Below are 142601 nucleotides of genomic sequence, written 5' to 3'. Positions count from 1 at the left end.
TCTCCACACAGGGAAGCATAAAGACTGAGGGGCAAGTGAAAGCTGTGCCAGCATGAAGAGACTGTTTAATTGAGGAATCCAACCTCTGTCTGTTCAAGGGTTGCCTGTCCCCTCTGCTTGCTGGGGGAGATGCTTGTAATGCTGCAGGCCAACCCATGCATTCAAACAACCAGGAAGGAAAATTCCCATTTCTTCTTGAACATCACAATCTGGAAAAAACATCCCATGGAGGAGCCTGGATTTTCATGGGATTAGCATGTAGCTGGTCTGAATCATAAGGAAGCATTGTGCCCCAAGGGGCTGGATCACGTAGTATCAGTCTCCCTATCTGGGAGGTCTGAATCATAGGGGATCAATGTACAGTGAGGGGCTGTGCCATGTGGAGTGTAGGAAGAGGATCATGAGTGCAATGACTTGGTGACAGATTATGTAGGATACAATATACATTAAGTTACCCCAGGATGCTCTTCATGGCAATTACAGCCTCTGGACCAAGGGCCAGAGGTTCATCTGCAAGACATGTGTGATCTGTCTGGATTTGTCCTGTTGGGAAGCTGATTCTCTGCTGGGGGTGCGGGCTCTGGAGCAGGGCTCTGGGGCAACCTTACAGAGGGCAGGGACTCGGGGGGGGGGGGAAGGGAAGAGGAGAAGCAAGGGGCAGGGCCACAGGTCCAGCAGCGGTGCCTCCCCACTTTTCCCCAGGTTCCAGCACTTCTGCAGGGACTCCCAAATTGCCCATGCCCATGTGCTAATTCATTACTGCGACTGAGCTGATGTTCTCTTGGTTCCAGGTACGGAAGGTCATTTCATAGTGTTACTTCTCCCACTGATGCCAATACTTTCAAAGACTTTCATGTAGTGGAACCTGAAGCACTGAATTGAATTTTCTTCACGGGGAAGAAGGCAGCTGGCTCAATGTGAATGCACTGAGTCAGCCAGCAGCCCCCCCCTTCCCCCTCCCCCCTGCCCTCTGTGGGTTGTCAACTTTCTACTCGCACAAAGCTGAACACCTTTGCCCTGCCTCACATCCCTCCTCTGATGCCCCGCTCCTTCTCTGAGGCCCCACCCCTGCTCACTCCATCGCCCCCCCCTCTGTTGCTTGCTCTCCCCACCCTCACTCATTTGCTCATTTTCACCGGGCTGGCTCAGGGGGCTGGGGTGTGGGAGGGGGTGAGGGCTCTGCCTGGGGATGTGGGCTCTGGGGCAAGGCCAGAAATGAGGAGTTCAGAGTGTGGGAGAGAGCTCTAGGCTGAGGCAGTAGGTTGGGATGTGAGAGGGGGTGAGGGCTTCGGCTAGGGGTGTGTGGGTTCTGGAGCGAGGCTGGGAATGAGCGGTTTGGGCGCAGGAGGATGCTCTGGACTGGGATTGAGGGGTTCAGAGGGCTGGAGGGGAATCAGGGCTTGGGCAGGGGGTTGGGACCCCGGAGGGGGTCAAGGTGCAGGCTCCGGGCAGCGCTTACCTCAAGCAGTTCCCAGAAGCAGTGGCATGTATCCCCTCCAGCTCCTACGGAGAGGCATGCCCAGGCAGTTCTGCATACTGTCCCATCCACAAGCGCTGCCCTCGCAGCTCCCACTGGCTGCGGTTCTTGGACAATGGGAGCTGCAATGGCAGTGCTTGGGATGGGGGTAGTGTGTGGAGCCTCCTGGCTACCCCTACACACAGGAGCTGGAGGGGAGATATGCCGGCTGCTTCAAAGGAGCCATGCAGCATGGAGGTTAGAAGGGAGCCTGATAGCCCCACTGTGCAGCTCCACCAATCGGACAGTCAACAGCCCAGTCAGGGGTGCTGACAGGAGCCGACAGGATCACTTTTCGACCAGGTGTTCTGGTCAAAAACCGGACACCTGGTCACCCTAACCCCCTGGCCAGGCTGGAAGCCAGAGTTGGGCAATGGTAAGAGCTTCCCAGGGAGCCTGGGCCACTCTAGTGAGTCCTGGACCCTCCACCTGCCCTGGGCAGCGGCTGGAGTGCCCAAGAGTAGCCCTCAGCCCTTGTCTCCACCCCCTGTGCCATGCCACTGCCGGTGAGTTCCAGGGTCAGGGGTTCTGGTCCAACCTTCTGCCCCTTCCCTGGGATGTGCAGACATGCTCTGCAGGGAGAGGAGGCGGGGATCCAGCAAGGAGACAGGCAGAGAGTGCTCCTCCGGCAGAGCTCCCACTGCTACTGGCCTGGACTCAGTGGCTACCACACTCTCCCCAGGATTGCTCATCAGCTGCACCTTGCTCCCCCTGCCGGGTCCCTCCTGCTCCTGGTGACAGGCTGCCCCCACTACTGCCTGGGCTTTGTGCCAAGGCAGCAACCGCATACGGCACTGCTTCTTCTGTCACCTCTGGCCCAAAGCTTGTAGTCTGGGGGGGCAAACTATGCCCCTGCAGGCACCACTCCACACCTGCCCAAGCTCATGTTAAAAAATGAACAGGCCTGGCCCGCTCAGTTGTGGCACCCCTGGGCCCCTGGGGTGTGTGGGGCCCAAATGTTCTTTGTGTCCAGGGCCCCAATAAATCTTAATTCGTCTTTGGTCAGCCCTAAATCTGAGTCTAGGCTGGCTCCAGAGCATGAGGGTTTTTCCCATTTCTGCTGACCAATCAATAGAATCATTTCCCCACTCCCAGCAGGGAGTGAACAGAGACCCCACTCCTCTCACTGTTAGCACAGCAAAGCCCATGCATCCTACAGCCAGCACAGAGCTTTCACTTCCCAACCGCCATAGGGATTTTCTTTATTTTACCATTTCTCCTACAGATAAACAGTGTAATTGTTATTGCTGATTTCTCAATGCTTCCTCCTTTCTCTGCTGTAAGATCTGATTTGGTCCCTGCATTGTGCAACATAAGGAGGGTTTTGTATTTCTCCATTACATAAAATGAAATGAGGAGAGGAAAAAGTAAACTCTGTGTAGCACAACCTACTAGGCTGTCTTTCTCATTGCTAGAGGGTGACTAGACCCTCTAAGAGAAATGAGTCCAGTTCCTTTGTGGAAAAGCAGGTGTTTCCTAGCTAGACCTGAGTAAAGGAGTGGGGTGGCACCTGGTGTTAATAAAAGGGAGAACAGACAATCTTTTTAGTGAGAGGGAGAAGGTTTTCTGGGAGTGTGGTGTGGCACTGGCTCAGAGTAGAGAGGGTTGGGTAGGAACTCAGGAAAGAGTTGGGAAAGAGAACTGCAAGAAGGTTTTAGTTCTGAGTTGTGGAAAAAATGTCAAGGCAGGTGACTGGATATAGCTGAGAGATGTAGGAGTGAGAAGACCACGTATTCTCTCCTATGGAGAAAGCAGATGCAGAATGGACTATGAAAATAAGCTGCTAGAGCCAGGAATAGCTTTAGCAGTAGGCCCATAGGGATGGGGATGTAGCCAAAGATTTTAGTGTATTATCCATTTATTGTGTAATATGATTAATATACATGTCATGCTATATATATTCATTGTATGTTAAATAGAATTAAGTTGTAAGATTATAGAAGTATAAGATTGATCAGTATTTAGAGGGAATCATGTATTGGATATAAGTAAGAGGCTGAAATGCAAGACCTGTAGGCTGAGTCCTGCAGGATTTTAGCTTAGCTATTTTAGGCCTTGGAGATAAGGAAATGCTGACAGAAGTAAATGACTGAAGAATAACCTGATGCCCTAGGATTATGGGGAAAGAGTTACCAGGTGGTAATATTGCAAAAAATTGGCCAGAAGATTAATTTAAATAATAAAAAAGCAGTAAAGGCACATCTGTTTCCAACATGTGTCTTAACCACACGATACAGGTGATGCATCAGTGCTTATAAAAATAAAGAAATTCTACACGGCCTATAGAATTTGGGTTCCCTTATGTTTCTAGACAACACAGACCAACAAGGAAAAGAGGATTGACACTTTCGTGCACATCTGCAGAATGTAGATATAGACAGAATCACATTATAAAAAAGGGGGTGCCGAGAATGGGAAAACTAAGATTCCTCTGGGATAACTCCAGTAGGAACTATCCCTGTATTAATGATCAATCCATGAGAGAGCCATCAGACTCTAAGGCTATCTAGGAGAATGCGAGTATGTCTGGAGTTATAACTGGTGCATCAATATATTTAGGAGTATACGCTGTGACATTCACAACTGTGTTGGCTTAATAAAAGATGATGAGCCTTGTTCTTGTAATTGTGTGTTACTTGTCTATGGTTTCATGTGTTCCTATGAGCTCCCAATCTAAAACAAGCAGCGATAACTCTGTTAAATTTAAGACAGTAGCCACCAGAGCTGAACCCTCAATCACGTAATATAACTAGTAAAATTAACTTCAAATAAAATAAAAGATACAAGAGCAAGGACCTGAGGGCAAATGGACTGTTCAGCCCATTGACCTGGTGGGAGAATGGAGGAAGAGTGAGGTCTCAGACTTGAAAGGCTGGGAGGGAGCAGTGGTAGGGCTTCTGTGGTACCCCTCTGGGAAGAGACTAAGAAGAAGTAAGACTTTGGGGTTTGCTGTCTGGGGGTTGATATTGGTGAAGGACTGTAATGATCCAGAAGGGGTAGTCTGCAGAGGGCCCTAGCAGGAGGGCCAGGTACCCTTATGCCTTGAGATGGATGACAATGCTGCAAGGGGAGTGGGGGCTCCTAGCCAGGGAGCGAAGGCAGTGCCGTGAGAAAGTATGTGAGAAGGTGAGGGATCATTGCATGCACCCTTATAAAAGCAGCAACAAATATTACACCCAGAAAATATTGGTTCTGCAAGTGCAAGGTGTTCTTTAGGAGGAGCTAGCTTCCTTTTGGAGACACTGACCAGAACAGTGTCTCTTCATTACCACCTCCAGCCGGTCTCCATGATCCATGTCATTGGAGAACACCCTGTGAACTAGCCAAGCACTGCACACCAGCATTATGATAAAGCACAGAACAGTGAACCATAGCTTCTGCAGGTTACTCTTGAGAAAATCCAGCGACAAATATCAGTGAGTTATGTCAGCAGACAAGGTGTGGGGGTAGGATAAAAGGACCAGGATTATAACCTGCTTGATCCAGCCCCACTCCTTAATATCGCCCTTTAACCACCACATTTTGAGAGTTGTGGGAGCTGCTGCTCGCTTTGCTGTGTCACCTCTTGTGCTGTGGGGCGCACACACTCCGCAGCAGGGACTTGCTCAGATTGTCGCAACACTCAACAGGCAGCAGCACTAAGGAAAGTTTTGGGTGCATTTTATTGCTGCAACTCCTGTCCAAAAAGTCAGGGAGAGTTAGACTCAGATTCAGAAAGACCATGATCTAGTGGCTAGGCCAGTGCTGAACTAATATAGGCTCTGTTTCCTTTTGAAAGTCTATCACCCATTTTACAAACACTAGCAACCCATATACCTCGATTTTACATGTCTCCTGTCTCCATGGGAATTTCTGCCAGCTTCTCCCTTGGAGGGCAAGAAACAAAGAAGCGTTGTTGATAGAGGAAGGTTCACAAGTCTCCTTGCAAACAGCACAAAAGAGCAAAGTGTGTATTATTTTGAACCAGCTGTCATTACTATTGTTTCGGTAGAGACACCTGGTCATATGCCTTTAAGGAACTCCTCAGAAACAAGCAATAAAGTAATGAGAAGGGTGCAGTGTTTATATTCATATCTGCTTTTATTTCACAGCCCTAATGGTTGGGACCAGCTTTCCTCCAGGGGTGGGAAGACCTTTTGCAAAACTAGTATTTAAGGTGGAGGAAGGAAATCATGTGACTAGCAGGAGGTACCTTGAGACCAAGGCGACAGTGCCATCTACTGAGGTAGAAGAGCTTGCTTTGCTGGCAGCTGGCTCACCCCAGGTGCTTTCTTCCATTAATTAGTTGTCAAGCACTAAGGAAAAGGAATATGTTGAAGCCATTTCAGGTCAGACAGGCAGCCAGTCAGCCTTTTTCATTCTCCCCTCCACCCCTTTGGGTACTAGCTGGATCAGCCTCAGTTTTCACAGTTTCACTACCCTTATGTGCCTCTGTAATAGACAACTAGATACTTTACTGCTTTAAGTGTTCAAACAGGTACTGGTTTGTGCTTTGGATATTTCTCTCTGCAATAGCCATAGAGAATGCTGCGAGCCACAGCAACATGGCATTTGAGAATAGGGGTGAGAGGGACATGGGAGGAACAGAGAGAGGAGGCAGAGAGAAAGAATCCTGCTAGCAGATGCCCAGTTTTTCATAGACGGCAGCTAAAAATCACACAAAAATTACTGTGCAGTTTCTGCAGCCTTCTGGAACTTAGCAGCAGGCCAGGAGATGTGTAAAATGTCTGAATGAAGCAAAATCCTCATAAGTCTATGATAGTCCATGATACTTTGAAAATTTTGACCAAAAATTGCAGACTGTGAAAAATTAGGCATAGCGGGTATCTCCCAGAAGCTGTGGCATGATATAGTCTTATTTATTTGAATTGTGGTAGCAAGTAGGAGCCACAGTCATGGACCAGGACCCCTTTGTACTAGATGCATCTGAGGAAGTGGGTATTCACCCACGAAAGCTCATGCTCCAAAACGTCTGTTAGTCTATAAGGTGCCACAGGATTCTTTGCTGCTTTTACAGATCCAGACTAACACGGCTACCCCTCTGATACTTTGTACTAGATGTTGTACTAACACATTAACAAAAAGATGGTATGTTCCTCAAAGAGCTCATAGTCTGTGTAAATATATAACTAGGGACAGCATAGCTTGCGGGGCTGTTTAATTGCAGTGTAGACTTCTGGGCTTGAGCTGAAGCCCAGGCTCTAGGACCCTGTGAGGTAGGAGGGTCCCAGTGCTCGGGCTACAGCCCTAGCTGGAACTTCCACCTCGCAACTAAAGAGCCCTGCTGCCTGATCCCATGAGCCCGAATCAGCTGGCATGGGCCAGCTGCAAGTGTCTAATTGCAGTGTAGACATACCCATAGGCTTCAGAGGTTTTGATTAAGCTGAACAGGAAAAGCAGGTTAATGCGTGTATGAATTAGGTGAAAAGCTCTGTAGTAACAGTCTTGAGGACTACTTGGGGAGCATTTGCTGGAGGGGTGATGCTGCATCAACTCAGGAAGAAAATAATAAAAACACTAGTGTGATAATTTCAAATCTTAACACAACTCTTTTTCACTGCACTATTTGTCAGCGAGTGGCCTGAATTCTGAGAAAGCTCAGCTCATGTGCCTGTATGTCTAGAAGTGCAGGACATACCTGGATATTGAAAACAGAAAGGTGATCAATTCTTCCCATAAGTAAGATGCAGTAATGGACTTGAGCTGCAAGAGAGCGGTTACTCTGGGCAAGCTGGAACAAGCTATGTAAGCTGTGAAATTTCCCTTACTGATTAAATTCCTGGCTGGACTGGACACCCATCTCTTAGGGATATGTTGGGTATAATGAAATGAATCCAGCCTCTATAGAGGGAGATAGACTACATGACCCACTTCAGGCCCATATGATGCAGTGATCTTCAAGACAATTCCAATAGCCTTTAATTCATTTTAATAATACAGTTGTCCATAGGCAAAAATTAATTCTGGTGGGAATCAAAGTAATAGGAAGCTGGTGTTAAGGTTGTCTGACTAACTAGCTGGGAAACCTCCGATGCCTGTTTAAGTGGGATGAGTAGCATTCCCCTTTCTTTCCTCCAAGTGAGTAGCTACTTCTAGAACATTATTCAGTTCTTCTTTCACCATGAAAGCTAGGACTATAACAGCGTTTAAAAGAGAACTGGATAAATTCATGGAGGCTACGTCCATTAATGGCTATTAGCCAGGATGGGTAAGGAATGGTGTCCCTAGCCTCTGTTTGTCAGAGGGTGGAGAACGATGGCAGGAGAGAGATCACTTGATCATTACCTGTTAGGCTCATCCCTCTGGGGCACCTGGCATTGGCCACTGTCAGTAGACAGAATATTGGACTAGATCAGGGGTAGGCAACCTATGGCACAAGTGCGGAAGGCGGCACACACGCTAATTTTCAGTGGCACTCACACTGCCCGGGTCCTGGCCACCAGTCCGGAGGGCTCTGCATTTTAATTTAATTTTAAAAGAAGTTTCTTAAACATTTTAAAAACCTTATTTACTTTACATACCACAATAGTTTAGTTATATATTATAGACTTATAGAAAGAGACCTTCTAAAAACGTTAACATGTATTACTGACATGCAAAACCTTAAATTAAAGTGAATAAGTGAAGACTCAGCACACCACTTCTGAAAGGTTGCTGACCCCTGGGCTAGATGGACCTTTGGTCTAACCCAGTACGGCTCTTTTTATGTTCTTATGACTGTATTGTCAGATTCTTGGGGGAAAGTCCCACCTTTTTAGGTAAACTGCGTTAATTAAGAAGACTTTAAATTAGCTAATTCAGTCATTTCATTCATGATCAGTAGCACAGTAAGATAAATAGTTGCTTAGGTGGATGCCCAGGATTTTTACAGTTGGCCCGCCAATTGATAATCTATCATAGACTTCAAAGGAGAATACTAATGTGCATTGTAATTCTGCTTGGAAGGATTCGATTTTTATTGGCAAATGTCACTTTCACTGTACACACACAAATTGATTAAAACATATTTCCATAGATGATAATCAGTATTTAGAGATAGGCAAAGTAAGAAAAATGCTATTTGAGATCTTAGAGTTTGATCTAAGGATATTTACTTCCTATATTTTGACGCGTGACATTGACAATTTGTCTTTTAACAGTGATAAAGTTTTAATATTTTGAATCTCAAATATGTCATTAAATAATTGTCTGTCCCTATAGTTTCCTGTAACTGAAAATTTGAATGGATAAAAATAGGGAAAAAATGCTTCAACATTTGAAAATATTCATCCAAATTATTTAAAATAAAAAATATTGAATTCTGCCAAGCTTAATTGCAATGCCATGGAACTTAATGGCTAGTGTGCATGTATTTTATTGTCCTCTCTGGTTGAAATGTCTTTGCTGTAAGCCCTAATATTTATGCCCTAATGCAGTGAAAGGACACCTTTGCGAGCCAGTCCTGTCCTGTGCTCAGTCTATCCTAAAGCACTCACTTTAGATCACAGCATGCCACAAAAATGTGGAGGGTGTTGGCCACATACCCAGCAGGATGCCTATGTAGATGTTGTCAGCGAGCCTTCAGATATCCAAAGGCACACTGTGCTGCATCCTACAGCTGCTTAGTTTGAGGCTGAATTCCCATTTTTCAGGGTTATTGATGTCAAGGTAAGGTTTCATTAGCCAGAGTAGGAGTAGGTACTCAGGGTCACCATACAGAACTACATCATTTCTGGGGAATAAAGTCACTTCCTCCTCCTACAAGAACAGTACCGATCTCCTCTTCAACCTGGCATCATGAAACTTCCCTGTGTGTACGAAGTTAGTGTTCGTGAATATGCTTTTGTGATCCACCAAGCTTGGAAGAATGCATTAATAGTACCTTTTCCACTCGCTCCTTTCAGTGGGCAAAGTATGGGGATGTGGGTGCCATCGATAGCCCATGTGCAGTTCAGAATCGTCATTCTCTGGAATTCAGTGACAATTTCCAGAACTTTAGTAACGGCAACCATCCTTGGGTAGATGAGAGTGTTGACCGTGTCACAAACCTGCACCACTATGAGCCTGATGGTGCCCTTCTCCACCCCAGTGTGATTTGTGACTGACCAACTTTGCCAGCTTCTAGAGGGCAATAGTCACCCTCTTCTACATTGGTATGGGTCTACAGATGTGAGTGTTTTCTCACAGAACTCCAGGAATTTCTACTTCCTCATTCTGAAGCTCTGCTGCCACTGGCTGTTATCTCAAGCTTCCAAGATGATGTGATCCCGCCACACTGTATTGGTTCTTGTGGTCCAGAAGCAGAGTCCCAACTAGGAACATACAATTACAACACTGACAGTCTCCTATAGCTCTGTGTCGTGGGGTGACAGTGGATCAGTCACCCTCCTGGTCATCTATCTTCAGCTTGTGACAAAGTTGAGAGTCCATTCACCCAAGATTCTCACTGATCGCATACTGCAATTCACAGACATTTGTCCTGCAAGAAGGAGCAGGAGCAGAAACACATCATTGGTTACCGGTCCGGCTCCATGTCTTCCATCAAGTTGGGCAGGAGAGAGTTGATAGAGGGAACTGCCATTGATAAATATGTGAAGATGGCAGAGGGTACCAACATTACACTGTAAGCTGGTTCTTAGTGTGTCTTCTGTGATGCACAGAACTCTGGGATACCTCCCCGGAAATGCTAACTCCAAATGTACATACAAAAAAGTGCCAGTGTCGACATGGATGTATGTGCATATACCTCATGTATCTATGTCCGGCATAGCATAGGTGGACACTCTGTGTGAATATAAGGTACTTCCATAGGTATAAACTTGGGTAAGTATCCAAGTATGTGCTCCAGCATAGATGCAGCCTTTGAAGCATCTATATGCTTTGAATTGCCATCTGTCAGGGCTAATTGGAGATTATTGTTAAAATAATGTCTCATGACTGCTTGATGACAGTTCTGATATATTATACAAAACACAGAAAGATTTGCTGTGTTCTTAAAGTTGAGAAGATTGCCCCCTGTCTGCCTGTATGGCAGTATCAACTCCTCGATAAAAGAAATTCACACTCAAGCTCTGATAGGGTTGATAATTGTTCCATCGCGAGCCTCATAATCAAAGTGAGTCTTTTTTCTTTGGCTTTGGACTTGGATCACTTCCACAAAATTTTTCTGGTACGCCAAGCAATTCTGCTAATTCTCTAGCAGTAGCAAGTACAGATGCAAAACTGCAATACAACCAATAGTTTTGCAAGAAATTTGCATTTCTTATGATTTGCCATGAACCTGGTTTCTCCCCGTGACTGCAGTACTGATGTTATGTGGACAAGATGTGATTGCCAATCTGGGCTGAGGATCACACAGTCATCAAGGTAGGCTCCTGCTAAGTGTCATTGGTGATGAAGTATGTGGTCCATGAGGCACTGAAAGGTGGCCGGAGGCCCATGCAACCTGAAGGGCAGAGCTGTAAACTGGAACAGCCCTAACGAGGTGGTGAATGCTGTTTTTTTTTCTCTCAAATCTGGCATAGGAGTTATTTGCCAATACCCTCTTGTCAAGTATAACATTGTAATGTATTTAGCTTTCCCAAGTCAGTCCAGAAGCTTGTTGACTTGGGACATGGGGTAAGTGTCAAACTGTGAAATTGCATTCAGCCCTTGACATTCCACAAAGAATCAGCCAGCCAGTTTAGGAACTAGCACAACTGGACTGCACCAAGGACTTCTGGATTCTTTGTTGATCCCAAGTTCTAATGTAGCCCGAATCCCTGGTTCCACAGCTCCTTGGAATAGTAGTAGTAGCAGCAATTGGTCCAAGTTTTGGAGGTCTATGTTCAAAAAGTTTATAAAAACACACTTAGGGTTTGGTTAAACCTTTCTACTAAACTGTCTGTTTGTGGATAGTATACAAACATTTTTAAGGGTTTAATCTTCAGGAGCCCCATAGCTCTTGCAATAAACAGGACATAAAGTTTATTTCTTGATCCATAAGAATCCCTGTGGGTAAGCCCCTTGAGAGAAGAACTCCCTCGCTACTGTTTGAGCCATCACTGAATACATGGGAAATGCATGGATACTGTGTGGCATAATGAACCACTACCCATATATGCTGGTGTCTCCTGATGCTTTATATTTTCAATATTCCACTCCACACAAATGCTTTCTGTTGTCAGATATAGGGCTTGTCTACACAGCACCACAGACGGGTCTACGGAGATGTGAATTGCAGAGCACTCTGATGTAGCTGTAAGTGAGTGGGCATAGGCAGTCTGGCCTAGCAGTCATGTCTGGGCTGGTGTTCACAAGTTATGGATAGCCACAAGGTGGCAATCAGAGAGCATGGATGGAAGCGATTGCTAGAGCTGGGCTCGATAAGCAAGAGTCAGGATCAGAGCCAGGTTGGGATCAGAGAATGGAGATTAAAAAGTGAGGTGTAATCTGGAATTGCAGATGTCGTGTGGTTTCCAAGACAACTTCCTGGGGGCACCCACCAGAGGTGAATAGTGCACATGCAGGACTGGCTCTAGACACCAGCAAAGCAAGCACGTGCTTGGGGCAGCACAATTCCAGGAGTGGCTTTTTTTTTTGCTTGGGCAGCATTCCGGCCCCCCTTTTTGTTTTTTGCTTGGGCAGTTGTGCTCTTGGATCTTTTTTTTTTTGTTTGCTTGGGGTGGCAAAAACCTGTGCACATGGGCCAATCAGAGGGCTGCAGGCTGCTGTCACTTTGAACTCTTTGGGAGGTACTTCTTGCAGAACCTAATCTCCACAGTGCTCCATGGATGTAACTCTGCGTGGCCTCCTGGTGGCAATATCAGCTATCCCAGGTTCTAGTCTCAACAATCCTTACAGCAGCCCTCTAACTGCTTTGCTTAGCCACTTCAGGTAAGAGTTGATTATTTTAACATTAGTGAGTCTGGTAGACTGTTTTACAATGAATAACCGAATTGGAAAACTGTCTTCTCATTGTCAACTCAATTTCACCCGTCGAGCATTAAAAAAAATGATTATCGGCTGCCCTAGGCAACGGCTTCGTTTGATTATAATTAGACCAGTCCCTGTTAATAAACCTAAACTATCATGAAGCTATTTCTTTTCCTTTGTTTCCAGCCTCATTCTGGTTTCCCTTAAAATATATATCCATTATGCTGAATCTCCACTAGATACTGCTAAGCTGGGGGAGCTCCATGCCGCTCAACAGGCTGGGTTCCCAGCTGGGAGCTCCATGTGGTGCTGACAGCCTGGGTTCTCAGCACCAGGCCCACTGCCAGGGGGACAAAGGGGGCAGTTGCCAAGGGGCCCAGGTGATTCAAAAGGACATAGGGGCCTGCAGCTGGTGGCAGCCAGGAGCCTGGGTGGGCCACAGGGCTCTTAGGTGTGCACAGGGTGGTGCAGTCGGTAGCGAAGGTAGCTGGGTGGGCATGTGGAAGTCCTGGCCGTGCCAGAAGAGCACATCAAGCAGCGCAGACAGCAGCTCGCTGGGAACCAGCCAGTGCAGGCGCAGTACCGCCCAAATGTCAGGTGGACCTTTCTAGGGGGCCCATTGACTGTTCTGCTCTGGGCAGAGCCATTCCTAGGGTACTGGGGGCGACTGCTCAGCGACCCGATATAACATGAATTCGGATATAACGCGGTAAAGCAGAGCTCCGGGGGGGTGGGGCTGTGCACTCTGGTGGATCAAAGTGAGTTTGATATAACGTGGTTTCACCTATAATGTGGTAAGATTTTTTGGCTCCCGAGGACAGTGTTATATCGAGGTAGAGGTATAGTTTGAAATAGTGACTCTTTCACTATTACTGTAGTGCAAAAGGGTTCCTATGTGTGCTTGGGCTCAAAAGTAGGCTGAAAAACTAGGTGCTGTTTAATAGAAATATAAACCTGGTGAAAGCACAATCAAATATGAGTGGTTTCATGTATTCTATATTACAAAGACAGGGGTGCTGCCAGGGAGCAGGCTTGGGGCATGGGGGCTTCTGGCTGCAGGCGGAAGGGGTGGGGCAGGGCCCCCACTTGCTCTGGCCCAGGGCCCCACTAACCCTTAATCCGTCTCTGTACAAGATATTCTGGGCTCAGTTTCTCTCTCTCTCAGTACCGAGAGAATTCTTTTCCAATGAGTTTGAAGAAGCTGCATCATGTAGTGTGTCATTTCATTTTTCAAGCATCCCTGACCTGAACTGTTGGATATTGTATTACAATCAAATATTATTTAAAAAAAAACAAGCGAAAACAAGGAACAGAATTTATTTTGTTTTTATTCATTCCAGTGATTGAAAAAAAAAACTGTTTTTGTTTCTGTCTCAAAGATAGAAGCTATTTTCCCCTCACTGGCTGGAGGAGTCATGGAGGCAGACACTGTACAAGAGCACCCCCTCTGTGTCATCTCTGTCAGACACCCTCTTCCTCCCAGGCAGTTAATGGGATAATATGATGCAAGGTGTATCTGTGATCTCCAAGAGTTGTGCACTATGGCACATGAGTGTTATGTCACCCACTAATGGCTGGCCCACAGGGAGGACAAGGGACTTATTATTACAGCTGGCAAGGGAGATGTCCTTGAGTAGAGAGGCATGTGTCTTTGGAGAATGACCTTGGGCTTTACATGCACAAAGGACTTGATTTCTCCCCCTCCCCCCACTGTGCAGGTGCAGAATGTTGCACAAGGTATAAAAGGAGGAGCTGGATAGGAGCACAGGGAAACATGGTCCTATATCATTGTGTTGCTGCTGAGGTTCCCAAGTGACTCCTGCTTTCCAGAGTTGCAAAGTGAAAACCAGGGCATCTGCCATGGGGCATGAATGAGGGGGTGGTTTAAGTCAGTCTCAAGGAGGTGTGCATCAGAGGGTGAAAAGCCGGAGCCCACTCCTCCTTCACAGCCAGGCAGCCCCCACCCTTTGCTAGTGTCCTGTGGGACTAGCTATGTGTGTGGGATAGAGATGGTTCAAGCAGCTGATCGCAAAGCACTGGGGGCTTGGAAGTGGAGCTGGTAGGATGTCCACACATGAGAAGCCTAGTGGAAGGGCTCTTATGCAACTCTCGGCTAGCCCAGCTGCTAACTGGCTCCTTCAGGTGGCCAGTTCGCCATGGAGTGGTTACAAAAAACAGGACAAAACAACCAACAGGGCCTGGGGAGGAAGGATGTTTGCAGTATTGTGAACCTCAATGGATCAAAAATCATGATCTGTCCAGGACTAAGCAGCACTTCTGCAGCCCCCCTCTCACTGTCTTGGGACTTCTCTGCCAGGAACTCGGCAGCACTTCCCTGAGTCTGCCCCTTCCTTTCCTTCTGCTGCCCTGGGACTTGGCAATACTTCCCCGACTCTCCCCTGCCTCCTGCTGCTCCAGGACTTCTCTGTTACCAGACCCCCAGCAGTGCTGTCCTGGGAAGTGTGACCAAAGTGGGTCCTGGGCAGAGGACAATCCCCAGGGCAGCAGGAGGCAGGGGAGAAGAGTCAGAGAAAAGCTGCTATTGCTGCTGTGTGGGGGCAGCCCTGATCATTGCCGGATCACAGGAGCTTCTTGCATCATTGCAACAGTGGGTCCCAAGATTTGCGAGCCAGTCATGAGAGTTGGTAATGCTGCCTTTGTGATTTCCTGGGACCCAGGGTCATGGTGGCAAGGCCTGTAAGGTTTGGGAAGCCTGTTCCCCTTCGCTCTCACATGGGCTTCTCTTGCAGGGACATCAGAGAGACAAGGTGGGTGTGGTAATCTTTTTTCAGGTATCTAAAAGGGTGTCATCAGGAGGAGGGAGAAAACTTGTTCACCTTAGCCTCCAATGATAGAACAAGAAGCAATGGGCTTAAACTGCAGCAAGGGAGATTTAGGTTGGACATTAGGAAAAAGTTCCTAACTGTCAGGGTAGTTAAACACTGGAATAGATTGCCTAGGGAAGTTGTGGAATCTCCATCGCTGGAGATATTTAAGAGTAGGTTAGATAAATGTCTGTTAGGGATGGTCTAGACAGTATTTGGTCCTGCCATGAGGGCAGGGGACTGGACTCGATGACCTCTCGAGGTCCCTTCCAGTCCTAGAGTCTATGAGTCTATGAGTAATATCTTTTATTGCAGGAGTTCTCAAGCTTTTTTTTTTCTGAGCCCCCTTCTCCTCCATGCTATAAAAACCCCATGGCCCACCTGTACCACCACAACTGTTTTTCTCCATATAAAAGCCAGGGCCGGCGTTAAGGGATAGCAAGCAGGGCAATTGCCTGGGGCCCCAAGTCACAACGGCCACTGTGAAGCTGAGCTGCTCAGGCTCTGACTCCAGGTGGTGGGGCTCAGGGACCCAGGCTGCAGCCCTGCGCAGCTGGGTTTCAGCTCTCTGCCCTGGGCCCTAGCTAGTCTAATGCCAGCTATGCTTGGCAGCCCCCCTGAAACCTGCTCGCGGCCCCCCAGGGGTCCCCCCGACCCCTAGCTGAGAACCACTGTTTCATTAGACCAACGTCTTGCTGCAATTGTGGGTTTCCCCTCTGCATGCAATATCAGGCTGCTGACTCTAGGGGTCAGCAGCGGGCCGGTGCCTTAGGCTGCGCTCTCTATGGCCATACTACGTCATTTGTGGAACACCGCCCCTCAGACACGAAGTTTGCGCAGTACTTTCCGCGCAGTTCTCGCAGAGCTGCCAGCTTTCCCCTTACGGAGTTTGCGTAACTCTTCCCTCGCTCCCGTGGTGTGCTGCCGTACTGCGTTTACGCAGCCTGCGTACAGGGTTTGCGCAGTGGCCGAGTTGTGCGGCCCGGGGCGCTACACGCTGCCGCCGCCTTTCCCTGCCTCCTCGGCGGCGCTTCGCTGGCGGCGCTCGGCCTGGGGTGAGCGGTGCCCGCGCTAGTCGAGGCCGGGGCGTTAGGCCGCGCCGGAGCCCCCATTTCCGGGGGCGGGGGTGGGCGTGAACCCGACCGGCGGGAATCCTGGGGGGCCGGGCTCGTGGGGGGCAGGGCCCGCTCGGGGGCTGCCGGAGGTAGGGTGGGAGGTGCGGGGCGTGGGGTAATCCCGGGGTTGCTGAGGGGTAGATTGGGAGGTTCGTGGGGGGGGGGGCTGGGCCAGCCCAGGGGCTGTCGGGGGTAGGGTGGGAGATGCGGGGCGTGGGGTAATCCCGGGGTTGCTGAGGGGTAGATTGGGGGCTTCGGGGGGGGCTTGGGCCAGCCCAGGGGCTGTCGGGGGTAGGGTGGGAGGCGGGATAATTCGGGGGTTGTGAGTGTGGGGTAGTTTAGGGGGTTCATGGGGGCGGACCAGCACGTGGGTTGTTGGGGGTAGATTAGATGGGGTTATGGGGGCGGGGCTGTAGGTGGGGGGGGCCACCGGGCCCAGCCAGCTGGGGGCTTACATAGGAGGCTTGGAAGGGAGATGGGGCTGCTCTGCCAGCAGCTCCCAGGGCCAGGCTGTTCTGGGAACCAAGGGGGTGGCCAGATCCAGTCATCAGGGGTGGTTGGTTGCAGGCCTGGGGTGTGTGTGATTTGGGTGACGGCTCTGTTCAGGGGCTAGTGCCTATGGCTCTTCCCATCTAGGGTGACCAGATAGCAAGTATGAAAAAATTGGGACAGAGTGTGGGGGGTAATAGGCACCTATATAAGAAAAATCCCCAAATATCAGGACTGTCCCTATAAAATTAGGGCATCTGGTCACCCTATTCCCGTTAGAACTGGGGTTTGTCACTCTCTCACAACTGGTGTTAAGTGTTATAGACTCCTCAGGCAGGAGTCACCCTGGTTGTGTGTTTACATGTGGCCAAGTGATCCTGATACTGGCTTTTGGGGGGGCTACTGCAGTACAAACAATAACAATAGCCACGGTGAAAATTCACATCTGTTTCTATGCAGTGTGCTCTGCCCCAGGTGACCATCTTATTTCCGTCCCAGTGCGAAATGAAATCAGTTTTCTGTGTACAGTGAACTTTGTTACATGATTTTCGGTTTACTGTGTAATCAAAGTGTTCATGCACTGCTTCTAAGAGCACAGCATTAAACATAAATTATGCTAATTATGCTTCCAGTGAGTTGTAAAACAATACCATCATGGCTCAGAGTCCCAATATATTTGAATGATCAGATTGCTAGGAACAATGCATCAAAATTAACATGATGCTGAATAATGTTGGATGATGGTCAGTCCTGACCATTGTTCAGTAAAGTTCTTGCTCACATACTTACCTGGCAGAGGAGATACCATGATCATGAAGGTGGTTTTCTCAGGGTGAGGCTCATCCATTGAGCTGTGGGTCTGCTGACCTCTGCAATTTCCCCAAATAGGGTAAACTCGACTTTATAATTTGTAATAGTGCGGGACTGCATTCATGCTTTCCCCTGGCTTTTTGGGGGCCTTTGGGGACTATTTTCTTTTCCTTTACAGTACTGCGCTGGGCCCTCCTCCTACTGTCAGTCATTACATGGCATAAATGTCACTGGCTTCAATCCTGCAGTTGGTTCCACACAGGAAAATCCTTGGTCCTATGTCATTAGGGTTCCACTGTGGATCTGATTGCAGGATCAAGGCCTTAATAGTGAGAGACCCATGACCAGAAGGTGTTACTGATGACAGTTGGCTGAGATCTCTTAATGCAGCTGGGGTGATTGGCTGCAGGCCAGTGATGACTTTTGCATGAATCCTTTTCAAATTCAGATGTAACATCACATGGAGAATGTGTATTTTTCCTTTGCTGTTAATGTTATGCAGTTTTATTGTCTGTAATTTGAAAAGCGTTTGGGGGGCCTTTTTGTGTTATGGAAACATCAGGTGATATTTTGGCAAACATAATTAGTGTAGAAGGATATTGGCTTTTTACTTAGTAGAGTGATACAAAAAAGTTCTCAGGTATAGCTGGAAGAGTTAAATTTAAAAATCTACATATATGCATAGATTTAAAGACATTATGATCATCTCTAGTGTTACCTGGATAATGCCCTGGGAACTCACCCAGTAGTTTCAGCATTAACCCCATAGCTTCGCTTTCAGCTGTGGCATGCATTTTAAAAATACAGCTAGTCTTGATTGAAAAGTTTTGAGTGATGGTGAATTCACTGCATCTGACACCACATACATAATATTAGAAAATATCTGATATCACTTGATGCCTGGGTGACGTTTATCGAAGCACTGCACAGCTTTTTGAATAGTAGCTTGTTTCATTGCCCTATGGTCTTTATGAGAGAGACAGACAGACACAAGTACCACTGTCTGAGAAGAAAAATTAGGGACTAATCTTTTACTATTTCTTCAGAATTTGTCCTTGTTTTGGAAAGGAAATTGACTATAGGTCTGTTGATGATCTTCGATAGTTCTTAAAAAATAAATCTCCTCCCCCAACACCTTGGAGTCCAAATGTGTCCAAAATAATATTTAGTTAATTTATTAATTCAACCTAACTTTTCTTTTGTCTTTTAGTTTTAAACTGAAGGGGAAAATGTCACTTTATGATGACCTGGGAGTAGAAACCAGCGATTCAAAAACAGAAGGCTGGTCCAAAAATTTCAAACTCCTGCAGTCTCAGTTGCAGGTGAAGAAAGCGGCTCTCACACAAGCAAAGGTACAGATATTGCTGCTCCTGATGGCTCAAGCTTGCTGGCCATTGGGAATGCTGTCTTTTTCAGTTTTTCTTCTGAAATGCTGGTCTCAGTAGGATTTCCTTTGTACTGAGCACTCTGTGGAGTGTACATTTCCTCAGCTGTACGGACTTTTGGATGCATTGTCAGGCTTTATCCTTCAGTTGGTAGTGCGCGGCACTAATAGAATACTCTTGGGGGAATTCTGCGCCAAAAAGTTAAAAATCCTGCGCACAGTATTGTAAAATTCTGCATATTTTTTGTCAAAATACCGCAATATAATCAAGCTGGCTTCAGTATTTTGGTAATTTATTTTAAACTGAAATACAATGGATGGAGAATGGGAGTGGGGAGCATTGGAGGAAATCACCAAACCCCTTCTGTCTAAGAGTAATGTAGCTAGGTTTGACCCTTTACTTTTAGTTATTAGTCAACAAATATATGCAGCCATATGCTCAGTGTTTCATCATAGGCAGCTGAAGAGCAAGTGAAGACTGAGGACTCCAGCTCACAATTTATACTGGCTGCTGACCATCTCCAAAAAGGTCAGTAGCAAATAGTTCATGGAGCACATTTTGGTAGGAAATTTTTTCAGTCCAAAAATTTAGACCAGTTCTAACCACTAAAGCACCATAAGTATTTATAAGGTCTTACTGTCCTTTACAATAAGACTCCTTTACACCACACTGGCAACGTAAAGGAGCCTTGCAATTTTTATACTCCTGGTGGAATTCACTAAGAACAACGGGAACAATTCACCAAGCAGGCAGGCTGCTATGTTCTGCTCTGCCTGAGGAAACAGAGCCTGCCTCGCGGAAAACACCCCAAAGCTCTGCCCCTCCATGCCAAGCGTGCCACAATAGCGAGTGAGATGGACAGTCTCTCTCTCTCTCTCTGTCATATGTACATCTGCTGACCCTCCCCCCACTGTGATTTACATCTTTACTTGCTGCTATGGATGCCCAAACTGACCTGCCTGCGCTACTGGGGAGCGAGTGCATGACTGCTCTTGTGGCTTCCCTTTGCTTCCCCGTCAGAAGTCATTTTTCTGCGGGGAAGCAAAGAAATCTGCGGGAGCCATGAATTCTGCGCGCATGCAGTGACACGGAATTCCTCCAGGAGTACACATTAGAAGCAAGAACAAAGAGGTATAAGTTCTCTGAGACCCTTCATGTAAAGTATAGCATAATCAATATATGCACAGCATGGCTATCAGAGCTGCTCTCATTTCTTAAATAAATAATGGAGTTAAGTGTTGATGTGGAGACCAAATTTAATCCTGAAGACATTAAATTAGGCACTTAAGTATTTTAAAAATAAGTGAATAGGCAAGACTGCTTCAGCCTGTGATGGGAAATTGGAGATGTTTTGTGCTTCTTGGTATTTGGTAACTGTTGCTGTTGGCCAGCTTGCATCATTTCATGCTTATCATTTTAAAAGCCTCCAGTGACTGTGATGTGATTCCCGGTATTACCAGTCCGGTCAGAAATTGCTGCTGAGAATATTTCCTGTCCACTTAGAAGGTTGAAAGGAAGGCAGAGAAGGTATAAACTAATTCCTTCAGGGAAAGCTAAGAAGCAAGTTTGTACCGAACTGTCTTCTCTCTTAATATATTGCAGCATGACTTCATCATTGTCCTACTTCTTTTGTTGATGATGAATGTATTTTTCGTGTGATTCAGTCACAGGCTGCTGCTGTCAAAAGTCTCCATAGTATCTGGGGCAAAGATCAATTAGAAGAAGGAAAATTATAGTTAAACTTTTAAATAATAAAATCCTTTCTTGGGGCTAAATCCTGTTTTCATTTACCCTTGTGGAAATCAGTGCAATTACTCCAGATTTATGCTGCTGTAATTGAGAGCAGAATTTGGTCCTTAATTTACAATGAACTCTGTACAAATGAAACCTGAAATAAGGCTCCAACTGATACTTGTGTTCTTTTAAAGCACCCCCTTCTGTGTGGTTCTGAGACACGATGTACCAATCTCAGTCTGTCTTCCCTTGGATACCCTTCCAGCTATATATATAAAATAATGTATTAATCCTGTTTTTAAAAAGTTTTATTTTCCTCATGGTGAAATGTGAAAAGCAACAGGACTTTAGTGTAAGAAAAAACCTATTTTGCTGCTCTTATTCAAACAAAACTCCCCGCTAAGGAGATCCTCTCAATTTTAATGATATATTTTCAGTTCTTGACTTTGAAAACCAGAAACACTTCTGGTCTGATCCTGCTCCCATTGAAGTTAATGGCAAAACTCCCATTGACTTGAGTGGAGTAGGATCAAGCCCTTTAAGAATAGTTATGGTTTATGTAGGATCTTTGTTCCTGTTTAAGCTTTACAGCAGCAGTCAATAAACTCTAGCCATAGAGCTGTATTGTTACCCGTGCTGCTGGTGCATAAATAACATGAAATAAACAGTCACAACATCAAGCACTGTTAGAAATGCTGAGGAAGAACTATAGGTTGGTAAAATGAAAATGCAAGTGGTATGGTGAGTTTTGCATGGGGCAGAGAAGCAGGATTGAGGTCTGAGACCGTATTCATCCATTTTTAAGCTTTCTTGAAATCAAAAAACATCTAGTTTAGGAATATGAAGTAAATACCCCCTTTTTAAAAAAATGAACTTACTGTCTTACTGCTTTTTTTGTATTTTGATGGTTTCAGAGTCAGAGGACAAAACAAACGACAGTCCTTGCTCCAGTGATTGACCTGAAGCGAGGGAGCTCTTCTGATGACAGACAGATTGTAGACACACCACCTCATGTAGCTGCTGGCTTAAAGGTACGGCTAGATCAGCTTGAAAACACAGCAGATTACATCTGATTCTGAATTCTCATTTTCTGTCTCTGCTTTCTGTAGTAGTCTGCATTTTACTTATTCATTTAATTGTCCTACTGGTCTAAGTTGTTCTCCTTGCTTTTAGCCTCTCTCCTGTTCAGACTTATTCTCACTCATGAAAATTCCAAATGTATGCAAACTTCTCCCAGTGCTATAATCTGAAATCTATAGATCGCTGAGGGCTTGTCTACACTGGAGGATGGGAGGAGTTATGTGCTCTGCAGGGATGTGATTTCTAAAGTTCACTGATACGTTGCACATCAACTGGACCATGTAAACCCTGTTGGTGTGCTTTAACATAGTACTATTTGAAACAGTATAATGTTAAACCACAGTAAGGAACCTTTAGTGTGCACCAGGAGAGTATACACAGGCCAGTTAATGTGCAACTTATCAGTTTTGCTTTAGAAATCATAACCCTGTAGAGCGCATTACCTCATCTTGTAGACGAGCCCTAAGTGTTCTTAACTGAACTAAAAAGTATGTGTTTACATAGCACCTTTCTTCTGAGGAGCTCAGGGCACTTTGCAAGCAACCCTGTGAGGGAGGGAGGTAGGTAGGTTGAAAAAAAAATTAAATTGTGACCCTACCATGCTTGGAAGTGGTCTTTTAAAAGAAGGGATCTAATGTTTGACCATTAAGTAAGAAAAACTATTAAGTACTTGGTAATGGGTCAAGACAAACTTCCTTAATGAAGGTTTTTTGAAAGTTACCTGCTGCAAAGCAGATATTCCTTCCAGATGGAATAAGAAGGGTTGAGGATGTCAGTCCATAATATAGTAGCAGACAGATGATGAATGAAGCCTGTGAGCTTGCGTCCAAGCATCCCTCCCAGCCCTACGCAAGCAGGATATGGTTTCGGATAGAGAACTTATTGGGTATTAATGTGACCTTAGCTATGCTAGTTTGGCATCTCTTTGTGTTTGGAAGGGAGGGGTGGTACAGTTGTTTTCGGCACACAAAAATTTGAGAGGAAAGCGACATAGGGTAAAATCTGGGCCCTGTTGAAGTCAATGTCAAAACTCCCATTGACTTCAATAGGACAAGGATTTCATCTTCTATCTAAGCAGTCTAAAGATATTAAACTTTTTTGTTGGTAGTGGTAAAAGCGGCTGGCTTATTCCAGCTGGATACCATTTGCTGCTTTCAGGTGGCTGATCACATTGATATTTATGCTTTTTCTGTGTAAGGATCCCGTACCTAGTGGGTTTTCTGCAGGAGATGTGCTGATTCCCTTGGCTGATGAATATGATCCGATGTTTCCCAATGACTATGAGAAAGTAGTAAAACGCCAGAGGGAGGAACGACAAAGACAGCGTGAGCTGGAGAGGCAAAAAGAGATTGAAGAAAGAGAAAAGTAAGACTTTAGTTTGGGTTTCTGCAATGGGACACGTTTTTGTTCAGCACTGAGTTAAAAGAAGTTAATTGCATATTGTTATTCATGGCTTCTCGAAGCATAAGAGAAAATATTCCTCAATGCAGGTAAAAGCATTGGTGTCATTAAAATAAGCATTTACTCTACAGCTCTTTGGTTCCTGTATGATAGTGTATTTTAAATTAATAACTGATTAATCTTATTGGATAGCTGGCTGATGTTTCCCCTGCTATTTCAATACAATATTGAAAACATTTCCAGCTTTATTAGTAGGATTAATGGGCCAAATTCCTCCATGATGCGTGTCCTCTGTAGTCAGTGACGTTACAAGAAGGATAACCTAGGTCCTACTTCTGCTAATTTCCTCCACCTGGTCAAGTAGACTGCTTCCTCTTCTCTTAGTCGTGATCACCACCTTTCCAGTGAAAGAGGACTACCTGGGACTCTCTTTGAGGCCCTTTCATGCTGTTCCTTAATTGGCACAAAGGGTCACTGAAATCTGAATTAACCATAAGGTAACCTACACTCAGGCTGGAGGGGTGGTTTCCAGCTTGGTTAGATGCGCACACACTAGCTTTGAGCGAGCGAGCTAGTATGCTAAAAGCAGATGTAGCTGGTCAGGTTAGCTATCAGAGTAAGTACTGAGGGTCCTGGGCAGGTTTGTACTCAAGATGGGTGACTGCCTCGGCCTGTGCTGCCATGGCTATACTACTATTTTTAGATACTATCTTGATGAAAGCTAGCATGTGTGCATCTACCCAAACTGGAAATTACACCTCTAGCTGCAGAGTTAGATGTACTGTTACTTACAGCTTCACCATTGATTGTCAGGGCTTCTTTTTATTTTTCTGTAAATCCAATAAAAGAGGAAAAAAATACATAATGAATTTTGATGGCTCTACAGCAGTGGTGGGCAACTTGCAGCATGTGTGCCCATGCGCATGCCGGGGTCATCTGCTGGCGGGCCATGAGACAGTATTTACATTGATTGCCCGCAGGCACAGCTGCCTGCAGCTCCCAGTAGCTGCAGTTTGCTGTTCCCGGCCAAAGGGAGCTGCATGGGGTCGTGCTGGCCGCCGCTTCCCGCAGCTCCCATTGGCCAGGAACGGCGAACTGTGGCCACTGGGAACTGTGGGCAGCCATGCCTGCGGATGGTCAATGTTAACACTGTCTCGCGGGCTGCATGCGGCCCGTCAGGGTCATCCACTAGTGGGCCGCATGCACCTGGCGGGCTGCAGGTTGCCCACCACTGCTCTACAACCTCAGGAAACAAACCATCTTCAAAAAATGATTTTATGTCATGAGATTTGAACACGAGATTACTCTGTAATGTGTTTAATCTGTTTCAGTAACCAAATCTGTACTGTGCATTGTTGGGGCAACACAAATATTTGTATGGTGCAGTCTCTAGAAAATATATTTGAGGATGTTTGCTTTTTAACATAGTGAGTCTCTTGAGAGTATTGTTTGTCAGGTGCCTTGGTACCTAACTGTGGGACCTCTTCTTAACTAACCTCTGTTAGCACAACTTTCATGGCTATTGCTGGGGATGGGACTTTTTTTCCCTTTGTGTTTTTTTAAGAAAGAAGAAAGTAGGTACTTGTAAGACATTTACAAATATTACACAACAGTCTCAAACACAATCAGGGCTGTCATGATCTCCATTTAAGATTGTATTAAAGTACATGCAGATATTGCATGACTTAAAACATGACCCTAAGATCAAAACAAATATTTTTATTTTACTAATACGTTTTCACCAATTTGAGATTTATATATGGTGAATGTTTTGGCTAATTGAACCATGGTGACGTTCTTAATTTTTGTAGCAGAAAACCAGTAATGCTATAGGCATACTGTTCAAAGCAAGACAATCAGCTAGGGTCTTCTGTTACCTTCTTAGTAAATACATCCTGCATTTCTTCCATTGCAACCATCTAAATTTGGGGTTTGGTCTGCAAACAGATCCACCTATGCGGATCTTCATTTCTGTGCATTCCCAATGACTTGATTTCAGTGTGAAAGTAAGTGTGAATCTCTGTTGGAGGATTGGACCCCATCTAGTCTTTAAAAAATGATTTGTTCTATAAAGGATCATATGAAATGCAGATTAGGAGCTAGTAATGTAATTCACACTGCAAGCATTTCTCTGAAACGTTAGTTCTTTATCACTTGATAGTTTCTTACCAAAATTCCTATTCTCATTATTAGGAGACGTAAAGACCGTCACGAAGCCAGTGGGTTTTCAAGAAGACCAGATCCAGATTCTGATGAAGATGAAGATTATGAGAGAGAAAGGAGGAAAAGAAGTAAGAGGAGAATTGTCTAACTCAGATACTTTGCAGTCAGGTTCTTTCTGTTTTGCTGTAAACTGTTCCTCCCTTCTCAACTCAAGAATCTAGTGTTCATTGGCCTCCTATAATTCATTTGTCACTTTATTATGGAGTAGCTGTTGTAGAGTACAAAACCACGTTCTTTTTTAGGGGTAAAAGAGACCCCTTTTTTGCCTGTGAAATTCCCTTTTAACATTAGTTTTTAGATACATGCATTAGAGATTTCTGAATGATGTAGGCTCCAGTGAACAGAGATGCATGAGCTCATTCTTGTGGTTTGATTTTAAAAGATTGAGCTTTGACTGCTGTTAATGTGTGCAATCGCTCCACCTCTCCTTATTTGAAGGCCTTTGGAGCCAAATAACAAAATGTGGCTCTGTGTGGATGGATCTCTCTCTCAGTTCATAGAAACTAAAAATCTGCTCTGAATTTCAGTAGCGGATTCACTTGTTAGTAATACAGACCCACTTCTTTAGACCTTCATTTTTGAAACAGGGTTATGTTTAATAAAAGGTGTATGTTCTGTAATGTATGTTCAGAACTACTTTGCCATTCACACTTCCCGGACAGGAGAAGGCCCTCTGTTTCGCACCCTTGTGTTAATGTAATTGTCCTTGAGTACAATATAATTTTTTAGTTGCCTTGATGAGCAAACAATCTTTGAGTTGAAGCTCCATTTTAATGCAGTCGTTACTGCTACAGTCTTCCAAAATCACAGGTATTGATTTTAAGGTAATTGTATTGCATAATTTGTATTGTGCTCACATCCCTGTAGCACGTCAGCTTGGTACGATATGGTACCCTTTGATATATTAGAAATCTTAAGTTTGCAACAGTTTATTAACTATCATCACTAAGATTTCCAGAGTCAGATGCTTTTTCCACCTCTTCAATGCTTGTTATTGGCAGCAAGATATATAAAATGTGGATGCAAAGGCCTTCAGCGAGCACCGTGATTTCTCGTAGGAGTCCTGGGGATGTATGTTTGCGCGTTGGTGGGCGCCTTGCATTAATGTGTTCGGAAGAGTTTTGTTATCTAAATGACAAAACACTTCATCTGCATGAATGTCTTACATTTCAATCATGTGATTTATAATTTCATTCACAGGCATGGGAGGTGCTGCCATTGCGCCACCAACATCTCTTGTTGAGAAGGACAAAGAACGTATGTATACCAAAATCAGTGGTGTGACCTTTACAGTCTCTAAGCCTGGCAAAACAGTTTAAGTCCCTACTTCAACTTTCTGCTCAGCGAGGGACAGATCCTGCACAGGCATGGCGGCCCCTGGCTGCAGTGGAACTGCTGCAGAGGGTAGGGGGACAGGACGCTAGGAACTTGAGCAGGGGATTTGTCCCACCTGCATGCTTCAGAGCTGCAGTTCACAGAGGTTTCTTCTGTGAGGAGTAGTATAACTGACTGATCCATGATGGCATGGATTGTGTTAGCCATTCACATGCTAGATAAAGGCGGAAGTGCAGCAGTAGACCAGCCATGCAGCTGCAGAGCTGTTCGCTCCATATTGGTGGGCAGGGGAGGATTTCTCCACCCTTCCCACACCCCTGGGTACTCTTGTACATGTTCTGTTTCAAGAGTCTGTGTGTAGGGATGGGAGTTTATCCCTTGGGAGTCGAGGACTGGGTGGTTCTTAGTTTCTCAGTGAGATTAGTTTTAAAGAAAAGATTGTGATGTGTGTATCACATTTAAATCAAGGCGATTTAAATCACTAGGCCTCAGTTTAAATCATCAATTTAAATCAACTTTTCCATTTTTATTTCAATTATTTTCTAAAAAAAGGTGGATTTTTATTGGCTGATACAACCATTAAAGCATGTTGCTTTACAATTAAATAGAGCCTTTGCATTGCTTTTTACTACCTGGGAAGGTGTGTTATAACTACCATATATACTCGTTCATAAGCCGAATATTTTGGTAAAAAAGTGACACATCAGAGAGCGGGAGTCGGCTTATGAACAGGTCTACACCAAAGTTTAATGTTTTTAAACTCTGTGGAATCACTGAATTGAATATCTAATACATTGTCGTTTTGTTTACCTGGAGCATCTGCAGGCATGGAGTCCCTCAGCTCCCTGTGAATGGCTGGGAATGGCAAACCGGGGCCACAGGAAGCTGAGGGGGTCCATGCCTGCTAATGAATGAGTATATACAGTATATACCTTTATTTAAGCAATTATATAGCTTAATATTTTCTGATTCTTATTAATTGTGCATTTTTATTGTTAGAAAATAGTGAATAATACGTTTCTTTACTAGATAATTAACTCTTTGCTCATGATTTACATCAAGCTGCATTAGGATGGTAATTAGAATTTAATTAAACACACAAAATAGCATATAAAATTTACTTTTATTAAACAATAGAAGTCTTAAATATGGTACACCTCTACCCCGATATAACATGGTTCTCAGGAGCCAAAAAATCTCACCGTGTTATAGGTGAGACTGCGTTATATTGGGGTAGGGAGAGGAACTGGTCCCTGCCCCAGCTCACCTCTGCCTCCTCCCTGGTGCAGCAAGCCTGGGAGGGAGAAGAAGCGGAGCTGCGAGGAGGCGGAGTGGAGGTGAGCTGGGGCAGGGAGGCCCCGGGGAGGGCCACAGCAAGTAATGGGCGAGCGCAGAAGAACCACTTGCAGTAACACGAACTTGGATATAACGAAGTAAAGCACCCCTGTCCCCCGGAGCACTGCTTTACTGCGTTATATCCAAATTCGCATTATATCGGACCGCATTATATAGAGGTAGAGGTGTCCATGACCTTTTGTGCCATATGTGTAAAGCTTGACCTTACAGGTTAAAATCAAGGGAAAAACGTTTTCTTATTATTGGCAGCAGCTTTTAACTCAGATTTTTTTAATAGAAGCTTATCGATTCAGCATATTCATTTTTTATTTAAATAGTTTAAGAGATTCTGATAAGTTTTGGTCTTAACGTATTTTGTATTAAATTCAGATTTCGTTTCAAACAGGTTTATTTTTAAAAAGAAAAACTTATAATTTAAATGAAATAAAAAGCACTCAAACTTTTTTGACATTTGTTTTGTAGTTTTAGCTTTTAATTTAAATGCGTTAACATCTCATTGTGCATTTACAAGTATAAATGTGTTTATTTGTGAGTATTTTATACATAAAGAACTCTTTCCCTTGGGAGTCCTGAAATGATTTATCAGAATAAGATGGTGGTGGAGGATTGAGATGTAAAGGTTGACTAAACTGAGGGCTTCAGTGATTGATCCAGCAGGGGTCGATTTATCACATCTAGTATAGACGTGATAAATCAACTGCTGAGCGCGCACCTGTTGATGCCAGTACTCCACCAGAACAAGAAGCGCAGGTGGAGTCAACGGGAGAGCATCAGTTGCCAACTTACTGCAGTGAAGACACTAAGTAGATCTAAGTACATCGACTTCAGCTACGCTATTCAAGTAACTGAAGTTCCTTATCTTAGGTTGACCCCACATAGTAGTGTAGAGAAGTCTTAAGACTAAGTGGGGACATAACTGTCAGCAAATATTTTAAGGTTATAAACATCAAAGACAAAATAATTGTTTAGAGGAGTATAGTTAAGAGCAATTGGGTGCAGTCCAGGAAAGTTAAATATAGGCTAGAACTCAGAAGACATAACCTGGGTATAAGGGTATGATCTCTTAAAGTGTGAAATGATCTCATAAGGGAATCAATGTAAGCCTTATTTCCTGAGACACTTGTATCTAGACTGGACAAACCCTAAAAAAAAATAAAAATAAAAATAAAAAATTACTACAGGAAACAATCTTGCATTTGGACAACAGATGGACTGGATTACCTGAATGAAGTCTCTTCTGTCTCAGCTTCCCCCAAACTTGTTTGGGTACAATTAGTAATTAACAGAAGTAATCACTCTGAAATAAAATCATAGTATTAAATATGCAAACAAACTCTCAAATTCACACTTGTCTGCCACTTTTCTTAGCACCGCCACAGTTTGGCTTGACTTGTAAGACTGATCTGCTCATCTCACTTGGGAATCTGTTATTCCAAAGCTATCAACAGAAAAGGAGCCTTTCAACACACAGTTTTAAAGCTGCATCAGTTCTGTCTTAAGGAGTCATTCTTCCTGTGCATAAGAGTACAGAGCACTCCTTTTAAGCCTCTTGTTACCAAACTGTGCATAACCCAGTCTTTCCATAATTCAGTTCGTGATTAAAGAACATTTAAGTTTGGGTTCCCGCTTTCCAGAGAATTTACTGTTGAGGAGACAAATGGCCTTAAGATGCAGCGGAGAATTGAAACAAACTAACGCAGGGCAGCTAAGTAGAGATAATAGAGCCCTTATTACCTGCAGAAACAAAAAATCAGTGTAAGATGCCACATAAATATATCAGAGGTTAAACCCTGGTTACAGAGAGAATTCATAGTGGAAAGGAGACATAGTAAGTTTTATGAGCAAGGAAATCAAAGGGCCTGATTCTCATTTACACGAAGACCGCATTGTCTTACTCTGGCAGTATCACTCACTCTCACTCATGCCCATCTCCCCAATCGGGGTATGGGCCGCCAACAACAGATCTCCAGAGTCCTCTATCCTGAGCCATTCGTTCTAACTGGTTCCAGGTATAGCCCTTTTTTTTTGCTATCAGCCTGAAGGTCACGTCTCTAGGTGTTTCCTGGACGGCCTCTTTTCCGCTTGCCTTGAGGGTTCCACCGCATTGCCTGTCTGGTGATGTTAGTTGGCTGCTTGAGTAGTATATGTCCTATCCAACCCCACCTTCTCCTTCTGATTTCTTCAACAACTCTCCTGTCAACAGTCGTCTCTGCCCCGCTTGCGTCCATCTTGTCTCGCTAATGCCTAATAGGGTCAGGTTGTTGCTCCTCATCTCTGCTGCAACCTGCGCCGTCTTTCCTGACTCATACATGTTCCTCACGTTCCATGTGCCTATGGTAATCCTCCTGGTTGCAAGAAGGGTAATCTGCTTAGTGGCTTCCTCATGGCTTTTACCACCCAGCGTCATGCATCTTCGAATTGAAGACCCTTCTTTTTCCAGGGTAAAAGTCTCTGTTGTCTCAATTATTGGCTTTTCTGTAGCAGCTTGATTTTTTTTACGGGGTGGAGTTGCTAGCCCCACGCCCAACCCTCCTCCTTTATCCTGACTTGGGACAGGCAGATGGCCCCAAAGGACCTCTCTGGTGGAGTTTCTGGCAGTATAAAGGACCTTAAAGGTAGTGTAAATGTAATTTGCCTGTTAATAGGCCTCAGTGTAAATGAGAGAGAGGCCCATGATGCTCTTAGATGAGATTTGAAAATGGTGGGAGGTGATGACGGATATAGTTCTTCAAATATATTTTAACCAACCAGTAAATGTCTCGTGTTTCTTCCAGCTGTACCATCTTTTCCATTTGAGGAGGAGTCAAGACCTCGTGCACCATCTGCCAAAGCAGCTATTCCTCCCCCAGTATATGATGAGCCAGAAAGACCACGGTCCCCAACCGGGCCTAGTAATTCTTTCCTTGCTAACATGGGGTAAATATCATTGACCAAGTGCCTTGCGGGAGGAGAGGATGAAAGTTAAAAATGTTGTGCTGGTATGGAGAACACCACACAGTCCTTGCATGTATATTCTTCACTGTAACAACTTAATCTGAATGCATACATGCCCACCCAGCAGGAAGTGGAGTACACAATGGTTTTGTGTGAATTGGGCCAATGAGTTTGAGAAGGAATGGCCAGTTTTTAGTGAGTTCTGGAACCCTCTCCCATAGAAAGGTTTATGGTTTGCCCTTGCCAAGCTGGTGTGGCCAGTTTGTAAGTACGTGTGGCTAGTTCAAGACCCCAAGTGCTTTTTCCTGCTTTTGTCAGAGGCGTGTTGTGTGTAACCTTGAGCAAATCACTGACTTGTTTTCAGAGGCATTGAGCATCTCAATTCTGTTTGAAGTTAGTGGAAGCTATTGGTGCCACCCCATTATCCACTCTGTGCTTCCATTAACTCTCCTGTAAAAATGCTTATAATTCCACCTAGGGGAAATAGCGAGGTTTAATTAATGTTTATAAAGTGCTTGGAGACCTCATTTGAAAGGTGAGGGGTGAAAACATTATTTATTTGTGATTACTATGCTTATATTAAACACTATGCATGTTAATTTTATGTAACTGCAGGATGATTACAGTACTGGCACTTACAAGACTCACAGCCAAGAAAGTGTACAAGTATTTTATAGGTTTCAGAGTGTTAGTCTATATCAGCAAAAACAAACACTTTTTCTATATGTATATACTTTGTTTCTCATGCAGTTTTTCTAATAAGGTTTTTTCATACCATCTGAAAAAGGATTCCCCCAATCTATTGAGTCAGACCTAGTTTTTTTTTATCTGGTTAGGATTGTCTGGAGACCTTACCTTGAATCAGTGATCCAGAGCTATCAAGTACTTTTAATGTACTATATTTGTATTTGACTGTATTGTGTATTTGAGAAAAAGCTAAGTGGTCACTGATCTTTTATTTCTCTTTATAATCTTTCATTCCTATCAAGTAAAAAAAAAATATTTTCAGAGAGTGGGATCTTTATACTGTGGTGTAGTATAAACTTCTGTAGTCTTGTAAGGCCAGTCACATCTTGACCCATCCAGTCATGATCTGCAAATGAAATGTTTTAAAGACAACACAAGTTGTGTTTTGAAAAGGTCCATACTTGTTTGGTTGTGTAGTGAACTGTTGACTCACAATTTCTTTCTTGGAAAATTAAAAGGTGGAAAAATCAAGACCAAACACAAGGAAATACATTTTCATACAACATATAATTAAACAGTGGAACTCATTGCCACAGGATGTCATTAAGACAAAGAACAAGATTCAGAAAGGGGTTGGACATTAATGGGTATTGAGAATATCCTGAGTTGTCATAATGATAATAGTTTTGTGAAAGGGATATGGGGCTTCAGGACCTAAGCCTATCTGTGACCTAATATGGAGGACAGATTGCCCCACATATGCTATTGCAGAGTTCTTAAGTTTTACTCTGAAGCTTCTCATGCTGGGCACTGTCAGAGACAAGATACTGGAGTAGCTGGACCTTGAGTCTGATCCATTCTGGCAATTCTTGTGGTCCTGTGGAATCTGTGACACTGATGTTCGTTGCTAATGAAAATCATGCTATACCTAACAAATGCAGGCAGCTTTATTCAGTGACTGAAGTGTCTGTGTCTCTGCCTGTAATACGGGGATGATAATAGTTACTCAGCTTTGTAAAGTGCTGTAAATTTATAGGTGTTATAAGCTCCTATATAAGCTCTTATAGTCGATCTGCATGTAATAAGATTTTAGGAGTTAGACTATTTTCTATGTTCTCTTAACTATTATGGCAACACTAAACTAAGACATGGGTTGTAAGATCCTTGGCAGAGCAGCTGTAGATACCATCTGCACACAACAGTTGGTATTGCAGGGAGGTATCTGGAACTTGCTTATCGTGAGGGCCTATGCTGAGTTCCTTGAGCACTAAGATGAAATGTGTTAACAGTGCTGCTTAAGAAATGAAATGAGTGGTTGACAACCAGTCCTTTTTCTCTCAACAGAGGCACCGTAGCTCATAAAATCATGCAGAAGTATGGTTTCAGAGAGGGCCAAGGGCTGGGGAAGCACGAACAAGGGCTAAGCACAGCACTGTCAGTAGAGAAAACAAGCAAGAGAGGTGGAAAGATCATTGTTGGTGATGCTGCAGATAAAGGTAACTTGATTCCATTCTGTTGGAACTGGGAAGCTGTTCACCTTGACAGTTTCTGAGAAGGGAACAGGAGTTGAGTTAGGGATCTGGCTCAGTGGTGGCTTATCTTGTTTTGTTTACCCTATATCTTTGTACACAGTGTCGACTAGTTGTGGAACGTGATGGCTGGTGACACTTTTCTTTGTGGATGTTGAAGAATTTAAGTGTTAACAATTGCACTGGGCCCTACTGCTTTAAATTTTGAGCTCTTCATTCTCTTCCCCACCACCCTCTCCAGCTCCATCCTGTGCCTTTCCTCGGTGTAGTCAGGCACCTCCCCTTTCCCCATTTCATCTCCCTGTTAAAATGTGCTCCCTGCAAAAGCAGGTTTCCTTCTCAACAGGCATCTTTGATGCAGCCCTCTTTTTTGCTGCTGCTTTCCAGCCCAAAGCTCAGGTCAAGAGCACAGTCCAAGCATGGAGGAGGGGTGCCAGGGGTGGAGTGAGTTGGGACACATGCCATGTAAAAGTCATCCTCCTCTCTGCAGTAACATCCTCACTTAGCCCTTAAAAACAGCCATCTTCTGAGTTATCACCACTGGGAAATTAAGAGCCTGGCTCGCTCAGTTGGTAGAGTATTAGACTCTTAATATGAGAGTCCAGGGTTCAAGTCCCTGGGTCAGTGATGAGCTATTCACAACGTTCTTGGAGGGAGGGATAGCTCAGTGGCTTGAGCATTGGCCTCCTAAACCCAGGGCTATGAGTTCAGGCCTTGAGGGGGCCACTTAGGGATCTGGGGCAAAATCAGTACTTGGTCCTGCTAGTGAAGGCAGGGGGCTGGACTCAGTGACCCTTTGGGTCCCTTCCAGTTCTGTGAGATAGTTATATCTCCATACATTATTTATTATGAGGTAACTGTAATGTCCAAAAGCTACTGCACATTTGTAAATGCTGCTTTTTGTTCTGATTTCCTTCTCCTTCCGTTGTTTCCTGGTAACACTTTATAGCAGGGGTGGGCAAACTTTTTGGCCTGAGGGCCACATCAGGGTTCCAAAACTGTATGGAGGGCTGGGTAGGGAAGGCCGTGCCTCCCCAAGCAGCCTGGCCCCTGCCCCCTATCCACCCCCTCCCACTTCCTGCCCCCCTCAGAACCCCTGACCCATCCAACCCCCCCGCTCCTTGTCCCCTGACCCCCCTCCCAGAACCCCCCCACCCCTAACTGCCCCCGGGATACCACCCCCTGTCCATCCCCACCACCCCCGCCCTGTCCCCTGCCTGCCCACTTCCAGGACCCCCCCCATGTAACTGCCCCTCCAGGACTCCACCCTCTATGCATCCCCCCTGTTCCTTGTCCCCTGACCGCCCTCCCAGGACCCCACCTTCTATCCAAACCCGCTCCCTGTTCCCTGACTGCCCCAACCCCTATTCACACCCCCGCCCTCTGACAGGCCCCCTGGGACTCCCACACCTATCCAACCCCCACTGTTTCCCATCCCCTGACTGCCCCCCCCATCCAACTGCCCCCTGGAACCCCCTGCCCCTTATCCAACCCCCCCACTCCCCGCCCCCTTACATGCCGCTCAGAGCAGCAGGACTGGCAGCCACGCTGCACAGCCGGAGCCGGCCATGCTGCCGAGCTGCTCAGCAGGAGCTTGCAGCCTCGCTGCCCAGAGCGCTGGCGGCACGGCTGCGGGGCAGGAGCTAGCCTCCCTAGCCGGGAGCTCAAGGGCTGGGCAGGACGGTCCTACGGGCGGTAGTTTGCCCACCTCTGCTTTATAGTCATGGTTGAAATCATGCTTTCCGAACAGCGTCCCCTGATCTGAAGTTTGGCGAACCTTAGAAGGTCGGGTATCTGTTAAAATTCACTGAGGACTATTGGCAAATATATTGCCTGTATTTCAGCTTGGTATTTGTGCTGTCATAGTGATCTGAACAGCCTGTTAAAACAGAGCCAATTGTTTGAGTAATTACAAGTAGCCATGAAGTGACTTAGTTCAGTGAAAGGCTGTTACTTAGAGATTACATTTAGTAGTTTGTCACTGAATGCGGTTATTGGAACAGTTCACTGTACACCCCCCAATGAACATGTTTTAAAAATTTTTAACATGTACCATGATTTACTCTTTTTATAGTCGATGCATCCAAGAAATCCGATTCGAATCCATTAACAGAGATACTAAAGTGCCCAACAAAAGTGGTCTTACTGAGGGTGAGTCAGGGGGACATTTAACTTCACATCTTATAATATATGCTGTGTGTTTCAATTTTAGTGCTCAAACCCCTTCCTCCTGTTACAAAAGTGCCATGAGATACAAACTACTTTTCCCGCCACATGGTGCACTCTGGTCACACTCTTGTCCTGCTGTGTTGTTGGAAAACACCTGACAGTTGCCATAATACCTGTGATTATTAGTCTTAATGTGTCTAGCGTGGGGGCTGAAGAGAAGTTTTGTGTTTTTGCCGTTTCAGAGTACATTGAAAGTACAAAGTTTTGTTCAATAACTTGTGATAACACAGCTGATCTGTGTTGTATTAACCAATTAGTATGACTTTGGGCCATACAAAGGAAACAATAACTCAAGGATAGCGAATTAGTGCCAGGGAGTTGACTAGCACCATATGATTCTAGAATGGGTGGCCTATGATTTGATGAACTGACACTTACTTATAACTCATTCATAGTTTCACTATGATGCTCGCCCTGGTGGCATGATGCACCCTTTGTTTAGCATCCATCTGTTGAATTGGTTTTCCTCCTTTTACTTGCAGAACATGGTAGGTGCTGGAGAGGTTGATGAAGATCTAGAAGGTGAAACCAAGGAAGAATGTGAAAAATATGGCAAGGTTGGGAAATGTGTCATCTTTGAGGTAGGAATTAATTTACTTCTTTCTCCACCACATCTATAAATGCTTAACTTTTCAGATCAGGAAGTAGGCAAAAACTCTGAGCTGGGCGTGCTCGAGACTGTTTGGTTCTTGCTGTGATAGCCACGTCTTGTACATCATGTTATTGTAAAGTTTGGCATCTAGCAGTGTATGGCTATAGACCTGCTCCAATCAACAGCCTTTCCCTACAGAGAAGTGGGACTCAGCCTTGGTTATACTGAGCACCACATGCAACTCGAGGGGACCACACCTGGTGGCTGTGTGTTTTTAATCCTACCTGATTTTCCTATAAAGCCCAACTGTTCATAGCTGTATTTTGACCATTCTGATCAACTGTCTCTTTTGTCAGATTCCTGGTGCCCCTGATGATGAAGCAGTGAGAATATTTTTAGAGTTTGAGAGGGTCGAATCAGCAATTAAAGGTCAGAGTTGCACTGTAATTCCCTGCTAATTTTCAAAAGTTGATTTTTAAAAATAGTTTTTGTTTGTTTTTTTTTTAAGTAGAAGCGTCTTTAGCTTGAGAATTGCTTATCTTACTCGGTGTTTAATGACCTGTTTTTGGCTTGGATTCCAGCTGTGGTGGATCTGAATGGAAGATATTTTGGTGGACGAGTGGTGAAGGCTTGTTTCTACAACCTGGATAAGTTCAGAGTACTGGATCTGGCAGAGCTAGTCTGATTTAAGGACCTAGGTCAAGTTGTCACCATGCCAGCAATCGTGTTTTCAGCTGGAGGCTGGGAGTAGAGAGGAGACGGCAGCATTCCTAGCAAACTGGAAACAAGCCCCCTTGAATGTTTTTTTCACATTCATTGTGACTGACGTTTATTTTATTTTGTTTTTTACATATAAATCCTTTGAAAGATTCACATCTGTGTGTTTTGATTGCACAAGTTCTGTTTATTGGTCTGGAATCCTGTTTTTTTTGTTGTTTTTTTTGTAGCGTTCAATTGCACTCTCTTGAAACCCACCGCTGCTGAGCTGTTTTCTTTTCTGGCTTCCTTGTTCTAGTGCTGTAATATGGAGCGCATCATGTGACATTGGCTGTGAGCAGCAAGCTTTGGAAAAGAACTGTGAGCTGGGATATTTTTCTTTTCTGGTGCTTCGTGGCAGAATATCTACTCAGCTCATACACCTCCAGTTTCCCCAATCCAAAGTAATTTGGGGACTCCGGACAGGCAGCAGCTTCTCTGTTCTCTTCTGACTCATTAAGGACTTGTTTTAGGGGAAATCCTTTGCATACCAGAATGCAGAGAAAAGTACCAAGAAAAGAATTTGAAATTCTTATTTCTCCCTCTAGAAAAAACACATACATTAAACCCATGAGAGCTGGGAGAGAGAACTGTATGCAGCTAGCCATCCAGAGCTGGAGACCTATGTATGAACGCCAGTTTACATTTGGCTTGAAGGTCTCCAAGTGGACACTTCATCAAACTGCCATGCTATCAGGTATTGTTGGCCGTCTTTGCTTGAAAGGTCCAGGACTGATATATTAGGAGAGTTACAGGTCAGTAGTGAGGGGCGTGTAAAGCTGGGGGAAGCTGTCCTCTTCATGCTTGGTTCTAGCCAGAGTCATCTGTGTTTTCACTTCCGCTGAACACCAAATCTGTCCACTAATTGTTTTTTTAAAGTAGCATGGTTATGGCACTTATAGCTCTGTTTAAGTCTCATTAAATCTAGTAAACATTTTTTAAGGACCGAGCATTTGAACTCATCTTGCAATATTTTGTGATCTGTATCCGTAAAGAATCCATGTATAAGAATCCAAAAGACTGGGAAGAGTTGGATACAAGGAACACTAAAACTCTTCTGTCTCACATTGACTTGTACATAAAAGCTTACTCCAATGTTTTGTGAAATAACTAATGCCTTGGGCTCGGAGCTGTGTGTGTGTGTATGTGAGAGAAAGAGAGAGACTGAGTGAGGGGAGAGGGCACCTGGATCACACTATAAGTGCCAGTAATCATACAGAGGTTGAAAATGGATACGAGCCTCAAGAGCCTTTAGGTTGCTGGATGGTAAGATACTTGGATGTCTTTTCCCCCTGTATAAATGTATTTTTATGGGTGTAGGCCAGTAGTTGATCAGGGCTGTGAATATCTTGTATTGCTGCATTTTTTCAGCTGATCCCTTAAACAAACATCTTGATCTTGCTGGGTTGTTTTTGCTTATGATATCTTTGTCTGTTTACTTTCCAGCAATCTCTGTATGAACTTTGTGTCCTGATGTACAAGCTTTTTTTTTAAAAAAAACCCTTGTAGTCTACCTAGTGTGTCTGCTGCTTCGCTATTTTAAATGCGGCTTTTTCTGTCCTTCAGGACATAACCTCCAAATCAGTCACCTGCACATTGTGTTTTGGACTGTTAAGCACACAGTCTCTTGGTGGCGATGGTTGGGATCTGCTCTTACAAAACATTGACTGCAGACAGGAAGGAGTTATTCCTGAATGAGCAGCAGTATGGCCTTATGGATAAAGCACAGGATTAGGGGCACGGGATCCGGGTTCTATTTTCAGCTCTGAGATCGATTTGCTTTGTGACATAGAACAACCTCTTTGGGTTTTAGGTTTCCCATGTTTAAGATGAGGAAATGCCTGTAATAAGGATGAGGCTTAACTTGTTTGTAAAAGTCGGATCATTCGAACGAAGGCACTGTTGAAATACCATGACCTGAGCATCCCAATCTACTCAAGCCTGCCCTAAAATGTCCTTTAAGCTGTGTCACTTATTAATGGCACTTGCTTCATCAAATATGGATGCCCTAATTTACTGCCTTTAAGTATTTCCTGAGTGAAAGGGAATGTGTTTGTGACCAAGAAACAAAACTTTAAAATTACTCTTCTTGTGAGTGTCAGAACAACTGTCCACTGGTCAGGGCCCCCATCAGGGAAATGGACCCCAGCTGTGGTCACCCCTGCTCCAGTCACTCATCAATGATCCACGGTGGAACAGGTTCAACAAGAGAAAGCGAGGGAGTGCCGCATCAGACTATCCTCCAGCTCAGCGGTTAGAGTACACTCCTGAGAGGTGGGTGGTCTCTGCCCAAATCCTTTGGGGGGAATTGAACCTGGGTCTCCCACATCCCAGGTGAGTACTCCAACAACTGGGCTAAAAGTTCTAAGGTGGACACTGACACCACCACCGCGTTCTCCTGTTTATGTGGAGTGAGACGGGTGATTAATTTGTTTCTGCAAAAAATGCTTTGGGTGCTGGAGCTACCTGGCTCCAGGTAGCAGATACCCATTCATGGTTTGCCTAGCAGAGACAGGCACCTCTCTGCAGCCTGGACCTAGGCACTTATTTCTGAGAGAGGCATGAGTTAGTGCACACACCACTCCTTAGCATCTCCCACTGGCTAGCTTAGGTGGCTGGCTGCCTGGGGTGGTGGCTTTTGTCGATCGCATTCTTAAGCACCTCTCCCCGTTCATTGTACAGGAAGCCTGGGCAGCTAACTTTGTGGATTCCAATGTTCCTAGATTTTCTAGATGTCTTAAAATTAGGTGCTTCAATGCTCAGTGTTGGAATGCCTAAGTCCCTTGGTGGATCTCGCCCCCCCAGGTAATTTGTGCAACCACTTCACTTTAATTATCTGTATTTTTTCCCCTCCAACATTAAAAGCTCTTACTGTGAGTGCCTGCTTATGTTCCCTTTAACTCCTGAAATTACTTTCCACACCTACACCTTAAACCGCTACATTCTCAAATCTATCATTTCTTATTCTCTCAGCTGTTCATCGCCGTCTGCAAATGCACATCGCCCACAGGATCCAATCATCCCTCGCTCTTTTTTTAAAGTTTTACTTATCTTCAAGTAAACAGTGACAAGTGAGTGACACATTCCACACACACAGATCTGTCTCTTAATCTGATTAGTGGGGGGCTTGAATGTGTTACTTTGGCTACGTCTAGACTACCCGCCGTATTGGCGGGTTAAAATCGATTGCTCGGGGATCGATATATCGCGTCTCATCTAGACGCGATATATCGATCCCCGAGCGCACTTATATCAATTCCGGAACTCCACCAACCCCAACGGAGTTGCAGAATCGACAGGGGGAGCTGCGGACATCGATCACGCGCGGTGAGGACAGGTGAGTAATCCGATCTTAGATATTCGACTTCATCTATGTTATTCACGTAGCTGAAGTTGCGTATCAGTGTAGACCCGCCCTTTGTTTCTTTAATGCTCCTGATGCCTTAAATGGGCAACCATTAAAACCAGAGAGGAAAGTAGCATTAATTAAGAAGAAAATGAACATGTTTCTATTATGTATCCGCTTGCCAAGGAAGAGTCTAGGTTTTACAGCATGAAGTATTGAGGCCTGCATTTTCAATCTTGGCTGCCCAAAGTTAGGCATTTAACTCTATATTTAAGGGGCCTGATTTTCAGAGGTGCTGGACAGGTGTAGCTCCTGTCAGTCAGTAGACGCTTTGGTTGTTTGGTACCTCTGGGAATGGGGCTTTGATGCTTAACTTTAGAAAGATGTGGTTAGAGATAAGATAAGAGATAATTCAGAATAAGATATGCATGGCTGTGATGTGGTAGCCAGGCAGGAAAAGAAAAATACTCCAGGCTCAATATCAATCTTGCAAACCAACATCCAGACCAGCCAGGAAAGCAAACATGTTTTGCATTATTTGTATTGATAGCACCCAGAGACTCAAACTGCTCAGGCCTCCATTTTGCGAGGCATTGTACAAATAGGAAGAAACAGGAACAACCATGGAGAAACAGTCCCCACCTCAAAGAACTGAATCTAAATAAGCATAACAGACAAAGGGAATGTCTACATTACGGGATTATTCCGATTTTACAGAAACCGATTTTTGGAAACAGACTGTATAAAGTCGAGTGCACGCGGCCACACTAAGCACATTAATTCAGCGGTGTGCGTCCATGTACCGAGGCTAGATCGACTTCCGGAGCGTTGCACTGTGGGTAGCTATCCCATAGTTCCTGCAGTCTCTCCCGCCCATTGGAATTCTGGGTTGAGATCACAATGCACGATGGGGCGAAAAATTTGTCGTGGGTGGTTATGGGTAAATGTCGTCAGTCAATCCTCCCTCCGTGAAAGTAATGGCTGACAATCATTTCATGCCCTTTTCCCTGTACTGCCCGGGCAGACGCCATAGCACGGCAACCATGGAGCCTGTTCAGCCTTTTTTCACTGTCACCGTATGTCTATTGGATGTTGCTAACAGACGCGGTACTGCAGCGCTACACAGCAGCATCCCCTTGCCTTTTGCAAGTTAGCAAAGACAGTTACCAGCCCTACTGTACCGTCTGCTGCTTTGCAAGTTGAAAGACGGTTACCCGTCATACTGTACCATCTGCTGCTGTCACCATCCTGGCCGGCCTTGGTGAGGTCTGTCGGGAGTGCCTGGACAAAAATGGGAATGACTCCTTAGGTCATTCTCTTCTTCAAGTTTTTGTCTAATGGAGAGTCAGTCCTGCCTAGAATATCAGGCAAGCCTACTAAAGAACCAGAGAAGCAAACAGCCGTTCTGGGTGAGAGCCCCAGAGATCCTGCAGAAATGATGAGCTGCATGCCATTCTAGGGGCTGCCCCTGCAACAACCCCACCCGTTGCTTCCCTTCTTCCTCACCCCTTCTGGGTTACCGTGGCAGTGTCCCCCCATTTGTGTGATGAAGTAATAAAGAATGCATGAATAAGAAACAACACTGACTTTATTGCCTCTGCAAGCAGAGATCAAAGTGGGGAGGGGAGGGCAGTTGGCTTACAGCTAAGTAGAGTGATCCACCATTCTGCACTTGCTCAGCCTATAGCTGAAAATGGGAATCTGTGACAAGCACTAGGGATAGAAGCACAGGCAGGACTGAATCTCCATTTGTGTGTGGGCCTTTGGTTGACACTGGTAAAATACAAAATGTCCCAGGATATGTATGTTGGGGGACAGTTCTAAACAGCAGCTTAATTTTTTTATTTGCAGCAAAATGTAGAAGTCTAAGTATCTGACTGGTAGCAAGGGGTGGGCAGGTGTAGGCGCGACCACGCGGTGCTGCTGACTGGGAGAGCAGCCTGAGGCAGAAGCCTCTAGCTGCCATGATATTCCAGGCAGGACTGAATCTCCATTAGACAAAACTTAAAGAAGAGAATGACCTGGAGTCATTCCCATTTTTGCCCAGGCACCCCCAGCTGATCTCACTGAGGCCAGCCAGGAGCATCCACGGGATGACGATGGATATCAGTCGTACTGTACCGTCTGCCGTCCGCAAGGCAAGGCAAGGGGATGCTGCTGTGTAGCGCTGCAGCACCGCGTCTGCCAGCAGCATCCAGTAGACATACAGTGACGTTGAAAAAAGGCGAGAAACAATTTTTTTCCCTTTGCTTTCACGGGGGGGCTGATGACATATAACCTGAACCACCCGCGACAATGTTTTTGACCCTTCAGGCTTTGGGAGCTCAGCCCAGAATTCAAATGGTTTTCAGAGTGCGTGAACTGTGGGATAGCTACAGTCGTCAGTCGCTCCTCCCTCCGTGAGCGTCCATTTGATTCTTTGGCTTTCTGGTACGCTTGTCTCAGCTCCTTAAGTTTCACGCAGCACTGTGTTGAGTCCCTGTTGTGGCCTCTGTCCATCATGGCCTTGGAGACTTTTTCCAAATGTTTTTGCATTTCGTCTTTTGGAACAGAGTTCTGATAGAACAGATTCATCTCCCCATACAGAGATCAGCGTCAGTATCTCCCATACGGTCCATGCTGGAGCTCTTGTTTGATTCTGGGACTGCATGGTCACCTCTGCTGATCAGCGCTCCATGCTGGGCAAACAGGAAATAAAATTCAAAAGTTCATGGGGCTTTTCTTGTCTACCAGGCCAGTGCATCCAAGTTCATATCGCTGTCCAGAGCGGTCACAATGGTGCACTGTGGGATAGCTCCCGGAGGCCAATACTGTTGAATTGCGACCACGCTAACCCTAATGCGAAATGGCAGTGTCGATTTCAGCGCTACTCCCGTCGAGGGGAGTACAGACATCGATATTAAGAGCCCTTTATATCGAAGGGCTTCGTTGTGTGGACGGGTGCAGGGTTAATTCCATTTAATTCTGCTAAATTCGAGATAAACTCGTAGTGTAGACCAGGGCAAAGAGAAAGAGAGGCACAGGGACAGGAAGTAAATTGCCTAAGATCTCCAAACAGACCAGCGGCAGAGCTGGAATTGTAACCCAGCGCCCTGGGGTAAAAGCGTTGAAATTCAATAGAAAAAAAAGAACCCACTGCTGGCAGAGTTTCTGTTTTTTAATAACTGCCAAAAATGTTGGATTCTCTGCATAATCTTCTAAAATAAGAAAGAGGTGGGTGCGATTTTTGTGCTGCACTCTGCATGAATGCTAGCCATGCCTGACTCACTTATAACTTGAAATCAAACTCCTATGTTTGCTCTGGGTGTGAATGCCCAGGCCAATTTACCAGAAGAGGTACAATAGAGAATGTGCCATTAAAAGAAAATCCATGTTTCCATAAGGCTAGTGTGCACCTTCACGAAGGCTTCCATGTTCTCTTTCTTTCAAAAGCTTTATGGAAATGAAATCAATGCTTTAGTGTTGAATGTGGTTCTGGAATTGAATGAATTCTCCCGAGCAAGAGAACCACAAGGGGTTTCTTTCTTCCTGTGTTTGTTCAGCAGCTAGCGCATTTGAAATCTAGGTCCTGCTTGAGGCCTCTGGATGCTGCCAGATGGTAAATTAGGAGCAGTAAAACAAGATGATGCTGCAACTCTAAAACCCACTGAGAGGGAAATTAAAAAAAGCCTATTTCTAATTCCTTTTTTATTTCCTTTTTTTAGTTCATCAGAGTAACACTTTGTACTTCTGTAGAGCCTTCCTCCTTTACTCAGGAGGGGTGTGTGTAGGAGCTGATTTTACAATGGGGACAACAGGCGGAGAAGTTAAGTGACATGCCCATAGAATCTTGGCAGTTAGGACTGGAATCTGTATCTTAGGGCTTCCTGGGGTCTAGCCCCTGGCTTCCAACTTGAGACAATTTCATGCCATTAATAATGCTGCTGCTGTATGAATGCTCAGAGCTCATGCTATTTTGATCATATGGTTCAGCAATCTGTGGGAATGGATGTGTAGCTCTTTGCACCAATTATATAGAGAAGGTGGAGGAAGAATAGTTTTGCTGCCTCTTTCCCAATTTGTACAGTGGACCTAAAGGCCTACTAATATATTGGGCTGACGTTCATAATCCACAGCACGTAAAATAGCCTCACAATTGGCTCCCTTATTGGAAGGCAGAGGCTTGAGTGGACCATGGAGGCCAAACTGGCTTCTTTGCCCTAGAGAATCAGCTTCCTCCCGGTCAGGGTTGTGGGGCAGCGTGGGAAAGTATCCGCTGTTCATGCACTACTGAATAGAGGTGCTGTCAAACCAGCACTTTTCTCGTACACTTAATTCACATAAACATTACAAACAAATGAATAGGAGGTTTGATAATATACTGGAAGAGAGTGAAATATAAATCAGTGCAGATGCTTATCAGAGTGCATTAGTGGATTGGACTCTTAATGAGAGAGTCTGTTTTCTCTCGTGAGGCCATGCGTTTGGCTTTCAATACGTGAGCCTTGCGGACTGACGCTAGTAGAGTATATACTCATGACGTTAATTTGACATTGTCTAAGGCTTGTATGTATGGCCTATTTCTGACTTGAGGGTTTTATTGATGTACTATTTTTGCTTTGAAAATTCCTGCAGTTTGTCATGCAATGTTTCGATTTATAAACCAGCTGTCTGCAATTTCACATAAAAGTGCAGTCTTCTGCAGGCCAGACAGGCAGTGCCACAGATTAGCTGAGTGACCGAGGTTGTCTTTTGATATCGCCAATCTCCATTTTCCTGCTTGGCAGCTCTCAGCATCAAAATTAGGGGTTTCCACTGTGCCAAAGCAAATGCCTTCTATTTTCTAAACACTTTAATTACCCATGTTACAGCTTCTGGAAAAGGGATTTGGTTTTGCCTGATGCTGGCAGGACATTAGATGAGCCCGTGTAAAGGATGGATTCCCCACAGCTGGGATGGAGAATAGTAAACCCCTTTTTTTGCTGATTCATGTAGCCAAGAGCTTGTGATAAATTTACTCCTTGTTTAAAGAAACAGCTTTGGTGGTTGTGGCTGTGAACAATCCTGAAAATAACACTAACCCCCATGTTGATCAGTGATGCTAACGATATGATTCTAGTCACCTACTCATGAATGGTTCAAAACCAGAGTTCAGAAATGGTATGTTCAGAATCCTTTACCATCTGATCAGCTTCGTGGCTTATGTGAAATGACATTGGTTTCAGTTCAGTTCTTCGGTCGCTGTGTCTGTGTCACGGAAACTACATCTCCATTGACACCTTGGCTGGAAATCTCAGCCAAGAGGCCCGGGACTGAAAGAACGTGGAGAATCCACTTCATCATTATGCCTAGAGGTGGTCACTCCAGATCAGTTTGGTGGCAGTAACCGGGAAGCTTGTACTAAGCTTCCTGAGCTGTATCTAGTCTGTGGAGAGAGGATTTAATCTGCAAGGGTGGCACCAGTACTGAATTCACCGTGAACATTCTGTAACTACAGTATTATGGAAAGGCCATGCTCCATTTGGCCCACAAATCTTGGCTCATTGCTTTCCAGTGTAAATATTTATTATTTATATGCAGTAGCATCTAGGAGTCATGGACCGGCCCCCTCATTGTACTAGGTGTTATACCAGGCTTTGGCAACCTTCAGCAGTGGGGTGCCGAGTCTTCATTTATTCACTTTAATTTAAGGTTTCACATGCCAGTCATACATTTTAATGTTTTTTAGAAGGTCTCTCTCTATAAGTCTATATATTATATAACTAAACTAGTGTTGTATTGTAAAATAAACAAGATTTTCAAAATGTTTAAGAAGCTTCATTTAAAATTAAATTAAAATGTTGCTCTTACGCCGCCAGCCCGCTGCTGGTCTGCGGTTCTGTTCACCTAGGCCCGCAACGGGCTGAGCGGGGCCTGTGGCTGGGACCCCGGCTAGTAAGGGTCCGGCAGCCAGAACCCCAGACCGGCAGCAGGCTGTGCGGGGCCGGCGGCTGGGACCTCAGACCGACAGTGGGCTGAGTGGGGCCTGCGGCCGGGACCTCGGCTGGCAAGGATCTGGCCAGGAGCTAGAATGATGGAGGGAGCTCAGGGTTGGGGCAGGAGGTTTGGGTGTGGGGCACTTATGTGGGCAGCTCCCATTTGATGTGAGGGATGCAGGTGGGAATGTGTGTGGGGGGTACAGGAGCTCCCATTTGGTGTTCAGGGTGGGGCTGAGGATGTGGGGGGTACAAGAGTCAGGATGGGGGGGTGCATAGGGTGTGGGGGGGCTGGGTGTGTGTGGGGGGTGCAAAAGTCAGGGCTGGGGGCATGTGACGGGTGCAGGTGTCGGCGGGGGGGGCAGCTGGGTATGTGTGGTGGTGCCAGAATCAGAGCTGGGGTTGTTGGGGGGGTGGAGTCAAGCAGAGGGCTGGGTGTGTATGAGGGAGGGTACAGGGCACGGGCCTGGGGTGTGTGTGGGGCAAAGGGCTGGGTGTGTGTGTGAGGAGTAGGGAAGAGGGCTGAGTGTGTGTGTGGGGGGCTCGGGGCTGGGGGCATGTGAGGGAAGCAAGTGTCAGGGTGGGGGCGGGAGCTGGGTATGTGTGGGGGTGCCAGAATCAGGGTTGGGGTTGTTGTGGGGATGGAGTCAAGCAGAGGGCTGGGTGTGTATGAAGGGGGTACAGGGCACAGGCCTGGTGGGCAGGCACAGGGCTGGGTGGGTGTGGGGGGGGGGTTCAGGGCAGAGGGCTGAGTGTATGTTAGGTGGGTGTCAGGGCTCAGGGCAGAGGGCTGGGTGTGTGCGAGGGGGGGATTAGGGCAGGGGTCTGGAGGGGATATGCCCCTATTCCACCCACCCCCCTGCTCCAAGGCCCTGCCCCTGCTGCTCTGCCTCCGCCGGGAGCGAGCACACTGACTCTGCTCCTTCCGACCCCTCCCTCTCTCGGGCCATCGGCTGATCCGCCGGCAGGGAGGGAGCGGAGAGGCAAGGAGGGTCAGGAACCCAACACACTACGGGGCCGACAGGACCAAGCTTCTGCCCATAGGCATGCGCAGCCCATTGCATTAGGGTGTGCACCCAGGAAGCCCTGCCCCCACGCTGCCCCCATCCACTCCCTCCTACTTCCTGCCCCCTGACTGCCCCCCTCAAAACCCCCAACTCCCCTCTTCTTGTCCCCTGACTACCCCCTCCTGGGACCCCTGCCCCTAACTGCCCCCCAGGACCTCACCCCCTATCTAAGCCTTCCTGCTCCTTGTCCCCTGACTGCCCTCTAGCACCCTACCTGTCTCCTGATTGGCCTCACCCTTGTCCACACCCCCACTCCCAGACAGACCCCCGGGACTCCCATGCCTATCTAACCACTCTCCACTCATAGACTCATAGGTCAGAAGGGACCAATCTGATCATCTAGTCTGACCTGCACAAGGCAGGCCACAGAACCCCACCCATCCAATTTTATAACAACCCCTATCCCAGGACCGAGTTATTGAAATCCTCAAAATTGGTTTGAAGACCTCAAGCTGCAGAGAAACCACCAGCAAGCGACCCATGCCCCACGCTGCAGGGGAAGGCGAAAAACCTCCAGGGCCCCTGCCAATCCGCCCTGGAGGAAAATTCCTTCCGGACCCCAAATATGGTGAGCAGCTAAACCCTGACAGGACCCCCAGAACTCTGGACCCATACAACCCACCCCTGCTCCTTGCCTGCCCCAACCCCTCCCCACTCCTCTGCCTCCTGACAGCCCCCCTCCAGAACTCCCGACTCATCCAACCCCCGCAGCTCCTTGTCCCGACCACCCCCTCCAGAGACCCCCTGCCCTAACTGCCCCCAAGGCCCGTCCTCACTCCCTGTCCCCTGACTGCCCTGACCCCTATCCACCCCCCACCCCCTGACACACCCCAGGACTCCCATGCTCCATCCAACCTCCCATGCTCCCTGACTGCCCCCTCCAGAGACCCCCCACCCCTAGCCAACCCACCCGGGATCCCACCCCCTATCCAACCCACCCTTCTACCTGTCCCCTGACTGCCCCCACCCCTTATCCAACCCCTGGCCCCAGACCCCTTACCATGAGGCTCCTAGCAGCATGTTCTGCTCTGCACAGAGCCAGACATGCTGCCCTGTGGGAGCAGGCAGCCCCGCCCCTCAGAGTACTGTGAGTGCAGGGGAGGGGGGAAGCGGGGAGAGGGGGCCGGTGGCTTGCTGCGCTCCCGCCCAGGACCCCACAGCTTGCTGCACTGGGAGAGTGGGACCATTTGCCCACCCCTGTATTGGGGTGTGCCTGGGCACACCCCGTGCGCACACCTATGCTTCTGCCCCCCTGGGGGAGGTGGGAAGCGGAGGGCAGAGAAGAGCGGGCTGGGCTGGGCCAGGCTGGGCAGGATTTTTAATGGTTGCAGGCAGCAGTGTGCCATTAAAAATTGGCACGTGTGCCATAGGTTGCCAACCCCTGTGCTATACAAACACACAACAAAAAGACAGTCCCTGCCCCAAAGCCCTCAACAACAGACACTTTGGTAATCAATTTGCTTTGAAGGACCATACGGCCATTGAATTACAGAGAATCCAGCATTAAACCAACTTAAGTCAGGTTGCAGTTTCTATCAAACGGTTGCACAGATACTGGAGGAAATCCACTTCTATCCTGCCCCTCAGCAGAAGGTGAATTTCACCTTTGAAATATTGAATGTCTTCAAGGGGTGGTTGTTTCCTGTTCCTTTTACTTGCAAACAGGGCTGGCTCCAAGCACCAGCTCAGCAAGCAGGTGGTTGGGGCGGCCAACAGAGAGGGGCAGCAAAGGACCAGCTGCCAAATTGCCGCCGAAGACTGAAGCGGCAGTGATAGAGCTGATTGGGATCGCGGCTTTTTTTTTTTTCCTGCTTGGGGTAGCAAAACCCTGGAGACGGCTCTGCTTGCAAAGCAATTTATTTGAAAAATACATTTGCTTTCCCAGTTTTCTGATGTTGGCCTGGGAAGAGCTGGTGCATTATTTTGCAAGGGACAACTGGATGGCTGAGGAGCATCTCCTAACATGGGGAGAGAGTTTAGAGCTGTGGTGAGGGAGGTAGGACTCCTGGGTTCTGTTCCTGACTCTGTTACTGATCTGCTGTGAGCACATAATCTCTGGGAAATCTTTATACTTCTCTGTAAAATGAGCTTAATAAACATTGACCTCAAAGGAGTTTGTGCTTCTTAGATGAATGATGAAATTGTGTGTAATTGTTTGTTATAACAATCTCCTGCAGTGATGCTGAAAATTTTAACCCCTTTGGCGACTTTTGTACACATGCACGTGCACGCATCTATTTATTTATCAGGTAGTCAGGAAAACTATTTGTATCCTAAAGATTAATTCAACCGCCCCTCTTCCCCACCCCCCCTCACCAGGGCTGGCTCTGGCTTTTTTGCAGCCCCAAACAAAAAAAAAAAAAGGTGGGGGGGTGGAGCGGCAAAGCGGGGGTGGGGTGGGGGACAAAAAAACCAGCGCAGCTGGAGGGGCAAAGTGTGGTGGGGGGTGAACTAAACAAAAACAGCACGGCCGGCAGACCGGGGAAAAAAACAAAACGAAGAACCCTTCAGGGCGGCCGGAGCCATGGGACTCTGTGCCGCAGAGTGCACACCTGTCTAGTGGAGGGGAGGGGGAGAGAGCGGGATGAGAAAGAGAAGGGGGTGGCCAGTGCTTCAGCGGGGCACTGCTCCCGCAGCCCCGACCGCCACGCCACCTGCAGGGACGGCTCCGCGCCGCTCCGGTTGGCGGAGAGGGAAGGACGCGGGCGCCCTGCCGAGTTTGCTGCAGGGCGCGCCCCTCCTCTGCGCCGCCGCCCCCTACAGGGCACCCAGAGCAGCGAACAACAGAAAAAAAAAGCTGCCGTGCTGCCCTAGGTTTGGGCAGAAGCCGCCCCCGTCGAATCTGCCGCCCCAAGCACGGCCCTGCCCCCCACCAAAGTCTCCATAAACTCTGAAATTCTCTCTAATCAAAAAGTAACTCTTGTAAGGTCATCGTCCTCTTTCTCTTTCCACAGTCCCCACTTCCTGCTGGACTAGATAAAGACAAAAACATTTTATTATTCATTTTAATGAGATGATCTTATACACCATTTATCAAGTCTTTGAGTCACTATAATCACAGCCCTGTGAGCACGATAATATGAGGGAAATTCATGAATGTTGGGCAGGGCGTTTTGCTCTATTAAAAATGCGGGTGAATCTGACAGCTCTCAGCTCTCCACAGATACACCTGATTGCAGCCTTCCCTCTCCATAGAAACAGCCTTTATGGATTCTCCCAGCTCACAGTGGCAAGATCTTATAACACACTTGATCGTGCCAGTCAGTGCTGCAGATAGCTTTCTGGGGTGAGTCATGCGCATTAGCAGGGCCGGCTTTAGGCCGATTCGCCCGATTCCTGGGAATCGGGCCCTGCGCCTAAGAGGACCCCGTGCTTTAGGCGCCTTTTAAATTTTTTTACTTACCCCGGCTGTGGTCTGCTCCGGGGTCTTCCATGGCCCCACTCCCCTGACCAAAGCACCGGCGGGAACGCGGCTGCCCCATAGCCTCCCTCTCTCAGCTGGAGCTCTGACCAGAGCGCGACAAGCCCTGTAGCCCCGGCTGGAGCTCTGGCCGGAGCACGACAAGCCCCACGGCCCCGGCTGGAGCGCTGCAAGCCCTGCAGCCCCGTTCTTCTGGTTGGAGCGCGGCAAGCCCTGTGCCCCTGGCTGGAGCTCCGGGCCCTTTAAATAGCCCCCAGAGCCCTGGGGTAGCAGGGGGCTCTGGGGGCTATTTAAAGAGCCAGGGCTCAGCTGCCTCTGCCACCCCGGTCCTTTAAATAGCCGCCGGAGCCCCGCCGCCCCCATGCATTCCTCAGGGCTCCCGCAGCTATTTAAAAGGTCCGGGGCAGGGTAGAAGCAGGGGAGCCCCGGGCCCTTTAAATAGCCCCCAGAGCCCTGGGATAGCGGGGGGCTTGGGGGCTATTTAAAGGGCCGCGGCTCCAGCTGCCTCTGCCTCACCCCCTGCCCTGCCCGCACCAGCCCCGCCCCCTGCAGCCAGCTCTGCACCCCCTGCCCACAGCCAGCCCCTACCAACCCCCCTGCCCTGTCTCCAGCCAACCCCTGCCACACACCCCTGCCTGCACCAGCCCTGCACTGCCCGCCCTGCCCTGTCTCCAGCCAACCCCTGCTGCACTCCCCCTACCTGAAGCCAGCCAGTCCCATACTCCTGTCTCCAGCCCTGCCAACCCCTGCTGCACTCCCCTGTGGCCCTGCCTGAAGCCAGGCCGCCCCACACTCCCCTGTCTCCAGCCAGCCTCACACCCTTTGCCCTGCCTGCAGCCAGACCCTACCTCCAGTCAGCCCCTGCCATGCCTCGAACCAGCCCCATGTCCACTGCTGCCCTGCAGTTCCCAGGCCAGTAACCTGCACACCTGCTTCAATGAGGGGGGCAGGAAGCAGTGGGGGCCCCACACATGTGCACACCTCCAGGGAGTGGTGTGGACCTACACACATGAAATGGCAGTCATTAATAACTAATCAACAGCATATATGATGCAATGTACATAATATACAATTTTATTATTTATATAGTTATGGAAAGTGAATAATACGTGGAAGAAATGGAAGGCTTTTTTTTACACTTTTTTCTTTTTAAGTCATCCCTGCCAGGGCCCCGCTGAAAGTGTTTGAATAGGGCCCCGCACTTCCTAAAGCCGGCCCTGCGCATTAGCATACCTAAGCTAATCCTGATCTTATTTTCTTACCAACTCCATGTCAAGTGAGAGTGTCTCACAATTAGAATGTGGGTGATGCTCAGAGGAGTTCATCTCTTGCATCTTTTATCATGCAGGGGTTAAAATGCTAACAGCCCTTCTAAACAAGTGAGCAAGGTTTTACGTGGATAAGGAGAACAAATAATGGGTACAAAGATTGGACGACTGAAATAGAAACTTAGAGAGGGTGAAAGCCAAAGGAACCAAAGAATACTGGTAATTGGAGGGTGTGATACCAGGATAAATTAATGGAGAATAGGTGTATCAGTGGCTATTAGCTAAGATGGTCAGGGTTGCAATCCCATGCTCTCGGAGTTCCTGAACCTCTGACTGCCAGAAGCTGAGCCTGGATGATAGGATGGATCACTTGATAATTGCCCTCTTCTGTTCATTCCCTCTGTGACGAACTGGGAAAGTTCTTAATGTTTTCTCTGAGTACTGTGTTGGTGCCTCAGTGTCCCCATGGCAGTTCTTAAGTATCTGGCAGAGCAAAGGGCCAGTGCACCTAAATGCCTGACACTCTGTCTCCTAGCAACTGATGGCCTGGGCCCCTCCCCTGCAAAGGTGCCAGCTGAAGGTGTTGGAGACAAAGGGATCAGGTGACCTCCTGGCCCAGGAAAGGGGCTGAGGAGAGAGGAGGGGCTGTTAGTCTGGAGCTGGCTGGGGTCAAGGGTGGAGGGCAGACCTGGGGGTCTGGCTCACTGCCCCCCAGAATGGACCCAGCCGAGGGGTCCGGTTCGCTGTATCTACAAGCTCTGTTTTAGACCCTGTTCCTGTCATCGAATAAACATCTGTGTTACTGGCTGGCTGAGAGTCACGTCTGACTGCAAAGTGGGGGTGCAGAACCCGGTGGCTTCCCCAGGACCCGGCTGGGGTGGACTCACTGTGGGAAGCGCACGGAGGGGCAGAGGATGCTGAATGCTCCAAGGAGAGACCCAGGAGGTGACGTTGTGTGAGCTTCTTGCCCTGAACAAGTCTGCTCCAAGGGAGAGGAGGCTCCCCAAAGTCCTGACTGGCTTGGTGGGGAGCAGTTCCAGAGCATCACCCGGTGACTCCGTGACACCCTCTGAAACATCTGACACCAGTCATGGTCAGAAGACAGGACACTGGGCTAGAAGGGCCATTGGTCTGACCCAGCATGGCCATTCTTTTACTCATGATGCGGGATAGCCTAGTGGACAGCACGATGGGCTGTGACTTAGGAGCTCTGTGGTCTAATTTTGACTCTACTATTGGCCTTCTGGGTGGGCTTGGTCAAGTCACTTCTGTTTCTCATTTTCCCCATCTGTAAAATGGGGCTAATGGGTCTGACCTCTGTTGTAGAGCTGTTTATGATTGATTGATGAACAGTATTATTTTCTTCAGTACAAACACATCTGCTTTCTTTGCTCCTCAGTGTTGTAGCTTTACTGTGGGTGAGATTCAAAGCACAATGATCAAGAAATCCAAAGCTATGGGTCAGCTCTCCCCAACTCCTTTATTTACCTATTTAAACTTTTTAGTTCCCATCTTACACCCTAGGTACTTTCCATGGATTAAAACAACAGTATTCAATACATAAAAAATGAAGATGTTTCTATTCCCCAAGCCAGCTAAGTGATCAAAATGTAATGACTCTGCTACAGCACATCAACCTCAATGCCTGGGGGAAAAGTGGGTTTTACAGTCTGCCTGGAAGATTAACAAAGCTGGGCTCAGCTGAGCTAAAGAGGGAAGTGAGTTTCAGACTTTGATTTACAGTTGCACCTTAGATCTCACACAAAGGCAATGCTTGTAGCCAAGTCTACAATAAAGTATCTAAAGATTTATTAAATAGGAAAAGGAAATGAGAGTTATTTACTGAGTTAAAGCAGGTAAACATATATGCACAAATGAGGTACAATCTTAGTTTTCAAAAGGTAATAGAAATGTCTATAACAAGTAAGTTCATATGCTCTTTAGGGCTAACCCAGGCTAAGCAGCTGGGAATCTCATGCTTATGCCTAGTAAACCTTGCCCCCCTCCCCAGAGTGCAAGCAGCATAAGATCCTGTTTCTTCTATTTTGGGTTTTTATCCCCCTCCTGCTATGTGCTCTGAGCTGCAAACTCAGCTGATGAGAGGAATCCATTTCCCATGACTCATCTTTATGGGGGCAGAGGGCCGAACAACCAATGTCTTTTGTCCTCTTTAACATCCCACAATAGTCAAGTGTGTATCAATGGACCTTTCCTGGTGCTGCTGGAGATCAGCACTTCATGCTGGTTAATGCCACTCTCCTGTCTGGTGATTTACACAGTCCTTGAGGCTGAAATATGACCACTCAACTATTACCTTGCAATATGGGATAGAGATGTTATAAGTGAGATTAATGCATCCAGCAACTCATAAGCATTCAATAAAGTCTAAACACATTCTTATAATTCTGATACCATTGTAACAATACTAACACACAGGTAAACCAGACTGATTCCAGCTACATATTTGTCAGTGTTCAATTGACATATGGGGACTTTGGCATGAGCTGGCACTTGTCTGCTGGCATCACAGAGAGTACAATTATAAAATTTGCAGAAGACAGCAAGCTGGGAGGGGTTGCAAGCACTTTGGAGGAAAGGATTGGAATTCAAAATGATCTTGAAAAACAGGGGAAATGGTCTGAAATAAATAGAATGAAATTCAATAAAGACAAATGCAAAGTATTCCACATAGGAAGGAATAATCAATTGCACAAATACAAAATGGGAAATGAAATTACTGCATAAAAGGATCTAGGGATTATAGTGGATCGCAAACTAAATACATCAACACTGCAATAGCATTGCAAAAAAACCAAACAGCAAGGGAGATTAAGGTTGGACATTAGGAAAAAGTTCCTAACTGTCAGGGTAGTTAAACACTGGAATAAATTGTCTAGGGAGGTTGTGGAATCTCCATCTCTGGACATATTTAAGAGTAGGTTAGATAAATGTCTATCAGGGATGGTCTAGACAGTATTTGGTCCTGCCATGAGGGCAGGGGACTGGACTCGATGACCTCTCGAGGTCCCTTCCAGTCCTAGAGTCTATGAATCTATAAATCATTCTGGGGTGTATTAGCCAGTGTTGTAAGCAAGACATGAGAAATAATTCTTCCATTCTACTCAACACTTATAAGGCCTCAACTGGAGTATTGTGGTCGGTTCTGGGCACCATACTTCAGGAAAGACATGGACAAATTGGAGAAGGTTCAGAGGAGAGGAACAAAAATGATCGAAGGGCTAGAAAATACGACCTGTGAGGAAAGATTGAAAACACTGGGTTTGTTTAGTCTGGAGAAGAGAAGACCGAGGTGAGACATAAGTCTTCAAGTACATAAAGGTTGTTAAAAAGGGGAGGTGATTTCCTTATCCACTGAAGATAGAACAAGAAGTAATGGGCTTAAATTGCAGCAAAGGAGATTTAGCTAAAACATTGGGAAAAACTTCCTTTCAGGGTAATTAAGCGGTTAAATTACCTCGGAAGGTTCTGGAATCACCATCACTGGAGGTTTTTAAGAGCAGGTTAGACAAACACCTGTCAGGGATGGTCTAGATAGTACTTATTCCCTTCAGTGCAAGGGACTGGACTAGTGACCTATCGAGGTCCCTTCCAATCCTACACTTACAATTATCCACCTCTGCGGTGACAGAGAATCTAAGAAAGTATTTTCAATATAGATAAATAACTCCTTATATATTATCAGTATGTACATTTCCCAATGATGTTAATGATCAGTGTGACCCTAACTTTCATTTAAGACCTCACATGAAATTCTTTGGTGAGCCAGAACGTACATACTCGCATCAGGATATTCTTGTATCCCCCTTGCCAGTTGGCCTGGAGAGGTCCATGGGTAACGGTTTCTCTTTACATGTCTCTATTAAATTCTGTTGGCCTATGATGAGAATATGCTGTGAGAAATTAATTGTTCACATTCACTCTTCCTGGTGCATGTATACACAGAGAGCTGGATTTAGATACCCTTCATCCCACTGGTAGCACCTTATTTCGTGAGTGGCCTCCCTGATGGAAACTGGGCTAACTGTGGAATGAGGTGCTACTCAGAATCTGGCTCAGAGTGAATTAAACACATGTGAAGATGTTGGGGAAGGGGGAGGGAGAAAGAACAATAAAACTACTCCCAATCTTTCAATGGATGGGGTATGATGAAAATCCCTGATAAAGGGAATTTAAAATAGAGATGCAGGTCTACAGCCATGAATAATATCCTTTCCCCTCTGGGTCCAGTTATGGAGAAAGTGGACTCAGGCTCCTAGCTCATGGAAAACCCCAGTCTAGGTCAAATAAATAATCTTCATCCCAAAGCATCCCCAAATGCTTTGCAACTCTTCCTCTTTGAGTTGGGCTGGGTTGCTGTCTTCACAGCATGCAGAAATGTTGCAAACTTTAGGGCTGGAAGGTAAGCAGTATGTAACCAGCTGAACCCACAGAGGAAATTTAGGCAGGATGGAAGCATTCAGATTGGGAATTTGAGCACTGGGGTTGATACACCCTCTCCAAAACTGCCATGACACTTGTAACAACAACAACATACTGCTTCCTAGCACCATGCTCAGTTATTGGCTCATTACTGACTTGGGCCCTGATCGTGTAATGATCACCGCCCAGGAGGACCCACCCTGGCATCTGTGCTGAGCCCCATCCACTGCAGTGCCCCACAGCAAATCAGGATTAGAATATGGAGTTCTTGGCTCCTATTATGTGTTATGTACATCAGTGGTTTTCAAACTTTTCTTTTTGGCAACCCAGTTGAAGAACATTGTTGATGCCCGTAACCCAACAGAGTTGGGGGTGAGGGGTTTGGGGTGTGGGAGGGGCTCAGGGCTGGGGCAGAAGGTTAGGGTGCAGGGGTAAGGGCTTCAGCATGTGGGAGGGGCTCTGGGCTGTGGCAAGGGGGTGGGGTGCAGGAGGGGGTCAGAGCTCTGGGCTGGGGGTGCAGGCTCTGGAGTGGGGCCAGGGATGAGGGGTTTGGGGTGCAGCAAGGGGCTCCAGGTTGGGGGGGATCAGGGCTGGGGCATGGGCTTACCTCCGGCGGGTAATGGTCAGCGGCGCAGCCGGGGTGCAGAGGCAGGCTTCCTGCCTGTCCAGGCACCGCGCACTGCACTGCACCCTGGAAGTGGCCAGCAGCAGGTCCGACTCCTAGGCGGAGGCATGCAAGTGGCTCCACGTGGCTCTTGCTCGCAGGCACCGTCCTCCCACCCCCAGATCCCGGCCAATGGGATTGTGGAGCCAGTGCTTGGGGCACAGGCAGCATGCGGAGCACGTGCCCCCTGCCCATCTAGAAGCCAGACCTGCTGGCCACTTCTGGGGTGCAGCGCAGTGTCGGAACAGCCCCTGGACTGTGTCCCCTTCCCCCAGGGCGCATCACCCAGGGCAGGTGGAGTGTCCAGGGCTCCCATAGGGACCCAGGCTGGGTGGCTCTTACTGCTGCCTGGCTCCAGCTTCTGGCCTGGCTCCAGCGGGTGGGGCCTTGGGGGGAAGAGGTCGAGGAGAAGCAGGAGGTGAGGCCCTGTGCTGAGAGGGAAGGACTAAGGCCCCCACTGGGAAGAGGCTGGTGCTGGCCTAAGGCATGTTAAAGAGTGGGCAGCAGGCACGGCCCTCTCTCCTTTAAAAGTGGGGCACATGGCTCCTGACTTCCCCAGTTCTTCAGCCCCTGGGGAGCAGGGGGCCCCACTGTCCTTTGTGCCCAGGGTAAATCAATCAACCTAAACCCACCTCTGCTGAAGCCAGGAAAATATTAAATAAGGAGAAGACTGGTTCTATCCCCTCTCTAGTGGCTCTTCCACCGCCTCCCTTCGTGCTCCCCCGCCTGTTTCATTGTAAATATCGGGGCAGCTCCAGGCCCCAGCAGGCCAAGCGCTGCTTGGGGCGGCATGCCTGGGGGGGGGGCGGCCCCCGCGCCTTGCCGCCGTGCTTGGGGCAGCGAAATCTCTAGAGCCGCCCCTGGTAAATATCGCCTGTCCCAGCGCCGCCTTGGAAACATGCCCACCCTGCACCCCCGTCCCGTGCAATTGTCCCCGGTGCTGCTGCAAGCTCAGCACCTGCCCACACCCGTCCCTGCCCTCCGGAGCTCCGCAGCCCGAGCGCCCTGGGTTTGGCCGGGAGCTGGGTGTGGGGGAATGGTGCCTGCGGGTGAGAGCCACGTGGAGCCACTTGCAAACCTCCGCCTAGGAGCTGGACCTGCTGCTGGCCGCTTCCAGGGTGCAGCGCAGTGCGCGGTGCCCGGACAGGCAGGAACCCTGTCTCTGCACCCCGGCTGCGCCCTGACCAGGAGCTGCCGGAGGTAAGCCCATGCCCCAATCCCCTGCCCCAGCCCCGAGCCCCTCCAAACACAGAGCCCCCTCCTGCACTCCAAACCCTTCATCCCCGGCCCCACCCCAGAGCTCTGACCCCCTCCTGCAGCCCAACCCCCTGCCGCAGCCCAGAGCCCCCCCCAAACCCAGAGCAACCTCCTGCACCCCAAACCCCTCAACCCCGGCCCCACCCCAGAGCCTGCACCCCCAGCCCAGAGCTCTGACCTCCTCCTGCACCCCAACCCCCTACCGCAGCCCAGAGCCGCCCCAAACCCAGCCGCGAGCTCTGCCCCCCTGGTAGCTCGGCGCTGTGCCCCTGCGTCAAGCGGGCTGCGAGGAGAGGCGGATTAAGGCTCCCAGTCCCGAAAGTGCAGCCAGCTCTTAACTTCCTCCTTTGTCACAGTTCCTGCCTCGCTCGAGAGACGCCGCTGTGCGCCGGGAATTGACCCAGCATGTCAGTTTCCTTCTGAGACAGACAGACAAGCCTCGCCTGCCGGAGGAAGCTGCGGAACCCAGGCGTCCGGCTCCAAGCGAGCCCTCCTGCCGCGGCTCATCATGCCCTTCCGGAGAGGTAAGGGCGCTGCTGCACCCCGGGGTGGGTTGGCAGGCGAGGCGTGGCTGCCCCTCTCCGGGCCTGGGGACAGCGGCTGGGCTGCAGGAGGGTTGAATGGCAAAGAGGAGGACGGTGGGTTTGGGGGTGACCCCATTCCCAGCTCAAGGCCGGGGCTGCGGGGACAGAGGGTGCCGCTGATCTGGGAGTCGGGGGCCGGTCTGCTGCTGCGCTGGGTGCCTGGTGGTTTCCGCGTTGTGCTTAGAGGGCTGTTTATTATCACTGGGGCTTTGAGAAGCTGGTTGGCTTCCTGTTTGCTTGGGTTCGGATTTGAGAGTCCTCCTTGCCCGGGGCTATGGTGCGTGTAGGTGCGGTGTGTGTTAGTCACACGCACCCCGTCGGCTAATAATAGGTACATAAACCGATCACGGGTTTAATTGGCTTGGAACAAGGACCTGGGATTTATTTTTCGGTTATTTGAAAGGCACATTTTTCACTGCATTGGTCGCCTTGATTCACATAACTGCTGTTGGAGTGTTGAAGTACTTCTCCCACTGAAATGGGTGAAGGAGTCATTTGAAAATGGTACAGGCTGGACAAAGCAATGGAAAAATACACGGTAGAGACCAGTCCTGCGTTGTTGTGGGATGGACTTTGGCCACTTAGGCTGAGAGGACCTGGCTAGTGTGTGTGTTGCTCTCTGCTGGATAGAACTGGAACTGCTCAACTATGTGTCAAAGGACCTAGACTGCTAACAGAGATTCTCTTCTAACTGCAGATGTAGGGGATTGGGCTTTTGGAGCCTGAGGAGCTGAGTTCTATTCTAGAAGCCCCAGTGAAATTGTCATAACATGGCAGCCTGGAATTCCTAGGTGGTCATGGATTTATTATAGGGTTGAATCCATCTCTCATTTCTGTGAGGTTCCACTTCAGTGATTGACTGAGGTCAGTCTTGTCCACTTGGCCCAAAGCGCCACAGGCCAGTGTGGGGTGAAAGTGCTACAGGGCAACGTACGCAGTTTACAGGGGACAAAGGCTCTTGCCAGCTGTCTAGTGAGCCACCTGCAGATAAGTGTAGGAGTGGTGAGTGCTGCAGGATAGATTCTCATCCTCCTCGAGCTGCTGCGATGCAGTGCCTTTACTTTAAGGGAAGCAGGCTGGAACTCTGGAGACCTGTGTTCAATTTCTGGCTGTGCCAGTGGCCTGCTGAGCAACCTTGGGCAAGTCACTTCACTGCCCGGTGCCTCGGTTTCCCCATCATAAAACGGGGATAATGACTACTGACTTCTTTTGCAAAGTGCTTTGAGATCTAGCAATGAAGAGGGTTATATAAAAGCTAGATATTATTGTTAGTAATTCCTTCCCATGTACACACATGTTGGTTCCGTGTGCCAGCAAGGCTCTGTGACAGCGGTGACATCCCAGCATGGTGCGTGCCTGGATGCAGAATGGGAATCCGACAGGACATCTGTGGGAAACCAAAAGGAAGAAAACCCCAGTACATTTCAAATGAACATTGTGTACTGCCCCTCTCTGAGCAGCCGCAGCGGGGCATATAACCCCACAATGGCTTCGTCTTTCCAGTTACCGGTCACCTTTTAAAAATAAGGGACCACGTTCCCCTTTCACTTAAACTGGTGTACATCAGGAGTAACATCAGTGAAGTGGGGTGAAACTGGTGTGAGAGAAGAATTGGGCTCGTGGTTTCAAGGAAGTAGGATTAGCCTGTGGCTATGAATACTGCACATGCTCATTTAAAGGATTAGTACATCAAAACACTTGTGGCATAAGCTTCTCTGAGAGGAGAAGGCTCTTTTCTGGTATTCCTGCTGGGCCAAAACAGTGTGCTGGTTAGATCGGCGTGCAGAGTTCACCCAAAACGATCTAGAGGGTTGGAGGGGTTGACTGATAAGGAAAGGTTGAGTTGAATATATAAAGTTTGATTGAGTGATAGCCCTGGGTGAAATAGTCCCTTCAAGCATGAGTAGTATCTAACCCTGCAGCATTGCTCAGAGAAGGGACTGTTTAAGGGGCATAAGTAGGAATTAAGGGATGAAATTCAGAGAGGGGAGTTTCAGACTGGATGGTGGGTGGGTGTGTGTGAGGGCGGGAGGGAGGGAGGCGGAGGGGAAGAGATGGGACTTCCTGAAAGTGAGGGCTTGTCTACATCAGAAAGTTGCAGCGCTGGTGAGGGGGTTACAGCGCTGCAACTTTGAAGGTGTACACGTCTGCAGGGCACCACCAGCGCTGCAACTCCCTGTTTGCAGCGCTGGCCGTACTCCCGTTTTGTCTCGGGTGTAGAGGATCCAGCGCTGGTGATCCAGCGCTGGTAATCCAATGTAGACAGTTACCAGCGCTTTTCTTGACCTCCGTGGAAGGAGGAAGCCTCTGGTAATCAAGCTGGTTTCCTTTCCCGGTTTGCTCTCTCGGTCCCGGAGCCACCCAGCAAACCGCAGGGAAGGAGACCTGCTTGCTCGGGGTTCCGGGACCGAGAGAGCAAACCGGGAAAGGAGACCAGCTTCGCCGCGGTTTGCTCTCGCATTCCCGGAGCCACCCAGCAAACCGCAGGGAAGGAGACCTGCTTGCTCGGGGTTCCGGGACCGAGAGAGCAAACCGCGGCGAAGCTGGTTTCCTTTCCCGGTTTGCTCTCTCGGTCCCGGAACCCCGAGCAAGCAGGTCTCCTTCCCTGCGGTTTGCTGGCTGGCTCCGGGACCGAGAGAGCAAACCGCGGCGTTCCCGGTTTGCTCTCTCGGTCCCGGAACCCCGAGCAAGCAGGTCTCCTTCCCTGCGGTTTGCTGGCTGGCTCCGGGACCGAGAGAGCAAACCGCGGCGTTCCCGGTTTGCTCTCTCGGTCCCGGAACCCCGAGCAAGCAGGTCTCCTTCCCTGCGGTTTGCTGGGTGGCTCCGGGACCGAGAGAGCAAACCGCGGCGAAGCTGGTTTCCTTTCCCGGTTTGCTCTCTCGTCCCGGAACCCCCCTTGAAGCCGCCCAACAGCGCTGCAGTGTGGCCACATCTAACACCACTTGCAGCGCTGGTTGCTGTAAGTGTGGCCACTCTGCAGCGCTGGCCCTATACAGCTGTACTAATACAGCTGTAACAACCAGCGCTGCAAAATTTTAGATGTAGACATGGCCTGAGACAGATCTATTAGAATGTAAAACAGCCTCCCAGTGAAAGCTGGGGTCACTCTCACAGCTCTGGACATTTAAAACTAGGCTGGACAATGCACCATACAATGGACTGTGTGAAACAAGCTGTTTTGGTGGGAGGACAGGCTGGATGATCTTGTAGGTTTTTTCACCCTCTAGATTCTGCGGTGAACAATATGCCAGCTCTGGCTCCAGGGGCGATGTGGTGAGGGCATGTGGGGTCATGTGCCCCCCCAGATTTGCTGTGTGGCTTGTACTGAGCATGCTCAGTAACACTGCTGAAGCCGGCTGCCCTCACTCTGCCCAGGGCTGGCTCCAGGCCCCAGCGCGCCAAGCGTGTGCTTGGGGCGGCATGCCGCGGGGGGTGCTCTGCCGGTTGCCGGGAGGGCGGCAGGCAGCTCTGGTGGACCTCCTGCAGGCATCCCTGCGGAGGGTCCGCCGGTCCCACGGCTCCGGTGGACCTCCCGCAGGTGTGCCTGCGGATGCTCCACCAGAGCTGCGGGACCAGGGACGCCTGCAGGAGGTCCACCGGAGCCATGCGACCAGCGAGCTGCAGAGCACCCCCCGCAGAGTGCCGCCGTGCTTGGGGTGGCGAAATGGCTAGAGCCGGCCCTGACTCTGCCTCCCACTATCGGCAGGCATGGGTCGTCTGAATCTTATCAAGAAAGTGGACCGGGTGAAGAACTGAACCAGCTGAGAAGCTCTCTGTAGTTCTCCTTCTCTTGTCCTGGCCGTGAGAATCCTGCCACTTTGCTGGCTCGCACACTTCCTTTAAATCCAGAGGTGATCCAGGGTGTGAAAAGGCAGCAGTGCTGGGGCCTAGGATTTAAAGTTTATGAGCCTCCATCCTATCCCTGCTGTGATCTCTTTCCTCCCCAGCCTTCTAAGCAGCTGGTCTCTTTCTCACTCCACCAGCTCCGCACAGCTGGGCTGTTTGACAGGAGTCGCATTGAACAGAGATGATGACATAGTGTGGTAAGAGTGAGACAGGGCAGGACAACTGCTGGCAAGAGAGGAGAGGCCTGAAAAACTGCAGTAAATACTGAGTCCGAACATGTGTGGGGAGGACCAGGGGAGGCCTGAGGAAAGATGATGGTAATCCCGCGGGAATGAGTAACGTGGGGAGAAGAGAACTGGTTCTGAGTGTCAGGGTGATCAGGGTGTGTGCAGGCTTGTTAATACAGAACGTGATCCCAGCCTAGGAATGTGCTTCTGTTCCTTTCTGAGACTCGGAGCAGTCTGTCCTGGTTTAGATCTTTGCGGCTGGATTGGACAGCCAATTTCAGATTTGTCTGTGTAGTGTCAGGTGAAGGACGGAATCACTTGTAACAGACATATGAGAAACACATGAGCCTGCAGGGAGCAAAGACCAATGGGGCAGAGACTGGAGGCCAGACATTCAAAAGTGCTCAGCACCCAGCGGCTCCCGTGGAGAATGATGGGGCTTGAGCACTTGTGTTAATCTGGGCTTTTCGTTCAGGTGCCTAAATGGGGACTGAACTCTATGACAATCAGGTTGCTGGGGGTGGGGGGGCGGCTTTGATCACAGAGAGGCCTCTATAAAAAGGGACCTTGGCCCAAGGATCAGCCAGTCTTGCAATCTCCTGTACTGGAACAGTGAAAGAGTACACACCTTGATTGTGTTTTACAAGAAACCTACTTCCACGCACATATTTAAGCCTGGCATGCACAGTCCTCGAGAAACCCAACCCTGTGAGGGAGAAACTGCTGCAGGTTGGTTGCGTCACTGCAGAAAAACAACCAAAACTCCTCCCAACCAACCCCTTCTTCCTCTTAGCATACGGGCAACATAAGTGTCAATCCCTGACACTCAGCATGTGCCTCAGGTGGCACATGACCAGGATTCATCACCGAATCTAGTCCACTGGTTGGATCATTAGCTTCCCTGGCCCGGGTTGGGTACTGCCGGTGAGCCGGACATGAATGCTGATCTGTGCCCTCCATCACCCTATGAGGTTGCAGAGCTTTGCCGGACTACAGTTAAAAGAAAGCATGCCACAACATTGCTGACTTTTTGTCTCTCACTTTGACGGGGTTTATTTGGACTTTTTGCAAATTTTATGTGCCAAGTCAAACTTGCGTGTCACAGCAGTGGAATATCAACACTGTCTCCTGCGGGAAGCAGGGGATTATATTCTGGTTTTGCAGGATAATGATGATCAGTGGCACAGGGCTCCATGATCTTCTCTGCAGGGTTTAGGGCCCAGTAGGAGCCTTCCTGCCTTTTTTTCTTGTTGTTGCAGAGGGAGATGGGAGGAAAGTCACAACCTCTCTCTTAAGAAGAGGGCCAGAGCTTTGTAACATGGCCTTCTAGCTGCCAGGATGTATCTCTAAGGTAGATCAACTTTTAAGAGTCAGGACATAAGCCAGCTGCTAAGTGCCCTGGGTTAGTCCGATGTTCCCCCTGTGGCCATGTTATTGCACAATCCTCCATTACGAAGGCATTAGTCACTGCAGGATGCACGTCTGCTCCGGTAAGGAAGTTCCAACAAGAGGAAGATGGTGATACCTGAAAGCTTGGAGCAGAGCAATAAGCCCTTTCTTCCTTCAGTGACAGGGCAGGGAAGCTGGCTCCAGTATCCTCCCCTGGCAGCAGAGTGCCTGCCCAGCCTTTTTAGACATGGGTTTTCTGGCAAGATGTCGATGTAGTTTTCAGCATGGGTGCAGAGAGCTGCCTGTGGGCAGGAGATATAGACCAGCCAGAGGTCTTACCCCAGGTTTCCTTTTGCCATCAGAGAAAAATACTGGCATCCAATAAGATGCGTACAAATCTAATGTCATTTCCCCTTTCCCCCACCAGACACCCCCCCTCCCCAGACAGTAGTGAGGTTCAAGTTGGCTGTTTTGTAGCAGGTGTGTAGCAGGTGTGTCCCTCCCTCCTCCTCCCCACACCCCAGCCTGTCTGTCTATGGTGGTGATACGTGTCCATGCTTATGTGCCATATCCCTATAAGATCAGATATACCTACAGCACCCACAGATCTGGCATCATGAAAATCTGGAGGTTTTTGAGGCAGCTCTGGAAGCGTCTGAAATGTCCTCCTTCCACCCATGTCTGAGTATGAGCCTTGGGTCATAACCGGGATTACGCTTCCCTTCTCTGCTTCTGGCATCGAGCAGAAGGGGTATTGGGTGAGCCATTGCGAGGGATCCTGTTGGCTGCATTCTTTTTAAGAGCCCTAGTCAATTCCCATTGTGGTCAATGGAAACTCTCCTGTTGAACTGAGTAGGAGTTGGATCAGGTCCTACAGGAGGGAAACCTGTACCAGTCAAAGTTTGGAACGTGAGCTGACCAGTCTTTGTTTAATCCTGAGCTGATGGTATCAAATTTGCAAATGAACTAAAGTTCAGCAGTTTCTCTTTGAAGTCTGGTCCTGAAGTTTTTTGCTGCAGTATGGCTACCTTTAAATTTGCTATTGTGTGTCCAGGGAGGTTGAAGTGTTCTCCTACAGGTTTTTGTATATTGCCATTCCTAATATCTGACTTGTGTCCATTTATCCTTTTACGTCGGGATCGTCCAGCTCGGCTGATGTGCACCATTTCCATGGGATGGAAAGACCTGAACAGCTGAAAACAAAATACAGGCAAACAAAACCAGAGAGTAGTGAGTGGGGATAGAATGTAGCCAAGATCCTAAGGCTGTTTCCCCCCTCTGTTCAGGCATTACATTAGCTGTGCTCGCCACCATAGTATCTGAGCCCCTAATTACTCATTTAAGCTGATCTAAGGTTTGTCCATCACTTGAAGTGTTTTAAGACTGGCTGAGTGTCTAACAGAGAACTTATGGGCTTGATGCAGGAGTCCCTGAGGAGGTTTTTCTGTGCAGAAGGTCACACTAGATGATTGTAATGATCCCTTCCAGCCTCGAAGACTAGGGTTATTCCCCTTGCAGTTTAAACTGGAGAAGTTATTTTTAGCCCCTCTCCTGCGTAATGAGGCAGGTGCAAAACCGATGCTGTGTTTTCACTGCTGAGATGGCTCCTTTTTAGTGCTGGACAAGGTGGTGCCTTTAGCTACTGCTCAAGCATGTAGGGGTCTATCTCATCCAATGAAAGATGCCAAATGCTTGTACATTTTCTGGGATGCCCACAAATCAGTGCATGCTGTGCTACACCGAACAACCACTGTATGTCATCGCAGTTCCACACAGGGAGCCAAGCAGGCTTATACCAAGCGGCAAAGTGTGTTTCCTTAGGAAGACAAATGGAATGGTTTCAATTTCTGTAGCACTTCTTTACTGTCTAGTGGCTAAAGCACAGGGCAGGGAATCAGGAGGGCTGGCTCTGCTAGTGAGTTGATGTGTATCCTCGGATAAGTCACTTACATTGGTATTTTCAGGAGCCTAAAGAAGCCGGGTATCCAACTCCCATAAGGCCATTGAAAGTCCCAGACTCGTTTTTTCCATATCAAAGGCAGTGATAATATCTACCTTCTGGGATTTAATTTAATTTAAGGATTGATTCATTGATTTGCAAATCATTTTGAGATCTTTGCACGGAAGGTGATCTTTGCATGGAAGGTGCTCGGGTACTACAGTGCTGTACAGAAGAGAAAATCCTGAATAGAGGCACACAGAACTATTCGAGCTCAACAAAATGAGCCGATAAGCCACTTTGCCACCCAAAATGTCCCTGGCTCCCTCCCTCCACTCTGCCTCAGGTGCTGCTGCTTTGCTACCAGAGGGTTACGCTCGGGGAAGCATCGCCCAAAAGCTGCCTGTGTATTAACAAAAAGCTGCTTCTGCTAAATTGGACCAAACCTTTGTTCTCTGAGAGGTTCTCCCATTCCCTGCCCCCCACAGCTACCCTCCCCAAATGTCTAGGGAATAGTGCGTAATCTTCGAGGGGTGATTTCTGGGGTGTTTCAGGCCCCGATTTGTAGGTGTTTGTGGGGAAGGGCAGGAAGATAGATTTGCCTTTACAACAATGCTCCGTGTGCTAGAACATCTTGTCCTGTTGGAGCCGAATGCTCGTTAACCCAAATTCTGCTCTCCGAAATGCACGTGTACCCCGGCTGCGGGAGTGTGGGGGATGCTGTGGGTAAGCGTGAAGCAGCGTGGCCAATGGGGCTGGAACGTGAGACGCCCCAGACACCTAGTGATTTGGAGCCCTCTGATTGGCTGCCCACCCCCTTTGCCCACCTCCTGGGGCAGAACAACCAATCAGAGCTGCCGCTGGCAGAGCGGGCTCCCGCTCACCCTATGGCAACTTTGAAGCCGTCCTCACAGGAGGGGAGCAGGGCGCTAAAGAGCCCACCAGAGCAGGGTGGCTCTGGCCCCTTGTCCCCCCTCCTGTGAGCAATGGGGGGGGACAGGACAGTGCCTCTGCTTCCCCCCCTCCCCCGAAGGGTGGGGGGAGGGGTGAAGAGACTCTGGAGCTGCCCCCCAGCCTGGAGGCAGGGAGGGGGCCCCACTGCAGCCCCCCCAGACCTGGAGAGTGGGGTGAAGAGCCCCAGGAGGAGCAGAGGTGAGACTATGGGGGATGAATTGTGAGGGTGGGGGCTGAGAGGGGGCAAAACCAGCTGGCGGGATTTGCACTTGTGGGGGCAGAATTAATAGCTGGGGAGGGGAGGGATGGATGTTGGGGCGAGAGCTCCTGCAGCGGGCGCCAATATCCCCTTGCTCCATACAAGTGGGCGGGTGGGCGGCATCCACGTGGTGATAGGCCCAAATCAACTGCCAGACCAAAGAAACACATTATTGGCTTCGTAAACAATAATAATAATAATAATCTCAAGATTTTGGGGGCCTGACTCATGGCTTTTGATCTCTTCATAGAGTCCAAGGTCAGAAGGAACCATTGTGGTCATCGAGTCTCACCTCCTGTGTAACACGGGCCAGAGAACTGCCCCAAATTTCCTAGAGCAGGTTTTTGTAGGAAAACATCCTGTCTTGATCCAGCGTGTCGAGGTTGGCAATGCTCATGAAGAGACAGGGCCAGGCCAGTGCAACACTCAGGTCCTTCCTCTATCTACGCTGTCCTCTCTCATCAAGCCGAGTACTCTCCAAGTTCTTAGACAGAATTGCGCTACAGCATCCCTGTTGGGAAACTGTGTATTGCAACAGGGTGATGAAATCTGAGGGTAGAATTTGCCCTTCTTTAGATCTTCACTACTACAATCAGGAGCGGTGCCAGGGTTTTTGGCACCCTTGGCAGGGGTCCTTCCACGCTCCCGGTCATTGGCTGCAATTCTGTGGCGGATGGGTCCTTCCGCACTCCCAGTCTTTGAGGCACTTCGGCGGTGGGTCCCGCAGCGAGTGAAGGACCCGCTGCAGAATTGCCGCCGAAGATCCGGAGCGCGGAAGGACCCCCTGCCGCCGAATTGCCGCCGAGGGTGGCAAAATGCCGCCCCCTCCCAATCCTGGTGTCCTAAATGGAAGTGCCAACCCTGAATACAATGGCCAGATATGTCTTGGCTATAATCCAGTTTGATGTTTTGTTTGGTTGTAAAGCACCACAGGACATGACCCTGTGTAGATTCCTATGCCATTGTGTTAAATATCTGGATCATCTTTTGCTTTGGATGTCAGGTTTTAATAATATTTTGCATTTTCCATCGAGGGAGCTCAAAGGGGTGTACGAAAGCTAATGAATTAAGCTCCTAACACCCCTGTGAGGTCAGTGTCTTAGAGATGGGGAAACTGAGTCCCATAAGGGCAAGATCCTAGGATGTGATCGTGCCATGAGTGGGATGGGTGGTGACTGCTGAGCATCTCACAGGATACAGGAAACCTGTGGTAAAGCCAGACATGGATCCCAGCTCTCCTAAGCACCTCAGCATCATCTTGCCTTCAGTAAATACGTACCCTGAAAGATTATCTGCCGAACTCAGTGCTCACAGGCTGGAAAGTCCTCCCACCCCGATTGTGCCACTTACTTCCTTGCAGCTGTTTGTTTGGTGACAGGTAGCAAGTAACACCCTGCCTACCCTCACCCCTTTCAGGGGAGGCCTTATTTTTCCCAGTGTGGAAGCATGACTAAGTGGGCAGCCCAGGGAGGAGGATTGCATTCCCTCTCATCCACCGCCTTCTCCCCCGAGTCTTCCTTGGGAAGGTCTGCACACACACAGCCCTCTGCAGCCCCCTTCTGTGAGAGTGCTGCTATGGGGTTAAGTCTGCGTCAGACCAGCTCTGGAGAAGGGGCAGAGCACCAGTTATTCAAGGCCTGATCTCAATGTGCTGAGTGCTGCTAACTTCCATAGGCTGCCTGCCTTGCTGTAGTAAGAGGGGGCTCAGTCTACGCTGGTTACATTCATCAGTGCCTTGAGCTATGAGATGTTAAGGAGACATGGGGAAGGAGCTGGAAAACTCAGGGTCTTGGTAGCACAACACTGGTCCTTTAGATCGCTTGTCCAGAGGCAGTACCATGCCGTGGCTGTTAGCAGGCCCTTGCAGATTGTCGTGTAGTGCTACTATGTTCCATCACAGACGTGGCTGCATTTCAGTAACTGCTGAAGCGATAGCTGTGTGTATATGTACCCCAAGAAGGTCGTTGGGAAGACACCATGAGCGAAAGGGACACCATCAAATGGAAAGCAAGTCCATTTTAAAAAAAAAAGAGAGAATTAAAAGTAGCAGTCACCCTTTATATCAAGGGTGGTTATAAAGGGTAAATGAATTATTAGGATGTTTTAATATAGACTCTTACAGAGCAATGGGTTGCTTCTATCCGTCTTCTATAGCACCTTCCATAACCATGTATAACACACATAATATTTCTAACTATTAATTAACCACTTAGAAGCTATTTGCAAATTAACCTTTAATGTAAAGTGTGGCCAAAGCAGTTTTATGTCCCATGCCTGCCCCTGCCCCCCCTACCCTCTGCCGAACTTTATGGACCATTAAAATCTTATGTTTCTTAGCTGTGCCTTGTGCTGTCTTGGAATCTGGTTATCACTGAAGGGAGAGGTGAGCTGAGCATTTACAAGACATGCTTGTTTTTCCCTAGCCTGGCCCCTGTGGGGGAGTCTTGTGCAGTTGTCAGCAGCCTGTCTGAAAGAGTCCCCCAATAAACGTGAAGAGCTGAAAAGCGTGCTACAGCTCAGTAACTACTATCCCCAAGGTAGCTTTACTCTAGCTAGCTCTGGTAAGGAGCAGTGATGGGAGCAGCGTGGGCTAGCCCTGTGAGTAACTATCCCAGGTTCTGGGCGAGTTTGTACAGCTCGTGCTGAAGCGCATGCTGTCATGGCTTCGCAAGGCGAAAGCAAGCTGAGGGATGGCTACCCGAGCTGCAGATACCCTGTGATTACAGGGTAGACGGCAGCTTTGTGGCTTGATAGCTGGATGGTGATTTACTTGCATGAATTCATTTGGAAGATGGATCTGTTGAAATATCTGTTTTTAAACTTATATTAAACTACACCGCAGGTCCAGAGATAAGAGGCTTCTCCCTTAGCATTTGCTGCTGCTGCAGAGAGGGGGCTGGAAATCCGGCACGAGTCCCTAAAGGCAGATGGTTGTCATGTAAACATTCGGGTTCTGATTCATCCTCGCCTCGTGAGCAGATATGCAGCCAGCCTGTAAAGGAGCCTCACAAAGCTCTTCACCTGCAGCATGCCTCCGGAGGTGGATTAGCAGAAAAGAAAAGGAGCACATGATTTTAGAGGGAGTATGGGGGGAAGATTTCAAAGACAGCAGCTGTCAGTGCTTGATTATGTCGCTGGTGCCCCTCCTGTATCACATTCAGGTGACGCACGCTCCCTTTGCATTCAGATCCCTCTTCACGCCTTGGAGGTGCTCAAACCGGCCACATTTTGCTCCCTCGTTTGGGGTTTATTTGGGGGTTCTATGGAAGGACTTTGCAGCTGGGCTTCCTTGAGATATTTGGGGTAAAACTCTGGCCTGCCTGGCCTAGGTGAGCTACAGGAAGAAGGTGACTCAGGGAGCTGCTTCCTCCTCATCCCACCAAAGCAGGAAGAAGGCTGGAGAGTCTGGGGGATCCCCTGGAGTGCTAGGATTCAGGCCCAGCAGCACTCTGCCCTCCCAAAGGAGAGAGGCCAGACCTCAGCTGCTGTTGGCAGCAGTCACTAGGGGGCAGCACAGACTGGAAGAGTGGTGATGAGGAGTGCTTTGAGACAGGGCCTCCCTTGAGCCAGCCTGCTGTGTGGGTCAAGCACCTTTCCTGGGCTGGTCCTGCTCTGCTGGCTTCCCCCTCCCAACCCCAGCATGCCTCACAGGAGGGAGGTCAGAAAGCCTCTGGTTTAATCTCGCTCATTTAAACGATGCCATCTCGAAAGCCCTGAGCTTGAGCCACCCCACTGGATCTCAGTCACTGACGCCTCTCAGAATAGTTTGTTGCCTTGTCTAATCCCATGCTAGCCTCACTGAGTGTGCTGTCTGCCATGGGACACCTGCGGTGGTTTAAGTAGAAAGGCAGTGTGGTGTAGTGGGTAGAGCACTGGATTGGAACCCAGAGACCCTGGATTCTGTTCATGGCTGTGCCATGGAACCTTAGGCATGTCCCTTCACCTCTCCGGGCCTCACTAGCTCCTCTCACCCTTTGGTTGTTTGCCTTGTCTGTCTAGACTGTAAGCTTGCCAGGCCAGGACTGTCACTAACAATGTGTGTGTGTACAGCCTCTAGCACAGGGGTGGGCAAACTTTTTGGCCTGAGGACCACATTGGAGTTCCAAAACTGTATGGAGGGCCAGGTAGGGAAGGCTGTGCCTCCCCAAACAGCCTGGCCCTCACCTCCTATCTATCCCCCCACTTCCTGCCCCCCTGAGAACCCCTGACCCATCCACCCCACCTATTCCTTGTCCTCTGAATGCCCCCTCCGGGACCCACTGCCCCCGTGGGACACCACCCCCATCCAATCCACCTCCCCTGCTAAAGCCCCTTTCTGAATCCGTCCCTGCGAACATGAGTGGAGGACTCAGGAGGAGCAGGGGCAGCCACGTAGCCAGAGAGAAGCAGCAGTTTCCTCTTCAAAGGGCCGCTTCTCTCTGACTGGCTCCGTGGCTGCCTGCTGCTTCTCCTGAATCCTCCACCCACATTCACAGCGTTCCTGCCACCCGCACCTCCTGCCTGCTCCCCTGAGGCTGCGGGTGAGCCTCCCTCACTGCCCTCCCCACCCTTGAGGGGGTGCGCTGGTGCTGAGCTGCCCAAGTGCCTGGCCCTGGGGCTCCCTGTTGTTGGGGGGGCCCGTGCCAGGGCACCCTGTGTTCATTGGTAAATCCGCCCGGCCCAGCTGGAGCCAGCCACACTAGTTACAGAATCTGGGCGTCTCAATTCTTTGTGCTACAAACACTGGGAACATCTGCAGGGTTCTACCTGCTGCTTCATCATAGCCGTCTTTGTTTTTCCAGCAAAGCTATTGAATGTAAAATTCAGGACAGGCCAAGATGCGTAGAGGACATGTTTGATTCTGAGCAGATAGTTATTTACAGGGATGTCATATCCTGGGGTCGGCAACCTTTCAGAAGTGGTGTGCCGAGTCTTCATTTATTCACTCTGATTTAAGGTTTTTTGTGCCAGTAATACATTTTAATGTTTTTAGAGGGTCTCTTTCTATAAGTCTATAATATATAAAAAAACTATTTTTGTATGTAAAGTAAATAAGGTTTTTCAAATGTTTAAGAAGCTTCATTTAAAATTAAATTAAAATGCAGAGCCCCCAGACCAGTGGCCAGGACCTGAGCAGTGTGAGTGCCACTGAAAATCAGCTCGTGTGCTGCCTTTGGCATGTGTGCCATAGGTTGCCTACCTGTCATATCCCATTCAGCACCCTTAAGAGGTGTGATTTGAATGGTTTGAGGCCTCAGTTAGCTTATTCATTTATGAAATGAGTGTCCTGTGGTCAGAATATACAGGAAAGATGGTGACTGTGTAATCTACATAGACAGACAGTACAGCTCTATTTTAGCTATCTATGGTATTTCTATCCCTATGGCATCTGTCTGACATGCACCAGTGACCAGACTGTGGGCTTATCACAAAACAGTGAGTAGTTTTTGGTCCCTCTCTCCTCCCACCTTTCCTTCCGCCGCACCCCCCCCTCCCCAGGAGTGCTAGGCACTCAGTCTAGCAGATCAGCATTGGTAGATTTCATAGATGGTATGTTTGAGTTGCTAAGTCCCTGGACGGTAATTTTAAATATGTAATAGTACTTTGCATTTTTCATCTTTAAATTTTTTACAAACATTAGTTCAATTAGTCTTACAAATCCCCTGTGAGGAAGGGAAGGATTATTAGCCTGAGTTTACAGATGAAGGAAACATGAGGCACAGAGAGTTTAAGTAACTTGCCCAAGGCCTCAGAAGTCAGTAACATCCTGGATCAGGACTCGGGAATTCCTGGCTCCCACCCCCCTATTCTAACCACTAGCCCACAGTTACTAAATTCTGCTGCCTTTTTTTCTCTGTCTATCCTGTTATGTTCAGTGTGTGCAATCTGATAGGTCTGGCATCAGTATTTCAGTAATTGCTGGCACTGAAGAGATGGCTCTTAACTGTTGAGCTGGTTTTTTTTTCAGTGTTGCTGAGTTTAAGGTGGATCATGAAGATGCAAATGCTGTTCTGGCCTTCCCAGCACTGCTCACTTGGGAGCAATAAACTTCTTCTCCTTTCTGACCCTGAAGCGTTTTTTTAATTATCTTCTTTTCTCACTTTCCTTTGTTTTTTCCCATGATAATTTAGATGTGAAACCCTAGACTCTGAAACTTCTGTTTATGCGCAGATGGGGCAGCACAGATAAACTCCCCCCCACTACTTCCTGCAGCCCAACAATTGGGGCCCATTGTCCTTGGTCCATTCCATCCTAAACTTCTCTGAGACTGCCAAGAAGGGGGCCGAGGTGGTATGTTTCTGTGGCAGAGATGGATGGATGTCTCTCCCTTTGGAGCGGCATTGGGGCCTCCTTTAGTGATTGTCTCCCTCTAGTGGTGGTCTCCCTTTCTCCCTTCACCACATCTTTGAGTTCTTTTCCTCCTCCTTTCTTTCGTCACCCTCTTGACTTCTTTAGATTTCTTCTTTCTCTGGGCAGTTCATGTCCATTCCCTCTCCCTCTCTTGGCTTCCTTTCTTTTGTGTCCCTCTGTGGATTTACCACTCTTCTCCTGAATCTCCAGCAGCTGCTTCTGAAGCCAGTGGGTGGAAACGTAGCCTAGCAGTTCCTACCAATGGATGTGCCAGACCCACAGTCCAGTGTCTCTGACAGTGGCCAACCCCGGCTGCTTCAGAGGAAAGTGCAAGCAGATATGGGATAATCTGCCCTCCATGAAGGTCTCATCCTAATCTCTAACAGAGTTTGGTTTAAACCCAAAAGCATGAGGTTTTCTCTCCCTCTTTTTGTTAGCAATAGCTATTGTAACGCCGGATATTCTAGCTATCCATGTAAACATCCAATCCCTCTTTTCACCTTCACAATTGTACTTGTTTTCTGCAGCTTCTCCCTCCCTGCTACCGTCAGCAACAAGTGCTGCTGGCTGTTGCTCTGTTTATTTCCGGCTGCTGCTGTTGGTGGCTCTTGCTGGCTGGGTTTCCTGCTGCTGACAGGAATGGAGTGAGCCACTGATGGATGGGATCGCTCTGTCACGCCTCTGATCCAGGCTTCCCGCAGACCCACACACATTCCAGACCTGGTGAATGCACTCCCATGTGCAGACAGGGCACAAACAGGGGGATTTGATACTGCATGTCAAAGCGTCGCTGTCCCGTCATACTCACTTTACCTTGCTGATTGCTGTCCTTTTGTAGCAGATGTACAGTACCTCTGCACATGCCGTCCAGGTCGGCTCCGGAGTCCCCTCCTTGCCTTACTTCAGCTGGGAAGTGGGAGCCAGTTGGAAGATGCTGTTGTTCAGTGTGGCTGCTGAGTGTCTTAACCTGGCAGAAAATAACCACACAGGTGGCGTGGAAATTCACAGCAGCCTTGACAGGGAGAAACCAGCTACTCACACAATGGCTGCTTCCCCAGTGTTGGCTGAGGGGGTGGGTGAATTGCCTGCAGGGGGTGCCAGTTAACTTCAGTCCCTTGGTTTTCCAGCACCACTTGGTCCCTCCTCTCCCAGATAACTCCATGAGGCTCCAGCCTGGCACTCTTCCTTCTGCTCACGGCTACTGGGAAGCTCCATCTTGCTCCCCAGCTTCAACATCTCCCATTGCTTTGTCTCACCTCCCCTCACCATGAGGCCCCTGCTGCCTGATTCCCCATAGCAGGTCTGTCACACTGCACAACGAAGTTCCCGGTTGCCTGCCTGAGTCAGGGAGCAGGGCTGCTTTCTGGGCATCATCTTCTTTGCACCATGTGTTGCACTGACTGGCCAGGTAGTGGTGATGCCATGTGTGCTGAACAGGGCTGCCCAGAGGGGAGGGGGGGCAAGTGGGGCAATTTGCCCCGGGCCCCGCAGGGGCCCCGTGAGCCGCTCTGGGTTTTCGCAGCACTTTGGCAGTGGGTGCCGTCCAGGGAGTACAAACGCCGCCAGCGAGGGGGGGGGGTAAGCCGCAATCGGCAGCACTTAGGCTGTTCAAATGCCAAGTCTTCAGTTTTTGTGTGTGGTGTTTTGCTTTTCAGAGGCCTTTGTGGTTGATTTGGGGAGAAGCGCTGTTAACGCTCTCCCACCCTCATTGCAGAGGCCGTGCTGACTCTTTCACAGGGAGAGCTTTCCTTCGGGGTGATAGTGGAACTGGTGAAAACAAGCAAATGGAATCCAAGCATTTTAAGCAGTTTGACTCCAAATCTCCTCCCCCTCACTGAATGCTGTTTCACTTCCATGGCATATGTCAGGGATTGGCAACCTTTGGCACGCAGCCCGTCAGGGGAATCTGCTGGCGGGCCAGGACGGTTTGTTTACCTGCCGCGTCCACAAGTTCTGCCGATCACAGCTCCCACTGGCCATGGTTCGCCACCCCAGGCTAATGGGGGCTGCGGGAAGTGGCACAGGCCAAGGGATGTGCTGGCTGCCCTTCCCGCAATCCCCATTGGCCTGGGACGGCGAACTGTGGCCGGTGGGAGCCGCGATCGGCTGAACCTGAGGACATGGCAGGTAAACAAACCAGCCTGCCCCACCAGGGGTTTTCCCTGGCAAGCCATGTCCCAAAGGTTGCTGATCCCTAGCATATGTAGTTTCCTCATTCCGCCGCTCTTACATGGGATCCTTCTGGAGATGGGCAACTCTGAATTGCTAGGGTATGTCTCCACTGCACTGTGAACCTGGGCTCAGACTCAGGTTTGAGCCCCCAAACCCCTTCTGTCCACACAGAAATCAGTCTGACTCGGGCCAGGAAACCCTCTGGACTCAGGCCTGCGGACCCTACTGGGAGGGTGGGTGAGATCCCAGGTCATGCTTAGATCTGGTCCAAGTGCTGTCACTTTGCAGTGTGGACACAGGCCATGCCGCAGACCTGTGTCAGAAGGTCTGCTTACTGCAGTATGGATGTTAGCACAGTTCTGAGGGCCAGGTCCAGCAATTGTAAACCTGGGTTTTACAATGCAGTGTAGATGACCAAGCCTGGGCTTGGAAATGCCTGAGACCACAAGCCCAGGTCCCACAGACCCATCTTTACAATGCAGTGGAGACATACCGCTAATGTCAAGACAAGAGGGAAGAAAAAACACTTTCTTGTTTGTGTGGGATGCGAAGTGTACAGACCAAACACCGTTCTGAAGTCCCTACAGCGCCTCAGCCACGTGGAGAGCCCAGACCTGGGGCTTGCAGTCCCGTGCCCAAACCACAACCCCATACGGCCTGTCCCATTACTAATGAATACTGCAACGCAGAGCTTCAAAAATCAAATCTCTGATAGAAACCAGGACCAGGTATGTTCTGCTCAGGTGATCTCTGATCCTTGGCATATGCCAGGCCTTTTAAAGGTGAGCGTGGGGCAGGCTCCCTGGATACAGGGCCCTATCTGGGCTGCAGCATGCCCTGGAGGCAGCACTGAAAGGGTTAAGAGGTTCCTATATTCCACTGGAATGGCCATTCAGCAGCTGAAATGTGAAACCCACCCTTTAGTCAACACTTTCCCCAGTGCCTCCCCACACTCTGGGTAGCTTGTTGTAAACTTGTTTATCAAACTGGAACCAGAGTGAGCCCTTAATAGGGGATTTTTGCAGCAGCGAGGCAGGTGAAAGCCTGACAGTTCTGGGAAAGTTCTGCTTGGCGCCTGGCAGGACCCTGCATCTGTATCCTGAGAAACACAATCGTTGGAGTATGTAGGTAAACAGCCAGGGCTGTTTGAGGAGCTCTCCTCCCCCTCGGCCATGTGAGCACTCCAGCCACAGCACTGGCTGTGCATGCCCTCTTCACATGTGCAACACTGGAGGAAGTGCTGTTGGGCTCTCATCTCCCTCCCACCCCTAGCTCTGTTAATAGCTGTTCTCCTCCCTGGACATGTGAAAGGGGCATGAACAGTTACTGTTGCTGCTTCCCTGCCTCTTCTGCTTGAAAACTGATTTCCAAGAAACCTTGGGAACAGCTGAGGATGGTAAACAAGAGGAGAATGAACTCCCTGGTGCATTAATGTTTTGCTGAGCGCTTGAGGGAGAAAACAGAAATATATTTTTCAAGTCTTGACCCTGAGCTCATCAGGGCTTTACTTCTGTCTGACGCCGGGGTAAGGCCTGATTAGTTCAGTTGGTGCAAACTCTGGCTTGCCATTTTCTGTGCTTCGAGGAAGGTTTGCCAAGGGGTTAGAGCACTAACTTGCAACTCAGGAGAGCTGGGTTTAATTTCCTTCTCCGTCACAGACTTTCTGTGCGGCCTTTGACAAATCACTTAGCTTATATGGGCCCCGGTTGCCCATCTGGGCAATGGAGATAACAGCATTGCATTGCCTTTCAGGGGTGTTGTGAGGACAAATCAGTTGAAGATGGTGAGACAGATACTAGGGTCATAGGGGGCCATATAAGTACAGTATCTAAAATAAACTGTCAGCATGGGTATAGCTGCAGCAATGGCTGACTGCTGATTGCTGAATTGGAGCTATTGCTGGGTATAGACAAAACCTTGGAGAGTAAAGAGTACATCAGCCCTGGTGTTTTCGTGCTGATCCTGCATAGCTGAGGCTGCTGTGGCTGCCTAACTTCCTGTATCTTGTATAAGCAGAAGTTATAACTAATAGTTTTAATCGCTTGGTTGCTAGTTTGAATCCAGCCCTGGTGCTGGTAGTGACAGACAGTCATTCTGTATCACAGAGGCTTATGTGAAATGAGTTGCCTGTCAGTCCAGTTCCTCGGACAAAGCATGACACTAGTTGGCAGCCTTGTCAAAAGAGTCAAGGACTTGTTTGGGCTGTGGAGGCTGATTATCCTCTCCCCTCTGGAGATGCTCCCACTGGGGCAGGGGTCAGACATGCATCAGGAGGGGACAGTATGGGGGAAGCTGGCTCTGTTGCTGCCGGGCGGGTCTAATTCTGGAGATGAGTCGAGGATGTCAGGTCAGCACTTTGCACAGCGCAAAATTCATTTTAGAAAAGACTGCCATACCATCAGAGGTAAAGTGTTCCTTAAAGGTGCCCCTCCTTTCACTCTTGGGTTTGATGCTAGTGAAAATCTTCCATGATCTTGGCTGTGCTTTAGAGGATGCAGCAGAGAGATTTTTGATTCTTACAACTACTCCTGTTTACTCAGTGCTCCTTAGCACAAGTGTTCGATCTATTGAAATGGAATCTGTTTCAGTCACATGATTCCCTGAATCCTAGGCACATGCTGATTTGTTGTTGCAGGGTCCTCGTGAGTGCTGGTTTGCTGGACAATGCTATGAGGCACCCCCCACACTCCCCAAGACACCAACATCTCCCTCCCCACAGAGCCCAGCCGTGGGGCAGACACCAGAACCCCCCTCCCCACAGACCCCAGCCACAGGGCAGCCCCCGCCCAGACACCAGCCCCCCCCCCAGCCTTTACTCCCTCCAACTTTTTTACTGTCCCATCAGGGGACATGGTGTGGTGTGGCTCTGCCCGTCTTCACCCTTTGCCAGAGCTGTATCTCCCAGGCCCTGTCCCATCTCCGGGAGAATGAGGATCAAAGAGTGTGCAGCCTCCAGCCCTGCCAGGCTGGGCACCCTGCTCACTGCAAGCTGGGCTCTGCAGAGTCCAACTACCCTTACTGATAGCCAGAAATTCTGCAAGGGAAACAGGGAATTCTGCAAAATTCTGCATTGCGCAGTGGCGCAGAATTCCCCCAGGAGTTGCACACGAGCCTTTATAATGTGTGAGTCCTGGCAAATGAGAGCACGGGCTCTGCTAGCCTTACTCCATTTCTTTTGCAAAGGCCGTGGCATGTATGCACCATGTGTGTGACTCAGATGCATGTATGACACCCTCTGCAAAAGTCCCAGCTACACCATTTGTGAGCTTCTCCTTCTCACATGTGAAGACAAAGGTCCTTGCTGAGTTCAGCTTTCACACGGGGCAGGGGAAGAGAATGGGGTCTGGCTGTAGTCATTAAGTTCAATGACCCCACCCTGGGCTGTATTGCTAGTGGCATGACGCGAACCCATGTTCCAGGAGTCTGCTCCCAGAGTCCTGGCGGCAAGAGCAAGGGGAAAGCTGCCATCTCTACCCTGCCACCCAAACTCTGGGCATGGGCCCTCGGGGGTAATATTGGAACAGTGGTGTTGGGATGACATCACAGTGCCACATCTGCTGAAGCTGAATTCATAGAACATCCAATGTGGCTCAGGTATCAATCTGAACAACAGCCTCCACCCTGCCATGTAGAGTGCAGCTCTGCATAGAAAGTCTGAGCTCAGGCAAAATCCCAGCTATATGTTAGCGGGAAATGCTCCATGCTTTGCTCTGGAAAATCTCTATGGCATAAAGGGCTGAGATTGTCCAAGGTGCCTAAAGCAGATAAGCAGCAAATCCCCATTGGCTCTCAGTGAAAGTTAAATGCCCAACTCCCGTCCCTTAGGTGCCTTGGAAAATCTTTGCCCAAGAACTGATCATCACACTGATCAAGCTAAGGAATGTCCTGCCCTGGGTCTGACCCTGGGAATTGTTTATTAGGGAATTGCCAGCAGACACTGAATGGGACACTGTGTAAGGATCTTCAGATCTCCTGTTGACTCAGACTGTTCTGTAACAGTTGTTTTGAGTCAGCAAGCGTTCTGGGCAAATCGTAGGACTCTGAAATGTGAAACAGTTGCTCTTGCGGTGGCATTCATGGGAGCAAAGCCATGAGACCAAAACTAGTAAACTGCAACGGTGACATCAGCTTTCATGGAAATGAAGGTGCAGACTGTGCTGTACCCTCTGAAATCTAAGGTTTTGTTTTGAGGGATGGGGAAGAGAAACTTTCAGCCTTCCTGGGTGCAATCAGTATATCAATGCATGATATAGCAATGCAAGTGCTTTGGAAGATAGGATTAAAATTCAAAATGAACTTGAGAAATGGTCTGAAGTAAATAGGGTGAAATTCAATAAGGACGAATGCAAAGTACACCACTTAGGAAGGACCAATCAGTTGCACACATACAAAATGGGAAATGACTGCCTAGGAAGAAGTGCTGTGGAAAGGGATCTGGGGAGGTCATAGTGGATCACAAGCTAAATATGAGGCAACAGTGTAACGCTATTGCAAGAAAAACGAACATCATTCTGAGAGGTATTAGCAGGAGTGTTGTAAGCAAGACCCGAGAAGTAATTCTTTCATTCTACTCCGCACTGATTAGGCCTCAGCTGGAGTATTGTGTCCAGTTCTGGGTGCCACATTTCAGGAAAGATGTGGACAAATTGGAGAGAGTCTCCAGAGAACAGCAATAAAAATGTTTAAAGTTCTAGAAAACATGACCTCTGAGAGGAGACTGAAAAAACTGGGTTTGTTTAGCCTGGAGAAGAGAAGACCGAGAGGGGACATGATAACAGTTTTCAAGTACATAAAATGTTGTTACAAGGAGAAGGAAAAATTGCTTTTCTTAACCTCTGAGGCTAGGACAAGAAGCAGTGGGCTTAAACTGCAGCAAGGGCGGTTTAGGTTGGACATTAGGAAAAACTTCCTAACCATCAGAGTGGTTAAGCACTGGAATAAATTGCCTTGGGAGGTGGTGGAATCTTCATCATGGGGACTTTTTAAGAGCAGGTTGGACAAACACCTGTCAGGGATGGTCTAGATAATACTTAGTCCTGCCTTGAATGCAGGGGACTGGACTAGATGACCACTCGAGGTCCCTTCCAGTTCTATGAGTTACCTGGTCAGTTTTATAGTCAGCAAGACTGGAACCACAGCAATAAAAATGGTGTACATTTTCCCAGTCCATCTTAACAGGATATCAGTAAATATTGTAATGAACTGAGCAGCATGTGGATGCACCACTGCCATATATGTTATGGAATCCGCTCTGCTCAATTACATGTTATAGACCTGATACAGCTAATCTTCTAAAAAGGACGTGTCTTTAGCTCAAGTGTCAGGGGTCTTTGCTTTTGAAGGAAGGGAACGGGAGTTCTATCCCCTCTATTGCTCTGAAATGCCACGTAATATATTGTGCAGCGTACTGACAACAACTGAAGTTTCAAAGTAGGATACTCAAGGTTCTGACTCACTGTTACATAATAAACCCCAGAACATAGTAGGTAAACATCCAAATGAATTTTTTCCCAAATAGCTATTAAGTATGTCATTACAGGATGGGCAATGTAAATGCTTTTGGAAAAAAAAATTAACAATAAGCACTAAATATTGTTTATCTTGTCTCATAATTTCAGAGAAATTTCCTGTTAATGTTAATTAGGGTGGGTTGGAAAATGTGAAAAGTGGAAATAAAATTGTATGAATATTTTTGTACAGTTTTCTCCTTATTTTCCAGCCAGCTCTCCCTTTAGTGAATGGAGTAAATTCATTACATAGACTCATAGGTCAGAAGGGACCAATATGATCATCTAGTCTGACCTCCTGCACAAGGCAGGCCACAGAACCCTACCCACAAATTAAAAACAGCTGGTTCAGTTGGAGTTTCAATGGGATTACTTTAAATCCTTGCCCTACAGTAAGGAAAATTCAAGCAGCCACTGGTGTGGGAAACAGACTTCATAGCTATGTTAACATCCAATGGCATCTAGATTCAATCCCATCTCCACTTCTAAGAGAAGTTGATTGGGATCTCAATTGCGTGAGAGATACTGGCATACGGAGCTTTTCATCTCTATTTTATTAATCCATCTAGCCCTAGCCAGTAGTATCCGAAAGTCATTGCCACCTGGTAAGGAGAGTGGGAGTATGATCAAGTGGTTCTGACATTTTAATCTTGGATTTTATGCCCAGCTCTGACATTCACTTGCACTGTGGACTTGGGCAGGCTGGTTCACTTATCTGTACAGGGGCAGCATAAATTCCTTTAAAATGGGGGGGGCACAGGTGGGTGAACTGTGGCCCTGCCCCCTGTTCCACTCCTTCTCCCTGAGGCCCTGCCCTTTCCCTAAGGTCCCGCTCCTGTACCACCTCATCCCCCAAACCTCTTCCCCCTGTTCGCTCCTCTCCACCCCTCCCCCCCCATCATTGGCCTTTGTGGCCGATAAAAAGTGTGTGTGCATGTGTGTGGAGGGTGGGGGCCTGGCCTCATACCTGCCCATCTGAAAAAAGGGAATAGTAACTCTAAGCTGTTGTGAGGTGTAATTAATGAATGTTACCTGCCTGGAGAACATGGCATGAGACAGGGGCCCTTGGGTAGACTAGGAAGGTTCAGGGCTGTTAGGAATCCTTGTAAAACCAGCTTTCTGTCTCAGTCCAGTTCCCGGTGAACACAGCTTACAAAAGAGAGGCCAAGGATTGAATTGGACAGTGGAAATGGACTTCCCTTTCATGTATGGAAGTGGCGCCTCCAGGTCAGGGCTGAGGCACATTGGACTGGGGTGGGGGAAGCCAACCCTGCTGCTGCCTGGGTTGTACCTGTTCTGGGGGGTAGACTCAGGAGTTCAGGCTCTGGCATTGTGAATGTGGTACCAGTGCTTTTCCTCTGTGAATACAAGGGGCTGGGGAGTAACTGGTTGCCAGGAGATCAGCGAGCACCTACTTTGTTTTGAAATGCAAATGGTGAGAAATGATTTACTTTGCCTCCCTAAATGCGCCAGCATTTTGTAAAATGGAATGGCACAGGATGGCTAGAGCCAATTCAGAGACACAAGGTGCTGTGTGTGATCTCTGATTATTTGGACTTGTGTTCCCCTCTGTTATTTCTAGCAGATGTCACCGTTACAGAGTTAGGGACTATTGTTTGGAGAGAGTCAGTTCAGTTTAGACTGAACCAGACTTCAAACAGAAGTGATGTGCTCTAGGCAGGAAGCACCGGGTGAGATCTTTGGCTTGCATTATGCAAGTCAGAACAGTTGATCAAAACAGTCCCTTCTGGCCTTAAAGTCTGGGAATAAAGAGTTTAGTCTGATCCTTCAGAATGATAGGAATTCTCAGTTCATAGGTATATTGTAGAATTACACACTGTCCTAAAGTCCCATCAGCATAGCAGCTTTGTAATCCCTAGCACTTACGTAGTGCTTTGTATTTCAAAGCCTTGTGCAAACACTGATTTTAACTGAGTGATTCCATTAGCTAAGTATTACACCCATTTTATGAGTAGGGAAACTGAGGCACACATCTGCTTTGCCAGTGTGTTGCACCCTCGGGTGTAAATCTCACCATTCCAGTTCAATGGAAAATCAGGCCCAGAGAGTTTAAGTAACTTGCCCGAGGTTATGCATACACAGCCAGAGGTGATGCTGGATTTAGAACTCGGGAGTTCCTGGTTTCTAGACTTAAAATTGGTTCGAGGTACTGTGCTGCCTAAAAGCCCAGCATCACCCATCAATAATAATAACAAACCACTTTTTCTTGTTTGCTTCCTTGCTTAAACCAGCTGCTTGCAAGGAAACTTTAAACCACAGTTAATTTTACTAAAATATCTATTTCCTTTTGCATCTTCGTTGATTATTGAAGTGGTTTTAGTCTAAAGAGAAGCTCTTGCCTCTGTAACTTTGCTACTCTATGAAGCCCCCAAGCTATGTTCATGTAGGAGTGGGGGGGTCATATTAGTTCCCATAGTAGCAGTGGGGCTGTCACTGCCATTGGCTTGTGACATCACTGGATAAATTAGGCCCAAGAAGGTGGCTGGGTTGAAAAAGACAGCCTCAGCTTTCCCACATGGCACTGATGGGATAACTGGGGAAATGGAACTTGAGCTGAATGAAAGGTAAATGTAAATGAGAGAAGAAATGCTTCCTACCAGTGAGGACCATTGGATAATGAAGTAACTTGCTTGTATGGCTACACTTGACATTTCAAAGCGCTGCCGCGGCAGTGCTGCAGGAGTGCTGCCGCGGCAGCGCTCCCGTGTGAGTGTAGTCGGAGCGCCAGCGCTGAGAGAGAGCTCTATCAGCACTGGACGTAAACCACATCCCTTACGGGTGTAGCGTGCAGCGCTGGGAGCCGCGCTCCCAGCGCAGCGGCACTGATTACACTGAGGCTTTACAGCGCTGTATCTTGCAGCGCTCAGGGGGGTGTTTTTTCACACCCCTGAGCGCGAAAGTTGCAGCACTGTGAAGTGCCAGCGTAGCCATGGCCTTCTGCCACCCTTTCTAGCTGAGTAGCACAATTAGCCCCATTAAAATGAATGGGACTAATAACAGTGTGAGGTAGTCCACTTAACTTCAGTGGGCTGTGGATCAGGTTCTTAGTTAGGCTGAGTTTAAAGATACAAGAATCTGACTCTAAAAGAAGCCACTGGGGCCCTGTTATTAAAACTGTATGACTAATAACAATGCCCTCTTAAAGGGCCAGGTTCTTAACTGATGTAAATCTGAGTAGCACCCTTGACTTAAATGGTCATTTTCACCAGCTGTGAATCTGGATCATCACATCTGCCATCTGAGATCTCAGATTGCTTTATAAACTCTAATTCTCCAAATGTACCCGTACAAGGTAAAGGAGTATTGTTCCCATCCTTCCAGTGAAGAGGTTATAAATCTAATAGTGATTAAGTGACCTGGCTAAGGTCACAGTGAGTGAATGGCGGACCTGAGAATAGAATCTAGTTACAAAATCTTGAAGGCCCAATCCATGCTGGTACAGCTACAGGTGCCTGAGAACTGCAGGTGTAAGACTGTGTCTATCAAAGATTGAGCTGAATGCCTCCTGAATATTGATGTTTGGATCCAGGCTTGAACTTCGCATCCAGCTTCCATTTCTATAGAGGACTGGATCAGATTCCCCAGCTTAAATCATGCTGAGGCCCCATCTTTACCTGCTATGCATGTGAGACTGAAGAACTAGGCTTGCGGGTTAGAGAGTCACAGTCAGTTACTTCATGATGTAGCAGTTTGTTACATGGCCTCACATGCTTTGGTTTTCCCCAGTGTTAGATTTGTGCGTGCAGGAACTTTGAGAGTACATTGCGTAAGCCACTTGCATATGCTTCCTAGAGGCCTTTGCCACCTTTTGGTGTTCAGAAATATTCCTGTTCTAATACTCTAAATGCTGGCTTCAGATGGATGCGTGCAGCTGACCCTGCATCATTTAAGACCTTTTCCACAAAAATTGAGGCAAGACTCAGCGTGTACTTTAAACGGCTTAACTGGTGCCAGGGGCTCATTCTATCCAGTGAAGCACATTTGTCAGATGGCCAGATGGGCCAGTGATGTCCCAGCATTCGACTGATTTCTATGGAATTATGTCAGCGTGGAGGACCAGTAGTCAGTGGGTTAAATCTGTGGTTCATAAGCCTGCTATCTGGAAGGCTTCCATAGAGCTGTGGTTGAGTACCTCAGACTGAGTCATTTCTTTTAAATGCAATGACAAATGCATATTCTCTTCACAACTGTCAACAATCATGTTTCTTAAATGGAAAGATGCCTCTAAATACTCTAGTGGGTTTAGCAAAGTGCTGAGACCCAACAACCTTGGACAACTCTCTAAGGCCTTGGCTACACTACAGAGTTGCAGCGCTGGTGAGGGGGTTACAGCGCTCCAACTTAGGATGTGTACTAAGGCCTTGGCTACACTACAGAGTTGCAGCGCTGGTGAGGGGGTTACAGCGCTGCAACTTGGGATGTGTACACACTTGCACAGCATGGCCAGCGCTGCAACTCCCTGGTTGCAGCGCTGGCTGTACACCCGGTCGAGCCTCGGATGTAGAGGATCCAGCGCTGTCAGCAACTGTAGACACCCACCAGCGTTTTTATTGACCTCCGTGGCATAAGCAGGTATCCCAACATACCTTAGAAGCCTCTCTGGTAATCATGCAAACTCCACTCCCTGGGCTTACCTGACCCCTCCTTTAAATGCCCCGGGAATTTTAAAAATCCCCTTCCTGTTTGCTCAGCCAGGTGTGGAGTGCAATTAATCAATCAATCAATCAGCAACCATGCCTCCACGCACCAAACGAGCCCCAGCATGGACCAATGCAGAGCTGCAGGACCTCATAAGTGTTTGGGGAGAGGAGGCTGTGCAAGCACAGCTGCGCTCCAGAAAGAGAAATTATGATACCTATGGGCAGATATCGCAGTCCTTGATGAGAAGGGGCCATGAACGGGACGCGTTGCAGTGCAGGGTCAAAATAAAAGAGCTGAGGAGTGCTTACTGCAAAGTTTGTGAGGGAAATCGCCGCTCAGGAGCTGCCCCCACGACCTGCCGTTTTTACCAGGAGCTGGATGCCATACTTGGGTGTGACCCCACTGCCAATCCTAGGAGCACGATGGAGAGTTCAGAGCAGGGAGAAGTGGGGGAGGTTGAATCTTTCACCCTTCCCTTCACAAATATTATGGAGGGTACAGCACGCGGATATAACAGCAGAGATGCTGCTTTCCCCCAAATCTAGCTTCCCATAAAGACAGCGCCAGCGGGCTTTCAAACGGCCAAAAGCACACTCCACAGTCATTCTGCACCGGCTCAGCCTGTAGTTGAACCGGTCCTTGCTCCTGTCAAGCTTCCCTGTATATGGTTTCATGAGCCATGGCATTAAGGGGTAAGCGGGGTCTCCAAGGATCACAGTGGGCATTTCGACGTCCCCTACTGTGATCTTGAGGTCTGGGAAAAAAGTCCCGGCCCTCAGCCTCCTGAACAGGGAACTGTTCCTAAAGATGCGTGCATCGTGCACCTTTCCAGGCCATCCTGAGTAAATGTCAGTGAAACGCCCATGGTGATCCACAAGCGCTTGCAGAACCACGGAGAAATACCCCTTGCGATTAACGTACTCTGATGCCAGGTGGGGGTGGTGACAGAATAGGAATATGCATCCCATTTATTGCCCCTACACAGTTAGGGAAACCCATTTCTGCAAAGCCATCCACAATGTCCTGCACGTTCCCAAGAGTCACGGTTCTTCTTAGCAGGGTGCGATTAATGGCCCTGCAAACTTGCATCAGCACCATTCCAACGGTAGACTTTCCCACTCCAAACTGGTTCGCCACCGATCTGAAGCAGTCTGGAGTTGCCAGCTTCCAGATTGCAATAGCCACCCGCTTCTCCACTGGCAGGGCAGCTCTCAATCTCGTGTCCCTGCGCCGCAGGGTAGGGTCGAGCTCAGCACACAGTGCCATGAAAGTGGCTTTTCTCATCCGAAAGTTCTGCAGCCACTGCTTGTCATCCCAGGATTGCAGGACGATGTGATCCCACCACTGAGTGCTGGTTTCCCGAGCCCAGACGCGCCGTTCCACGGAGCTGAGCATGTCTGTTACTGCCACAAGCAATTTAGTGTCTTCACCGTCAGGCAATTCAATATCATCGTCTGACTCCTCACTGTCACTGTCACTCTCACTTTGCAGCTGAAGGAATAGCTCCACTGCCATGCGTGATGTGCTGGCAACATTCATCAGCAAGGTCGTCAGCAGCTCAGGCTCCATTTATAACAAAAATCGCAGAAATAGCGCTGTAGAATCACAATGCCGCCAAACTGCTCGCAATGTATAGCAAAGCACCACGGGGCGTTGGAACAGGAAGCGGAAAGACCCTCACACTTTCTTCCCCTTCCCACAAGCCACAGTGCCAAAATGGGACGAGGTGCTCTGTGGGATAGCTGCCCACAATGCACCACTCCCAACAGCGCTGCAAGTGCTGTAAATGTGGCCACACTACAGCGCTGGTTGCTGTAAGTGTGGCCACTCTGCAGCGCTGGCCCTACACAGCTGTACTAACACAGCTGTAACTACCAGCGCTGCAAAACTGTAAGTGTAGCCATACCCTAAGTCCTTCATTTTCAAATAGAGGTGCCTCAAGTTAAGCACATAAATAAATGGCCTGACGTTGAGCCCTACAGCTCCCATGGACACCTGGCCAGGAGCATATAATCACTGGGACCTCTGCAAATTGGGCCCTATAATTTGGTGCCTAAAATATGGACGAAGATGCCCATTTTAGGCTCCCAGTCTTGAAAATGTTGGCTTCTACTGCAGGCCACCAGGAGACTCTTTATTACTAAACGAACCCTCATGCTGGAAAAAATACCCTGATATTTAGTCCCCAGAGTTAAATATTTTACCTAGACGTAGATTTGAATCCTCTTTGTGTATAGTAGGTTTAGACTTCTGCTGTTCAGACTGCTTCTGTTACTGTTTGACTGAGTTCTGAAATAATCAAATCTCCTATCTTTGTTCAGGTGCCTTATTGATTGTTTGTGATCATTTTTCTGCACTGTTCATACATACCTCCCCTCCCCCGTGTTTGTAAAAGAATTTCTACTTCCTTTTCTGACTGGCGTTTAATTATATCTCTTGGTTAAGTGCGTTAATTGGGACCAAATACATTTAGTTAAGCGACAGATCAGAAAGGATGTCATAGCTTATTTTAAAAAGTGTTTTTGTACTATTTGATTCTCCGTTAGTACCATCCCTGTAGAAGCTCATAAGTGATGTTCTCCACACACTAGATGTTGATTTTTCCTCTGTCCCAAACACCGCTTAGCCCCTCCGTGCTGTATTTCTTTTCATGGCACTGAAGTCAACACACCTCTTTGTCTCAGTATCATTGGTATCCCAGTATTGCCAACTCCTGCCATTTTCTCTCAAGTAACGGGATTTCAGAGGATGCTGGAGCTCAGCTTGTGAGAACGCAAGAAGCTCCAGTCCCCTTGTGAAGTTCGGCTTTGCCGCAAGTCCCTCCCCTTCACTCACTATTCTCACAGAAGGGGACGGTGAGAGGGGAGCGGGGGAGAGGACAGCGAAGAGCCCTGGAGCTCAGCTGGGCTCTGTTCCCTCCTCAGCCCTCCCCTCCTGTGAACAATGGGACAGAATGGTGCATCTGTTCCTCCCCCTGCAGCACACGGCCTGGAAGGGACCCCACTGCAGTCCGCCCCCCCAGGTGCAGGAAAGGAAGGTAAAGAACCCCAGGAGGAGCAGAAGTGAACGTGGGGCGGGGCGCTGAGAGTTGATGGGGAGCTGAACTGGCAACTGGCAGGACAGGGGATAGAATTGATGGGAGGACTGGGGGACAGGATAATTTCTGGGGAAGGGATGGGCAGATATTGGGGTGAGAGTGTCTGTAGTGAGTCTGGCCTTAAAATGTGTGAAGGATGGTGAGTGGGCAACACTAACTGTCACACACACACTGGGGTTGGGCAGAGGGAGTTCAAAAATGGGAGACTGAAAAAACACAAATAATCTTTTTTCGTTAAAAAAATAGTTTTATGGGGGGGTCTGACTTGTGATTTTTGATCTCATGAGGTTGGCAGCACTGGTGTTGGTGTAGCTCTGGGGACTATCATGATCTTCGTATAGCCCCTTTCATCCCAAGGGATCCCGAAGTGCTTAACAAAGTACATTGTAATAAATCGACCGCCAGCTACAAATTAAAACCCAAATCCTTCTGCTTCAGGACCCTTGGAGCTAAAGGAAACTTGCGCTTAGTGAGTAAAAAGCTGATGCCCTAGAGGTGAATAGCACTGACTCCATCCAGTAGACCTCACTGGTACACACAGCAGCAGTTAATTTCAGTACACAGCCCGTGCCACTGATATACAGCTGCTCTTAGCTGTGGCGGATTAGCCACTGAGCCAATGGGGCCCATGCCCAGGGGCCCTGGCCAATTGGGGCACCCCTGCGCCCCTACCTGCTCCTCCCACCCACCCAGCACTCCTGCCGCGGAGCGGGGTCTGGGCACAGGTGCTTGCTGGAGAGCAGAGGAAGCCCCTGCGCCCTGACCTCCCTCCCTGGCAGGAGTGCGGGGGGAGGAGGGAGAGGGACTGCAGGCAGAAGTGGTGGGGAGGAGCCCCCACTTGCTCTGGCCCCTAAAATGTTTCTGGCTCTTAGTAGGGAGGACAGTGGCCAGCTACACACTATTCATCAGTGCAGAGAGTAGGGACGGTGGAAGTTTAGATTGAAGACACGGTGCGAACTCCCATGCTTACAAAATAGACCATGACATTTAATGTACAGGCAGGGCCCCTGTTTCTGAGCATCTCATCTGAAAACTATACCCAGAATAAACTGCAGGGAGCTCAACTTCTCTGCCACTGAATGATGTAGTGCTGAGCAGCTCTTGCCAGGAACAGAATCTGCAGTTCCAGGTGAGATTAGATACTCCAGATCTGATTCTTAGACCCCCAAGCTATTCCTTGGAGAGAGGCAGCTATTAGCTGCTGCTCACAGAGTTGGTAGGAAAATTTCACATCCCAGTTTTTGTGGGTCCTGTGCAGTTAGTGACTTTTCCCTGTTTCTCAGCAGTGAAGTGGCAGATTTGGACTATTTAAAAATTGGAGGACAAGCTTCCTAAGGCAGTGTTTGAACCAAGCTGCTTGTACTGTTATGGCAACCACTAGTGCACAGGGATTTCCCTTAGCAGCAGAAGTTACTCTGCCTCTGAGCCCAATAAATCGGCAGCAGCTTTAAGGAAGGCTAAAGTTTGACTCCGAACGTATTGCTCAGCAGTGGGCTTGTCATAACATTTTTTCCCAGATCTGGACCTTAGTGTCCAAAATATGGGTGTTAGCATGCAAACCTCCAAGCTTAGTTACCAGCTTGGACCTGGTAAAGCTGCCACCAGCCAGGAATTATACAGTGCCTAGCTCACTGTGGTCTCCCCAAAACCTTCCCTGGGGGACCCCCAGACTCAGATGCCTTGAGTCCTACAACAAAGGGAAATAACTCCCTCCCCTTGTTTCCTGGTTACTTCCTCCCAGGCTCCCCTTCCTGGACGACCCTAGGAGATTCCCTGCTTCCAGTCCTGGAAACACAAGTACCAATAGATCTAATCTCTCCCCCCTCACCCAGAGGGTATGCAAAGTCAGTCTTAGTAACTCTAACACAAAGAGATTTTCCCCTGACTTCTTCCTCCCACCAATTCCCTGGTGAGCTGCAGACTCAATTCCCTGGAGTCCCCACTAAAGTAAAACTCCAACAGGTCTTAAAAAGAAAGCTTTATATTAAAAAAGAAAGAAAAAGACATTAAGAATAGTCTCTGTAATAAGATGACAATATACAGGGTCAATTACTTAAGAAAAAAAAGTGAATAAACAGCCTTATCCAAAAAGAATACAATTTAACACATTCCAGCAACTACACACATGTAAATACAAAAAAAAACCAATATAAACCTATTGTCTTACTATCCTTGTACTTACAACTTGGAAACAGAAGATTAGAAAGCCAGGAGATAGAAAAATCACTCTCAGAGCTGAGAGGGTCAGACCCAAGACAAAGAACAAAGAACTCATACCCAAAACTTCCCTCCACCCAGATTTGAAAAAGTCTTGTTTCCTGATTGGTCCTCTGGTCAGGTGTTTCAGGTTACTGGTGTTACCCCTTTACAGGTAAAAGAACATTAACCCTTAGCTATCTGTTTATGACAGGGCCAACTACTCGGTTGCTATTTTAGTGTCTCATCATTTCTCATAACGGGTAGAATTATTTTTTTTTAATGGGGAAGGAAGGAGTTTCCTTGGTCAGATTCGTCATTCACCCTGACGTGTGTTACAAAACTGGAACAGTGGGTGCTTTGGTGCTGCAATCGTGTGTTTCATGGTGTCCTTCTTTGCCTCTCTCAGGGTCCCATATCGGTCACCCTTACTTACTGAGGAAAGCCCCTTCATCCTCAAGCAGTCCCACTGAAATCCATAGAATTACTCCCAGAGTCCAGCATAGCCTGGCCGAGGGGAGATCAGACCAGTGCAAGGTCATAGATCCAAATCAGAGGCTTGTATGTCTTTGCTCATCCAGCGCAGTGGCAGAAGGAGGCATTGTTGTGAAGGGGGAGCATGGTTTTCAGGCCCATGTGGCAGTTAAAGGCCAATGTATCCCTTGAGCTACTGTGTCACAGTACACAGGGAACGACATGCACAGAGCACCAGAGTCAGGACCAAGGGGAGGTTTAGGCTAGCTTTGCACAGCACCCACTGTGGTGCATTTTGGCCATAACAAAGGATCTGGCTCATGATCTTTGTTTGCCATTTGCTGTCACCTATGCACACTCACACTTTGTAGCATTGCGATGGCTGGACTGCAGCACCATGAAAATAGACCCTAAGTATTTTAGAGTTGGAAATATTCCTTTTATATCAAGTATCAGTATTTACTGACTTCAAAAATCAGGGGTAGTTTAACGGCAGTGCTTATCTGTAGTGACCTGTCAAGTGACAGCACTCATCTGCAGAGACCCCTGGCAGGAGAACATAATTTTACTCTGAATTTGTGGCTGGACTCTGTCAGGCTCAACTGTATGCTCTGTTTTAGTATTTCTTTTAAAATTAGTTTGTTTGAGGTCTGGGAAAATTCTGCCAGATGTAGGGTCAAGAAGGAATTTTCCTATAAGTCAGATTGACAGAGATCTTGGGTTTTTTTCATCTTCTTCTGTTGCATGGGGAGCAGGTGGTTTGCTAGAATCATTTGAGCATATCTAACCTAATCAATTTCCCTGCCACTGCAGAGGCCTCTGGCATTGGTGGAATCTCATAAGACCAGCCATACTGGATCAGACCAATGGTCCATCTAGCCCAGTATCTTGTCTTCCAACAGCAGCCAGTGCCAGATACTTCAGAGGAAATGAACAGAACAGGGCAATTATCAGGATCAATCCCTTGTTATCCAGTCTCAGCTTCTGGCAGTCAGAGGTTTAGTGACACCCAGAGCATTGGGTTACAGCCCTAATCATCCCGGCTAATAGCCATTGATGGACCTGTCCTCCATGAACTTATCTAATTCTCTTTTAACCCATTTAGACTGTTGGCCTTCAGAACATCCTCTGGCAATGAGTTCCACGCATTGACTGTGCGTTGTGTGAGGAAGTACTTTCTTATGTTTGTTTTAAACCCGCTACCTATTAATTTCATTGGGTGACTCCTAGTTTTTGTGTTATGAGAAAAGGTCAATAACACGTCCCTATTCACTTTCTCCACACCATTCATGATTTTATCGACCTATATCATATTCCCTCTTAGTCCTCTCTTTTCTAAGATGAACAGTGCCAGTCTTTTTAATATCATGGCATAGAGGCTGATTTAAGTGATAAGTTACATACCACAGTTAAAGCAGCAAAGAGTCCTGTGGCATCTTATAGACTAACAGATGTTTTGGAGCATGAGCTTTCGTGGGTGAATACCCACTTCGTCAGATGCATGTAGTGGAAATTTCCAGGGGCAGTATATATATGCAGGCAAGCTAGAGATAATGAGGTAGTTCAATCAGGGAGGATGAGCCCCTGTTCTAGTAGTTGAGGTGTGAAAACCAAGGGAGGAGAAACTGGTTCGCCTCCCTTGGTTTTCACACCTCAACTGCTAGAACAGGGGCTCATCCTCCCTGATTGAACTACCTCATTATCTCTAGCGTGCCTGTATATATATACCTGCCCCTGGAAATTTCCACTACATGCATCTGACGAAGTGGGTAGTCACCCACGAAAGCTCATGCTCCAAAACGTCTGTTAGTCTATAAGGTGCCACAGGACTCTTTGCTGCTTTTACAGATCCAGACTAACACTGCTACCCCTCTGATACATACCACAGTTAGTTTTGCAATTTCATGTTTGCGTTTCTGCAGAACTCTTAGTGAACACCATCTGGTCCCTGGTGATTTTACTGTTTATCAACTTAAATCAAAACCTCCTCTACTGACGCCTTCGATTTGTTACCTAAAAAGAATGGCTCAGGTCTGGGAATCTCCCTCACAACTTCTGCAATGAAGACTGATACAAAGAACTCATTGATTTTAGCTTCTCTTCAACAGCCTTACCTTCCTTGAGTGCTCCTTTAGCACCTCAATCGTCCAGCAGCCCCACTGACTGCCTGGCAGGCTTCCTGTTTCTGATGTACTTAAAAAAAACATCACTGTTGGTTTTTGTGTCTTTTCCTAGTTGCTCTTCAGATTTTTTTTTGGCCTGTCTAATTAGAATTTTGTCATCCCCTTTAAATAACTGACACTATTGGTTTCTGTGTTCTCTGTGTGCGGCACACAACCAGTCAGGCTCCTGAGGACTGAAATGCTTTATTGTAACCCCAGTTATTGGGCTCAACACAGAGGTAACTAGGTAAATTGAGCGGCCTATGATATGCAGGAGGTCAGACTGGATGATCGATAGTCCCTTCTGGCCTTAAAACTCCATGAAATCTATGAAAAATCATTTTTGTCTGATTTTGTGCCAACTTAAGCTTGGTGGGTTTGACTGCAGTTCAAAAGTTAATGGGCTCAACATCTATTTAATAGACCCTGGGCTAAAAAGAGCAAAGGCTGAGAGGGGGAAGGCAAGGGGTAAGGGAGAGAGAGAAATCCATTCGTAATAATAGGGTTAAAAATGGAGAAGAGGACAGAACAATTACCTCCACGTAGGACTCACTGAGTGAATTTATCTGGGCAGTGTGATGGATGAGGTCAGACTGAATGATCTAACAGTCCCTTCTGGCCTTAAAATCTGGGGAGGATGGAGAGACAAACAAGACAGAGAAACATGAAGGTGTGGCAGGGAAAAAGAAGGACTCTAGGAGGAGACCATTTATATCTCCTATACGTGCCATCCACTTGTATCAGCCTGACTTGTGGGATGGGGTATGATTCACTAATGCAGAGTTCTGGTTTCCTTGTGGACTTCCACTAGTTTTTCAAACCCTAATGCAAATACTTCCCAATGTTCGCAAAACCTCCCACTCTACAAACTTTTCCCATCAGTGATTTTTCACAAGTTTTTCCAAAGTCCAGCAAGAGAGAATTGTTGGCAGTGAAAATAGCTTCGTAGCCAGGTCCCAAGAGAATGAAATGGCCATAGTCTCTCATTGTGTTTTTGAAAGCCCCAGGTTCTCCCAGGAAGTAGCAGACAAGTTCTGGGTTTCCAAAGGGTCTGGCTTTTTATTTTTTTTAAGAAACCGAGCCACGCATATAGGTATGTAAATACTGGAAACACTGGTCCATTTGTTATACAAATGGAACAAAAGACACCTTTGCTACTATTGTGATATAAAACATTTAGCACCTCGATGGTTATTTATGAACATTAGCTGATAGGTAATAAGTTATGCCCTTTTTATAGATAGGGAAACTGAGGCACACTCAACCACCCTATCCTCTTCCCACTGAGGTCAGTGGCAAAACTCCCATTGGCCTCAGTGGACTCAGGCCCTACAGAGGATGGGTGACTCTCCAAAGTCACACAGTGAGTTGTTATTGGAGCTCAGGAATTTGGGCCCAGATCTTCAAAAGTATTTAAGTACCTAAATAGCTTTGAGGAGTTGGGCCTTGGACACCAATTCAGCCAAGCGCCTAAATAGCTGCTTAAGACTTCAGTAGTGCATAAGTGTGTGCTTAATTTTAAGCACACTTTTAAGTACTTTGTTGAATCTAGGCCTCAAGTCCTGGCTCCTTGGCCTGTATTCAGATCATGCCTTTGTCATCAACTTTAAAAAACGGAAACCCTGCCTTCTTTTCCTGCAACCTCATTACATGGCTTTCAGTCATTTCCTGTGTGTCCCGGGGAAAAGTACAGTGGTTTTGGGTACAGTATTTTGTAACAGAATCTGATGTAATTCCCAATAAGAACAACATAAGAAGGCCATACTGGGTCAGACCAAAGGTCCATCTAGCCCAGTATCCTGTCTTCCGACAATGGCCAATGCCAGGTGCTTCAGAGGGAGTGAACAGAACAGGTAACCATTAAATGATCCATGTACTGAATCTATTGTTCTATCCCAGGATAGTTACCAGTGAATGCTCACTATTTTTCATATAACTCTCCTCATTGGCCTGGAAGTAGCTCTCTTTGGAGTGTGATATGGGCCATTCGAGCCATTAAGCTTTGGGCATCTTTTGGATAATAATTTCAATACACACTGACGTCATCTGGCATGCACGCTAAGTCCAGAGACATTGTAATGACAAATATGTGAAGTCCCTCTCTGAGTCAGTGAGATTTTGCATATTATCATCAGTTTTCTCTGACAGATCCAGTCTGTTCCTGTGCAGTCTGTAGGCTGCACTTTTTGTTCCACATCATGGAGCAGTGAATCTGGTTTCCTCTCCGGACTTCAGACCATGAAACATGGATGTGACATAGGCTTTCCACTTAAGCTTCCTTGGGAATAAGAATAGGAGTCATGTCCTTTGGGAGTCAGCATTCTCAAAAATAAATCACTGTTAATCTTTATTTCTGTACAGTGGATATTAATAGGAGAGATTTTACTGAAGGTGGACCCAAGCTGCCAAATTCAGGTCCAGGTTCTTCCAAAGGTCTGGAGCTTTTAGCTCTGGGGCTTTGGGTTGACCCATCAGAGGCCATGTCTACATCTAAAATTTTGCAGCGCTGGTTGTTACAGCTGTATTAGTACAGCTGTATAGGGCCAGCGCTGCAGAGTGGCCACACTTACAGCAACCAGCGCTGCAAGTGGTGTTAGATGTGGCCACACTGCAGCGCTGTTGGGCGGCTTCAAGGGGGGTTCCGGGACCGAGAGAGCAAACCGGGAAAGGAAACCAGCTTCGCCGCGGTTTGCTCTCTCGGTCCCGGAGCCAGCCAGCAAACCGCGGGGAAGGAGACCTGCTTGCTCGGGGTTCCGGGACCGAGAGAGCAAACCGGGAACGCCGCGGTTTGCTCTCTCGGTCCCGGAGCCAGCCAGCAAACCGCGGGGAAGGAGACCTGCTTGCTCGGGGTTCCGGGACCGAGAGAGCAAACCGCGGCGAAGCTGGTTTCCTTTCCCGGTTTGCTCTCTCGGTCCCGGAACCCCGAGCAAGCAGGTCTCCTTCCCCGCGGTTTGCTGGCTGGCTCCGGGACCGAGAGAGCAAACCGCGGCGTTCCCGGTTTGCTCTCTCGGTCCCGGAACCCCGAGCAAGCAGGTCTCCTTCCCCGCGGTTTGCTGGCTGGCTCCGGGACCGAGAGAGCAAACCGCGGCGTTCCCGGTTTGCTCTCTCGGTCCCGGAACCCCGAGCAAGCAGGTCTCCTTCCCCGCGGTTTGCTGGCTGGCTCCGGGACCGAGAGAGCAAACCGGGAAAGGAAACCAGCTTGATTACCAGAGGCTTCCTCCTTCCACGGAGGTCAAGAAAAGCGCTGGTGAGTGTCTACATTGCATTACCAGCGCTGGATCACCAGCGCTGGATCCTCTACACCCGAGACAAAACGGGAGTACGGCCAGCGCTGCAAACAGGGAGTTGCAGCGCTGGTGATGCCCTGCAGATGTGGACACTCTCAAAGTTGCAGCGCTGTAACTCCCTCACCAGCGCTGCAACTTTCTGATGTAGACAAGCCCAGAGACACAAGGCCCAGCAGCTGCTATGTTCAGAGACTGACTCGTGCGTCCAGAAGGCTTGGGGCACACGTACATGTGGGGTTTGGTGTCAGACGCTCATGTTTCTAACAGCAGAGAAACAAAAAAGAATTAAACACACAGGCCAAGACTTTGAAATCACAAGCCCCAGTTTTTAAAGGAGCCCAGGGGACTGAAATTCAGTGGGAGTTTGGCACCTAAATCAAAGCCATCTAAGAGCATATTTAGGCACCTAAATAAGTGGCTTGATTATCAAAAGTGCTGAGCAGTCAAGTAGCTCTTCCCAATTTTGCTGAGCTCTTCAAAATGGCCAAAAGGGCATTTGACATTCAGTTTCCGTTAATTTTAATGTGAATTGTTGTCCAGAGCTGCCATAGAGATTGAAAAAATCTCAAGCACAGAACATTTTACTGTATGTTATTTAAGGACAATAAATAAAAATAGAAAATAGATAAATAAAAAGAGAAAGAAGGAGAGAGATTATTACTGAGGAGATCAGAACTAAAAGGTTACTGGCCCAGAGCTATTTAAAGGCATTTCCAATTCCCTCTCTCTCCAACGGGGCTAGAAGCCCTGGTTTATCCAGGGTCTAATTCTGCCATGCTTAACTGTGCCAATTTCACTGGGGCTATTGGAAGGAGATGGTATTACTCAATGTGAGTAATGTTGGTAGAATCTGATAGTAACTAAAAAGCATCTGAAATCCACCAAAATATCATGCACAGAATTCCCCCTCTTAAGTGAAAATGGACCAAAATGACTCCCTCCTCCCCCCCACAAAAAATAACACGGGAAGTTCTCCCATGTAGACTTTGCAGCCAAAAAGCCAATTTCAAATGCTGACTTCTAAATTCCTGAAGCCAGCAAAGGGAGGTGTATAATGGAAATAGTAATGTACTGTATTTCCAGGTCCTGCTGTCTGTAGTTGACAAGAGGTCCTTGTTTTTCTTTTAAATTCCACACATTTTCTTCCGTTTGAGTCTTGCCTTGTTTAGGCTACTTTTTAAATGCAAATGTGCTTGTTTAATTTTAAAAGGAGGTACATTTGGGTCTCCTGATAGCAAGCAAGGAACTAGCATACATTAGACTAGAGTGAGCCGTGCTATGTGCAGATGCTGTGCAAGTATCCCATCTACTCCCCAAACTCTGCCAAGGCACATACAGCTTCACCTGCAACACCCCCTGCTACTCCAATTTCGGACCCTGCACAGCTCTGCCCATGTAGTCCTGATCCTGGAAGCACTCAGTGCTTTCATGATGAAGGCTGTACACACCCCTGGATGGAATTTCCAAGGTACTGGGCCTTAGCTGCTGCAGTACAGAAGGGGCTGTAGTGTTGTATGTGAACTGAAGAAGGATAAGAACCCTGTGTGGGATAACTTTATTTTTGCAGCAGCAGCATGGCAAATCCTAAAAGAACGAAGCCTCCTTGCAGATAAAGTGCCACCTAGATCAATCTCTAGCTAGGTCCTTTAGTAGCACCATGTTTTAAATGGTGGGATTTGGTTGACCAATGGACAGGAAGCCTTTTGGGTCCAAATCACAGGATTCTCTCTTTCCTGAATATCCCATAATGACTTTTGTTGTTTGTATTCCTCCTGCTGCATCTTTCTTTACAGCCAGAGCCTGTCCATTCCCTCTGGCTCTGTGGTCCACAGAGAACTGGCTTTTTTCCTTTTTGTTTGATGGAGGCGTCCCTCACCTTGGGTGACATGCAGGGAACGCTGTGTGATGGGCCGCTTGACACGTAGTCCTGAGTAATACACAGATGGCCACTGCTAAGTGACTTCCAGTCTCGCGCCCTCATAAAAGGGAATTAACTAAACAACTCATGGCCCCGGAATTGGGGAAGCAGCCTGTGAAGTTTACTTACAAGTGTGATAAGCAAGTTGGTGTATGAGAAGCCGTGCTTTTTACCACTGCACTTTAGACGGAAGGTGTTTTACAGCTTAGATAACCCCACCACTGTAGCATCTGAGTGCTGCACGAACACCAATGAACATAGCCTCAATTTGACTCAGCGGGTGTAACTAGGTGCTCACACCTCTGAAAATCAGGTTACTTACGTGCCTAAGGATTAACCTAACTTTAGGCTCCTGTTTTGGGGAATCTTGGCCAATAATTATTATGTAGCCTAATTGAAAGGGGTTCTGATTTTAATTCAGTCAGGTTTCACTTCCTTGGTACTTGTGATGTCACTACCCTACCAGTTCTCCAGTCATCCACAAGTCTTCCAGGATAAACAGGATATACAAGTGTTACAGTATCAGAGGGGTAGCCATGTTAGTCTGGATCTGCAAAAAAGCAACAAAGAGTCCTGTGGCACCTTAAAGACTAACAGATGTATTGGAGCATAAGCTTTCATGTGTGAATACTCACTTCGTCAGACACGTAATGGAAATGTCCAGTGTCACAGTATTCTCTGCTCACCACTGGGGTGCCTGCTTGTGGCTGTATCTGGGAAAGAGCTTTGCCTGATCTGAGACCCCTTTTCCATCTCTCGTGGGCTGCGGCCCTGTTCATGCTCCAGGAGTTGTGATACTTCCTCTGTGTGACTCGGCCCTCCAGCCAGGTCACTATATGGTTTCTCCCTTCCAAAGTCTCTCAGGACTGGCTGACTGGGCATCATTCCCAGCAGTCCTCCAGTTCAAGCTTATGCCACTTCCCCAGTGGCAGGCAGGGGAACCTGGGCCCACCCACTATTCCAGGTTTCTGCCTAGGGACCCTACAATCAGCAGCCAAGGTCAGCTCCATCCCAAAATCCTGCTGTTGTTTTCCTGGACTGCTTCCTATTCCATCTCTGTCAGACTTCCTCCTCTATCATCCCTCTGGGTGGGCCCTTCCCCCAGGGCCAGGAGTCCAGGACTTCTACTCCCTCCCTGAGTTTCCTCCTTTTCGTACTCTAAGCCCAGAGACTGATTGCAGGCTTCCACATTGCAACCTCCTTCTGCTCTCTCTTCTGACCTTATACCAGTCCTGCCTTCTCCTGCGCAGCTGGACTCCATCTTCAGGAGGTGCTTGCCTATCAAGCTTAACTATCCTTTAGCTGTGGATAGTCAGGTTACTTAACACCTCCCTCTCTCCAGCGCCCACCTGAATCCTTTTCTGGGGTAGTGTGGCATTGCAAGATCTTAATTTTTCATGCAAAGAAACAAGTAGGAGGAAAAAGTTTACACATCATCGGATAAGGACATGAAAACATTTTCCTGCCTTCTCAGGTCACCTTTAAATCAGGAGTGAAATTACAGAGGGTATGTCTACATCTACAATTTTGCAGCGCTGGTTGTTACAGCTGTATTAGTACAGCTGTAAAGGGCCAGCGCTGCAGAGTGGCCACACTTACAGCAACCAGCGCTGCAAGTGGTGTTAGATGTGGCCACACTGCAGCGCTGTTGGGCGGCTTGCAGGGGGGTTCGGGGAACGCGAGAGCAAACCGCGGGGAAGGAGACCTGCTTGCAGGGGGGTTTGGGGAACGCCAGAGCACACTGCGGGGAAGGAGACCTGCTTGCGGGGGGAGGGAGGGAGTTCGGGGAACGCGAGAGCAAACCGCGGGGAAGGATACCTGCTTGATTACCAGAGAGGCTTCCTCAGGTATGCTGGGATACCTGCTTATTCCACGGAGGTCAAGAAAAACGCTGGTGAGTGTCTACACCTGATGACCAGTGCAGCGCTGGATCCTCTACACCCGAGGTTCGACCGGGTGTACGGCCAGCGCTGCAAACAGGGAGTTGCAGCGCTGGTAATGCCCTGCAGATGTGTACACCTCCTAAGTTGCAGCGCTGTAACCCCCTCACCAGCGCTGCAACTTTGTGGTGTAGACAAGGCCAGACTTTAGTGGATCTGGTGCTGCTGTATGTTAGCAGCAGCATCTCAGCCCATTGCAATTCAGACACAACTAAACTCTTCCTTGAAACTCATTGTGACTCCTTGGAGAAAGTTGACCTGAGAAATTCTTTCACTGTTGGAATGTAGAAAACTGAATGCCTTTGCCTCTTTGGATACAGCCAAATCAGAGGCTGTACAGCTGTACTGTTCCTTGAAAAGGGGTAGACTGACCTGTGCGGTCCCTTCTAAACCTATGATTCTATAATTCTGCCTGTCTGCTGTGGCTATAGCAAGGATGATTGGTACTTGTATATTGTAGTGTCTAACTGTTTGATCTACAGCGTCCCCCACTTCTTGATTTTGTAACAACTCTCTCTGCTCTTGACATACAATTTAGTTTTTTTTACCAGCCAAGCCCTTTTGGATTTTTTCCCCAACTTCCTTATTAGATTCCCTCCCCCCTACCCCGGAGTGTTTTTTGGGACCTTGCATTTTAATCTCCTCAATCGAGGCTACCTTTATATGGGTGATTGTATATTTATTGCAAAGTAAAATTGTGGCCAATTATACGTTCTCGCTATATGTTTGTAACAAAAATACACAGATTTACTTCCAGAAATCAAGGGTACACTATATAGCATTAAAAACTAGTTAACACTCTAAATGTTGTTGTGCCAATTTGTTGGAATGGCTTCGTTTTCAAGCATGATAGGTATGTTAAAAATGATTAAAGCAGACTCATGACTCCCAGTATTGCATAAGGGCCTATAGCATCTAACACTTGTGGTGTGATTGTCTGTTGATGTTTTTACATTGTGCTCAGCAGCAGGTCTTGAGTTCCTCACTGCTTCTAAACTTTCTACATAAATGAAGTAACTGCGTGGGGGCAGACCCTCACCTGGTATAAGTTGTCATAGCTCCATTGCAATTAATGGAATTATGACACTTTACTCCAGCTAAGGATCTGCCTCATCATATCTAAATGAAGCAGCTTTGGGAATGCTGGGGGCATGCCCCGTACAAGCTTGAGGTATATTTTTCTGGCTCTCCATAATTTTATCTTCACATATTTATTTGCTATGCTCATTTATTTCAGCCACCCTGGGATTGATTTCATTAAGGCAGTGCCGCTGGCCTGGAAGCAGTGTTTTAGACTGGAAAGGTAGCTGGCCATCAGATAAAAATCTGTCAATTTAAAATTAAACCTTAAACAGTCTGGTGCATTGCCTTCCCTGTGAAATAATGACCTGGCAGCACCAAGCTAATGGGCCCAATAGGTCATTCCTTGGAATCTAACCATGATCAGTCATTAATCCTGCAGGGAATTAACTTTGCCAAGGACAATATTAAGCATTTATCCTTCCCCTCCCCCGTCAGCCTCATGATTTATTCTTGTGCACAAGAGCTCTCTCTTGCCTTTGTCATTCTGGGCCTGATCCAAAGTCCATAGAAGGATTCCCTTCCATGGGTTTTGGGGTAAGCCTCTATGTCCATTTGGAGAGAGAGGACACCCCAAATTTCTGCTGATTTTAGTGAGTATGAAGGGTGCTGAGCCCTTCACAGGGCATAGGTCCTGGGTCCCCGCAGGTTCTGTGTCCTTAATACCTGGATATTAGAGACTAGTGACTTCCCCCATTAATCTTACTATTGTAGTGTGTAAATGACTATGCTTGTTAATAAAAGCATCAGGTCAGTAGGTTGAGTGTAAAGTGTGAGTGTAGCCATGGCCTAATAATCAAGCTAAATTAAATCTTGGGTGCTGGAGTTTCCCAGCCGCCTGCCAGTCAGCAAGCCCTTCTCTGAAGAACTGCAGGAGAAGGTAACGATCAGCGCCCGCTGGAGAGCGAGCCGGGCGCCGGCTCCTTCCTAGGGCTGCATCTCCCTGCCGCAGCAAGTGCATCCAGCCGCGATGAAAGGAGCGTCTGTAGCCAGGGCTGAGGCTTCCCTGCAGAGTCATGCGGAACGTGAGGGACGTGCCTGCACCCGGCAGCCCACACCCCTGTCTGCCTTTTGCCTTTTGTGTCGCTTGTGTGTGTGTGTAAAAATCAATTCGCGCGCTGAAATACAGCCTAGCTTTCAATGAGGGGAAATGATCGATATTAAACATAAAATATAATTGCACTATAAAAATAAGCTCCTGATCTCCGCTCTGTTGCATAAAGGTTACAGGAGCCTGAATGGGGCAGGCAGAAATAGGATAGAGCCAGGGATTTTTCTTTGTTGGTTTTAATACAAAATGTTTGCATTTATATTTCACCCCTTAATGGAGCGGAGGTCATCCCCGTGCACTGTGTATACACAATATACAGGGAAGTAATCTATTGATATTTGGTGTATATCTCAGGGAAATAATCCATTTGGGATTTAGTGTATTCTCAATACAGTTCAGTGAAAATATTTATGTCTATATTTTAGAGCTGCTATAAAGTACATAATTCCCCCTTTTCTTATGCATATGAGAACTATACCTTTATAGTTTCAAGATGTTTATATCTGTGCAATAAATGTGTCTATATATTATACACTTAGTGTGTGCATAAAATATGCATGCACCGGTATTTACCAGTGGGAATTGCACCCAGACTAGTATATAATGCTAGGTAGAGAATGTAAACATACAAATTGGAGCGACACGGTGCGCTCTTAAAATTATTCTAGAGTCGCGTGGATTATCCGTGCCATGCATGGATTTTTTGCACGCTTGTCTCACCAACGTGAGTCCTTTGTCTAAGAAAAAGTTGATCGTAAATCCCCCCAGGGTGGCTGCAGCTCGCCTAGCTGCCACGCGACGGCAGCACGCGCTGGCGTCTCCAATGCCGGCTGCTCCCTGCAAAGACTCTCCCCCACCCTTGCCGGCTAGGGGCGGGCTGCGGGTGACGCAGGGTTTGCCGGCCGGTCTTTTGCTGTAGAAATAGCTGCGGCGAGGTGGGAGCCGGGGCATTCACACGAGAGAGGCAGGAGGTAGAGGGAGGCTCCGGGGAATCCGTCTCAGTGGCATTCCCCGAACGGCTCCTGCAGAGGGAACCCCCCCGGGGAAATTCCACCCGCGGAGCAGCGTTGCAGGGGCGTGAGGCTGACTGGTCGGCGAGAATCCAGCCCTCCTGTCCCGGGGAACACGTGCTCCTCGCCTCTGCTTTTGGCTCTGTCCCCTCAAGGCAGTGTCCCAGCCTTAACTTTGCAATCATTGCATGATCAGAAGCCTTAGGACTAGGGTGTAAAGACATCGGGTGCTGCAGCGTCCGGGCCCGCGTGTTTAAAAAGCAAACAAAAAAGGCCCTTTTTACTCTTCTTTCCCGTGCATCCACCCACCAAGCCGGACACGGAGCGCAAACCGACCTTGGTTGTAAAAATGCCCATGGAGCTGACTCAAAGCCGGATCCAGAAGATTTGGCTCCCCAATGATAACCACCCTGCGCTACCCCGCAGATGTGAGTATAGCACAGCGGGGGCGGACAGATGTGTGGGAATAGGGCGAGGGGGGTGGGATGGATGATAAGCCTGAGCGGTGCCCGCACCTACGCAGAGGCGCTAATGCACCGGCAGGGTGGGACACGGTCTGTTTCACTTGCGGTGTATTTCCGGGATCTGCGGGTCCCGGCGCTGGGTGGGCGTGGGATGCCGCGAGTGGGGGGAGCTGTGTGTTCCACACACCTTCCCAAAAGATGTGAGAGGGATGCTGGGTGGGGGCTGCCCCTCCCTTTGTCCAAGAGGCTGCCCCTTCTGCCATTGATTTATCCCTTCGGGTGAGCATCGCCCTGTATTTTAAAAGGGATCATGGGCGCCGCTTGCAGCATAGCCTGGACACGTAGGAGGATTGCACCGGGGAGCGGTGGACCTGTACCCCGGAGAGGAGAGTACCGGGCAGGCTCGGGAATGGTGTTTCCCTAGAAATCGAGCGTTGTCCCGTCTTGGACATGGCTGGGAGGAACATACTCCCACGTCTGCACTGACGGATTTACCTTGAGCTGAGCAGGGAGGGGTAGGGGTTGCTGCACGCGGTGGGCCGATGCCCCTGGCGAGCTCTGCGCCCGAATGGGCGTCTAAGTGGCCTGTAGCTCCGCGTTTGCGTGTCCTTAATGCAGCCGGCATGGGCGGCGGGGGGTGACCTGAGATGCTCCCTAGCCCCGGCCTAGCCGCAGCGCGCCTCCTCCGGCCGCACGCATGGCTGGAGGCGGGGCCTGCTGCGGGCGCGTGTGACTCCTCCGTGCGGGGTGGGGCACAAGCTGGAAATGGCGATGGGTTTGGCGCATCCGACAGCGCGCATCGCTTCTCGGCTGGGCGGGCAGGATCCAGACCCGCCGCCTTCCCATTCTTTGACCCTGGGGCTGCTGGAGGGAGGGGACCAGGGATCTGTCATGCTGGGAGATGACTGATGTGGCTTCCCCACGTGTAGCGTTGCTGGATTGGGTGGGAGAAGGGAAGCATGGCTGCTGCATTTTCCCGGCTGCATTGTTCCCAGGGCCCCTTTTTTCCATTGTACGGGAGATCGGAGCCCAGTGCAGTGCCGCCTCCCTCCAAAAGAAATCCCTGCACCTAATTCTCCTCTTCGTTAAGGAGCTGCAGAGAAGGCAGTGCCAAACTGCATCTGTGTAGCTTCTTGTACCCAGGGATCTCCACATTCTTTATAAACATTAATTAAGTCTCATATATTATCCCCTGAAGAGGAGCTCTCTGGGTGAGCGCCAAAGTGTCTTTCTCACCTGCCGAAGTTGGTCCAATAAAAGATATTACCTCATCCACCTTGTCTCTAATATCCTGGGACCCACAGGGGTGCAACAGCACTGCATCCTACCATCCCCATCTTTCCCCATAAGAGCTGATTAAAGTGTTTCTCCCCTGGTGTAGTATATTGAAAAGTCCCATTGCCTTGAACAAGAAGTAAAGTCTGTAGCATTTCCCCCTCTTCTCCCCGCCCCCATCTTGTGATTCACTTTTAGCTCTGCCAGGATGAGACAAGTGGTGGTGGCTGGGTGCTGTCATAGTTGTGGGTCACCTGGTTATTTGCCTTCACCTGGCTTTGGATAGGCTCCTCCGATACAGAGAAGTCTGGAGGGACAACCCACCCTATCAGGGGATGCTGATCTCTCTAACCCACTTTCAGAGCTATGGCCTGGCAAACCCGCCTAATTTTGTTAAGTTACATACATCACTCGTTATTTCGGCTGGGATTATCAAAAGCCTGATTCTGCTTGGAGTTTTACCATTGACTTCAATGGGAGCAGACTTAGGGTTGGAAAGTCTCTCACCCTTTGCTTCCATGTGCAAAATGAGCTGCGTAAGTGACTAGATTTTGCTTATGATCCTCTAGCAGGGAGGTGAAAGGGGTAAGGGAGTGAATAATAAAGCTGAAACATTAGCTTCATAATTTGTTGTTTTTTTTAAACTGGTATGAACAGAAAGCCTCGTGGTCAAAAAAATGGAACCATTCAATTAAAACAAAAACGCAAATACCAGGATCATATAGGTGCTACTGCTGTACAAAGCATCAAAATACATTTTGCCCGTTTGGGAGTCGGTCAGTTTATATGTAAGCAAAGCTGTAAAGATGCAAGTCACATAACTTGGACCACTCCTAAATAAGCAGTCTAGAAACCTTTGCACAAATATTGCTGTTGTGAGGTGAGGATTGCTTGTGCTCTGCAGGCAAGGAATATACAGAGGTAATTTGGGCAGTCAGCGATACTAGTCTTATCTTTTTAGCTAAGCGTTATATTTTAAAATAGCTTGTAGATTTGTGCCCCTCCACCAGAAACATTGCCCTTTTAAACAGCTGGGACTAAAACATTGCCCTTTTAAACAGCTGGGACTAATCAGCCACTGATTCTGCTGGCTCTCTTGCCTATGAAATATGTAAGAGAGAGAGAGAGAGTGTGTGTGTGTTGAATGCAAATACGATTTTACAACAAATAAGGAAAACAAATGTGGTCTCTGGTCCTATAGAGAAAACTATACGCTATTTTCCTAATGGATTTGCCAGTCAAATTAAATGAGATTTTATTAGCTGGAGAAACTATACTCGTGTTGCCAAAGCGTAAGAAAAAGCCCGACCCTTGGGGTTTCTGTCAGAGATGGCACAGTCTGCCCAGAACAGGGCTACATGTGGGATTTGCTACCCCCTGCGTTCCTTTGTCGGTCAGCTGGGTAGAGTAAACTGAGTAGGAACTAGCTTTATGGAGAAGGCTGCAGATCTGTGTGGCAGCAGGACCTTGATTTCTACAGGATAACAGGTCTCCTGTCTGGGGAATTAGCTGGAGGGATGAAACAATCTGGATGGAGGGCAGTTCCTGTGGGGGTGGCACTGGACTTGGCAGCAGCTGTACTATCTGGGTGCTGGTGGTAGAGGGCTGCCCACCAGATGCCCCCCCCCCCCACACCACTGCCAGAGCCCACATTCTCCAGCATTTGCAGGGTTTGCTCTCCAGGCGTCTCGGCTCTCTGAGCTAAGAGGTGAAAACATTATCTAATAGCAGATGGGACTTTTACAGGGTACTCCGCTTAGGTGTTTGGCTTCTTAAAGAAATCCTTATAAAACAGCTATGGCCCTGTACTCGGTACTCCACAGTCATCAACATAAAACGCTGAGGGAGAGAGAGCTTGTGATGTATTTTGGTTTATCAAGACTTCTGTGGAAGTGCTAGTTGATGTGATAATGGAGCTTTTATTACTCTTCCTTAACATGGAATGGGTCCCCTCGGGGGTGATTCCTACTCTACTTCCTTAATGTTATTCATTTGGGCATCAAGGACCGACCCCCTCGCCCCTGCCCGCAGCTGCTCCATACAAATAAAAGAAGGAGCACAAACATCACTCCGGACTGCAGAGCTAATACTGAGCTACAATAGAGATTGGTATCTAATGCAAATAGCCTGAAATCCCAGGGAAAGCAGGGAGCGATAGTGTCTCTTTTAAGCATCATCGAAATTCTCGGGCCAACAGCTTGAATTTTTCTGCGTGTGTGTATGTGAAATAATTAGTCGGATTGGCTGACTTCTTGTTAGGGGAGACTGAATGGATGTGAAATGATGCCTCCCTCCCGCCTTTGGATGGTGATCCATTAAATTTCTCTCAAGTTGCACGTCTCTCACGTAGTCTGTGAAGCCAAGTTATTGCAGGGCGGCTAATGGGCAGAGCCACTCACTTTACAAGAGGGAGGGGTGTGTGTGCATGGAATATTTGAGGATGCAGGGCTGGTACTTTTCTCTTCCTTCATCCTTGCTCAACTTGCATGTGTACCTGTTGTGTGTGTGTATTATTATACAATTATATACCTAATATATATGTATCCCGTGTGCGCTGTGTACAGGCAAGCAATTCTGTGGAGTCAGCTACCAGAGTGTGCGCGCGCGCACACACACACACACACTATAGAAATGCTTTATGTACTAATTTACCAAAGTGTTTTTATATAAATGTGAATGTGCACATGTGCATGTATATTTTTATAAAGTGTATGCATTGTAGAAAAGTCTAGACAGATATATTACACACATCTGTTTTGCAGCCCCTGCTAACCCAGGGTCATTCTGTTGTTTGTCCTGATCTTGCAGCTTTGTATTCTTGCTGTCTGTTTGGCATAGACTAACAGTCTTTATTTAGATAGTAAAAATAAACATTGATTTCTATTTTCAGCTCAGGTTGGTAGTAGCAGGAAATCCCCCTCACAGGCGCTTTGATGACTATCATGGCACATTGGGAATTGTTTGCACTGATTTTTGTGCTTCTGAAGATCCTAGCTGAATCCTCTTTTACAGTTGGAACTTGTTTTGGTTACACTGAAATCTGTATTATTTTTAGTGGAGGCCAGAAAGGATTAACTGAATCTTTGGTTCATTTTATGTGCTCCAAGCTTTGCGCCTTTCCAGGTTTTTCATTTAGTTCTTGTAAATGTCATTGAAAGACTCCCACTGACTTTGGTGGGCTTTAGATCCGGTTCTTAACAAGGAAGTGCACATGCAATTCTCAGCTGCCTCTTCTCTTTAGGAGGTACTGATAAAGAAAACTAACCCCAATGACTTATTCCAATGACTCTCCCCAACACCGAGTTTATGAACCTTCCTTAAAATGCATCTGCTGAAAAATTTCCAAATGAAGATGCTCAACTTCTGCAACTCCCGTTAAAGTCAGTGGGAGCAGTGTGTGTGCCCAGCACCTCTGAGGATCAGACCCTAAGATTTGCCTGGGTGTATGTGCATGCTCATCCTTGCAGGGTCAGATTTAATTGACTGGAGCGTAAGAATAATGAAATATTCAGTGGAGCGAACCGTCCGATTCCCTTCTCTGTTCAAGTATCTATTTATTTTTAATGTCGAGCACACTTGGCAAAATTCCTCTTGGCTCAGTGTTGTGGATCTTTTTTCTGCTGTGGGGAAAGGGAGCAAATTCAATTTCTTCTTTCACTTCTCACCCTCCCTGGCCAATGGTGAGACTTCAGCAGTGCTTGTGTGAGTGTAGAGATGGGGAAACACCTGCAGTGCTGCCCTGAGGTCTGGGATTGGGGATCTCTGATTTGGTGGGCTCAAGTGGAAAGTTGGGGGAACGCTCCTTTAATCTCGCCCCACAGGGCCTGGAGGCGAGATGGTAACTCAGGAGAGCAAGGCTGAACAGACCCAACCATGACTTTTACTGGAGTGTTTCAAGACTGGCTTCATTTTTTTCATTAGTGTAAGAAAAACTTGTGTGCATTTTTTTTTTTAACTTAACCATTCTATCATTCTTTGATTTTTCAGTGTTGACCCCCCTGTTGGCTAAGATCCAGTCCTCTGTTAGTCAGCTATATCACGCACTGGCAAGAGAAATTACTCGAGGATCTAATTGGTCCTTTTCACTGTTGCTATAATTTTGTACCAGGCTGTCCTTTTTCTAGTAGCTTTAGGAATTTTTTTTTTTTTTTGGGATGCAAGGTGGTAGAAATCTGTCCTGATCTCGATGCACAGGAATTTCCATAGCCATTGAAAGGAATCTACACCCCTTAAATTGACTGTGACTCCCAAATCTAGTTTGAGAAAAGTCCTATCCCCTTTCCCTTTCAGCAATCTGTCTCTTGCTTGCACCATCCAAAAATATTGGCGGAGCTCAGCAAATCACATGATCCAGATTGATCTGATGCAGCCGAATGAGAGTCCTGTTTATTGCGTGCCCAAAGCTCAGCTTCATTCTGTGCGGTTATGGCGTTTATTTTTCTTGCTGTAATAACAAAAGACATTCACTCCTTGCATGCCATTGTGATGAGGCTGACAAACCATACAGAACTATCAGTGTGTAAGGAATGGAGGGAAAATGTCCTTGAAATGCTTGTGAATAAAATGAGATCTGGTGATAACTTCACTCTGAGTTGTCCATAGGTGACTCTTATTTAAGGCTCTTTTTATGCTTAGCAGGAGGTTTTGCATATGGGATGCCAAGTAGCATTAAGGAACTCAACTATAATCCAGATTCTGTTGTGCCATCAATGACAGCTGTCATCCTTTCTTGCATTTTTCTGTACTTGGTGGAAGTGCCAGTCCTTTCCTTGAGGATCAACAGCATGTCATATGGCTTTCTCTTCCCTTGTTGGGGGTGGAGATGTTTAAGTACGAGAGAAATTTGGCTCAGAAATCTTGCTATTTTTTGGTCATGTAATTAGGTTAAACGAGGAGGGAATCTTTATTTTAACAGCTAACCTGTCGCCATGTCAAATAGTGCTTTTCTGCTATCATCTCGGAACTGAATTTCAATCCATTGACACAGATTGGGCTTTAAATTTTAAGAAGTACCTGCTTCAAAATAGCGTTAGATACATGTGGTAAGCGGCAGAGGCTGTAATGGACGGTTTCATTCTTAAACGTCACTTTCTGAATGGCCACAGCTCTGCTGCTAATGTGCATCTTTCTATTTCTGTCCTTTTTCAAGCACAAGAGGGTGGTCAGTTGCATGTTTGCGTTCACTTTAAAAACTGTTACTCATTCTAAGAAAGCTGGTTGGAAGGGACTGTCCAGTGGGTTTATAGCCTTCTCTTTCAGGGCTTTAGAGACCTGCAGTCATGTTTGCAAGTTTTTGAATGCAGAAGTCGCATCACAGTCTTTCATGGATTTTTTTTTTTCTGCATCATAAATCCAGTAGCTCATTTGGATCTCTTCCTGAGCACAGACAGGACTAGGGGCTTGTCTACATCAGAAAGTTGCAGCGCTGGTGAGGGAGTTACAGCGCTGCAACTTTGAAGGTGTACACATCTGCAGGGCATCACCAGCGCTGCAACTCCCTGTTTGCAGCGCTGGCCGTACTCCCGTTTTGTCTCGGGTGTAGAGGATCCAGCGCTGGTGATCCAGCGCTGGTAATCCAATGTAAACACTTACCAGCGCTTTTCTTAACCTCCGTGGAAGGAGGAAGCCTCTGGTAATCAAGCTGATCTCCTTTCCCGGTTTGCTCTCTCGTTCCCGGAACCCCGAGCAAGCAGGTCTCCTTCCCTGCGGTTTGCTGGGTGGCTCCGGGAACGCGAGAGCAAACCGCGGCGAAGCTGGTCTCCTTCCCCGGTTTGCTCTCTCGTTCCCGGAACCCCGAGCAAGCAGGTAAGGAGAACCGCTTGCTCGGCGGTTCGGGGAACGAGAGAGCAAACCGCGGCGAAGCTGGTCTCCTTTCCCGGTTTGCTCTCTCGGTCCCGGAACCCCGAGCAAGCAGGTCTCCTTCCCTGCGGTTTGCTGGCTGGCTCCGGGACCGAGAGAGCAAACCGCGGCGTTCCCGGTTTGCTCTCTCGGTCCCGGAACCCCGAGCAAGCAGGTCTCCTTCCCTGCGGTTTGCTGGCTGGCTCCGGGACCGAGAGAGCAAACCGCGGCGAAGCTGGTCTCCTTCCCCGGTTTGCTCTCGCGTTCCCGGAACCCCCCTTGAAGCCGCCCAACAGCGCTGCAGTGTGGCCACATCTAACACCACTTGCAGCGCTGGTTGCTGTAAGTGTGGCCACTCTGCAGCGCTGGCCCTATACAGCTGTACTAATACAGCTGTAACAACCAGCGCTGCAAAATTTTAGATGTAGACATGGCCTCGAATGGGCAGGGCCGTTCTGCAGGACCCAGTGGAGGTGTATTTGCTGAGTGGGGAAAGAAGTCTGAACAAGGCCTGCCCTATGCCTAGGTCTGGCTAGCGTTGCCGTGGCTTACATTTGTGTTGCACTCTGTTACAGGAGCCAAGTAACTAAAGGCCGTTTCAGTGAGAAGTCACTTGCAGTGAAGCATGGTTACACTTCCCGTGTCCCTGGGATGTTCAGGACACCGTGCTCCCGAGCACGTTGTTGTGAAAGGACTTCAAGAACACTTGAGTCCTCTGGGAATGGTGTACAAAGCAAAGTCACAAAGTGGGGACTGGGCATGGTTTAACTTGACTCCATCTGCCTGCAACTCCAGAATGCCATCTCGGCAGTGGCAACTGCAGAGAGCATTAGCCAGGAGCCAGTTCTGCTCGGGCATGTGTGATCCATAAATGCCTTGCTGCTAAGTTGGACCAGCTTCAGTCAGTGCCTTTTGAATCCCAATGAACTACTCACTTGTATAGAAGAAGGTCTAGGTTGCTGGAAAGTCATATGCAGGAGGCGGCCCGTTAGAGTTCCAAAGAGCTTGGATACTGAGCAACTCTTCTGGGAACCAGGTTCTGAGGAGAAGTATCTTGTGTTTCAAACCAAACATAATGAATCATGCCATTGTCGCCTGCATTCCACTAGCTTTTTATTGAAGTAGTCCCCCCTTGTCCCTGTGAGGTGGGGGAGGTATTATTGTCCTCATTTTATAAATGGGGAAACCAAGGCACAGAGGGATGACGTGACTCGCCCAAGGTCATGCAGGAAGTCTGTGGTAGAGCTGGATGTAGAACCATGTCTCCTAATCCTGAGCTTCAGCTGTAAGACTGTCTGCCTTCCCTTCCAGTACATCAGTGCTTATGAGAAGAGATGTTGCTTGGTTTCGTCAGGCTACTGCATCAGGCTTCATTAGCCGGTGATCCAGAGCTGTCTGCTACCCATCTTTGCTCAGTCTGAGATGTGTTCATTCAGCAGATCCTTTGCAAATATGAGTCAGCAAATTTGCAGACTGGAGGCTGCAGTGCCTGGCACCAGTTGTTCGGAGGGGGAGAGGGAAGACTAAAGAGGGAGGTATTAGATTTCCTCTGACTGTGGATGCACTGCGGGGATGTTGGAGCAGTAGTAAGCACCCTGATGCCTGCTTTGTCAAACCTTGCAGGAATGATGCTGAGGGATTATAATGGCTTCTTGTGTGTTTTCTCTCTTCATTCTAGCCTGTGGGCCGCAGCTTACCAATTCCCCCACTGTGATCGTTATGGTTGGCCTTCCAGCTCGGGGGAAGACCTACATCTCCAAGAAGCTGACTCGCTACCTCAATTGGATTGGTGTCCCAACAAAAGGTGAGGCCCCAACCAGCCGTTCCTGCTAGAAGAGATGTGCCCTGGTCCACTGGGAAGGTGCCTGTGCAGCTAAACACTCCAATGGATTGAGCCTGGCAGGATCTCCCTCTTCCGCATCCATCGGGGAGAGAGATCCTTGAGAGAGGATCCTGACTACTTGGTGGTTTCTGCCTTCCCCCAGACCCTTCCACTGATGAGTGACTACAGAGATGTTCCTTTTTCGCCAAGGGGGCCAAGCCCATTTGGTTTGTTTATCGAAAAGGCTTCTTGTAGCAGAGTTCAGTGTGTGAGGGATTTCCCAAAACCTTTTGCTCTACCTCCTCCCAGGGCGAATCTGGCTCTCAGGTCTGTCTGGAGAGTGTGAGCACCTGCCAGAAGCACCTTGCGGTGGAGCAGTGGGCTGCTGAGCCCAGCCATGTTTGACATCCTAGCGGCTGGGATCCCTGGAGAATATCTGCAGGAGATGCTAGTTTCGTAGTGGGGGTGTTGCGAGGGAGAGGGTTAAGCCTTTTCCTGCCAATCCCTGGATGGGTCTCTGTACATCCTGTCATGCTCCTAGAGCCTACTGTGCTGTGTATGGGACATACTAGCTGGCCCCTTTCCAATGCTGTTCTCACTACCCGCCTTCACCTTGCAGTTTTCAACGTGGGAGAGTATCGCCGGGAGGCGGTGAAGCATTACAGCTCCTACGACTTCTTCCGCCCTGACAACGAGGAGGGCATGAATGTCCGGAAGTAAGTTCGCTGTCGCCTTGTTCTGTTAACCCGCCCGCTCTCTTTGAGCCAAAATCTGCTGTAAATTGGAGGTAACCCTTCCCCCTGATTTCAAGAGAATTACTCTGGAGCTAGAACAGTGTAACTGGAAACACGGTCCTACCCAGTCTCTTAAGATTTCCCCTGCTGCCTCACCCCCACCCAGCTTCTCTCGTTTGGTTTCCCAGTCAGGGCTTAGGCCCAGACCCTGAAAGGGATTTAGGCACCAATTCCCTTTGAGGATCTAAGCCTTAGATTTTTCAGAAGTGCTGAGCACCTGCAGTTCTCACTGATGTTAGCTGAACTTTTGAGGGTGCTCAGCATTTCTGAAAAGCGAGCCCTGAGAGTATTGTCCTTGGAGCCCAGGGACTCCCCAGTTCCAGGCCAGGCTATTGACATTCCTGGTTTGGGGTTCTGTGGTGAGAAAGTGGAGTGCAGCTCCCTTTCAGCTTGTCAGAGCCACCAGAAGGTGCAAGGCTGCCTGCTGTACATTGGAATACTGTGTGCAGTTCTGGTGTCCCATGTTCAAGAAGGATGAATTCAAACTGGAACAGGTTCAGAGACGGGCTACAAGGATGATCCGAGAAATGGAAAAACTGCCTTGTGAAAGGAGACTCAAAGAGCTTGGCTTGTTTAGCCTGGCCAAAAGAAGGGTGCGGGGGGATATGCTTGCTCTATATAAATATATCAGGGGGGTTAACGTTAGGGAGGGAGAGGAATTATTTAAGTTTAGTACTAATGTAGGCACGAGGACGAATGGGTATAAACTGGATATTAGGAAGTTTAGACTTGAAATTAGACAAAGGTTTCTAACCATTAGGGGAGTGAAGTTCTGGAACAGCCTTCCGAGGGAAGTAGTGGGGGCAAAAGACTTTCCTGGCTTTAAGACAAAGCTTGATAAGTATATGGAGGGGATGTTATGATAGGATTGTTAATTTGGGCAATTGATCTTGGATTACCACCAGATAGGTCTGCTCAATGGTCTGCGGGGAGATGTTGGATGGAATGGGAACTGAGTTACTGCAGAGAATTCCTTCTTGGGTGCTGGCTGGTGACTCTTGCCCACATGCTCAGGGTTTAGCTGATCGCCATATTTGGGGTCGGGAAGGAATTTTCCTCCAGGGCGGATTGGCAGGGGCCCTGGAGGTTTTTCGCCTTCCCCTGCAGCGTGGGGCACAGGTCGCTTGCTGGTGGTTTCTCTGCAGCTTGAGATCTTCAAACCAATTTTGAGGATTTCAATAACTCTGTCCTGGGTTAGGGGTTGTTATAAAATTGGATGGGTGGGGTTCTGTGGCCTGCCTTGTGCAGGAGGTCAGACTAGATGATCAGATTGGTCCCTTCTGACCTATGAGTCTATGAGGTGTTGAATAAACTGCAGAGTGGCTTCATGTTCACAGAACGGTATAGCTGTTATCTAATCAGTCACTCACAGGCGGTCAGGATTGGGATTCCCATCTGCAAAGTGAGCAAACCTCATGGATGTGAAGCCGGTGGCCTCACGGTAAATGCTCGAATGGGGGCTTTTGGCCACACAGCTCCGGACCGTCGATCAGGGGATGTCAGTCCTTGCATGTACCAGGAATCGTGGGTTGTGGGACAGTTAGGAGGACTTGGAAGCATCTCTAGTTACTTAAGAAACATCTCTTTGTTCCTCTGCTGCAGACAATGTGCCTTAGCCGCCTTGAGAGACGTCAAATTGTACCTGTCAGAAGAAGGTGGCCAGATTGCGGTAAGTTCAGATAGGGGGCTGCTAGTTGAAACAAGAGGCCTCTTTCCATCCTCAAAATACTCCCTTGTCAGTGCTGAGACAGTCCCCCAGTGAAACTGCATCCTGCGGTCTGTGTTCTACACACTGGAACAGCGCCTTGGGGAAGAGGCCATTCCCGTCATTACAGGACTCCAGATTGGTCCCATCTCCACAGTATCGGGAACATCACAAACATGAACGCAGTCTTCCTCACAGCCTCCCTAGGAGTATTCTACCTGCTGCTTGCAGGACTGAAAAGAAGCTGAGGAATTAAGTGACTTGCCCAAGGCTACAAAGGAAGCTTGTGGTGGGAGAGCCAGGAAGTGAACCCACAACTTCAGTGCCTTAAAACCATCCTTCCTTGCACAGGCCGTTAAATCCACAGGATCCCTTTTGCTCCCTTATTTGCCTTCTGGAGGTTTTTACTGCCGTGTTTTTGTTGTAAGATGCAAAGGCTCATAACTGAAAACTGCTTTAAGTGATCAATTTATTACTTTCTTTTTCTGATTCTGAACCCCAGCAAATATATTGTCAAACAATACTCCCCTGTCCCCCTCCCCCAAGAGCTATTTAAATGTCCCCTGAAGATGACTGCCCTGACATTTTTATTGTATAGGTTTTTGATGCTACCAATACAACAAGGGAGAGAAGAGGAATGGTCTTAAACTTTGCCAAAGAAAATGGATTCAAGGTCAGTATTCACCAGAATTTTTGGGGGGGGGGGGGGGGAGGAATAGCTCAGTGGTTTGAGCATTGGCCTGCTGAACCCAGGGTTGTGAGTTCAATCCTTGAGGGGGCCACTTAGGGATCTGGGGCAAAAATTGGTCCTGCTAGCAAAGGCAGGGGGCTGGACTCCATGACCTTTCAAGATCTCTTCCAGTTCTAGGAGGTTGGTACATCTCCACACACACACAAAAATCTATCTAAGGTACTTATATGGCCTGCATTACCATAGTATCTGACAGGTTTCAGAGTAGCAGCCATGTTAGTCTGTATCCACAAAAAGAACAGGAGTCCTTGTGGCACCTTAGAGACTAACAAATTTATTTGAGCATAAGCTTTCATGGGCTACAGCCCACTTCTTCAGATGCATAGAATGGAACATATATTGAGGATATATATATATACACATACACACACACATACAGAGAGCATGAAAAGGTGGGAGTTGTCATAGTATCTGAGTATCTCTCAGGCCACACAACACCCCTTTGAGGTGGGGAAGTGCTATTTTACAGATGGGAAAACAGAGGCACAGAGAGACTTAGGTCCAGGTCCTAGAAGGTAATTAGTTGCCTAACTTGGGAGTGAGGAGTCTAAATACCTTTGAGGATCTGGGCCTATGTGACATGCCCAAGGTCTGTGGTGAAGCAGGGAATTGACCCTGGGTTTCCAGAGCCCAGGTTAGTGGGAACCAAACACACAGAACATTTCCACCCTCCTACCCCCTAAGATCTCCAAGCCAAGGAGAATGAAATAGATGAGCTGGTGAGAGGGGAAACGTTCTACCATATGGTGGATTAGGAAATAGTTTTGAAACATTCTACTCAGAATGGCATGGAGTGGTTAGAGCAGACATCAGGCTGGATATAATAAACTCTCTGTTTCACTGCCAACCTTCAACCGGTGTTTGCTTTGCCTTCCAGGTGTTCTTCATTGAATCTGTTTGCAATGACCCATCCGTGGTTGCCACCAATGTTATGGTGAGAATGGAAAGCTATTATCTATTTCTAAATCCTGTATTTTGCACAGATTGTATCTGACCGTAGCTGGTGATCAGCTTATTGTACTTCAGCGGCACTGGGATAATTTACACCAGCTGAGGATATTTAATTTTGACCTGTCTCAGGGCAGAAAGTGTGTAAAGACTGTCTGGCACCAGCCCCTTCAGGATTAGGCAAATGCATTTGAATACAGCCATCACTTGCAATCTTTTCTGAGCTCCCCAATCCCCGTTCTTTTAATATGTAACTGCCAGGGATCCACAGGATCTGTGCCACACCCCAGCTTTTGAACAGTCTCTTGGAGGAAGCCCTGCATTGTGCCAGGACAGCCCCCTCCCCACCATGGGGATCTCACTCTTCTTTCAGGGTAGGCCACGCTGCTTCACGGCCTCCTAGACTGAGCTACTGGGCTCCAGCCTGCTCTGCTCAGCAAGTCCAACTGAGGGAGACTCCTGGTAGAGATGTGTATTCTCTTCAAGGACTAACGCGCCCCAGCTGGTATTTGCAGTGTCACCCCCAAACAGCATTTTCAAAACAGAGTAGAGTTTATTGGTCAAGTGAGAAGTTCTTAGGTTAGCACAGAGAAATGAAGGTTATAGCATAGTCCTTTCTGGTCAGGACACAGTTCATCAGCCAAGCTGTGTTGGACTCCATTTGCAAGCTCTCTCTCTCCCTGACTTCCTTCCTTAGTCTATTCCAAGGTGAGAGAGCCCCGAGCTTCTTCCAGAAGCCATCTCTTATCCCCTGTTGGTCATGTCTGTCCTTTGTTCTCAAGGCAGGACCATGCTGAGTTCACAGCCCCCCTGGCCAGAGCTTCCTGCTGGTGAGACTCAAGTTATGAGTCACTGGAGCTTGCATTGTGTCTATGGACCCTTTATTGATCTGGGCTAGTTTCAGCCAGTTTCTTAATGACTCTTAATTGTTTCACCCAGACAGGGGTGACACACATCTATATTTTGTAGTCTGTCCTGAAAGCAAACTTAATCCTTTTCCCGCCACTTGGTAGCAATCCAAAGTATGGGGGAAGCTGAGGCATGCATATGACTCATAAAAATATTACAAAATATTCCCACTTTGTCACAATATAACTTCATAACAAGGGGCAAGTTTTTCAAAAGTTCTTAAGTGGCTGGAGTATAAATCCCGTTTTCAAAAATGACCTTGAAGCCTAAATCTCAGTGCAGGGCCGGCTCTAGCCATTTCGCCGCCCCAAGCACGGCGGCACACCGTGGGGGGTGCTCTGCCGCTCGCCAGTCCCGCGGCTCCGGTGGACCTCCCGCAGATGTGCCTGCGGAGGGTCTGCTGGTCCCACGGCTCCGGTGGACCTCCCGCAAGCATGCCTGCGGATGCTCCACTGGAGCCGTGGGACCAGCGGACCCTCCGCAGGCACACCTGCGGGAGGTCCACCAGAGCCGCCTGCCGCCCTCCCGGCAACCGGGAGAGCGCCCCCCATGGCATGCCCATGCTTGGCGCGCTGGGGCCTGGAGCCGGCCCTGTCTTAGTGCAAGTCAATGGGACTTAGGCTCCTAAGTCATTTCTGTGCTTTTTGAAAACTTGACTCAAGGTCTGTGTAGACAAGTGCTTCATTGCTAGCGGTACAGATTTGCTGGAGACCACTCTTTCACACACCAGTGCGCTTTTATTTCCCAGTATTTTCCCACCACCAGGTATATACAACTATATACAATTCAGTACCCGTCAGGTAGCCCCTTAGGGAACAGCTTGCTCTTACAGCAGCTGGGAGCAACAGACTCACCTCACTTTCCTCTTCCCCTCCTCCTACTTCCTTCCTGTTAGCTTTATAGACCTTCCTCTCAGCAAGCTCACAGATGATTGCTCGAAAGGCTCCTTTAATGAGCTACACCCTGCCAGCTCCAGCTAGTTTCCCTTGATGGGACCTGTGCTAGCAGGTTCTGAGCTAACGGGCTGGTTCAGTGCCTCTTAAGTCAGCACCCTGTTACTGTCTGCTATTAAACAGATGCACAAGAAAAGACAGTAACCGGACCTCACTACACACTTTTTCCCTTGGTAGATGAAGTCTTAGCTAGGGAAGAAACATTAATGGGGCATGCAACTTCCTTCTTGAGAAGCTGTCTTTTTGATGGCCTGCCCTGCCTGTGCATGTGTCAGAAGAGGTGACCCCCTGCCTTAGGGTTGGCCAGAGAGGAGAGGGGCTTTTTTTTATTTCTTTAGTGAAAATTCACTTTCCTCACTAACCTGTTACCAGGCACTGTTCCAACTGACAATCTTATCTCCAGTTCTGCATCACAACTTTCCAAGTCATTTTACAGCACCTCAAACTCCATTGGCTTGATGCCCAGAGTTCAGATGGTGTTTGTCCTTAGGTGACAAGGTTTTATGGCATGGGTTTGTCTTGTATTGCTGTCTGGTGTCACCACATATGAAGCTGACTCATTGCTCCCCTTTCCATATAATTCCCTTAATGGTACTATTAACCTACATAGCTTTGAGTTACATTCAGACAGATAAGGGTGCACCTGGGAACATCCTACACTTGAATGGGGTCCATCTTGTCACCCTCATACAAGCACAGTTCCTGTGAAGTTCAATGGGAATTTGGCTTCCATGGGCAGGCCCCCAAAAGAACTGAAAGCAAAACCTTGGAGCTGACCAGATTTCTGTCTATCCTGGATTTGGTTATTTCCCTTCTGATTTCTGTGGATAGCTTACACCTTATTTTACACAAATCAATAACTTCCCTTCAAGTTAGTTAATTCGAAAGTATGTGATTGGAGATAAAATTGTGTGTAAGGTTCTGCTTTGCCGGACGTTGCCGAGTAACAGTATGTTAGTGCTCAGATGCAATATAAGAAAATAAATTATAATAATGACAGCAACGACACAAGGCCCTGATCCTGCAAACAGTTCTGCACACACTTAGGTAGCTTCCCTCGCACGAGTTGTTGCATTGGCTTCCATATTACTGACAGGGGTAAGCCATTGTAAGGTCAGCGTGTTTGATGTAATTGCAACACCAACACCGTTAGCTGCAATGCCAAAGCTTGGGGCTGCAGCATCAGAAACTTAGAGTAAATGTTGGATGATAACGTTGTGCCCTTACAGCATATGTCATTCAGGGATCTAAAGCAATTCACAAATGCTAATAAATGAGGCCAGTGGGAGGAAGTAAAGTACTATTACCTCCATTACACAGATGGGGAAAATGAGGCACAGAACATTTAAATTATTTATAATGCAGTAGGTATTCATGGACAAGGACCCCATTCTGCTATGTCCTGTATGACTATCTTGCCTAAGGTCACGTGCTTCCCATGTTCCACTCTAACTGCGTAGACATCACTGGTTCTCTTTACAAGTAGTTGGATGGTGTATTTTTTTTCCCTTGGTGTGGGTGTTCTGAGCCGACTCGTTAGGGAGCTGAGACTGTTACCGGACTCACTTCTCTTTTCTTGGCAACAAAATGTTGAGGCTAAATCACTGAGAAACACTTGAGCTAGGTAACCTTTGATTCAGAGTGGAAATGTTAACCCAAGATACGTGCTGCAGCCATGTGTTTACCCATCTTACACTTACCATTCATTCTTACTTTACTTCTTTTATAATTCCAAAATTCCAGCTGTAAGTGGACTCTTTGTACGTGACTCTTGGAAGAGCTTTGACACCTGATATTAGACAAGCCTGATTGCTCCGAGACATATCGTGTTTGCACTGTCATTGACTGAGGTGCTAGCTTTTGTCTGTACAGAAAGCTTTCTGATGACTCTTTGATTTGCTTTCTCTGTTGCTGCAGGAAGTTAAATTGTCCAGCCCGGATTATAGGGACTGCAACTCAACTGATGCCATGGAAGACTTTATGAAGAGAATCAATTGTTACCAGGCCAGCTACCAGCCGCTTGACCCAGATAACTATGACAGGTAAGGGGTTTTGCTTTGAAATAGCTTGGCTTCGAGGTGTTTTGTCTTAGAAGAAAAGGGTAATAAAATACAGATCTGTATTTCAGTTTCTGTTTGAAAAAGTGAATTTATTAAAATAAAATAAGGGCTGGTCTACACTGTGGGGGCGGGGGGGATCGATCTAAGATATGCAACTTCAGCTATGCTGAGGTTTCTTAGTTTGATTTACCTGGCCCTCATGGTGGCGAGTCAACTGCTGCAGCTCCCCCGTCGACGCTGCTTACTCCTCCTACCGAGGTGGAGTACGGGCATCGATTCGCAGATTGATTTATCGCGTCTAGACAAGACACGATAAATTGATCCCCGAGAGATCGATTACTACCTGCCAATCTGGCAGGTAGTATAGACGTATCCTAAGAGCGAGCTCCAAGCTCTGGTTCTAAATTCAAGGACCAAAAGATCTGGCTTTTTCACTGTCCTTTATGCCTTGTGGCTCCAGCCTGGAGCCAGAGTACAAGAGCATCCTGTGGTATCTTTTACATGCAGACACCTGGGAGGCCCTGGCCACCCTAAGTGACTCTGGATGGAGTCAGTTTTAGTCTGCAGTGCTGCAATATTTCTCTCCTCTGCTTCTCCATTTGGGAACACTTTTTTACCATGAGTAACTCCTCCATCACTCTGTGACTTTCTGCACCTGGCATGGGTGTGGGGCAGCAGGTGGCTTTCAGGATTTCAGTGTAGTCAGTCATTCAATGTGTGGTGTCAATCCCAGCTGTCCCGAGGTGCGAAAGCCACATGTAGGATGCTGCCTTATCCCAGATCTTTCGTACAATGGAGGCTTGTGCTAGATACTAGCCATGGGCCTGGAGTCAGAAGAATCTTATTTAATCTTTTTTTAATGGAACAAGGAAAATGGAGATTACCTGGCCAGTCTCAATGTAGCAGTGATTTCAAAAGAAAGCCTTAAAGCTACCATGAAATACCCCTGCAGCAAATCCTTTTAACATGGGGATTATAATATCCCCTTGACATTTATTCTCGAGAGTTGACTTTACTTCATGTTTCCACTGCTCCTTGCCATGGTTTCCACAGGGACGTGTCTCTGATCAAAGTGATCGATGTTGGCCGGAGGTTCCTGGTGAACAGGGTCCAGGATCACATCCAGAGCAGGATTGTCTATTACCTAATGAACATCCATGTCCAGCCGCGCACCATTTATCTGTGTCGACACGGTGAGAGTGAATTCAACCTCAAAGGGAAGATTGGAGGTGACTCTGGACTCTCCAATAGGGGCAAGAAGGTAGGGGAACAATATCCCTCTTGTATTTGGGCAGGGGGGAGCAAGTCCCTGGTTCTGTAATATGCCATGTATGAGAAAAGGTGGCAGATATATATATACTTGGTGTTGGCCTGAACGTGTCTTCTGAATTGGCAACATTTCAGTGCACTACTGGCACCTAAATGAGCACCTCTGAAATCCAGGGTAAGCAGGACCACCTGGAAGCCCGGGGTAGTGGAGGTTCAGTAACCACACTCTTTGTTTTATCTCCTTTAGTTTGCCAGTGCATTGAACAAATTTGTTGAGGAGCAGAACCTGAAGGACCTCAAAATCTGGACCAGCCAACTCAAGAGGACAATCCAAACGGCAGAAGCCCTCAAGCTGCCCTATGAACAGTGGAAGGCGCTCAATGAAATCGATGCCGTAAGCATCTTAACTGGATTACTAATTACCGACTCTCACTGTCTGGGTGAGCGGAGCGGTGAGGGCACTGGCCTTCCACCTCTGCCCAGATGTCACAGTGGAAGCAAGGCTTGACCACTCCCAACACACTGTGACCTGGTCAGCGTGGCCGGTTTTGTCCAAGAGAGGCCTGGCGCTGTAATAACGAGCATGGGAAGGGGAGGGCCAGGACTGAGGTGCTGTGGAAGTGCTGAGTAGGGGGAAGCTGACTCAGTGCCTTGCTCTGACGGCCAGTGCTGACGTTTCCTCAGCAGTGACGTTGAACCTCTCCAGAGATGTAAAGAGGCAATAGTGTTTCCCGGCCTGGTTTTGGTAGCGCATGCGGTGCTGCCAAAGAGCTTGTTAGCTTTTGTCTCTAACCTACTGGTTTATAATTGCTGCCGCCCAGGGCCACTGCACAGGTAAATTCTTAGGGGCTCAAATGCAGGTTATTCTCTATGTGCAGGAGAAGGGTTTGCCATAAGGCTGCCTGGTACCTGCATTGGTTGGCATCTGCAGCTCTCTTGTCTGGAGCCCAGTAAATAACCTCAGGGGATATCTTGTTCTCGCAGGGTGTATGCGAAGAGATGACTTACGAAGAGATCAAGGAGAAGCACCCAGAGGAATTTGCTTTACGCGATCAGGACAAATACTATTACCGCTACCCTTCTGGAGAGGTATGTCTGCAGAGAAACCCTCTGGGACGTGACTGGTCTAAAACGCCATATACTGTCCTGTCATACCCATATACCCTTCTGCTCTGCATCCAGCCTAGAGGGCAGAAAATAAATGGGTCAGTCTAGGATCTCATCACCTTGACTCAAAGTACTCAAACTAAATGTGAGTGTTGACCCCCTTGGGCGCTTGTCAAACTATTACGGGCTGGTTCTGATACCTTAGTCAAGTTGATGGATCCCGTCGATTTCAAGAAGACCACTTGAGGCATAAGGTGCTGCTTAACCCAAGTAAAGGTATCTGAATCTGGCCCTATATTTAATGTAAAATAGCATCTTTCATCCCAAAGGCGTTCTCTTTACTCCTCTGCCCTAAGGCACCCTCCTGAGGCTGATGGTAACATCTCTTCAGCGCTCTCTGCTGGCTTGGGGAGTGAGCTGATGGTACATTTTTAGGGGGTGATGAAGTGATATGTGTCCATTAACATGGGAGTTTAGTTCAGTGCTATGGAATAAAGACAGATGTATGAGGAATATCCACCAGCTCCTGGAAAAATACAGGCTTGTGGATTTCAAAGTTATGGAATATTGATATGCGTAATATTGACTATAGGGGCTAAAATTCCCACCAGCTACCGCTCTAGTTTCTGTATGCCAGTCCTCCAGAGTTTATGGCTCTCGTAGAAAAACGAGCTTCTGAAACATATATTATTATCCTCAAAAACTCCGTGTAGCTTAATAAACCCTTCTGGTTTCCAGTACAGATATGAAAGCAGAATTGTCTGTTGCTGAGGTTTTCTCCTCCCAGTACCAGAGCAGAGAAGTGACTTTGTGTTTAGTGTTCTGTCATGAGATGTGGTGTGTTCATTTTAGACAATTGCTGAAATTACTTGGAAGGGTTGGCTAATGGACCATAGAGCCTTTTGCCACAAGTTCATCAGTTCAAATCCATGTTACTTGTGACTTAAAGTCAATTCCTAGGGGGTAGATGGCCACCATGCTTGGCATCCTTGCTGACAGTCTCTGCAGAGAAGCCAAGGGCCAGATATTCCACTGAGCCAAAACTACCTCCTGATTTGTAGAGGGTGGTCTCTATTATTCAGAGTTAAAACAGGTTGGTGGTGTGGGAGATCTCGCACCACCTCTGCCTCCTGTACTCTGACTAGATGGAAGACCTCAGTCTGTAAGGCTGATTGATTTAGAACCTTTCACCAACGCTAAATTCATGTTTGAGCTGAGAGATGTTCGTGGTTCAGAACAGATCTGCTTAAGCAGAAGGGCATCAGTTCCAGGCAAACTCTTGTTGGCATTGTGGAAAGGTTGGGTGGATCTCAAATGGTGGTGGTGATTCTTCTATGTAGTAGGAGAGGGAGGTTGTGAATATATGTCCAGTTTAAAAGAATTCAATAGGAGAAGGAAACATCTCCTGTTACCAACCCCACGTAAAGCATCATTTCAACAGTGTTCCAGCTGCTTTTGTCCTGTAAGTCATGGATACAACTCCAAACTCCAGGAATGTTGTGGGTTTCACTTGGTTTAAAGATGGACCAAAACGGTGGCTTTGATTTTGACTCCTTGTAACTCCTGACTGTGCTCTGTGAAGTTATCTCTAGCTCTGTTTATTTTGCAGTCATACCAAGATCTGGTGCAGCGCCTGGAGCCAGTCATCATGGAGCTGGAGAGGCAGGAGAACGTCCTTGTGATCTGTCACCAGGCTGTGATGCGGTGCCTTCTGGCTTATTTCCTAGACAAGAGTGCAGGTATGTGATCCCCACCCGGCAGTCTTAGCAGGAGGCAGTTGGGTCCCATGTTGCTTCCAGCTGTTCTACATTGAGATGCAAGGGGAGGTGGGTATTGTACAGAAGCTCAGAGAGAAAGGAACTCTTTGCACACACTCATTGAAGGAGTTCTCGAAGTTGGATGGTGTTGGAAGTGCTGCTTGGTGCACATAGTTCTGTGTCTGCAAAGACTGGGCCATGTGACGCTCGCAGTATTTTAAGTGACATTGCACCAGCCTGAACCGCTGCTGTATCATGGGTAGGCTGGTCACTGAGAGTGTAGGTCCTCTCCTATGCTGCTGGCCCCTGCTCCAGTTTCTGAGCTGCTGCAGTGTCATTCCTCTGAACCTCTGTTGGAACTCTGACACCGCTAAGTGAGCTCCAGGGTTGGCCTGAGGAGTCCCTGAGTTGCTGAGAAGGGGGCATTTAGTCTCCTAGTCCGATCCTACTGCTGAAGTGGGAGATTGGAACTAGCTAGGGGTGTTGGGCCAGCTGTAGAGTGGAGCCCTGGGTGGACACTTGTTTTGCCTGTGCTTCAGGTGACCTAGGCAGTGTGCTGAGTTATACACGGGGAGGGGAGCTCCCACCAGCCTCTACAGCGGGGTAGAGTCAGTCCATACATATGCAAACACATTTGCAGAATGAATTCTGCCACCTGTGTTGTCACTAACCTCCCCTTCCCTGCCTTGTTTGCCATTCCTCCAGCTGAAATGCCCTACCTGAAATGCCCCCTTCACACGGTGCTGAAGCTGACACCTGTGGCCTATGGTAAGTGGAACGTGTTTCCTTGACGGCTGGCTCGCGTGGTTGGGTGAAGGGTTTGCTGATGGTTGCACCTCGGTTCAGGATAGATTGTAGACTCCTCTGGGCAGGACTGGAGCTCTCTTCCTGTGTGTTTGTGCACTGCCTAGCCCAGGGGATCCCTGAGCCTGACTGAGGCCTTTGGGCTCCACCCTAAAGTAATGCGGAACCATAAATTGCTGACAGTCTCTTGCTCTTCACTGCAGGTTGCCGAGTGGAGTCCATCTATCTGAATGTCGAAGCAGTGAACACTCACAGAGACCAGTCAGAGGTGACTTGTGCTTTGCTTTAGATCTTTCAGTCACTCTCTCTCCTTCCTCCTAATGTTAGCCGGCAGCAAGGACTTCAAGAGGGAGCGGGAGATCGCTTGGCTGGGCACCATGAGCAGCCATTTTAGAACTGGCTTCAGGTGTTGCAGGCAGATGAGGAGGCGTCAGAAATTAAAGACTCTGACCCCCCCACCTGCCTTCAGGTGCTTCTACATGCTAGGGGCTTGATCCAAAGCCCACGGAAATCAATGGACAGACTTTCATCGGGCTTTGGATCAGACCATCTGACAACCAATGAGCCTAGGCTGATAAATGCCTGAGGAGGAGGCAGGGAATGATTTCTGCAGTGCCGTAGTTAGGGACAGAGCCATCAGGCCACCTTCCTTGTTAAGCAGAAGGGGTGAGTGTGCTGTATGCTTGTGGAGGGCTAGGGGAGAGGAAGGGAAAATGTTGGCAGTCTCCTTTGGGGAGCGAGATGAATGTGCTGTGGTGTAACAGCTGGTGCTGTGGGCTTGTAAGCTAAGCAGAGTTAAGCCTGGTCAGTACATGGATAGGAACATGTAGGTACTACGAGCAGTGGTGCTGATGATTTAGGAGATGGCATACTTCCACGGTGTTGGCACTGAAGGCGTGCTCCAGCACAGTGTTCACGGGTGCTGTGCTCACAGATCCAATTTAAATTGTCCCCCTTTCAGGTGGCTATTTCTTTCTTCTTCACTTCCCGTCCTAAACTGCATCGTAGTGTTGCTAGAAGTCAGCCTCTCCCGCCTAGAGGTGGCTGCGTAGTCGGCAATAGGTGAAGCAATATCCGGCTGGGTAGCATAGATGAAGTGCTTCTGAATCCTTTGACAGCTGCTGTATTGTAGCAATGGGTTCTGCAGCAATAACAAGAGCTAGGCTGTGGTGAGAAAATAAAGCTGGACAAGCACAAATTGCTCTGGTTGTTCTCCGAACATGCTGCACGGGTAGCTGTCGCTCCCTTTCACCCGGGAATTGCGGGCAGTTCCAGGAAGCAGAACACCCCATAGGGGAGCATAAGCCCTTTGCAGTGGAACTTCCCTGGCTGCTCTGTCCAATTGCCAAATCAGTTGCTCTCATTGGCTAGACTAGCTCTCTCCTGTGCTGCTTGCTTTTGTGCTCTCCTCTTGCCTATCTGTTTGGGTCTGCGGGAAAGATCTTGAGAAGGAGACAGAAGAACCTTCCTGTTCTAGTCAACTGTCACAACAAGTTGTGGCCTTTTCTATGTGCGTAGACCCAGAAGGGTTCAGAGCGTAGGGTTTTCTGCCTTGGAATGTCTCTCCTGACCTTTTGTGTTGCACTTGGTGATCAGGGACATTAATGCATCAAACACGCACCATATATGTAGTTGGGGTTTTTTGGGGGGGTGGGGAAATAGAGAATTTAAAATTGCTTTTTTTCATAACTTTCGCCTTCTTCCTTTTTGTCTTTGTCTTGCTCTAATTTAGGAAGCAAAGAAGGGACCTAACCCACTCATGAGACGTAATAGTGTTACCCCTCTAGCAAGCCCAGAGCCCACCAAAAAGCCTCGCATCAACAGCTTTGACGAGCATGTGGCTTCTTCTTCTGCTGCCCTGCCAGTCTGTATGCCCCAAGAGGTGCCCACGCAGCTGCCTGGACAAGTTAGTCGAATCCTCCTTCTTCTCTTTATTGTTGTTCGCTTCTTGTCGCTTATTAATCTAGGGAGGAGCCTTTGATTATTTTAATTATGCTGCTGTCTCCAAGCTAAATTTCGTTACAGCTCACCACCAGCGCCCTGGCTTCTCTTCTATTAAAAGCACCTAAAATTAACTCGCTGTTCAGTCTCTTGCTTCTTGGGACCCTTGGAAGCCCAGGAAAATCCAAATCCAGACTGAACTGAGCAACTGTGTTGAAATTTAATGTTTCTCTCTGGCCATTCTGGTGCCTCTGAACTCAGCTACTGTGCAAACTTCTAAATGGGTGCATGGTGCTGGTTTGCCCACTCCCATTCCAGATCATTCATTGGCATCTCCACTCCTTCCTCCTCTGGGATCTAGCTGCCCTTTACTAGATTGGAGTTTAGTTCTAGATGCTGCAAAGAGGGAATAATTCTTGACATCATTATCTTAATAATGACCTCAGGGAACCTATGCCCTGGCCGCACCTGCTTCCCTTCCCATCGCTCTCCCAAGAACTCCAACCTAGCTAGACGTGGGGCAAGAGAACAGCCTATGTTGCCTTTTTGAACGGCAGCCCTAATGACCAGCTGTCACGGAGCTGATAAACTGGCTTTGACTCTTGGCCATGACTTGATTCACAGCCTGGCAGGAACCATCTGCTGTGTGTGGTTGCACAAATCCCAGGGAGACGCGTGGGCTTTCTTGCTCTGTCCATTATAGAGGAAGGAGCTCCTCCAGGGGCACTGCTTAGTGCTTACTTCTCCCCATGATTGCTTGTCTGATATTTCATAGAGTAGTAAAACTCCTTCCTCCCAGTCAGTTCCCCCCACAATTAAAGATCTGGGGTGCTGGCTACACAAGCACCCATAAAAGTGGGTCTGTTCAGCCCTTAGAGACCTTAGTTATAGAGGAACTCCATGTCCCATTAGGGGGTAATAAGAGCATGCTGCCTGGTCTGTCCGCTCTTCCTGTGCCCTGTGGTCCATGTTAATTCCCTGTTGCCCTCTCCACTGTCTTGTAGGCCAGTCCCAAAAAGTAAGGTGGCAAGTTCAAACACTGCCGGGCTGGGATGAATTTCTGGAGGTTCTGGTTGGTGGCTGCTTTGCACTAACAACTGGTTCCCAATTAACACTAAAGGGGATGGTTAAGAAGGCCTCCAGTTTTGGTGTCCTTCATGCTCGCGCTCCTTCCAATTAACCCCGGAATTGCTCTTTGGTTGATTGCCTCTTGCTGATTTCAAATGACTCCCTTCCTATGTGCACGCTGTTACTGACGCCTCTGTTTCCATTTTCTCTATCTCTTTGTCTCCTTGCAGCCTTTACTAGGGAAGGCTTGTCTGTAAGTATCTTCTTGTGAGTTTTTCCTTTGCGTGTCTCCTACCTTCCAGCTGGCTTTGTTGTTATCTTCTTTGTTGTTGCTGCTGTGAAACTAGATTGAGTTCTGGATTTTAATTCTATGGCTCCCAAGTCTTCCTTCATTAGGGGGGAATTCATGCATCTTTATGGGGGGAAAGATGGGGCCACCAGTGGTATTCAAACACTCAAGGGTCTTGGATCTGCTACTGCTAAACCCCAATCTCTCTTCTTCTAGTCCCCCTCCTGCTCCCTGTCCAACCATTTGGTCAAGGACATTGGAATCTGTTAAGGATTCTCATCCATGCTTGTACCCTCTAATCTGGTTTGTAGTTCTGGTTTGTCCTTCCTTCCTGCCTGGGTGCTGACTTGGCTTCCTGTTAGCTGTGACACTCCTACTGCAGCAGATGTGGTTTAGCAGTGTCTGATTAGAAGGTGGAGAGAGGGGCTGCTTTGCCTCTGGTGCAATCAGCCTCCGCCCTCCCCAACCCATGTCTATTTCGTGCTATTCCCTCCTGGCCAGGGATGGCTTGTATCTCTGGCTCATGGAGAGGCTTCCACACAACAATTTTTCCACCTCCTTAGAATGCAACAAGTGGGAGCAATATTCCCTCTAATTTTTTCCTTCCATGTGTGGAATGAATTTTGGTATGTGCAACACCAATATCGAGGTGATGTGCGGTTGTGTGCCACCAGTGCAAACAAAAAACCTGAATTACTGATCAGACTTAAGCAGCTTTCTGTACCCTTCTGCTAAAGGGTTGCTGAAGCTGCATCTGCGGTTGACCTTGCTATGTATTCATTTTCATAATCTATATATTATGTATTACTTTTTGCTAAAAAGTAATGCAGGGCCTTGTATCATTTTTTGTTACAAGAGCTATGTAGATAACTGCCATTTAGCATTTGAATGGTCAGAGTTTTCTAATTTGCAAGATTATATTATAACGCATGGCTGTGTCAGTAATTGAACAGGACAACGCTGAATCTTTTCCTAGGCATCTAGATATATTGAATCTGTCAAGGCACCAAATCCTGCTACCCTTCTGTATAACCCAGCCAAACTGGTGTGGGTTTACTGCAGAGAGAGTGGGCAGGCAGCAGTAGGGAGAGGCGTCTCTCCCCGCCACAGCCCTGGGGCTGGGGGAGAGGTGTCTTTCCCTGCCCTAGCCCTAGCCCTGCATGCCCCATGCTCCCCACCCCACTCTACCTTACACATCCTCTTTGAGGTCAAGGCCCACCTCTGACTGCGCGGCTCCACTAATTAGTTACATGACCCATGTTGCCCTCTTATGCAGGTGTGCAACTTAGAGGGAACACAATGAGAGGTTGCACCAAACGAGCTTCCTGGGGAGGGTCCTGCTTCAAGTTGCTCCCCTCACCCGAGAAGGATTTTATCTCCTGTCTCAAGGGAGGCTGTTTAGGTTTGGGCTGAGAGCTGTTGGGTCATGGTATCCATCTACCTGCAGAACTGTGACACGCCAATCAGGATTTGAGGCTTCTTGGGAATAGTGTATCCATGTTGGCTTGGGGATGGTAGACAGTAAAGTAGACACCTTCAGCTAAGGCCAAGATTATGGTTCTTTTATATATAGAGAGAGAGAGACATACACACCTATCTCATAGAACTGGATGGGGCCCTGAAAGGTCATTGAGTTCAGTCTCCTGCCTTCATTAGCAGGGCCAAGTACTGTCCCTGACTGTTGGTTTGGTTTTTTGGCCCCAGATCCCTAAATGGGGGCAGGATTGAACTCATAACCCTGGATTTAGCAGGCCAGTGCTCAAACCACTGAGCTATCCCTCTCCCCTTCTTGCCAGTGTTATATCTGAGCTTTGAATAAATGCCCCTAACTCCTGATGCTTTTGTACTCCATACTGTGTGGCTATCTACAGATCAGTTTCAGAATAACAGAATGTTAGTTAGAGGGATCCTAATGGGCACATACTGATGCTCTGTAGTCTGCCAGGGCACAGGTACAGCGTAATGGTGAGAAGGCATCAGTTCATCATCTTACGCACTGACTGGATCAGCCTGAGTCACAGTTAATGTTGCATCTCTGTCCTTGTTGGTTTCAAGATGCTGGGATTTGCTGTTAACTAAAATGAGCAGTATTCAGTAAAATGAGGCAGAATTCAGTTGTGCTTGAAAACAGCGGCTGGAACATGCTGACAAACCTCATTAATTCTTATCCTCTCTCTCTCTCATCTTGTGATCGTCTATCTACAGTATTAAATCTAACAGCCTCTGTGTTGCTGGGAATGGGAATGGGTCACATTAGCAAACCTGGGCAAAGATTTTCATTTGTGGGGAGCTCTGCTCTTGCATGTTAAAGAACAAACGCAGGCTTGTCTTGATTTATGTTTTTGATTTGTCTAGCATGGCATGCACGGCTGCTTTTTCCTTTCCTTACTGCTTGTGAGGCTGCTTCTTAATATTGTCCACATTGTAATCAGAAGCACTGAACAGCTTGCTGCTAACTGTGCCACTGAAAATGCCCCCTCTGAAGCAGAGGTTCAAAACCTTTTTGGGAGAGCTATCTCAGTTTGTCAGGCCAAGAACTCTGCTGAACCAGCCGATGCTCCCAGCCAGTGATCTCCAAGTTCTGACAGTAGTTGCAAGACTAAAGCTTAGGGCAGGCCAGACTCCATTATGGCTTGGAGCTTGCCTTGCTGACTGGTGGCACCTTCATGCTTAGCTCATTTAAGGTAGAGAAGAGGAACCTAAGGCATTAGGGCCAAATTCAGAGGTGATGTGTAACTGGCATGTTCTTCCAACTCCCCCACCCCCTCCTGACTGTATGTTATCCCATCTAAGGCTGACTTAGACACATGTTTATCATCGTACAGCATCCTCCCTGATGCAAATCTCTATGAGCATCTAAGTGGCCTCCTTAGCAGCTAGAAGAGAGAGCAACATGCACCAGTCATAGTCAGCCTCTGACTTTTACCCCTATTTGGGGATATATGTTACACTAATGTACACTCCCTGACTCATTTTGTTCATGGGCCTAAGTAGGTCTACGGCAGGGTTGACGGCAGGTGCTCAGCTGATGTCAATTTGTCGTAGCACCATTGAAGTCAGTGGAACTCTGAGCACTTTCACCAGCTGAGGATCACGGAGTGTCTAATGTCCCGTCCTTCTGATTCTAGCTCCCAGAGCCTGAAGCATCAGTGGCTGGGAACCACCATCCTAGTATGGATTGGATTCTTTGTTGTTAATAGGGTTGTATGCAATATAGCGAGTAGCCTAGAAAGCAGGCAGGAAATGAGATCACAGACCAGCAGCCTAGCACCTTTGCTGGGAGGATGCTATAGTAAGTGCTCATCACTGTAGGATCTAAGCACTGGGGAGCAAGTGGGGAGGAGAGCTGTTGCCTTTTGACTATAATGGGGTGTGTGTGTGTGTGTGTGTGTGTGTGTGGGTGTGTGTGTGGTCTTTTTATTTATTTTGATCCTCAATGAACTTTTATTAAATCAAATTTAAAGTCTCTTCCCCTCCTTTTCCCTTCACTCTTCATGCTTAAAGACGAACTGTGTATCACTTCCTTAACGTTCTCTCTTTACTAATATTTCCAAGGTAAATGGCTCAGTGCATGCTCTGGCTTCCCTAAGTTGACCCTGTCTCTTTGGATAGCAGTGAGAGCATCTCCACCTACTTCCACATCTTGGTCCATGCTATAAACCCAACCAGGACTGAGATTTCTGTTGAGAAACTGGTCTCTTTCCCCTTTTCCCTTCCCTGGGATGTTGTGATGTGGAAAACTTGCCAATCACAACAAAGCTTCATATCCCATATCTAGTGGGAGCTGCTCAGTGTTGTGACCACTGCAGAGGGTGTCAGTCTTGCATTGTGACTAGTGTGTGTTTAGCTTTTGAGACTTGCATCCTTTTCACTTCTTTGGCATGGATTAAAAAATGCTTTTCTAGTTGACCTTGGTGTTTAGTGGATCTCTTTGCATCAGCAGTTCTGAAGAACTACAGTTGAGGTCCATAGCTGGATGGTGTCTAGGCTTGAGCAGCAATGGAAGACCCTAGTGCTTTTTAAAGACAGTATTGGGGCAAGTGAAAAGTCTGGAGATCTTCATCTGTAGTTCACGGTGAGGCAGACTACAGGAAGCTGAGCTCCCTTGCTCTGCTGGAGCAGCCAGTGTGTGCATGTCTCATTCAGCCATCGTGCAGGGTAGTGCTTAGCATAGGTTCACCTTCACTAGTGCAAATTACTCAGGGTTCAAATATGTGCTAGGAGGCCTGCAGAAACAAAGGAAGACCCAGATCCCTAGTCTCCACCCACTTGGGCCTTGTGTATTCATTTATGCCTGTGCAAAATGGGTAGTATTTCACATCCACGCTGCACTGGTGTTGATTACTGTGCAGTATAGAATCCGGCGAGGCACTTACTGTCTAAATACAGACATGACACCAGCGAGGGCCACGAATACAAACAATAGAGGGCAGAGGGTGAGAGGCAGGCGGCATGCAGATGAAAATCTCCTCTGTTGCTTTTTTGTTTATTTAATCATGACTGTTCCCTCAGTGCGCATTGTCTGATTTGCCTCCCTAGTAGATGTTTTTGCAGTGATCCCTACAGTGGCTCTTTGTTAGCCTTCCCTTCCCCATGTCCCATCTGCATGTACAGGATGCTGCTGTGTTTCTTGCTGTTTGGTTTCCGAGTTACAGGGCAAATCCAACCCCTGCTTTGCTTTCTTTCTTTGCAAGAACATGAACAGCTCCCAGAAGCAATCATGATTTCTTCAGGGCTGTTGGAAGCCTACGGATGACGCCGATTCCATTTCATCGTCATTTCTGATGTTTGCTTGTATCGTACTCCTCCATTCGACTCGAGGTCGATCCTTGGCTGCTTCTACCATAGCTGTTCATCTGCCGACTGGACTGTATTGAGTCGAGGAAAGAGAGAGAAGAGCTCATCAACCTGAAAAAGGTGGATTCAACAGCCAATCCATAGGCCATCCCTTTTTATGTCTCCTTGGGTGTTCGATATATCCTAGCAAGCTGTAACGTGCTTCTAGTGCACTGAGTATTTGTGTGTAAGCGACATGATCTTGCAGGGATGGCTGGTACTGCTCCGTCTCCTCTCATTCATGTGTATATATGTGGAGGAGACAGGGTGAGCAGAGAAATACAAAAGGGGAGGGGTGTCTTTAACTCCTCCGTGAACCGGGCACTCCTTATTGGTACCTACGATGGCCTGTCACACGCATGCAGCCAGGCTCTTTGCGGCACGTGACCTGACGGCAGAGGCAGTTGGATGACATCCTTGACTGTTAAAGCAGAACTCTACGGCCGTATTTACCAAAACAACAATTCTATAGCTCTGTAAATATCAACGGGATCTGCCAGGCGTGTACATCTGCTTCTGAGACAAATGGAATCTGCTTTTAGCCTCGATCTGAGATGCGCTGGCTGAGGAGAGATGGTTTGAGCCACTGGGCGTGGCAGCGAGGCTTGGATTGGGGGGAAGCCCCACCTTGCTGTTGTTTGGATGGGGGTGGAGGAGGAGAGGAGCACAGGCCTATGTGATCCAAGAGGCATTTCCTTATAATTAATCTCCACACCCTCCACTTCCCCGAGGTTTTTACCCTGCACTTAAGCAGGATTTGCTGTTCTAAAGTAGGTGTCTATACTAGGCTAGGTGGGTTTGGCAGACACATAACCCTCTTGGGGATGCATGGAGGTCTGTCTGTCCGTGAAGAGCAAGTTCTTTTGTGTGTGTGGAAAAATCCACCTTCAGAGGCATTTAAACAGTAGTTTCTTTTTATAAACTGCTTGGTTTTGCACTTTACATGTGGCAGGGGTGTGACTCCCCCTCTGCCCCCCCACCCCCACTCCAATCCTGCCTCTTACAGATGAAGCTTAGATACGTGGATGCTGTACTGCGTGAGCTGAAAGATTAAGACTGCGAAGCAGTGGGTAGTTACAGTATTAGCAGTGGGGAGGGGAAGAGGGTGAGTGTGAGGTACTAATTTATGGACTAGTTGTAGGGACTGGTCAACTTCCTGTTGTTCTGTATGTGAGTCTCTTCTTGACCGTCTGTTCTGTGTTTCAAGTTCTGGGGTTTAAGCCCAAGAATAACCACTACTGTGTCGTTTGTGCAGAAGTTCGTGTGCGCTTGTGTTCTCCTTGTACAGCATTTTCTCCCGCCTGGCCTCACTCCACAAGTGGGGAGAGGAGAAGACTATTGAAGTAGTGTCTCATTTTTCCTTGGCCTGCCAAGCCCTAAATCTTCGCTAGTCCCCGTGCTCTCTTTTGATCCCACCACACGCTCTCTCCGATGCACAAGCGCTGAGCCAAAAAGCAGAGTGGAGCTCAAGCAATACATTATTGTCTTAATGGTTTAAAGTGCAGCTGAATCGTATGCTGCAAGGATGTACCCTACAGTCCATTAGCAAAGCAGGTGGGGGTCCTGAGCTGTCAGCATTGTGCTGGGGAGTTCTCCACTCATGTTCGTTTTATTTCTTTATATTTGCTCTTGCTTCAGGTAACGGTTAGTAGGTGAGGTTCCTGCAGAGGGGAGCAGAAAGGCTCTGGTGAAATGTGGTTACTTCTTTGGAAAGTTGAACCGCAGTGCCTAGTGCTTTAGTCTTGCACAGTGAAAATGCTTTGTACATTTGTACATTTTAAAGCAGCACCAGGGAAGGGCCGGTAGTGGCTCTCTCAGCCCATATCTGACCATTGAAGATATTTTTCTTGGTGACCTGCCGATGTGAGGTTTGTTTATATACAGCTATTCTTGTAAAGATGAAGTGGAAGAATTTTTTTGTTTTTGAACAGCTGTGATAAATGCAGAGTTCCCTTTTTGCCTGCATGTTTTACGTCTGCCATTTAGTTTCATTTGTTTTAGAGAGACTAGTTTTTAGACAGTGAGTGACCTATCTTTTGGACTGCTTCCCGAGGAGTTTAACTTTCTCCTCCTGCTACGGAAAGATAACGCAGCAAACGCAAACATTCAGGCCCAGGATCCATTTTACACACACCCAAACTTCCAAACAAACTTTATCTCCCGTTCTGAAAATAACTTCGTATTGGTGGGGCCTACAAAAACTGGGACTCTGTCTGAAAAGGAGCATGTTTAGTTGAAAGGGAAAGGGGTGCAATATCACTTCAAACCAATCCCCCGATGCAGAGAGGTGGTGGCTTGGAGGAGGAGTTAGGCAAGCAAAGGGGCTTGCTGGGCTTGGTTCTGTCCATCGTGTTCCCCTGGAAACTTGACACCAATTCTCCTATTTCTATAAACAGCAAATACTGGGCACGGGCCGGGCCATTATAACACAGGGTGGGTGGGCAGAAGGGGCTAACTGAACCACACCAATGACTTTTTGTTTGTTTGTTTTTGTGATACTTGAATTTATTTTTTTATAATTTTATAGCGAAGTGCTGTTTATTTATTTAATGTATGCTGCAGAGCTTGGAGAGAAGGGTAGGTCTTTTGGGGTTTATTTTATTTTGACTTATGGTATGTTACTTGTATTCTGTATATATGTCTGGAATAATTGCCTGAGATGAAAGCTGTGCCAGTTTAAAAACAGGGTATGCCTTTCAGAAATTTGTATATTTTGCAGCTGCTGGACCAATAAAATACCTTGTTGAAATAGACACTGGGCATGATCCTTCCTTTGGCAACGGTATCCTTCTCATCATGGTTTCCCTGCTGTGCCTAACGCACCGACAAGCACCCCTTGAATACGAACAATGTTTGACTTACTGTACATGCGCAGATCAACTCCGTGCCTTACAAAGTGTGAGCTGCACAGGGGGTGACCTGTACAGCGCCCCATTGTGGTTAGCGAGATTGTACACCAGCACAGGGGTGTTGGCCTTGCAAGCTATGGTGGCGATTGTCACTGAGGGATATGTCCACAGAACAAAGAGAACCCCTCAGGCTGCGATGCTGTTTCATTGCTGTGTAGTTGTGGGACCCTATGAGGTAGAAGGGTCTCCCAAGCCCAGAAGTCTACACAGAAATGAAACAGCCCTGCAGTCCAAGTCCGAGTCGGCTGGCAAGGGCCAAGTGCAGCTTTTTCTTTGCTGTGTAGACATACCCTGAGTCACTTGGAGAGTGGCAGGCAACCAGCATACTGCAGAATGGTGGGCATAGTGGACACAGCCAGGGGGCAAATCCAGCCCATGTGGAAAACTACTTTGGAATCCTTAGCACCCACACTGGTCAGAACTTTCAAAGGTGGGCGTCTAAAGTTAGGCAGATCCAGACAGATCTTAAAAATCAGACCACTTCTACTTCGGTGTCTAAGACCTGTTAAACAGCGACAACTTCCCCAGTGGAGTTATGACGGAAGCTACTGATGCACAGCAGCACTGTAAATTGGCCCACTTTTGTGTAGCTTAAAGTGCAATAAAAATTCCCTGTAAAACGGAAGTGGTCTTGCTATTGGGGGACCGCTACTGGTGTGTGCTTGGTGCTGTGTGAGATAAAAATACACAGCCTCTGCCCCTAAAAATATCACAGTCTGGATGGACATCCCTCTGCACTGGGAGAGCAGGAAGAAAGCTCAGTCATGCAGCTTTTCTAGTGGCCAACTTTGGGTTTAAGAGACAGTCAGACCTGTTGGGTTTATTTCTCAGTTGAATATCTAGGACTCACGGCTTAATGGCCCCAGCCTCTTTAAAGAGGTGTCACTAAGACCAATCGCACCCCATACGCTGCAGGTTTGAATGTGAAATGGATGAATTGTTGCCATCGAGCATGTGTTCAAAGGTGGCTGACGTTTTTGAGCTCGAGCCCTCTTTTCTCTTTCTGCGCTAAAAGCAGTCAGAGGACGGTCATGCAGTTTTCTTTGGAGACCATCAGCCAAAACAAAAGAGAGCAGGAACACCGCAGGAGAGAGTTGGTTACCTCCCCTACAAGGGCTTTTCCTGGCTCAGCAGAACAGTAAGCAAAGAATACTTTTTTTCTCTTAGGGTGCCCAGATAGCAAGTGTGAAAAATCGGGACAGGGTGAGGGGGGCAATAGGAGCCTATATAAGAAAGACCCCAAAATCAGGACATCTGGTCACCCTAGTTTCACTGAGGAGATACCTCCCCATCTATGGCTTTGTTCTGTTCCCTTTGACGTGGATTGGTGAACCTGTCCTGTTCAAAATAACGGGAGGTTAAGTCCACAGCTGCTGTTACTGAGAGGCCTGAGCAGCCAAGTTCTGGTTCCAGCTTCCCCACAACGTGGGGGCATCGCGTTGGGCCTTTGGGCAGACGGGAGCCAGTTGCAAAGGTTGGATGTGGCTATAAATGTCTCCACAGTCCAGGAGGGTTTGGACCCATCTGGTTCGGGTTCATCTCTGTTAATTAACCCTTTGGCTGATGCAGCACAAACCGCCGAGTTATGGGGTGCACTTTCGAGCTGGTGCACCCCATAACTAGGCTTTGCAGAATGGGTTAGTCCAAGTCAGGCTTCAGCCTCCGCCCCATCCTAACTGGGCCAGTTTAGAGCAGCTCTTTGAAACGGGCCAAACTGCAACATGTTGATGCTTTGGTTGTAGTTTAAATCTCTGAACTTTTTGAGGGTTCTGCATTTTATAAATCCCTGCTCCAGAACACACCACATCCATGGGCCTGGATTAAGGCAATCCAGGGTCCTAGGCACACTGCAACACAGATCTACCTGGGGCTTCACTCCTGCACTGGGGCCTTCCCTCCACCCTTGGAGTTGTGGTGGTGGTAGGGCCAGCAGCATGGGGGGAAGGGATCCTCCCTGAGGGGTAGCAGGAAGGTCCCCGCTCAGAAGCAGAGGAAGCAGCAACCTATCTGCTTGGCTGAGGTGGGCTGGGTCTCCTGCAAAACATCCCAGCAGAGGATTGTGGCCTCTTGCATAGAAGCCTAAACGGGCCCAGAGACCAAACTCCCAAGTGGACACCAACTCTCCATGCAGGTTTGAAGCACCTGGGCAGAAGGTGATGTGGAGATGGTGGGGAACTTGCCTGTTACCTGTTCTGTGGCTAAATAGGACCATGGTCTCCAGCATGGGACACCAGTGGAGGGAGGGATGGAGCTGTCCCGAAAAAAAAAAAACAATCTTGCTCGTATGTGTTATCCAAAGCTAATAATAGCCATTAGCCATAACATATGAGCATGCTGCCTACCCTGTTTACCAGACAAGCAGGAGCTGTGCAGAAAGTCCAGATAACATTGGCCTTGCTCTGCTTACTCAGATAAGCTTGCTTGCATAAGCATAACTTGGATCAGGGTATTTTCAAGGCTATTGGGAAATTTCTGCTGCCCTGAAGTCTCTGGTGCATCATTCTCCGTGTTACACTGGTCACTGCCTGTCATGCATGTTAAGGTTAATGAGACACGTGTGACAGTATCGACAACCAATTTCTGCCTGTGCCAATGGGCTTATTCCAACAGAGCCCAACTCATGACGAAGCCACCATAGAAAAGTCTATGTGTTAACCCCATGGTGGCTCGGCTGGAGATTCCAGTGCCAGCCAGGGATCTAATTCTGCTACTGGAGGATACATGCCCTCTTGTTTCTAAAGCAAGTCATCTACTTGGGAAGGAGAAGAGGGCCACTGGAGCTTCTCATAGTGTATCTAGGCTATGATACATCCTGTGGGTAACAGATTCTGATATTTGCATGCTACTGTGGTGTTGTACTTAAAGTACTGTACAAGATCTTTTCAGGGAGAATAAGGCAAAACTCCATATTTATTATTAATACATGTAATTAACACTGTATCATATGCATATAATATATATATTACACTCATAGACTCATAGGTCAGAAGGGACCAACATGATCATCTAGTCTGACCTCCTGTACAAGGCAGGCCACAGAACCCTACCCATCCACTTTCACACACACACAAGCACACTCCATCCTGTTGAGCCAATTAGTTGCTCCCCCTAACTGCAATGGCCAGGTGAGTTAGGTGGAGGAGGGGGTGGAGCCAGACTTCTGCTGATCCAGATCGATGCTCCCATGTTGACAAGATGAGACCCGGGTTCGTCTGCAAGACACCTCACCTTTATAGCAGCTTCCCTCTTTTATGCAAATCTGTACCAGATTCAAAATCTGTGTCTGTGTCCATTGGTCCTTTGTCCTGCTTTCTTCTAGGTGTTGTCCCGATGCTGCAAAGAGGGTGTTTCCAAAAGAAGGTGCTTGCTTCTAACCCCCGAGGCCGTCAATATGTCTGCTCATCTTTAATGAGCCCACTTGACAGGTTTTATTGTCCTTGGGTCTGGCTTCCATCCCCTCTGCAAGGGTTGCTGCTGTCTGGAGGTGCTGCCTTCCTACCTTCCTCATTCACACCTTCTTCATTCAACAGGGCAATTGATTAAGGGAGTTGGGTGATCTTATTCTACTCATAGCAAAAAGACATGTTTCTTCTACTTTAACTATCCTTAGGGGCTATAACATTATACCAAGGCTTAACACAAAGTTTTCTATAAATTTTTCTACATAGGGATCTGATACAAAGTTGTATGAAAATAGCTTAATACAGGGTTATACAAAATAGCTTAATACAGGGATTTATCTACAGTGGTAAGTGCAGGAGAGAGAACTTTTGAGGCACAGACTTGGTTTAAAGGGGCTAATCCTTGCTCAAGTCTCTACCAGTTAGGATCCTTACCTGTGCTATAGAACAGAACTCACAGCAGCGATAGCACCTGAGTGTCTCACCCCCACAGGAGGCTTCTGCGTCTCTCATAAATTCTTCCTGCATCCTCTTTCCTGTTGCTCCAGCCCCACCACATAGAGATCGAGCATTTCTGCTGCCATCACTGGGTGGAGAGGCCTCGGAGATCAATGGGAGTTAGGTGCTTAGAGTACCTTTGTGAATCCCACCCCTGGGACCTGTCATGGCTGCTCGCTCTTATAAGACTCAGGGATGCAGCAGGAGGTTGCCAGTATAATCTCCTGATAATCTCTCTTGCGTGGTCTCCATTGTTTGCTGGATTATTGCTCCAGTATTGACTCTTGTTTCCAGGACCAGTCCTGCCAGTTAACTCGGTGCCTCGAACGTTGGCAGGAAGTGGAAGGGACATGATCACAATGGGCTGGACTGAATATTGTTGGAAGTATTGGTGAGATCCTTGCACACCTCTGTTCAGAACAGTCATCTCAAAAGAGACCTCTTACCAAGGTGCTTTGGTCTGGCCTGAGAGCCCTCAGCTCCTGCACATGTGGAGCACACGGGCGTGTTACAAAGCATCCAGCCTCTCTCCCTCCCCCAACTCGCTTCTTTGTGATGTACATTTTGTACCTTTGCAAAGAGGAGATGTTCCTCCAGGCAGGGCAGCTTTAAAGGTTACTCCTGACAGGAGGCTCTTTTCTCTGCTCTTAAAATCTAATCCTCGCCAGTTCACCAGTCACTGCAAGCTGCCCCAGCAGTACAAAGCCACGGAACTTGTGGGTGCCACTACAACAGAGATCGCAGCTGAGCCAGTTCTGCAAGGCGTCACAGCTAGTAGAGCTACGTTTGTGTAACACGAGAAAGGATGAAACC

At 47.9% G+C, this 142601-nt stretch overlaps 2 protein-coding genes and 1 non-coding gene across 8 annotated transcripts; all 3 read left to right on the top strand.

Moving 5' to 3' along the window:
• Positions 1 to 16150: 16150 nt before the first annotated feature.
• RBM17 (RNA binding motif protein 17) lies at positions 16151 to 37847 on the top strand. 2 transcript variants are annotated; one of them, XM_030573487.1, is made up of 12 exons: positions 16151 to 16289; positions 18859 to 19000; positions 21682 to 21798; positions 23046 to 23212; positions 25442 to 25539; positions 26672 to 26728; positions 30937 to 31078; positions 33128 to 33279; positions 35387 to 35463; positions 36024 to 36122; positions 36490 to 36562; positions 36715 to 37847. In XM_030573487.1, the coding sequence occupies exons 2-12, from the start codon at positions 18878 to 18880 to the stop codon at positions 36816 to 36818; spliced, it is 1209 nt and encodes a 402-aa protein (XP_030429347.1). In that variant the 5' UTR covers positions 16151 to 16289; positions 18859 to 18877; the 3' UTR covers positions 36819 to 37847. The 2 variants fall into 2 exon arrangements, with proteins under 2 accessions (XP_030429347.1, XP_030429431.1); XM_030573571.1 differs by lacking the exon at positions 16151 to 16289 and adding an exon at positions 17604 to 17727 and having other exon boundaries at positions 36715 to 37831.
• LOC115644640 lies at positions 17620 to 17783 on the top strand. Its single transcript, XR_003998574.1, has one exon. It is a non-coding gene; the product is annotated as a U1 spliceosomal RNA (small nuclear RNA).
• Positions 37848 to 57892: 20045 nt separating the features above from the next.
• PFKFB3 (6-phosphofructo-2-kinase/fructose-2,6-biphosphatase 3) lies at positions 57893 to 137733 on the top strand. 5 transcript variants are annotated; one of them, XM_030573191.1, is made up of 16 exons: positions 57893 to 57912; positions 58663 to 58830; positions 113646 to 113771; positions 114409 to 114505; positions 116186 to 116252; positions 116887 to 116961; positions 117917 to 117973; positions 121767 to 121891; positions 122963 to 123170; positions 123426 to 123572; positions 124163 to 124267; positions 125895 to 126024; positions 126748 to 126810; positions 127050 to 127114; positions 128579 to 128752; positions 134839 to 137733. In XM_030573191.1, the coding sequence occupies exons 2-16, from the start codon at positions 58815 to 58817 to the stop codon at positions 134866 to 134868; spliced, it is 1485 nt and encodes a 494-aa protein (XP_030429051.1). In that variant the 5' UTR covers positions 57893 to 57912; positions 58663 to 58814; the 3' UTR covers positions 134869 to 137733. The 5 variants fall into 5 exon arrangements, with proteins under 5 accessions (XP_030429051.1, XP_030429214.1, XP_030428963.1 ...); XM_030573354.1 differs by lacking the exons at positions 57893 to 57912; positions 58663 to 58830; positions 134839 to 137733 and adding exons at positions 103695 to 104818; positions 130086 to 130108; positions 133649 to 134829; XM_030573103.1 differs by lacking the exons at positions 57893 to 57912; positions 58663 to 58830 and adding exons at positions 103697 to 104818; positions 130086 to 130108.
• Positions 137734 to 142601: the final 4868 nt, after the last annotated feature.

Source organism: Gopherus evgoodei, chromosome 1 (genome assembly GCF_007399415.2).
Source record: "Gopherus evgoodei ecotype Sinaloan lineage chromosome 1, rGopEvg1_v1.p, whole genome shotgun sequence".
In the NCBI taxonomy this organism is placed as follows: domain Eukaryota; kingdom Metazoa; phylum Chordata; order Testudines; family Testudinidae; genus Gopherus; species Gopherus evgoodei.
This window is presented reverse-complemented; position numbering and strand designations above follow the sequence as displayed.

Bases quoted from the DNA above. Each gene is read 5' to 3' on its own strand.
- RBM17 (XM_030573487.1), top strand. From the start codon at position 18,878: ATGTCACTTTATGATGACCTGGGAGTAGAAACCAGCGATTCAAAAACA. The intron at 19,001-21,681 runs GTACAGATATTG...TGATGGTTTCAG, and splicing joins CGGCTCTCACACAAGCAAAG to AGTCAGAGGACAAAACAAAC. The intron at 25,540-26,671 runs GTAAGAGGAGAA...TTTCATTCACAG, and splicing joins GAGAGAAAGGAGGAAAAGAA to GCATGGGAGGTGCTGCCATT.
- PFKFB3 (XM_030573354.1), top strand. From the start codon at position 104,740: ATGCCCATGGAGCTGACTCAAAGCCGGATCCAGAAGATTTGGCTCCCC. The intron at 116,962-117,916 runs GTCAGTATTCAC...TTTGCCTTCCAG, and splicing joins CCAAAGAAAATGGATTCAAG to GTGTTCTTCATTGAATCTGT. The intron at 121,892-122,962 runs GTAAGGGGTTTT...TGGTTTCCACAG, and splicing joins GACCCAGATAACTATGACAG to GGACGTGTCTCTGATCAAAG.